The 144,179-nt window shown below is 37.8% G+C and overlaps 1 protein-coding gene across 2 annotated transcripts; it reads left to right on the plus strand.

Moving 5' to 3' along the window:
- Positions 1 to 1,327: 1,327 nt before the first annotated feature.
- On the plus strand, positions 1,328 to 80,382 carry LOC131067523 (tRNA (guanine(26)-N(2))-dimethyltransferase). 2 transcript variants are annotated; one of them, XM_058002556.2, is made up of 6 exons: positions 1,329 to 1,949; positions 26,126 to 26,326; positions 26,495 to 26,594; positions 29,235 to 29,456; positions 29,570 to 29,632; positions 80,085 to 80,382. In XM_058002556.2, the coding sequence occupies exons 1-6, from the start codon at positions 1,408 to 1,410 to the stop codon at positions 80,178 to 80,180; spliced, it is 1,224 nt and encodes a 407-aa protein (XP_057858539.2). In that variant the 5' UTR covers positions 1,329 to 1,407; the 3' UTR covers positions 80,181 to 80,382. The 2 variants fall into 2 exon arrangements, with proteins under 2 accessions (XP_057858540.2, XP_057858539.2); XM_058002557.2 differs by lacking the exon at positions 29,570 to 29,632 and having other exon boundaries at positions 1,328 to 1,949.
- The last annotated feature ends 63,797 nt before the right edge of the window (positions 80,383 to 144,179 follow it).

The following is a 144,179-nucleotide window of genomic DNA, read 5'->3' on the forward strand; positions in this document are numbered from 1 at the left end:
AATTTGTTAAATCGATTATGTGCAACAGTAAAAGTGAAACCCTTCAACGTTGAACATGAAACCCTTAAATCAAATTGAAACATTGAATTTGAAACCCTTAAACCCTTAAACATTAACGGTGAAATTGTAAACCATTAAACCAACTATTGACAGTGATGCTCGATATTGAAACCATTAAACCCAATATTAACTGTGATGCTCGAAATTGATTTTTTTTGTATTCATAGGTCACCATTAAAATGCTAGTAAAGCTAGAACAAAGAAATAGGATTCCCCTTTTTATGTATTTGTGCTTATGAACACATATTGTAGTGTTTAGGAACACAAAGACATGCACAAACGTCGCAGAATAAGCAAACAAAACAATGGAGGACATCACAGTCAGAGCACAATTGCAAAAACATAAAACTAAAGGATAAACTACGTAATCGAGAAATCAAACACAAAAAAGAACAATGGGTGAAATTGGTGTGCCTAAGTGAGGAGAAATCCTCACCTGGGTCGAAGGGGAAAAGTGCCACAGTGTCCTCTGTCATTGCCATTCGTTTGTCCTCACCATTCGACTCCATACCTGTAACGAGGAAGTAATGCAAACAAATGGGGAAAATGAAACCCCAAAAGTTGTGAAACCTGTTAAAAAACTATTGAATGTGCAGATGAAGGCATGCATTACCTGAGTCTTGATGAACACGTTTTGGACCCTTACTGTATTCGCAGCGTCCCATGGTGAATATGTTGTAGTGTGAAAGAAATCGAAGAGTTGAGATTACGTAGGAAAGAAAGGAAGGAAACATGGCTCGATCCACGAGGAGTCAGGCATATTGAATGCTGTTGTGCTCGATAAACATGAGCCTTTAAGTGCATGTAAGGAGAGGTGACGCGTAGTCAATGCCATTGTAGACGATGTTTGAAGGTGGCAGCGATAATTTTTTACGGAGGAGGTGGTCGATTGGGTGGACATGTGGTTGATTGCCACATGACCATCCTGTTCAATACTAATAGAAAACATGGCAAGTTTAGGCTATGGGCCTAGCCAGGTTCCGGTCGATGCACCAAAGTGGCATAAAGACGACACGGTGAACGAGTATGTACGGGACATGTGGCAAATCGCCGAATTAACGGCTAATATTTTGATTTGGGGTTGCCAACTTATCTGTCTACTTGACAGAGGGTCAAAATTGATCTCTGCCACGTGGACCCCTGAAGTTAAGGTGTGGATGTTCGGGCTCCTCTCCCTAATCTATCTAAATTTTTAATCCTACTTGCAACTACTTGCACTTATTTATTTATTATTGAAAATCGTTTTATTTTCATTACAGGATAAATGATAGGGAAAAAAGGGTTGGAAGACGAAGGTGGCATGGCGGATGTTGTTGAGTGGTTGAGGCGCGACGTGGGGTAAGAAGAATGAGGCTCCTGTCGCTGTACAGGGGAAGAGGAGTGGTGGAGTGCACGAGCAGGAGCGTGAGCATAGGTCGTGAGGAGGAGGAGAGAGGGGTGAGGTTTGCGGCGGGGGAAGGGTTCTTTAGAAAGGAGAGCAGAGATGGGAGAGACCTGGGGGTTTTGGCGGCCGCTGTTTACAGGAGGAAAACGGGGAGGTTGCGAGTGATGGATGCCATGTGCGGGTGCGGAGTTCGAGCGCTGCGTTACCTGGCACAAGCTAACGCCGACTTTGTGTGGGCCAACGATGCGAATGAGGATACATGCTCTACCATCCTTTCCAATCTCTCAAACATTCCCACATCTAAGTGGTTCCTCTCTCACGAGGATGCCAACAGACTTATGTGCCAGCGTTATCTTCTCCATGACTACTATGATTTAATTGACATCGACTCTTTTGGTAGCGCTTCTTCCTTCTTCGCTTCCGCCCTTTCGGCCATCCGCCACGACGGCCTTCTCTATTTAACTTCTACTGATGGCTTTTCTTCTGGTGGTCATCGTCCTCACAAGTATATTTCTCAGCTTTTACCAGAAATTAAAGATTCCGGAGAAATGATCAAAAGTCGTTATACATACCAAATTTTCAGTAAACAGTTAAATGTGAAAAAAAAAACCTGCAGATCTACGAATCATCTGTAGGCTTTGTATTTATCTTCGTATGTTATAAAGTATTTCGCTGAAGTTACTTTCAATGTGGAGAGCATTTTATATGGTGGACTTTGAAAAATATAATTAAAATTAGTTAATTTTTTTAATTGAACAAACCAATAATAACAATTGAAAAGGAACTGCAGGAGAATAAAACAAAAACAACAGAACTACAAATAACAAATATCCATCATCACTGATAGCCACATTCACTATAAAACCATTTGAACCAGTAAGTAAAACAAACTTGTCTTATACCAGCAAATACAATAAGCAAAGAAATATATATTAACTTATCCTACATTATACTTGAAATTTGAAGAGTTTTGAAGCTGTCTAGGACATTTAACATCTCCTGAATACATTTGAACAAACTGATATTTGATCTCTTCCAAAAGCTTGCTGTAGGTAGCCTCCTTTAACTGAGAGCACAAAGAAACAAGTTGTAACATAGCATCACAGTAAATTTGTAGCATTTCTACCTTTCTGATTTATAATATGATTAGAAAAAAACCAAGCACATGGTCAAAGATAGCAGGAAAATGTTCAAAAGTTGCATCCATTTCTTCTTAGCATGAAAACAGTCCCAAAAAATATGTTTGACACTTTCAGAATGCTGGCAGAAAGGGCACTTAACTGTCCATTTTAAGGTTGAAAAATAGTTAATTTAATTATGGTGCAGGCGTTATACTATGGAAGGTTTGATGTAGCAACAGGTCAAGGCTCTTTGTCAATTACATATTTAAAAAATACTGGTAAAAAATTATAAAAAAAAATAAACCGTTTACAAATTAATAACCATGTACGGATACATTTGGAAAAATTGTATAAGTACATAAAATCAACGTTATCTAAACCAATATATTATCATGTGTACATATTTTAAAATATTTTTAATTGAATCTCACCCTTGGTGAGTGGTAGGAGCTCTGAGGGAGCTGAATGGTCACCTCCATTCCTGTGCCTTCAAGCTCTCTGCTGCACTTACAGAGCTCAGATTGGTACCCTTCGCCGCCTGGTTTCTTAGTTTTCTTCGTTCTCTTCTTTTGGTATTGTGTCCTTTTGTGTGTTTCTTTTCCCTTTCTTGGTGGCTTATGTCTTTGATCAGTTTTGTTTAGGTTTATTTTAAATTCAAAAATCTTTTTTATTCCCGCTTTCACTCTGGCTAAAAGGTCAAGGTTGGGTGCTCGTTGTTTAGGCTTTGGTTTGTGAGTACATTGGCTTCTTTAATTGCTTGGTGTTTGGACGGTTTTCGGTCATTTACTCCTTCATGCCGGCTTTATGGAAACCGTTAGCGACAACCAAGTTGATGATATGCATATTGATGGAGGGGTTCTTGAGTGTTCTGGTAAGCTAAACCTTCGCAGGCAGAAACGTCAATCCAGAGGATTCCAACGTTGCCCAAGAGGTTAAAAAACCCTCTTAAAAATAAGCTCTTTATGCCGAAGCACAATGCATTGAAACCCCTCCATCTGCGGTTTTTTAGGTAGCTCATCCTGAAAAAAAAGCTTTGGAATGGGACCGAGGCATTGGAGTGGGAGATGGAGGCATATTCAAAGGAGGAGACCACGATTGTGGAAATGATTGTGAGGTCCCTACTGTTCCTAGATTCCTCTCCATCTCTCCCAATCTAGATATGCTCAATGCTATCAAATATGAAGAAATCCGTCTCAAAAACATTGCTATCTTTTTTGTTTGTATGGATGCTAATCTGTTGTCATCTAGAATTTTTTTTGATGACTAGATTCTTAATGTTTGGGGTAAGAAATTGGGGGTATATGTTTCAATTTGCTGTATGCTTCAGAAAGGTTTATTTGTGGTATTTTTTAAAAGTTACTCTATGCAGGCTAGGGTTTTGAAAAAGGAATTTTGGAATATTGGACAATCCTTATTCCGGGCCATCCCATGGTCGCCCGATGAGGAGGAAGAAATTGTTGCAAATTCCTCACCAAGATGGTCAGAAGTCAAGAATGTCCCTCCTCATCTTTGGAAATTTATCCCTAACATGCTTAAACCATTAGGAAATGTTCTGCAAGTCGAAGATTCTAGGATTACCCTACCCCATCTTTATGCTAGGATTTTGATTTCATTATCTCCCTCTATTGAAATTCCAAATGGAATTGCTGTGCAAATTGATTATTGGGCTCTTTAAATGCCTGCTTTCTATGTAAAAAGAATGGTCATCAAAATAAGGATTGTCCCAAAATCTCAAGAAATCAGGGTTTCTTTAATATTGTTAATAAGACTGGAGGGAAAAATGAGGTTAGCCCTATTTGGGTTGTTGCTCAGAGTGATATTAATGATCCTACTAGGATTAAGAATGTAACAAATGGGCAACAAGAGGTTTCTCCTCCCAGTAATGACAAGCTTCCTTCTGAGGTATACTCTAAGAACAGTTTGAATGTAGTGAAGGAAATAATCTCCTTCAAATATGGGGCCTAGTGAGCAGAGAGACCCAAAAATCTCCCTCATAGACCCTTTATTTGAAGGTGAGATGGAATCTATAAGAGCTAGTGATACACTGGATTCAAAACTTGGCGACACAAACAATAATGCTAGCAATTCCTCATTGAATGAAGGTAACTTGTTTCCCAAGAATGCTCAACAGCTTGCTCTTGATGTAATGACCCCTATGTTATCTTACCAAAATTTTCACAATTTCATTTGTGGAATTTTGTCAAGCAATTGGCATATTGTCATAATCATGGAGTTTCTGAGTAGATGTGTTAGGTGTCTTATGGTTTTGAGGTTTGAGACAAAACATTTTGAAATGCATCTCAAAGCCATAAAATATAATGAAACATTTTGACAAACAGCTAACAATCTTCCTTTATAATGAAAACAGGAAAAAATGACTTTTGCTGTCTGCAACAGAAATATAATCTTCCAGAGAGATTATGACAACACTCAAAATTATACTTCAAAATGTTCATACAACCAGCATTAATTCAGTCATTGCCAAGATATAAAATTTTGCACATGAAGTATTTGAGAGTAGCTTGAGAACATTTGATGATTGTTCAAAACTTTTGGTTTGAACCAGAGATGAGCCACACACTACAAACATGACTTCCGTCCAAGATGTATATTTTGAAGTAGCGGTTAATAGTATTTGTCACTGTTGATGGTGTTTTGATGCACTATCAAACACCAAATAAAGTATTGAATACTCTATCCTCTCTTGAGTAAAGTATCTCAAATGCTGAAGATTTGCATAAGGATCACTTGAGATGACTTCAAGGTTCTTTCATGTCAGGTCTTGACTTGTTGGATAGCTTCAATGGTATTGATGTGATTTGTTGTACCTGCGATGGGACTTACGTTGAACACTTGAATTCTCGAATGATGCTGGAACGTGGAATTTCACTTGACTTGATTAAAAAAAGGAAAAAAAGGATGGGGTTTCAGGAGGCTATTCTAACTCTAGGAATGTAGGAGCAATGGATGATCTTTGATGAAATTCTAACTAAGTTTTGCTTTGACATGCAACGAACATCTCCACAAGGCTAGTGCGATCTTCTAAGGGTAGCTTTATGATTTTCAAATCATCACTACAAGCATGAACACCATCAAGTTGATGCATATTAATGAAGAAGTGATAATTGAAGTTAAGCTTTAGCTGAATGATTCCAGTTGACCACGCAAGGCAAGTTTGCAATCAACAAATTGCTAGTAGTATGGATATACAAATTTCACCATTGATCATACAAAGTATTCCATTCATTGAAAAACATGAAATCAAATTGAGAAGTAGAGACCATCCAAATCGTTGAATTAACATATAGAATTCACCATATCTTCAACGAAGTTTACATGCCTTTTGCAACAATCTTTGCCTTCTCTTTCTACTCTAGTCTAAAATGCTATCTACTATTGAGCTACTAACTACTGACTATTCCCCTTACAAATAAAGAAGTGAGGCCTTTTATATTGCTCTCATTACATTTTAGTGGCTCAGATCGATTTGAGATCAATGGCCAAGATCTAAAGATAGAAACCCTATTGCAAAGCATTTAATGCTTGACCAATGATACAATTACATTTAAGGGGACACATGTCCTGCTTAGAAAATTCAACCAATAAATGATGAGGGTAGGTGCATCGAACTTTGTGCCCACATGGTAGTTATCTTCTTTGATGAATTGGCTAGATGCATTTAGTCTGGACGCCTTCTCATGAAATGATATGATTGGATGTAATGATGACTAGGTGCCACCTTAGCTTTTTCTCGTAACTCATCACAAGTTGTAATTGAATAAGGCATATCTCTTGATACTCGACATTGCTCTTGATGTGAATTGATCTTCTAACTTTGATTAACTCTTCTTGTCTTGATCACTTGCATTTGTTGCCATCCTTCACCTGCGAGATTGGTTCAAATTAGTTTCGATATAAGATTTGCTTGCAAATAAATAATCGATCACTAAGCTAAAACCCTTAGTTGTAAATCTGACCCTTATTAAGCAATATCATTCCAATATAACTAAGTGAAAACAACAAAACCCTCATGAAGAAAACTTTATCAGTGATAACATGAAGTTCGTGTTGAAATTAGTAGCTAGCTCGGATTATGCTAGCCCAGATCATCAAACTTTAATGTTGCTAAAAGCAATTAAAGTTTGATTATTATTCACACACTTAAACTCATATAAGGCTGGCCCTATTTGGGCGTATAAGCATAATGTAACGTGTTCTAAGGCAGGACCCAAATTGGGTGGTTAAGCAAACATAATGTAACGTGTAATAACTTCATTATGAGGCAGGACCTATTGAGCGGTTTAATTGTAAAATATAAACTATATAAGCAAGCCAACTTGCTAGCTTGACACCTCAAGTCAAGTATATAAACAAGTAAATTGTATGGCATTTAAACACAATCATTACAACAGCGAATTATCTCTGCAAGACTAGCGAATTTCTCCAGCATATAATCAGCGAAGTTCTTCTGTGATTCAAGCAGCGATCCATTATTCATGAACTGCAAGTCTGAGAGCAGCATCCTTGGTCAGCGAATTGACTTGCATAATCTGTGCATGACAGCGAACAGACTTCTGAGATCTTGCAGATAAGTTAATGCTATTGTTTGTGCCCTAGTTTCATGTCAACATTCTGCTGTTCTGAGTTATCTGCTGCTGAAGCAAAATTGTAATGTTACATTCTGTTTCTGTGTAATAAAGATTAAGATTTGTTGCTGGGTTTTTCACCTCCAAGAGGGAGGTTTTCCCAGGGTACTCTTGTGTTCTGTGTGTGCATTGTGTTGTTTTCTGTTCATTGCTATCAGTCTGACCTAAAAATAACAGTTCGATCCCCCATAGAATGAGAAACTTGTCTCAGATCTGTCATATAACTTTAAGGTGAACTCATATATTAACATTTCTGCATCGTGACGGAATTTCACTTAAGTGTATACCCATGCTGGTTGATCACTGGTTATATGCAAATCTTCAAAACTTAGTTGATCAGCTGGGCTTATGAGGTGACTTGATCTTGCATGCCACTGTCACGGTAATGATGAAAATCAGTCAAATTTGCTGTGTGGGAGACAAGTTCACTGTGCTTTGATAACCCTTTAGTCGCTGTTGGAATACTGATCAAAATTCAGAATCGTTGCTTCTTAAAGCTGAATTCATTGTGCGAACTTGTGTACTTTGATACCTCCGAGAACATGTATCACTGAGCATAGCTGATTAATGTTGATCAAAATGTGATCGCTGTAGAAACAATATGAGGGAGAATCACTGATCAAAACGATCATCATGTTACAATGTATCAAATCGCCTTAGGGTAGATTTCCATCCTTAAATGAAATCGCCATGCCTTGACAGGAGTTCGAACATGAATAGTTGATCACCAACTCGCTGATATCAATTTGGAAGAGTTGCCGATGTTGATTCACTGATATCAGAATGAAGTCGCTGATGTATCAAAGTGACATCGTTCTAACTTAATCAGATTTCCATTCGCTGATCTCCAAAGGTAAATTCACCAATATCAAAGTCATAATCGCTGCCTTAAGATGATTCAAATCTGATCAAAATTCCAATCACTGTTGTATACATTGGCTCTGTGCAATTCGATCATGAGCAGAGAAGAGCAAATCGACTTGCAAATTGATCAAACGTAGTGATCAAGTTGACGCTTATAGCAATTGGTAGATCATCACAACTTGAGCTATTTCTATTAAATGAACTTGAATTGGGATATCAAACAAATCAACCACCTCCATTTAATATCCATTCACAAAATTTAAATGACATTCATAGCTTTTCAAAATTGCTGGGCACTTTCATTTAATTTTGTTCGATCAATTCATCATGCCTTTACTTAATTAAAATCGAGTTGGCACCTTGATTGATTAATTACAAAGCAACTCATATTGAATGATTGTTTCTTATGATCAAGTTGCCACCTTGATTGAATACATGATTTCCAAATCGTGGCTCTTAAATCCTGGCCGATTTGATGCTTATACTTTCTTCATTCACCTCAATCATTTAATGTCATCCAATTGACAGAGAAGATGCATTGAGCTTGCTTTGCTCATTGTGCAATTGAATATTGAAATTGTTTTGAGCGACTTGCATCGCTAGGAGCAGTGATGAGCAATGCACAAAAAGTGCAATGCTTAAAATAAAGTAATGCCATTGAAAGGCAATGCTTAAAAGTCGTGTTGACATTAAGGGGCATTACTTAAAAGCAGTAATAATATTAAGGGGCACTGCTTAAAAGCAGTAATGCTCTTGAGAGGCATTGCTTATTTTTCATGCCTTAGCCAAAATTTCATGATTTTCATTTTTTTGGATTTTTTAATTTAAAGGGGACTCAAACTCTAAATTAAGCTAACCAAGACATCTTATTTACAACTATGCTAAAAAAAAAGTGGGGGTCCCCATTCGATGGGGCGATGTGTGAATACGTCACAACAGTCACCAAACTTCCAAGGGACCCATGCACAAAGAAATGCCTCCCAGCAAGCCAAATTTCCTTTTCTAGCCAGAATTATTTACTCGTCACCCAAGCCTTATCTCCTACTTTGACTTCTCCAATCAATGGCCATCAATATATTGATGCCCAAATATTGTATACAACCTTGTTGCCACCAAAGTCTCCCGTGCCAGGCATTGACTCTAGAAGTGCGATAACAATTACCATTTTTTAACAGTGTTAATAGTGCCTAAAAATACCAAAGGTTGCTCAAACCAATGAGGGGATCTTTATCCATATGTGAGTCATGTGCTAAGGCTTCCATTCATGTTGTTGAAGCATACTAAACACTTCAATGATAATATCGAATCACTCACAAGTATGAAGAATTCTGCCAGACTTAGAATCACAATTTATAGGAAGAAGCTACTGTGAACTTGAAGCCCACGACACAAGAAACTACGCCATGATATCCTGAAGCCGTAAAGAAAGATCATCCACAATTTAGGAGAAACAAACTTTCATGCATAGCCATTGACTTTGATTTTCACGGCTCTACACTCTTCATGTATGCAAGAAAGATATCACACCATTACTCTCACAATTATTAGGAATGGTAATGAAAGAGGTTGCAATTACCATTCACGTTGATGGACAAACAAGTCGACCCTTAATGAGGAACTATGATCTTGAAGAGTTGTCTATTATACGCTTGGAAGATGAAGAATGGTGCAAGATTGCCCCCATAACTAAATACCTCGATTCAAATTCACCAAGGGAGTCTACATATAAACTTGATGTTCACAATTTTTTTAAATCTCTACAACAAATCTTTGCGATCTCCACTATTAGCCCAAATGAAGAATCTGAATGATCCTTCCTCCAATTGATTGGGTTTTCGTCCAACCAACCTCCTGTTGATGTGTATTTTGTACACGACCAAACACAGAATAAAATACCTAAAGGTACCTTATCCTCTCTTGAGCAAAGTTTCCCGACTGCTGAAGATCTTGCCGAAGGATCAGTCGAGGCAACTCCAAGGTTCTTGTATGTAGGTTCTCTACTCGTGGATAAGCTCTTTGTGGTATGATGTGATTTTGCTGGAATCACAAGGGGACTTACACTTGATGACCTGAACGTCTAATTTGTTGGAATCACAAGTCCTATTCACTAACTGGAAGACAAACAAATGGCAAAAGATGCAGGGTTCAGGAAGTCTACTCTACTATCTAGGATGCGAGAAGATGGATGAATGACTAGGTGGAGTCCTACTGGGCTGGGTCTCACCATCAGGTTGAACAATTCAACACCAACTCAGTGCGATCTTCTAAGGGATGCTTCCAATACGTTCAAATCGTACACCATCTGACAATGATCACCATTCAAGATAATGCATGAGCAATAGATGTGTTATGACTTAAGATTAAGCTCATTTTATGCCAGTTGACCACGCAAGGCGCACTTACCATCCGTAAGAGGCTAGTGGTATGGACTAGACAGATTCCACACAGGTGCATTCAACAATTTTCTTCACTCAATCTAATCATCTATCATCAAAAATGAAGATTCAACAAGAGACCATGCACATTGCAAAGAAACAACATATTCCACCATATCTTCAATGAAAAGAAGTCTTTACAATTAAGGCAACAATGTCTTGCCTTCTCTTCTTAATCTACTCTAATTGCTATTCTACTATTCTGGCCTCTATTACTAACTATTAACTATTAGCTATTATTGACTAACTATTCTCTGACTATTAGCCTTTACAAATGAGGAGCTAGGGCTTATATAGCGCCCTCAATACAATTCAATGGCTCAGATCAACTTAAGATCAATGGCCGAGATTTTGCAATGAAAACCCTAATTAGGGTTTGTTACAACAACTCAATTCTGGCCAATGAAATAATTGCATTATTTGGACACATGTCTTCTCTGGAATATTCGACCAATGGATAGCCGGGGTAGGTACATCGAAGTTTGTGTCTTTTTTGATGAGTCAGGTACATTGAACCTGGACATGTTGAGGTGGACCAATCCAAATGGAGGGATGATGACTGGGACGCCACCTTGTCTGACACTTGCAACTTGGTAGATATTCAATTTGATGATGTTGAGAAGATGACTTTAATTAACTTTTCTGACACCGTCTGCTTCTTCAACGAACCCTTTCTTTAATCCTCTTTTGTCTTTGATGTGCAGGATGGATGGTGTACCTTCCCTTAAAATGCTAGGCTGGAAGAGGTCGTCCCTGTCGATGCTGGACCGGAGAAGGCCGTCCTTGATGATGCTGGGCTGGAGAAGGACGTCCTTGTTGAGGCCGGACTGGAGAAGGTCGTCCTTGTTGATGCTGCACCGGAGAAGGTCGCCTTTTAACTGCAAGACAAACAAAAAGATGATTAAGGACACATAATAAATTCATTTCAACATAGCATTTTATACCTTAAATCATCAACAAAAAGACATCAAAATTAAGTTTGTTCAAGAGTCTTTCCAAGGACAGGCCCTATAAGAATTTCGCTCTGGACCCTCTGGAAGGGTCAGGAGCGAATTTTGCATTCCTGGCTCATTTAGACCTCCTTTCAACGTTACCTCACAATTAGCTCCTCGCCTGGCCCCAACAAGGTGAAAAATAGCAGTTTCAAAGGATTTCGCCCTGGAACCTTTGGAAGGGTCAGGAGCGATTTTCATCATTTGGCTCAATACCTTCAAACTTGATAATTGTTGACCATTCAAGGACATGCCCAGAGGCACCTCTAATCTTGACCCATACTAGACTTAGCATAAATTTGAGGGAAAAGATAGGTTTTGAGAAAATTCGCTCTGGACCCTTTGGAAGGGTCAGGAGCGATTTTCTCTTTTTAGGTCAAAATTCATCTTTGCTTGATCATTAACTTCCTCCAAAGCAATCTCCAGGGTCTATTTATCTCAACCAATAAGTTAGCTCAACAGGATTTTGAAAGAAATACTGCTTTTTAGGCATTTTTGCCCTGGACCCTTTGGAAGGGTCAGGAGCGAAAATCTCATTCTTGGCTAATTTTCCAATCTCCTTCACTTCAATTCATCAACATTCGCTTAGTTTGAACTTACTTCCCAACCTACTAGCATTGGCTTAATCTTCACAAGGCGAAAAAGGTCAGTTTTGCTTAGTAACCTAGCCAGGGACATGACCTATCTAGAATTTCGCTCTGGACCCTTTGGAAGGGTTAGGAGCGAATTTCCCTTTCTAGCCCAAAATCATAATATTTTGAGAAAACAATCAATTCAAGGACAATCTCAAGGGCATCGCTCACCTTGGTCTAGGCATGGCTTGGTACAAATTTTGGAGAAAATGATGGGTTTTAGGATTTTCGCTTTGGACCCTTTGGAAGGGTCAGGAGCGAAAATCTTGTTTTAGGCTTATTCCTCCATCATTTCATGGTTTCTAGCAACTAAAAGTCACTCTTATGGGCAACTTCCTCTTGATTTTACCTTATCCCACACTTGATCTAGCAAAACTTGATAGCAAAAAGAGGTTTTGAGAAAATTCGCTCTAGACCCTTTGGATGGGTCAGGAGCGAAATTCTCATTCTTGACCAAAAATCATCATTTTTTCAACTTGAAACTTCTTTGCAAGGTAGGACTTCATCTTTCATTGCCCTAGAAACAAGGTTTCATGTCCAAGAAAGGTCAAAAAGTAGGTTTATAAGGAATTTCGCTTTGGACCCTTTGGAAGGGTCAGGAGCGAAATTTCCTTTCCTGGCTAGAATCCTTCATTTTCATAACTTCCAAACATTCTCAAAGGCTAAATCATGCTCATTCTCCTTCTCATCATGTCTTGGTCATCAAGATTTGGCTAAACAAGGAAAGAAATGCCTCTTAGAGAGATTTTCGCTCTGGACCCTTTGGAAGGGTCAGGAGCGAAAATCTTGACTTGGGCTAGATTCTTCATTTCTCCCTTTCAAAACGACCTCAAGAGGCAAAGACAAGTTATTTCTCTTCCATCCACGTCATAACAAATCAAAACTTGATCTTCTTCATTGCAAAAATAAGAGCTTTTAGGAATTTCGCTATGGACCCTTTGGAAGGGTCAGGAGCGAAATTTCCCTTTTGGTCCAAAATCCTTCATTTCTCAACGCTTTCAAACACTTCAAAGGCAACAAGAATGTCCATCCTTCCTTCCAAGATACCCTGCAAATCAAAAATTAGTCAAACTTAGGAGGAAATGAGCTTTAAGAAGATTTTCGCTCTGGACCCTTTGGAAGGGTCAGGAGCGAAAATCTCATTCTAGGCTAGATTACTCACTTTTCAAACTTCAAACCACTTCAAGAAGCAAACTTAGATCATTTTCCACTTGAGGAAGAAGGTTTCAAGGTCAAACAAGGTAGCAAATGAAGTTTATGATGAATTTCGCTCTAGACCCTTTGGAAGGGTCAGGAGCGAAATTCTCCTTTAGGCCAAAATCTTGTTTTTCAAAATCAATCAAACTCCCTCTCAAGGCAAAAACATACCCATTCATCTCCCATCAAGCCAACGCCTAGCCAAAATAAGGAGGAAAACAAGAGTTATAAAGATTTTCGCTCTGGACCCTTTGGAAGGGTCAGGAGCGAAATTCCTAATCTTGGCCAAGATCCTGACTTCATTTTCACATTTCTTCATTCAAACAAGCGTTTTTTCCTTCATTCAAGCCTGGGAATGCGTTAGTTCTAGGTTTTGGTCAAAGTAGAATGTCCTATGGAGAATTTCGCTTTGGGCCTTTGGAAGGGTCAGGAGCGAAATTCGCTTTGGACCCTTTGGAAGGGTCAGGAGCGAAATTTGACATTTTGGACTCTCTGTCATGATCATTTTATGGAATATAACATTTAAGTATAAGAATCTTTCTTATACTTTAAGTTATATTCCATATATACTTTCAGGATGTTTGAGAGTGGTTTCGGACCTCCAAGAGTTATATTGCAAAATCTAGTTTTGGAGGATTCTTCAGTTTTCCAGACTTAGTCAAATTTCAGGATCAGGACATTCCAAACTTAGCCAAATTTCAGGATCAGGACATTCCAGACTTAGCCAAATTTCAGGGCATTTGAAGATCAGGATAACATTTCAGACTTAGCCAAATTTCAGGGCATTTGAAGATCAGGATAACATTTCAGACTTCATCACTTGCCAACTCGACCTAGCTTGGACCTTCAAGAATGATACCCACTCACAAAGCAAGACACAATTAGCAACAAGAGCAAAACCAGGCCCTAAGGAAGACTCCCAAAGAAACCCTAATTCAGGGGCCCTGTGGACTCACACTGGCTCAAGTAAAGCCTGTAATCTAACGATCCCCTCGACAACACTCATCCTGCAAAGGCTAACAGACAAAACCCTAAAAGACCTAGAAAACAAACCCAAGAAAGCAAAAAGCAGGGGTCCCCATTTGCAATGGGGCGATGTGTGAACACGTCACAACACCTCCGAACTCAAGGGTGTCCTGTTGTGACGTTTTCACACATTGCCCCATTGCAAATGGGGACCCCCTTCTTTTTAGGCCCTCCCGGTTTTTTGGCTTGCGTTTTTGTGGTCTTTTCGTAGCAATCTCGTCAGTCTCTTTGCTTTGCAGGTGTTCGAGGATCATATTGGTCAAGTCTGCCTTTCGTTTGAGCAAATTTGGCTAAGTTTGGGACTCGTTTTGTGAATTTCAGGGTTTTTTTGCCTTCTATCCTAAATTTTAGGGTTTTCTGTTAGGGTTTCGAGAAAGTTGAACATACAACTGGAATTAGGACCCTTCAAGGAACCTCCCAGTAAAATTTGAGCCAAAACGGAGCAACTTTCTATTTTTAGAAAGTACCTATTTTTTAGGGATTTTATTGAGTCCCGGATTGGTCTAATTTTGCCAAAAATCAAACTTACTATTTTTAGTAAGTTTCTATTTTTAGTAAGTGCTTTTCTGACCTATTTTGCCCAAACCTTGACATTTTGAAACACTTACTATTTGGGAAAATCTATTTTTGGCAGGATCTTCACAGGAAAACACTGAAAACTGAATATCTCTGAAGACGCTGAAGACTGAACGTTCCTGAAGACCATTTCTAAATCCGGAAAAGTTAGAAGGCAGACAATTTGGGTCAAAAAATGGTTAAGTTTGGAACTCCTATTCCAGAAGAGGAAAGCATGCAAAATCATCCAAGTCCAGAAATTCACATCAATCCACCAATGTCATCCTGATCCGAAAATGGCCTAAAATTTGACTAAGTCTAGAAATTTGGAAGATCTTCCAAAATCCAGAATTTGCATTATGATTCCTATGGACCTGAAACCACTCTCAAACATCCTGACAATATATATGAAATATAACTTAAAGTATAAGAAATGAAAAAGACATATTGAAGATACCACTTATACTTAAATGCTAAGTCACCAGGTTCGAATTCGAATTCGAAGTTCGACAGCTTTGAAATTCGAATGAAGTTTGATGCGGAAAAAATTCGAAATGTATAAAATTCGAATTAAATTCGCCATTTGTAATTTTTAAATTTTTTTAATAAATATATGTAAATATGTAATATATCTATAAAATTGCGTAAATAGTTTTACATTATAAATTTATTTGCGTAAATAGTTTAACATTATAAATTTATAAATAAACATTATAAAGTATAAACTATTAATTAACCTAAAAAAAATTAAATAAACAACATTATTAAATAAATAATAATAAATTAATAATAAACATTATTAAATTGTTTATAAAAATATTAAACCTAAAAAAAATTAAAAAAATATAAAAATATTTAATATAAAATTACAAACTATTAATATAAAATTATAAATTTTTAAACTATATAAACATTATAAACATTATAAAATTATAAATAAATAAAGAAATAATAAACTAAAAAAAAATGGTGTCGTGGACTGGTCGTGGCGTCGCCTACTGGTGGCGGCCGGGCGGCGTGACTGGCCACCGTATCCCTAAAACGCAAGCCAAAAAAAACTTTATCGCAAACCCCAAATTTTAATTCGAATTTAATCGAATTTTTGCATATTTTTTCAAGTTCGCCGAATTTTGAACTTCAAGGTTCAAATTCGGCCGAACCTGGTGACTTAGCTTAAATGTTATATTTCATATCTATATCTCGATGAAGAGCCCGAAACTTGTGAAAAAAATCCACCTCTCCATGGACATGGCCAAAATGCGCCCAAGTTAGGGCTGGGGCGCTAAAACCAAGAATGAATTCACAAGTGCAAAAATCCACCTCTCCATGGACATGGCCAAAATGCGCCCAAGTTAGGGCTGGGGCGCTAAAACCAAGAATGAATTCACAAGTGGAAAAATCCACCTCTCCATGGACATGGCCAAAATGCGCCCAAGTCGGGGCTGGGGCGTTGAAACCAGGAAGGCATTCACAGGAAGAAAATCCATGAATCCATGAGCGTAATGAAAATTTCACCCAAGCTAAAAATTGAAATTTTGCCTAAGGCACGGAATCCAAGGAGTCAAGGAGGAATAAAAAGAAGAATTCCCCTCGGGCGAATTTTCGATTATCCTATTTTTAGATACCAAATCCCGACCAAATGTGGAAAATTTTATAGATTCAGAATTAGGGTGAAATTCTTCATCCAATGAACCTGGCTCCTAAATTTTAGGAGGATCCCTAAAAAATAGGGATGTTGAAAAAGAGACATGGACAAAATTCCAGGAAAGATGAAAATTTGGCTAAGTATTGGAAATTCCTTCCTTGGGGACAAAATTCCAAGCAAGGAAGAAATACACCCAAGGATGAATTGAACATAAAATTTCTAAGGCAAGGAAGGAATCAGGGATGAACTGAACAAGAAATTTCCCCTCCAGGGAAAAATTTGAAAAATTTATTCTCGGGCATCAAATCACATCCAAATTTCAAAAGTTTTACAGATTTGGACTCGTACGAGAATTTTCTCTCTCCTGGACCGTGGAACCCTAATTTGGAAATTTTCCTAAAAAATAGGAAATGTGCAGAATTGATGAAAAACCTTCTTCAAGCAAGGAAAGTTGAGGAGACTTCAAGAAAATTCTTCCTGAATCGAATTTTCCCTCTCCAACAATTCCAGATGTGTAGGAGTGGATATACGACGGCAGAATCCATTTGCATGGCGAGGATCTATTGAACGCATGGCAGTATGGTGGCGCATTCATTGCCGGAATATTTGACCAAATGGCAACCTGGTCATTGCATGTTGAATTTATGACGGATTCTTTTTGCATGTCGCCGTCGCTTGGAAAGTGATGGGTATTTATGACGACGTCAGTTATATTCCGGGCATGATCATCATCATGGGTGCTATTTTAGGCCCTTTTTAAATTTATTGTAAGCGGGCATAATGGGTTATTTAATGCAGATTCCCACCTTGTTGCACCTTGAGTGGGGAATCTTTAGGGCAAACCCTAATTAGGGTTTTGCATGTAGCCAGGGCTCGAAGCCTATATAAGGGGTGACCCCCTCATTTGTAAAGACAGGGAGCTTTGTATGAAATTGTTGCGATAAGCTTTGAGATAATAACAGTGAAACATTGTTCTTTGATGGTGTCCACTTAAGTTATTTTTTTAAAGCTTGCATGGTTTCACCTTCCTCACTTAGATTAGAATTAGTTTAGTGCTTTGATTCCAATGGAGAATGTAATGGTGTTTGATGAATTTCCATGGTTCATACTTTTTGCATCTTGCTGATTGTAAGTTGCAGTGTAAAGTTAGCCTGAACCCCCAAATTTGTGCTAAGTTCAATTGTGAATAGTCGTTTGGATTGCCCCGTGTTGGGTATTCAGATGCACTTTTCTCAATATGAAAATCCTCCAACATCCTCAGAAGACTGCACTGGTTCCTGTGGAGTTGTAGTTTATCTTGGCGAAGCAGAGCTTGGTTTATTTGAAATTTGTCCACCAGAGCACTATTCATTGTTATCACTGCCCTTAGGAGTAGATTTAGATCCTTCTAAACCCTTTCCCTGTTACTTTCAGTTCATTTTAGTCCGTTCGAAGCAATAGCATCGTAGAATTGCCATATCCGATGATGGAGTTCCAGCCACAACAAAGATGTGAAGGAATGATGCAAACACAAGGCCCCTTGGATTACCAGCAATCACATCAGCCAACTGAGTCACGTCCATAGCATAAAGGAACCTTGGAGTCGATTGTTTGAACTTCTTGCAATCTTAGCATGCAATCGTACTTTGATCAAGAGAGAGTGAAGTGACTATTTGGCAACTTTATCCTGTGTTAGACGCTGTCATAAAAAACACGTCAACATGTCCATCCTCATTTCTTTGAAAGCAAAATGCTCTTTAATGTTCTTCAATAAAATATTTCTGGTCCAATGCCAAACCTTTCTTCCACCACCTTTTATAATAACTTATTGGCAACTGATTCGATAATAAATATTAAATTAAAATAATCTAATATTTAGTTCATAAAGTGACTTTAATAATATTTTAATCTTTCACTTTGAAAAGTCACGTAATGATATATAATTAATTAACTATTAATTGCCTTGAAATATTTCTGGTAAAATAATAATTAAATCAATCATTTATTTATTCATTCATGACTGGTAAAAAGGGACATTACACTTGACTCCATTAATGCTCGGGTTGAGGAATCAAGGAGGCAGAGTGTAACCTCTTGCCAAGATAAGTTGTTGCTAAACACTGTCAATTCTAAGGCCTTGGGGCCTCCTATTAGTCGTGCTTCTGAGGTTCCCACTCTTAATCGTTTTAACCCCCTTTTTCAGCATTTGAATCTGAACTAGAACAAGTCACTCAGGGGGGTTCCAAGATTGGGGACACTCACAAGAAAAGAAAACAAATGGAAGAACTAAGAAATCCGACTCACAAAAAAGGGGAGCTAAAAAGGGTAAAGATGACAAGATTGAAAAGGAGGACAAATCTGTTAAAAATGACAAAGTCCCCCAGTGTTTTGAGAGGTTATATAAAAATCAGAAGGCCCTTCCTCAACCTCTTGATCCTTGATGATTTTGAACATTAGCAGTTGGAATGATAGGGGATTAGAATCCCATTGTAGAGAATACTTCCTTAGAGATTTTTGTAATGATAGACCTAAAATGGATATTTTATGCATTCAAGAGATTAAAGTTGCTGGTTTCAAAATGATTGTATCCTCAAATTTCTATGGAATTCTGCTACTGCTTTCTCTACTTTGCATGATATAGGGAAAGGGGGCACAACTGTTTTGGTCAGCAAGCAATGGGCCAAAATTGTTATTGAATGGGGTATCTCTCTGTGTAATAGATTGGTTTGGATCAAATTCGACTATAACTCTAAAATATTTGGTCTTTGTTCTATTTATGGCCCAAATGATTATAACGAGAGATGCCAGCTTTGGGCATGGATAGCAAGTAATCTTTCTAAAATTCACTAGATCATAGTTGGCGATTTGAATATGTTGGAACACAAAGAAGATAAGGTGGGGGTAAAGATAGTTTATGGAAGGGCAATGAACTTTACTTCTGGTCCAAACTTAAGAGAGATCTATGACTGAAAGATCCTTTGGAAAATATTAAGTCTCAGTTTAATGATATCCGGTTTACTTGGTGTAATAATCAATATCAAAATAAAAGGATTTACTCAAGATTGGATAAATTCTATGTCAATGAGGGGTCCTTTCAGTTGAAGATAGATCAGAAAGGCAAAGCTGTCTCAGTTTTTACCACTACCATGTCAGATCATTAACCTATTGAAGCCTCCATTGTCATTGGTGATAGCTCCCTTGTGACCAAGAGACCTCCTTCCTCATGCTATAAACTTAACACTTCACTCCTAAAGGACACGGATTGCATGAGAGGTATTAAAATGGCCACTTTGATTTCAAAGTCTCAATAAGGGCTCACCACTGCAAAATTGGGTCTGTCTTGTCTCCCCATGGAGAAACCTCTTCACCATAGTCAGAAAAAAGAAAGCAATTGTAGAATTTATCCTCGAAAATAGATTGATTGCTCTAGAGGGAGAGCTTCAGAGGAATAATGGAAATGGTATCATAGAGAAGACACTTGTCAGTACAAAATCCTTACGAAGAAAGATTCAAAACTATCAGCTTTAGGGTGCTAAGGTGAGCGCTAGAATGACATGGCTACATGTAGGTGATAAGGGATCCAAATATTTCTTTAATATCATCAAGCAAAAACAAGATAGGGAAAGAATTAGCCCTATTACTATTGATATTGTGACCTCGAGTGACTCTGCCTTTATGAAGGAAGCCTTCTTCTCCTTCATTAAGTCCCTGTTCTCCTCTGAAGACAATTCTAGTTCCAAAAAAGCTTGAGAATTTTGCATGAAATCTATTCCCCATAAGGTTTCTTATGAGGATACTTGTTTTCTTGACAAAGACATCACTGTGCCTGATATTATTTCAACCATTAAATCTTTCAGTAATGGGAAGTCCCCAGGTGTATAATGCTAGGGGTGTATAAGCAATATAGAATTTTCCGAGGCCACCTCCTCTTGGGTTGGGGAAGAATTGCTAGGGGTGTATAATGCAACTTTTGTAATGTCCCCATTTAGGATTAACAGAGATAACTCTTTTCAATAAGGTTGTATCATACACCAATTCTAATTTAAGGGAACATTTCTAACTTTAAGTTGAAGATATAACATCACCTAATCATTACTAGAATATTTAATTACTAAACATGATTTATAATACAGAATAGCTCAAGGTATAAACAACCCATACCTTAAATCTGCGACTATTAACAGGATTAAGTATACCCTGCCATCGCACGTATAAACATACACTGTCCACTTGCATATACATATTCAGGTTAGCAGAAATTATCAGCACTAACATGTAAGCAAGAAATAATAAAAAAACATAGGCCGGAAGAGAGCAAGGGACTGCTAAACTACCAGATCCAAGGGCTGGTTGCTTCCAACCCCCTTGCTAGGTGGGTAGGCTCCCATTGCTTCCCTCCCAAGCCTTAAATCATCTGTCACTTAGATGATTTCTCAGGCTTGAGAAGGCTGGCAGGGAGCAGGTGGCTGGCTACTTGACTCATGGGTCTCTGATCACATGAGCCCCTCGCTGCCACTGACTACCAACTCCAGTGCTCTTCCCAAACTGTAGTGAGAAATCATTCTAATATGCCCTGGGGCCTCAATTATTAAATCTAATGCATAGTTCACATATTCTGTAACACCTACATATACATAATATATTAATATAACCCTTAATATCTACTGGAAGTCAGTACCAAATCCGCTAATTGACTATTACTGGAGTGTATGCATTGTTTACTTATGTGTGACAGGTTGGATGTGTCCTACCCGATGGTTATTTCCAGAACTCTTTGCAATATTCCTTCCTTTCTGCCTAATGGTGTTCCACGTAATTCAGTCTTTCCACAATCCTCTGTGCGTGGCAGCACCAGCTTCGATTAATTTGAAGTGGGAATCCCAATTTACACGCAGTATAGTTTTCCTCCTCTTATTTTTTCGTATATATGTCCAATATCTATTATTGATCCATCTGATTCTTGGTCATGTTACTGGATGCTTTTGATTCCTTCCCTTTATATCTCTCAATGTGAGGGAGAGGTCACACCTCTTCATCATGTGTGCCCTTTAGCAAGAGACACACCCTTTCACCCTCAGCACCCTTTGAAAGAGTGCAACTCTTCATTATTTATGCCCTTTGAAAGGGACACAACCTTTCACTATCAGATCTGCACTTCTGATTTCCAAATTATCCCCCTCCCAAATGAGGTTCTCTTCTCCCTTTTATATCTCACATTTGAGGGAGACACAACTTTTCATCCCATGTCTTTTGACCATTCATTAACTTAATTAAATTTTAATTAAATTCTTTTACATTTTAATTTAAATTTTATTTTTATTCTTTTGAATTTAATTTTATTATTGTTATTTACTATTAAATTCTTATTCATTGTGGGGACATTACAACTTTCAAGGTAGGAATTCTTGGGGAGAATATTAACAGTGGAGTTATCAAGCTCATTCCTAAAGGGGTAGACAAAACTTTAATCAAGAATTGGAGGCTAATAACTCTCCTGAATGTTTCATACAAAATTCTAGCTAAAACCCTTGCCATTAGGCTTATTGGTGTTATAAGGAAAGTGGTGCTAGTTACTCAAACTGGTTTCATTAAAGGAAGATACATTCTTGAAAATCTGATTAACAGTTGGGAAGGGATGCATTGGGCAAAACACACTAATCAGAATGTTGTTACGATCCTTCTTGATTTTGAAAAAGCATATGACAGGATTGAATGGCCATTTGTTATGGATATAATGGTAGCTCTTGGGTTTCCTCCTAAATTTTGTAGATGGGTTAGAATTCTCTTTAAAGACTTGTCCACTTAAATTGACATTAATGGAGAACTCACTGCCCCTGTTCTTCTTCAGAGGTCTATAAGACAAGGCTGCCCCATTGCCCCAGCCTTATATGGGATTGCTGCTGATGCCCTTCACCATGTGTTGAGAACCTCATTGGCTAGACCCCTTGTTCAAGGTATTGCCGTTCCTAATTGGAACTCTCAGCTTCTCAATGCTCTCTTTGCTGATGATACTGCCTTTTTCCTTCAGATGAATAAGGAAAGCTTTGAGAATGTGCTTCATAGATTGGATATTTTCTGTAATGCCTTTGGTGCTAAGATCTCTAGTGCTAAATCCTCAATTCTCAGTTGGAACCAGTCCCCTCTTGACTGGTTGACTAATCAGGAGTGGCAGTGGCTGGGCCATAATCAGGTGGTTTGTTACCTGGGTATCCTTTTGCTCTTTCTCTCAACTTAAAAGTGATGTGGGAGTGGCTTTTCCTCAAGATTGAGCATTAGCATCATAAATGGAAGACCCACCTCCTTTCCCTTGTTAGTAGAATTCAAGTGGTGCAAAAGGTCTTGGCATCTCATGCTATCTACTTTTCCTCTACTTGGCTATTTTCAAACTGTCAGTTTGACAAGTTGCAAAGGATCCTAAGAGATTTCCTGTGGTCTGATGGTTTGGGTAATAAGAAAAAACATGTTGTTAACTAGAAGTGGTGTTGCCTTCCTAAAAACTTGGGTGGTTTAGGTCTTAAAGATCTGAAATTGCAAGGCATTGCCTTGGCCACTAAATGGATAGTCAAAGCTTGTGTTGGGAATGAACCCTGGAAAAGTCTGATAAGGAACAATTTACAATTATCTCAACCAAAAAATGGTAAATGTTGGGGTAATCTTCGTTTGCATGGCATTTTGTTTGGGAACGTTGGTGTCAAGGTCTTTGGGTTGGCAGTGTATAGCAACATTTGGAAGGCTTGGAGTAATGTTGAGCATCTTCTTCTTAATACTGAAGCTTTCTCCTCCGCTCTTCATTAATGGTTAAATACAGATCTATATGGTGGACTCTTATGTGGCAAGACAAACCCCTGGCTCTCAATCAGGGATGCTCTGCTAAGGGGTGGAGTGCCAAGGGCATTAATGTGTATCAAGACATCCTTGATGATAATGGTTTGATCAGCTGGTAACAACTTTCTGTTGAGTATATCCTCTCTGGAATTCAGAAAAGAACTTACTCTATTTTAATTAAGGCCATTAGGAAGATGGGTTCTAACAATGCTACTATTTGTGATGAGGACTGCTTGAAATTTGTCTATTGGTGTGATGGTTCTCAGTTTCAAAATACTTCTGTCAAGAAACTTTGCAATATCCTTAATAGCATGAAGGATGAAATTGACTGGATTAATAAGTCTTGGAACCTGATTTGGAGTGAAAGTACTTGGTCTAATAGGTTAGTTCACATTTGGTCCAAGTCTGTTGAAACCAAGAAAGCCTGTTTTAGATGGTTGCTATTACTTAAGAAACTTGCTGTTGGTAATGTTCTTGAGGTTAATGGTGGCCCGGTCAGATCTTGTGAGTTTTGTTAAGTTTATGAGTCCTTTGAACGTTTATTTTTTTGATTGTATTTTGCCTATTCTTTGTGGTCCTTGTTTTTGGGTAATCTTTTTGGATGGGATTGCAAAGATGGCTTTAATTGGTTTGAGATCTTGGCAGGTTATATTAGTGCTTTTCCAATTAAGTTGAATGATTTTTTGGCTTGTGCTGACTAATGAGATTTTATGGTTTATCTGGAAGAAGAGAAATGAAGAAATCTTTCAAGGCAACAGGAGGTGCCTTATTGAGTTCACTAGTGAACTCATTTTTATTAATATAATGTTGCAGGTCTTGGCGGCACTGGAGATTCCAAAAGAAAGATTCTTGATTTTCCTAAATGAAGGTCTAACGCTCCTGTATAGAACAAAAATCAAGTCTGCCCACTTCTTACCAAATGGAAGGAATAATCTAAATGAAGAACTTGCACTACTCAAGGTATACATGGACAAGGACAACATTTAGAAGCTCCCTGAAGAAACTTCCAGACCAAAGAGAGGACAGAAGGAGTACGATCAGCCTAGTGTCAAAGATCCAGATCCTGAAATTGAAATCGAACCTCCAAATTGGATCTTATAATTGTGACTATGCAGACTACAGTACCCATGCTAAGGCCCTTTGGGTATAACTTATCTCTTACCAGTTTGATAGGATGTGGTTACTTAGCCTTCAGTTTTTTCCAATCTATGGAGACTCAGCTCTTAGTTATATATGTCCCTTTTTGGGCAGGATCTATGTTGGTCATGTTATTCTCTGTTTTGTGTGATGATACAATGGCGATGATGTAACAGTTTTGTTTCGGTTGGGGGGCTGGTAAACTGAATGTTCTTGGGTTAGCAGTCTGAACTTTCGGGGCAGTGCTCCTTATAATATATCTATTTTGTACTCTATTTTTAATATAAAAAAAAATTCTAAATAATGAAAATTGTGATTCAATAAATTGTTTGAGTATGAAAGGGAAAGGAGATAATTTAATTAGTGTAAGACAAATAGTCATTGGAGTTGGGAAGCATGTCCAAAAGGAGATGGAATTTTCATAATTGACATCTCAAATCTTTTATAAATCATTTTATGTAGATTAACTAAAGGAAATCCATTCGTTATGTCAGTTTTAACACAATCTTGAAGGTATCTCTTTTCTACACTAGAGTTTTGTGTTGTGTTAAATCCCGTAATCCTGGGCCTTGTTTAATTTGAACTCAAGTGTAGTTGATAAAATAAATAATGGTCAGATAAGTCTCATGGAAGTTTAGTACAATCCTACTCAAGTTTATTAATATTAATTGTTATACAAATTTTGACAATACCCCACCCTATCGGGAAGATATCGAGTATCCTTAAAACCCTTATATTCTATTTTAGATTAATATATATATTATAATTGATATATTTATTATTAAGGGATTTACTCTTGGAGTTGGTATGGCAAGGGTTTTGGGGTTGACATGTATAAGTATTTTTTGAATCAAAGTTTTATGCACAGTGACAGTGATTGCAACCCATTTAGAATTTTTTGTGCTGAATGTTAACGCATGAAATGACAATCAAAACTGATTTTAAATTAGATGTGGATATGAACAATGCTCTTGACTAATAGAATAGAAATAATAAAGAATATATATAAAAAATGTATAATATACATGATAGAGAAATATATTTATTATACTAATATACACAAGAGTATCAAAACCAAATACCAAAGTTCCCAGACTTGGACTCGGCTCGTACTCGGCAAGGCCAACTCGACTCGTGACTCGGCTACAACTCGGCAATGACTCGGCAAAATCTTGAAATTATATACTTTTACAATTATATAAATATGAAATTATATATCATATTCCATGACTCGGGCCGAGTCATAAAAACTCGGCGAGGTCTGCTCGGCTCGGCGACTCGGATAACTCACACGACTCGCGGTGAGTTTGGGAAATACACATCATATATCACTGATTTATTAAATAAATAAACCCCTTATGTATCAACAAGTGTGTAAGGTTTTCTTAGAAAATTGCTATCTGCAATGGCTTCCCAAGTAATGGATTGGATAAAAAAATAGTTTTTGTTGGCATATTTTAAGAAGAATTTAGAATTGAACCTTTTGTAACTGCAAACTTTTGTTCGTACCAGTACTTGCAAATTAATTCTTATATTACTGGTTTTGGAATGAAAGAACCATATCTCTCAGAAACATTGTTGGCTAAAAATATTATCTCTAATAGTAATTGTAATTTCACTGTATCAGTGCGTTGACCTCATATGGGGCCTTTATAAGGCCCATGCCATATGCCAACGAGATTGGTTTGCGTATGCTGATAGGAGGAGCTGTGCGAGAAGCTGCTACAAGGAACATGAATGCAAGGCCTGTATTTTCATTGTTTTCCTATCATGGACCAGTATTCAGAGTAATGCTTCAAGTGGCTCATGGAAAGCCTCTGAAAAATAGGTACCATACTAAACTTCATTTTCTTGTGTTCCGTTGGCTTCATTTTCTCTCTAATTTATCTTGTTACACATTTTTTACTTTGAGGTGATGGAAGGACTGTGTTTTCTCGTAGCGATTTGGAAGTCTACTTGGTAAAAGATAATGTTCAGGTTCTATTTATTGTTGCAGACATTATGGATTCATCAGCTATTGCAGGATTTGTGGAGATTCACATGCATTTTCTTGGGAAAATATGGGTCAAATTTTTTGCCCTTGCTCTGAAAGAAAGGTGGATTCTTTTGCTCATCCAATGCTACTAGAAGACTGTTGTACAAGAATGCTATGTTTGGAACAATATAGCCAATAATAGATGTTCATGCTGGATTAGAAATATATTTAATAAAGTATATATTTTTCTTGATTGGTATATCAAAAAAAGGTAACCTCCAGCTCTGTAACATTAAAGAATTGAATCAAATCACCGAAGGTCCAAATCAGCCAAGCCATAGGAGTCAACCATCCTAAATGCTTCTTAAAGAGAAGTCGAAAAAGATGATAAGTGATGAAAATTTAACATAGTCAATATGGATTTTCTTTATCTTAAAAGAGTCTAATACGCCAGTCTGATACACCAAACCGGCTACTGTCAGACACATTTGACATATTAGACATCATCTAATCAGTGTTTTCCCAGAATCACATAGGGGAGTATCATTGTAAACCATCTATAATGAACTGTAAAAATAAAACCTAGGTGGAAGATAAGCCTACTAATCGCCAGTGACAAGAAACAGTCCAGCACAATAGCTAATGGCCTTGTTCAGGTGCAGGCTATCGTAAGGATATATTGACACCGCTTTCATCAGGATGAGGGAAGAGTATGAATACTATGAAATTCTACCTTGTACCTGGAGAACAGTTTCCTTCCTGCTGCCAGATTTCCTCATGTATTGCCAGGGTATTGTTAGAGTTTAACAGCATCAATTATAATTTATACTCCAATTTGTTGGAAATAAGTCACGGCTGGACCAACGATGGACTGGCCACAAAGAGGTCAGTAGTTCAGTGATAGAGCACTCAGCAGCAAACTGAAGGTTCTAGGTTCAAGTCCTAGCTGGTCCATGAGGTATCAGAGTCAGGATAGACTAGGACCCCCAAGCACCTGCATTGTGGCTTACAGAAGTGCTGGAAATAAGCCACACTTGAACCAGCGATGGACTGGTCACAAATGGACCAGAAGATCAGCAGTAGAGTACTCCAACAGAAAATAGAAGGTCCTAGATTTGAGTCCTGGCTGATCTATGAGCAGCAGCTCAACACAATTACTGGGGCCACCTTTATCATATTCAATCGAGGTTTTGAGTGTTCTGCATCCTCCATTAATTAGCACTACATCAATAGAAGCAGATTCACTCAGGCTTTCATGACGCCAAAGCACAGAAGAGGTTGGTGCTCATCTCTTTTAGTAATTTTTGCTCTTTAACACGCGAAGTCATTGCCCTCATCTAGATTATGAGGACCTTTCCAGTCATCACCCTGTTGGACACATGTAGTGGCTCCCTTCTCTCCAAGATGCTTTGATTTGACATGATTAATCAGGTCTAAATAAACTTTATCAATGTCACCAATAGAGAATAAAAGACAACCTTTTTGGATGCACCTGCAATGGATTGTTGGACTTTATCAGCCTCAAAGTTCCCAGTCTTTTGAGAGCTTCTTCCTTAGATCCTTAGAGTGTCTTCTTGGCAATCATAGGAATACGTGAAGAGTTGTTAAGAAGATTAGGGATTTCAGAAGCTCAGCAACTCAACCGATAGGTTTGCCACTTTGTCAGAAACCATATTTCCACCCTTTCTGATGTGTTGTATAGACCTGATTGTTTGCATTTCTGAAAGTTTTCCTGGCCCAACTTTTAGTAATTACTATAATCAATATAACAGATCTGCTCTCTATTGCCAAGTATAGCCAGCTCTGCTATTTTTCAATCTGAAATCCTCTGAATACCTTTCTTCCCTCTTCCTGGTTATTAGACTTGTTACCTCAGTATCTCCAAAATGCTGCAACTTATTGGCCTCATAGTTTTCTGAATATGTCACTAGCACCAGCCTTGTTAGTAGCCTCATCTAAATATGATTTTATCCAAGGAGAACGACATGGTGGGGTCCTCTCACAAACTTGTTGACACTTACCTTTTCTACCAATTTCATTAAGCTTGTCAAGTGAGAAAGATGGGATGACCCTTTGGAAAAAGTGCATTTTTCCTATGGCGAGTATACTTTCATTAGCTCTGGTTTATAATTTTTTACAATGACCTGGGTATGTTCTAATATCTTGAAAGATTCTCCCATAGTTCTCCAACCAAATGGCATATCAGTGAGGCCTTAATCAACCATATATTTAGATTATTGGTTTTGAGAACTGGTCTCTGAAACAGCTAACATTGATAGGACACATCTATTATTTGAGTTTCGCAGAGTCATATCCAAATCTAACCAGAGTACTCACAAGGAAGCACTAAATGGTCACGAATTTCTTCAGCATTCTCACATAGCGAACAACTAAAGGGACCTTGGAATCCCTTAGAAAAAGGATCTTACTTGGTTGCCTATCCAGCAGAAAGTGCCACCATTTTGGAGTTCAACATTCTATTGTATGTTCTGAAATGGAAATGCCTTGAATTCTAGAAGCCTTTGTCCTTCTGTAATATTATAGCCTTTGCTAATGGAGTGACTACCATCCTTTGCATTATTCCAGTTGAGTTCATCTGGTTGGGAATGCGCATGGAAAAATATGCTATCTGGTGTGGCTCTTCTTGGAGAAATATAACTAGATTTTAATGTTCTGTAAAACTGCTGTTTTTGAACTGGTTTTCTGAGTCTGTCACCTGTGTTATTTCCCTAACAATTTTTTAATTGTCTTCTCAATGAAGGATAAGTCACACTCGTTGGTTGTTTCGGGGCCCTTGTGGATCGGACCTCTTCACAGTGGCATCGAGATTCATGAAATGTTAGAATTAGCAGAGGAATGGGGCTGGACAATGAAAGAAAAATGTTCCTCCACTGGTAAAAATGCAGACTTGAAAAAACTACTTACAATTATGTTAGAAGAAAGCACTCCAGGGTTACCATTCGGGTACATTAAACTAGATGAGGTATGTCATCTTTGAGTACTGGGGTGATTAATAATTCTTTTCTCATGCAGATAAATCTTTAATTCAAACCTTATTCCAAAATTTTAGTGTTAACAGACATGAATATCTTGCAGATAGCACGTCGAGGAAAAATAAATAGTCCTCGTAGGGATGTATTGATTGATAATTTAAAGAAGGTATGTGATCTTTTGAAATCTTTGTGCTGATATCCTAGGAAGTCCACAAACTGTATGTTAAGATGAGCAAAATTGAAGTGAATTTTTTTCTATGCTATTAGACAATAATTGTGATATCATGCATATCACAGTTATATCATAACGATATGAAATGGAGAATGAGAAATATATAGTTTTATTAATAACAAAGAAAATGGCATTGCTTACATAAGTACCGATGGTGGCTTTTCCCCCAGATGAGAATATTATTTCATCTGTAACCTGATAATCAAGATGGTAGGTGCAGCTGCAGCTCATATTGGAGAAATAACTATTTAAAGTAGAAGAATTGAGAAGATGCTATATAGTGACGACTTGTTTTCCTAGGGAGTGTGGGAAAGGCTTAATTTATGGACTGACAGGATATTCAGCATACTGGCTGATGTGCTCAATGTCATGTTCAATTTATTTGTTACAAACCTAAGCAGGCCTAGACTAATAAGTTAAGTCACTAATTAGGTGTTTAAATTGCTTCTGGAAAAGTCTAAAGAATGGAAACAAGACCATCTCATTGTATGGCATTATAAAATCCAATAAAAACCTTATTATAGGGTGAAAGCATTCTATTTTCACATCTATGGCTTGTTAGACATTCTTATAGCTGCATTAACTTGTTCACTAGGCTGAATATTGTTGCATTAACAACGATTGATTTCAATCAAGAATTATCTAGTGTAACAAGACTTGCCCAAACTCACCAAAACTTGGCGAGTTCGAGGATCGACAAATTTGGGGGACCCAGACACAGACTCAAACTCGGCCAAGTCTTTCCTAGACTCGCCAAGTCTATGGACTCATTAGACTTGCTAAGTCTAGGCAAGTCTGGGCCTAAGACAAAAACATTTTATTTTGTTTTTTTTAAGCTCATAAAATTTCAATCTTTTTTGGTTCATGAAATGCCCATCTAGGATTTAAAAAGAAGTATGAAAATGGTGTGTGCAATAAAGGTTTGTGTGGTTTTGAAGGTCTTCATTTGGGGTATTGTCCCTCAACCCCACAAGGGGTGTTGCCCCCAGATCCCCACAAAGGGCACTACCCCTTGATCTTACTGATGGTGTTGCTTCCAGTCCCTATGAGGGGTGCTACCCTCAACCTTATTTTGGTGTTGCCCCCAAACCCCCATCAAACTATAAGTCTAAGCAACTAATAGGCCAATTATGAATCATGATCATAAAAATCTACATAATACATATCCCTTGTTGCAAATCTCTGCATATTCACAATTGTCGTGACCTAATCACACATCAACCCATTACAAATGGGGACCCTCTACATTTTAGGTCCAATGGGTCTTTTGGTTTTGGTCCTTTGGGTCTTTTCGCAGCAATCCCTTCGGTCTCCCCAGGTCTGCAAATATTTTGACAAATTTTGATCAAGTCTGCAAGTGTTTTGAGCGAATTTGACTAAGTTTGGAGATTGTTTTGTCTATTTTAGGGCTTTTGCCTTTCAGACTTAGATTTGAGGTCATTTTCTTAGGGTTTTGGAAAATTTGAACGAAGCAATGAAGTCGAGACCCTTCAAGGAAGCTACCAGTGAAATTTGAGCGAATTTCTAGCTCTTACTATTTTTAGTAAGTTTAACTGCGTCCCGGATTGGCCTAATTTTGCGTTTAAACAAACTTACTATTTTTAGTAAGTTTTGCCCTGTCTCGGTTTGCCCTAATTTGATGTTTGGAAGTACTTACTATTTTTAGTAAGTCTATTTTTGGCAGGTCTATCTCAGATAGTTGGCAGGACACTAATGGTAGAGCATTCCTAAAAATCCAAGTTCCAAATCCGAAAACTTCTTTCTTAAATTGAATAAAGCAGGAAAAATCTATCCAAAGGCAAGAAAGTGTTCCTTTGGTAAGAAATCTTTCTCAAATAAAAAAATGGCATCCAAGTCTAGATGACGAACTCAAAGCATAAGGCAAAGAGGAATTTTCTCCTTCACCAAAATTTCCTTCATCTTGGTCAAAATGCGCTCCAAATGGGGATGGGCGCCAAATGCATGCTGAAGAGGGATTTCCAAAACTCCTCAAATCCTTCACATCTACCAAAATGCGCTCTAGAAGAGGTTTGGGTGCTAAAATGAGGTCAAGATGAGAAGTGGGTGCCAAAATAGGGGTGAGGAGGAATTTCCCTCCACGCCAAGAATTCCTTCACCTTATGGAAAATGCGCTCAAGACAAAGGTAGGGTGCCAAAGTGAAGCAAGGGAGGATTTTTCAAACACAACCAAAATTCCTTCATTCCTCTTGAAATGCGCTCCAACCAAGTAGGTGGGCGCAAAACACATGATAAGGAGGAAAATTCCAAAATTTCCAAAGTTCCTTACACATTGAAGAAATGCACTCCAAGCTAGACCTGGGCGCCAAAATGAAGGCAAGGAGGAATTATTCGATTTCTCGAAATTGCTCTAGTGCTCAAATGCACCCAAGGGTAAAACAGAACATGGAATTCAAAGCAAGGGGAAAAAATTTAGAAGAGTTCAAAATTCAAAATTCCTTCCTCAAGGTGGAAATGCGCTCAAGATTGAAAAAAATTTCCAAGATGTGAAAATTTGGCTAAGTGACTCTCAAAACTCCAAACAAGGTAAAATTCTTCAGACATGGAAAAATGGTTAGGTGATGGAAAAATGGTTAGGTGATGGAAAAATCCACCTTCATGACGAGATGTGCACGAGAACACAAAAAATAATTCCTTCAGGTTAAAAATCTCTCTAGGAAGATTTTCTCTCTCCTAGAATTCTAGACGTACAAGATTCCTTCAGAGGTGGACAAATTTGTTAAAATTCTTTCAAGGAAGGAAAATCTTTCAAAATATCTTTGTGTGACCAAACTGGAAAGATTTTTCGTAATAAATGAGTTGGCAACATGCAAAGAGAATATTCCTCATCTATGACACACAACTCGGAAAATAATAGAAGTTTCCATTTTTGAATTCAAGATGACGACGGGCTCCACTTGTATGGCGATTTGTCAAAGGAAACATGACGCATTTTATTGCAACCGCCAATTTTAACCCCTCGCCAACTTAACAGCTTAGTGGGAGACTTATATTTAAACGGTGAATTGGAATTCATTTCTCACAACGGTTATTGGAGAAATTCAAAGCTAGAGAGAAGTGGAGAAAAGTCAGAAGTGAAGTTTTATCATTTTCCAAAAGTTCTCGTTCGTGGAGGTTTTATTTTATTCCAAGTTTGGAATTACAGCATGGATTTCCTTCCTTGAATGGGTTTATTGAATTTCTTTATTAAGAATCTAATGTTTATTATTTTATTTTGCTGGAATGGTAGAATCCAACAATACTGCAAATACCGCCTGGCAGGCATAGATTGAAAATGAGCAAAGAGGATTTCTTCCAGAATCAAAGATTATTTCGACGTGGAAATAAGTCAACTGAGGTTACTTACCTTAGAAATCAAAATAGCTAGATGTAGAGTATGCAAAGGAATTATCAGGCACATCAAGTGCCAACAAAGGATATCAAAATAATCCTCCCAATCCTCAAGAAACTATCAAGGGCACAATTCAGGACATCAAGAAAATAAAAATGGTTTTCGAAGTAACAATCAAGGATTCCATAAGAGATCATGGAATATAACACCAAACAATGGAGGTGTAACTTCACCACTAGATAATCCACCACCCTTTGAGAACTGGCCGACAGACAATTTTCCTTGCAAAAGCCGCCTTGTTAGGATGGTGTAGACTTCATAACACATATCAACACTCTGAATTACAATGCTGTGAATTCCATGTAGCTGCTGACATATTTAGAAGAGAAATGAAGAATTTTGAAGCTCCTGAAAATCCTTAGACATCAGGATACGATCAAGCATTAATCCGAGAGCTTACCAAAGGAATTACTGGAATCATGACCCATTGACTACATCAATTTCTCCAAATAATTTTTCAACTCCCCCAAATACAAATGCAAGCAATGTTCCAAGTCTTCCAAGGGATTCACCGGAGTATAGACAATAGACTGTCCTGCAGAGTGAAAGAGGACAACCATTTGTTTGGCAAGTGGGGCGAAGACAACAGGAGAATCCTCCTAGGGAGGAATTCAAAAGGTTAAGCTCCTATGTGTTAGAAGAGTTTAAAAAGATAAAAGTGAGCTTATCTCTGTTCGAATTGATGAGAATTTTGGAGATCTAGGATACCCTATTAGGAATCTTGAATGATGCTAATATGATGAGGAGTATTCCTCAAAGCTCGTTGAATATTCAGAGGAATGCGCCTAATAATTCCCAGCCCAATCAGGCGCAGAATACAAATGTGGTCCAAGAGTTCGCCTGATGCTTCAAAAGAACAGAATGCTGCAACAAAGGAATATGCGCCACAGAGTGATCCTGCAACAAAAAAAGAAAGAAACAGTCAAGAGCGCCGGTGTGCCTGTGAATCAAGCTTTTACCAGTATCATTCAAGAACAACTTGGAAACAATGAAGCTCAGCAAGAGACAAGAAGTCAAGAGGTCAATAACACAAGCGACCAAAGAAGAAGGCCCACAGTCTTATATCAAGGAAGGGATGAACCTCCGCCTTTCTTGGTATCTATTAGAATCTTTGGCGAACTCCTACACAACTGCTTGATAGATTCTAGTGCTTCAAGCAATGTGATGCCTTTGGCCGTGTGTAGAAGGTTGGGATGGATGCCTATTTAGACCAACAATAAGGTCACCCAACTAGACAAGACAAAAGTATTAGTTGTAGGAGAACTGAACAACATTCACATGCAACTAGCAACTGACCTGAGGATTCAGAGTTGCATTGATATTTTAATCATTGACATACTAGACGGGTACAAGATGCTCCTGAGTAGAGACTAGTCAAGGAAATTGAATGGATATATATTTATTGACTTCTCTCACATGTGGTTGCCTTGGAAAGGAGTCCCGAATCAAATAAGATTGAAAGCACACGTAGACTCCGACTGATGATCACTAAATATGGCGAAGGAAATGTAATTATGTTCCTAGAGATAGATTTGGGTTCATACAAGCCCAAGGTAGAAGAAATCCTGATGTTGCATGGTACAACTAAAGGAGAACAAATGGAAGAAACACTTGACTTTATAGAAATACTTATAGAAGACGATCAAGATGCACAACCAGGTGGAAGTGAAGACATGTTTGAAAGTTTCAAGGATTTTGTCGTGGAAAGTGGTAAACAAGAAATTGAATTGGGTAAAGGCACATGTGTCCAAGACCTATTATTACCCAATTGGTGTAGAATTCGCAACGCTTTCCATTCAGAATTCTTGTGTGGAATGTGGAAGATTGCCATAGAGCAAGTGTCCAAAATGGTTCCACAAGCCCTAGCAATGGAGAATATCGCAAAAACTAGTAGTGCTGGAAATCCTTCCAAGAAGATAATGCTAGAAGTTGAACATGGAAGAATTGAAGGTTTCCAAGAAGAATGGTAGAAAGAAGCTGCAGAGTTACAAACTTAGACCTTTGATACTCAAACAACTGATCAAATATGGACACTGCGATTTAATGGATCAAAATCGAAGAAAGGAAATGGAGCTGGGCTCGAATTGATCAATTCAACTGGAGAAACCTACTTGGTTGCGCACAGGCTGCAATTTCCATGCACCAACCATGTCGCTGAATAAGAATTGCTTGTTCATGGACTGCTGCTTGCTATCCAGATTGGTGCAAAAATCTTGCATGTGTTCGGGGATTCTGAAATTGTTATTAGGCAAGTAAGGAAGTTGTATGCTTGCCATGATAGAAGACTAAGCTGCTACCGCAACAAAGTGCGGGACCTCATTGAAAGCTTTGATGCACTCAACATTAAGCCAGTGTACCGATCCAGGAATCAGACAGTGAATGCATTGGCACATGCAGCTAGTTCGTTGGAACCACTTGCCATGGAAGGCTTGAAAAAATTCACTACGGAATTGACTTCAATTCCCTTTGTACTTGATAATATTACTAATTTCCAAGTATTTGAGGACAACAAGCATATTCTGGACTTTCTCACAAATTTAGATGTGTTTGCCACTTAGATCATAGATGAGTAATTAGAAGCTGAGTTTGATGTTGAAGGGATCAAGAGCTTGAAAATGAATACCATTCCTCGAGGAATGATTGAGCTAGAAAGAATCTTTGATCCCGACAAACCGAGTAGAAATCAAACAACTGAAGGGAGTAGGTGTGAAGCCGTGAACTTGGGAACAAATGAGCAAGTTAAGTATTTTCATTGGAAAGGTTTGTACACCAGAGGAGAAGGAAGGTATCCTAAAGAACATGAGAGAATTCTCAGATGTTATTGCATGGGGATACGAAGACTTAAAAACTTATGACACCTCTCTCTTCACACACACAATCCCACTCTAGCTAGGAAGTAAGCCTTTCCGACAAAGGTAGAGACCAGTTAATCCGTTGTTGGAACCATTGATATATCAAGAAGTTAAGAAGTTACTCTTAGCAAGGATTATCTTTCTAGTCAGGCACTTGGCATGGGTTGCCAATCTAGTTTCGGTAAGAAAGAAAAATGGAGAGATAAGATTATATGTAGAATTCCAGAACCTAAATAGAGCTTTAGAGAAAGATAACTACCCGTTACCATCACTGGATGAAGTGCTGCAAATTATTAATGGTTCACAAATGATGTCATTTCTAGATGGCTACTCAGGGTACAATCAAGTAATGGTGGAAGAAGAAGACAGATTGAAGACCTCTTTCACCACCAAGTGGGGCACATTTGCCTATAGAAGAATGCCGTTTGGCTTGATCAATGCAGGAGCCACCTTCCAGAGGGCAATAAATATTGCTTTCTGTGACTTAGTTGGAAAATGCATAAGTATATATATGGATGATCTTACTGTGTTTTCCAAGAGAAGGGAAGATCATATTGATGATTTGAGAAAGATTATTTAGAGATGTAGAAGGTATGAGATATCTTTCAATCCCAAGAAATGCGTGTTTGGTGTCACTAAAGGAAAGCTCTTAGGACACGTGATTTTAGAAAATGGCATTTCAATTGATCCTGACCACATTGAGGCTATTTCAAGGATTGGCTTGCCTGCAAGTCAAAAAGAGTTGAGTCGTTCTTTGGCAAGATTAACTTTGTGAGGAAGTTTATTACTGGATTTTTTGAGATTGTAAAGCCATTGAATGACATGTTGAAGAAGGGAGCAAAGATAGATTGGACACCTACAACAAGGAAAGCATTTTAAGAGATCAAGAAAGCCATTGTGGATGCCCCTATTCTTGTTAGCCTTGATTATTCCAGACCCTTCTTGTATTCCTTTGCTTCAAAACATACATGTGCAACAATTCTCACTCAGAGAACAGATGAAAAGGATGAGCATCCAATTGCATTTATGAGCACACCATTGAAGGATGTAGAGTTGAGGTATTTGAATGTTGAAAAGCAAGCTTATGCTTTGGTAAAAGCTATTAAGAAATTTAGACATTATCTTCTGAGAAGCAAGGTGCATGCTATAGTTCTCGATGCCATAGTGACAACCTTGTTGATGCAGAATGAATTGGGAGAAAGAAGAGGCAAGTGGGTCACTGCCATTCAAGAGTATGACATTGAGATATAGCCGATGATGCTAGTCCGTGGACGGGCCTTAGCTCAGACTATTGCTACAGCAGGACCCAAATTGGTACAACAAACTTATGTTCTAGATGAAGTATCTCTAGGAGAGTGGTATGATGACATTTTGGGAAGCAACTTTTTTTTGGCTTGCTTTTTGATTTTTTCGCTTTTCGCTTTTCGCTTTTTGCTTTTTTCTGCTTTTTTAAAAAGTAGAACCTGGGTTTTGTTCCTCAGGTCATTTGGTAAGTGCCCATGTCTTCAGATTCGAAATTTTTTGCCTCTAAGTACAAAAAGCAGGGTTATTTTTTTTTGCTTTTTTGTGGAATTAGGGTTTTGATCCTCAGGCCATATCATTACTGCCTATGTCTTCAGAATCAAAAAATTATGTCTCCAAGTGTAAAAAGCAAGGAAAAAGCTTCAGGCTAGGGTTTTGTTCCAGATGATCTAGATGGCAACATGGCTGATCAAACTTGAAGATGACAATGGGAGCGAGGTTGGGAGATGGCATATGTCCAGGCAAACTTCCAAGACCACCATGACAAAGAACTTCCAAGTCCGCCATGACATGCAAACTTCCAAGATCGCCATGACATGCAAACTTCCAAGTCCGCCATGACATGCAAACTTCCAAGTCCGTCATGACAAAACTTCCAAGTCCGCCATGACATGCAAACTTTTAAGTCCGCCACGACAAAGAACTTCCAAGTCTGCCATGACATGCAAACTTCCAAGTCCGCCATGCCTAAGTTATGATGAAGTCCGCCTTCCAAGAGAAAAATGGCAAGACCTTTGCCAAGTTCGCCATGGCATGGAAGCAATCAAGTCCGCAAGGAAATCATGAGAACACAATGGCAAAGCAAATGCCTAAGGCAGGGTAAAGTCCGCCCTTTGCATGGCCAAACAAGTCAAAGTCCGCCATATGAAGACAATGTCCAAGAGCACTTGAAGTCTGCCCTCCTTTGGCACAACATCAATGAAGTCTACCTTGGCTTGATAGGCCTAAAGTCTGCCTAGCAAGATAGAAACAATGTCCGAACAAGCATGAACTCTGCCCTAGAAGATGTCCAACAAAGCTTGAAGTCCGCCATCTATAAAAGCAAACACAAGACATGGAATAAAGCATGCCAAAGTCTGCCTTGGTCTATGAAGCTCCAAGTCCTCTCAAGATGAAAGGCATGAAGCAAAGATGAACATGGCAAGCACACCTCAGAGTCTGCCATGTTCAAGGGCATTCAAAGTCCGCCTAAGCATGCAAGAGGTTTAGATGGAAAAAGATTTGTAAAGTCCGCCAAGGAACACATGGAGGAATGTCCAAACATGAGAGAAGTCCGCCTTGGCTTGTCAACTCTCAAGTTCACCTTGGAAGGATAGAAAAGCATGGTTTAGATTGTCCAAGATAAATCATAAAACATGATGGCAAGACTTCATCCAAGTCCGCCTAGACATAATTGAAGAAGAAGAACCTTCGAGTCCACCCATGACAGGAGGAGGTTGGCAAAGATAAATTTGAAAAGAAGATTGTCCAAACAAAGACAAAGTCTACCTAGGCAAGGAAAGGTGGAGAGTTTTGACATGATAGAAAATAAAATTTGTTAGGATAAATTGCACAAAGTTTGCCAAGATGGATAGACATAAACATTCCAAGTTGACTAGGCATAAATGGAATATGTGAAGATGCCTAAACAAGACATAAAAATTTGCCTATGGCTCAGGGACAAGACATGAAAACAATCGACTTGCCATGCCGAAGAGAGAAAATGGCTAAAGGGAAAAACAAATTTGACAAAGTAGCACCTGAAATCAAGGGTCAAACAAACGAACAGGTTGGAAAATAAAAGTTTGCCTCATGAAAAATGGCTGTGTGGAATTTTCCACAACCAAAAGAATGAAATTTTGACTAAGTGTTGGAAGAGAAACAAAAAGAAAGAAGAAGAAGAAAGAGGAAAAGTAAAAAGAGGATGAATAAAATTCTTGTCCAAAGGCAGAGTTTGTTCTACTGAAGGCAAATCCACAAGCAAAGTGTGTTTGAGCATAGAAATGGCCAAAATCTTGGCTAGGTGCTGGATGATCCACATGAAGGTTTCAGAAAATAAAATTGACTAGCCAAAATTTGGCTAAGTATGGGAAATATTTCACATAAAAAGTTCCAATTTCCTTCATTGTGGTGAAGGCACAGGGAAATTCTTCTCCAAAACTTAAAGCACTTGAAAGAGTTTCCAAGCATCATGAAAAGTCTTTAGGCTTGGCAAAAATATGAAAAGAAATTCTGGATTTCTTGAAGGATTTCATCTCCTAAAGACAAGCTCCCAATCAAGATCAGATGGCAACAAGAAGACTTCCAAACAAATTTCCATACTCAGCATTTTTTCGGCACTAATTGGAGAATTCAAGGAGGACATTCAACAATCAAGATCAACATGTCCAGGTTCAATGAACCTAACTTATCCATAAGCTTCTAGAAGGCACACTTTACAATGTAACAACCTTCTACTTTATTATTTTTTTATATTTATTTAGTCTGAGCTTATTTTGTGGAGGATTTAACTTCTACTTGAGTAATATTGTTCAACTGTTGGTATTATTCATGAGTATGAAAATCATAAGCACATCCCTTGAAGATCGCACTCACTTTGTGTAGTTGTCCTAAGCGTGGCAAAGCAATGTGTTGTTATTGAAGTCACCTAGTCAATATCGTCTCTTGAATTCTTAGGAATAGATTAGAATTTCTAAACCTTATCTCCTTTTCAGTTTTCTTGAAGTCCATGATCCATACCCAAATGATAGATCTTCATTGTGAATTGAACAGGCCAAGTGTAAGTCCCCCTCGTATTTCAACATACATAACCAAGGTAGCTAAACAGTACAAAGTTGCCCGTTCGCACATGTAGACCTTGGAGTCGCCTTGTGGTCTTTCTCGCAATCTTGGTACAAGTAGTGATTTTGTTTAGGAGAGGATAGAGTATCCTTGGGTTTTTTATTCTAATGTTCGGTATATGATAAAACACTTACCAATAGAACCCCCTACATTTTAGGGCCACAGGGTCTTTTGGTTGTGGTCCTTTGAGTCTTTTCGCAACAATCCCTTCAGTCTCCCTAGGTTTGCAAATGTTTTGACAAATTTTGATCAAGTCTGCAAGTGTTTGGAGCGAATTTGACTAAGTTTGGAGCTTGTTTTGTCTATTTTAGGGTTTCTACTCTTCAGACAGATTTGAGGTCATTTTCTTAGGGTTTTAGAAAATCTGAATGAAGCAATGAAGTCAGGATCTTCAAGGAAGTTTACCAGTGAAATTTGAGCAAATTTCGAGCACTTACTATTTTTAGTAAGTTTCACTGCGTCCTGGATTGGCCTAATTTTGCATTTAAACAAACTTACTATTTTTAACAGTTTCTATTTTTAGTAAGGAATGCCCTGTTCCGGTTTGCCCTAATTTGATGTTTGGAAGTATTTACTATTTTTAGTAAGTCTATTTTTGGTAGGTCTATCTTAGGCAGTTGGCAAGACAGTGATGGCAGAGCATTCTTGAAAATCCAAGTTCCAAATCTGGAAAGTTGAAAAAGCAGGAAAATGGCCGAGTCTGGAATTCTTTTTTGAAGTGAAAAAAGCATGAAAAATCTATTCTAAGGTACGAAAGTGTTCCTTCAGTAAGAAATCTTTCTCAAATCGAAAAATGGCATCCAAGTCTAGATGATGAAGTCAAAGCATAAGGCAAAGAGGAATTTTCTCCTTCACCAAAATTTCCTTCATCTTGGTCAAAATGCGCTCCAAACGGGGAATGGGAACCAAATGCATGCTGAAGAGGAATTTCCAAAACTCCTCAAAATCCTTCACATCTACCAAAATGTGCTATAGAAGAGGTTTGGACGCTAAAATGTGAACAGGGAGGAATTTGTGTCTCTTACCAAATTCCCCCTCTAGAAGCAAATTGCACTCAAGATGAGAGAAGTGGGTGCCAAAATGGGGGTGAGGAGGAATTTCCCTCATGCCAAGAATTCCTCCACCTTATGGAAAATGCGCTCAAGACAAAGGTAGGGCGCCAAAGTTAAGCAAGGGAGGATTTTTCAAATATAACCAAAATTTCTTCATTCCTCCTGAAATGCGCTCTAGCCAGGTTGGTGGGTGCCAAACACATGATAAGGAGGAAAATTCCAAAATTTCCAAAGTTCCTTCCTCCATGAAGAAATGCGCTCCAAGCTAGACTTGGCTGCCAAAATGAAGGCAAGAAGAATTTTTTCAATTTCTCGAAATTCCTCTAGTGCTCAAATGCACCCAAGGGAAAAATAGAACGTGGAATTCAAAGCAAGGGGAAAAAATTAAGAAGAGTTCAAAATTCCTTCCTCAAGGTGGAAATGCGCTCAAGATGGAAAAAAATTCCAAGACCTGAAAATTTGGCTAATTGAGGGAATTTTCCCTCTCCAGAACTTCAGACAAGGTAAAATTCTTCAGACATGGAAAAATGGTCAATTGATGGAAAAATCCTCCTTTAGAAAGAGATGTGCACGAGAACACAAAAAAATTTCCTTCAAGACAAAAATCTCTCTAGGAAGATTTTTTCTCTCGTAGAATTCCAGACGTATAGGATTCCTTCAGAGGTGGACAAAACTGTTAAAATTCTTTCAAGGAAGGAAAATATTTCAAAATATGTTTGTGCGACCAAACTGGAAAGATTTTTGTAATTAATGAGTTGGCAACATGCAAAGAGAATACTCCTCATCTATGACACGCAACTCAAAAATTAATAGAAGTTTCCATTTTTTGAATTCAAGATGACGGTGGGGTCCACTTGCATGGCGAGCTGTCAAAGAAAACATGACGCATGCTAATGCAACTGCCAATTTTAACCCCTCGCCAACTTAGCAACCTAGTGGGAGACTTCTATTTAAATGGTGAATTGGAATTCATTTGTCATAATGGTTATTGGAGAAATTTGAAGCTAGAGAGAAGTGGAGAAAAGTCAGAAGTGAAGTTTTATCATTTTCCAAAAGTTCTCGTTCTTGGAGGTTTTATTTTATTCCAAGTCTGGAATCGCAACATGGATTTCCTTCCGCGACGGATTTATTGAATTTCTTTATTAAGAATCTAATGTTTATTATTTTATTTTGTAGGAATGGCAGAATCTAGCAAGGCTGTGAATACCTCCCGGTAGGTGTAGATCGAAAATGAGAAAAGAGGTTTTTTCCAGAATCAAAGATTATTTTGAAGTGGAAAGATGTCAGCAACACCAACTTGGGACCTTTTAGGTTGGGAGAGTTCAAAAAAAGAATATTTGGAACAGCTGGACATGCTCCGTCATCCATCGCCACAAGGTTTGTCAAGAGTGGTATTGTTGCAACTATTGGCTTCCCTCCAGCTATCCAGTGCCCAGAGTTGATTATGGAGTGTGCAAAACATTACAATTTAGAAAGAAGGGCAATTTTGGCTCCGGATGGCGAACTCCTAGCCAACTCTTCAACTGAAGCAGTTGGAGAAACATTTGGAATTCTAGCATACCAATCTATGACATACAAGATCAAGGAAAGAGCCACGATGATATATGATGTTGGCCTTGAGAGACGCGTTGGAATAATTAACGAAGTCTAGATGCAGAGGCCAAAGCCGCATATTTCCAAATTACCCAAGCAGATCACCAACATGGACTTTAAGCAAGAGTATGCCGACCTTGTGCTGATTTTGAGCAAAATCATGTGATGTCCACAGGCCTTTATGTTTGAACCTTGGATGTTTTACTTCGTTGGCGAAGCAATGAAAGGCGAAGGAATGATGGATTGGGCAAAGATAATCAGCCCCAACTTGCATGAACAATTGAGGAACTTAAAGCAATCCTAGTTTTTCTATATGAGTTCATATGTCATCTACTCGTTGGCAAGAATGGGCAAGTTCAATGGATTGCTAGGAACAAGACCCATGGGATGTGGAGCAGGACAATTGAAAGTTCATGAGTGCTATCCACAGTTGCATTTATATAGTACTACTTCTTTCAAGGAAGCGAGTGACACATTCATGATGCACATCACCAGAACTTTGCAAGGTGGACTTCATACGAGGTTGTCGCAAGAGGCTAGAAAGTTAGTAAAAAAGTACAGAGCCTGGTATATCCAATTTCGGAAATTCATTTACATCCGGGTCCAAGGGTTCTCAGACCAGCCATATAAGCTGCCAAGATATCCAACGGTCAAGATGGTGCTGTTGGAGGTTACTAGACAATTGACCGCCTTTGACAAAATCCTGAAGAAGTTGTCACTTGACTTCCCAATCGTCATAGGAGATTACGTGGAAATGTGTCCAACATTGGCAACAATAGAAAAGTCAATAGACGAATTGTTATTCTATCACCTTGCATTTCATACTGCAAGGACATTCTTTGATCCATACAACAAAATTAGGATGGTTGTTGGAGTGAAGCACAAGCACAAGATTCGGGTGGAAGATTACTGGGCCAATGCTAGAGATGACTTTGAAGTCAGGAAGAGGATGTTTTCCAGGTCGTCTCTCAATTTGATAAGACTCTGCGAAGTTATACCTGCGCCAGATTAAGTTGAAGAAGATGAAGATATGGTTCAACTAGAGTATGAAAATTTGAAGGATAGGCCTATTCAATCCAAATTGGTCATAGTCAAAAGTTGATGATTTAAATGTTCTAAGTAGGCCAATCCTAAAATTCACTAGGCACTGGGTTGAGTGGCACATCGCAAAGTTAAAGCCAAAGAATGCTTGCTTGACTTACCAGTTGATGGGAGACTTGGACTCTCATAGTGAGGCAATGGAAGGGTCATCTAGAGCCCAGACTAGGGAAGAGTAAATTCCACAGGAGAGATCAGAGTGTAGGAAAGAGAAAAACATTCCTAGGAATTCACAAGCAGAGAAGAGAAAGGAAATTCAATCGGAAGAGCCTTAACAAAAAAGGCCTAGAATAGAGGAAGCACAGTCACCCACCAGCTCTTCCAGTGTGCATGAGGTTGAGATATTCCCAGAAGGAGTTGCCAAAAACCAGCTACAGGAAGATGATCTTGACATGGTGTAGACATAGTATATTCTCAACATTAGTGCTTCCCATAGACTTGTTTTGCAGGAGAGTCAAAGGTAGAATATTCCTCCTAATCTAGAACAGTAGGATCAAGATTGTTTCGTGGAAACATATCTTGAAAACTTAGGAACTTTTGAGGAGGTTTCATAGGAACAGGCACAATGGGAAGTTCAGGATTAGCCAACAGTCGCTCCAGATTGGCTGAAAGAAAGAATGCGGAAGGAGCCAAAAGAAGAGAGATCTTGCGTAGGAACTGGAAGAACTTTTGAGCAGAATAGATAGGCCAGCGGAGAAGAAGGTAGCTAGGAGGTTTTCAAAGATCACAAGGGATTAGTTAGGACCTAGGACTTTGCACCTAGCTGTGCCCAGAGTCGACAAGGATAGGAATGAAATCACACCCGATGAATATGAGATCACAAAGGTCAACTTAGGGTGTGCTTCCAAGGCACAGGTGGTGGGAGACTTTGATGAATATTCCTTAGCACTAAAGGAATAGATGAAAAGAATGGAAGAGAAGAATAAGAAGTTAAAGAGCAAGAACAAAGCTTTGTGCGAGTATCTGCGGTGCTTGAAGCATCCACTCAGAGAAGAAGATCCATTCTTTGTTCTTTCCTCTTCTCTTCCCAAAGAATCTATTGATGGCATTGAAGAAATAAGGAGAAGAGCTCAGTGCTCTAAGGAATGGGTAGAGGATGTCTTCGCTTCAACTAGTGAATTCATTGAAGAATTGGCTCACTTCCACTGGAGAATTTTGGCTATCGTGAATAGGCTTGAGGTTGCGAACAACCTATCGTGAACAGGCTTGAGGTTGCAGACAGCTCATGGGAGGATGTGCAAATCTATCAAGACTTAACAATACGCTTGAGAGCACTAATGGGAATTCCTAGGCAGACTGATTGATTGGAAGGTCGTCATGGAAAATGAAATATATGACTTCCCTCAGTGGTTTTATGCAATCAGCACTGGGAAGGAATTATTTGAAAGGTTAGTAAGGAGTCAGAGTCATTGAAGGTATCAGTCAGAAAGGTTCAAGAAGAAATCCTCAATATAGTTGAGGCATTGTTTGCAAGAAGGATGATTGATGAAGAGCTGACAGTTGACCATTTGAAGGATATATTGCACGAATTATTCTTTGTAGAATCCTTCTCCTAGGAACATTTGGAAAATGTTTCCTTGTTCTCCAACACGATGCGAAGGACTCAAGAAGCGGCATCAAGATGGGAGAATTTTTTCTCCAAGCGTGAAGAGGACATTTCATTGCTAGAATTCGAGTTGGAGACTGTGCCAAGTGTCGTCGTAGGAGAGTTGGAAGCCATTGTGGAGAGATTCATTGCATTCACAATCAATGAATGGGATAATTGTCATCCAATTATAGATGAGAATCTATTGATTGTATGAGGGCGTGATGGTGCATTTATTGTTGGTGGACATTTGACCAAGTATTGGCTGATTTATTGCATGGCGTCTGACATATTTAAGGAGGTAGTGGCTCATTTAATGCATGATGGGCGATTTTGAGATGTGATGGGCATTTAATGCATTTTGGATGCTATTTTTAGAGCAAAGGGTAATAATGTATAGTGGGCGAGATTCCTCATTAATAGCTCTCCCAACTTCTTGGCGTCATATTTATGAATCTTTGGGTTAAACCCTAATTAGGGTTTTGGATGTTAGATCTTGGCTGTTGATTTAATTGTAATTTGGGCTGTCCATTTTCTTCTTGGAGGCCTATAAAAAGGGTTCACCCCTTCATTTGTAACATAGGGAGAATTGTATGAGATTGTTGCGATAAGTTTTTGAAGTAATAATAGTGATACATTGGCTTTTGGTGTTCACTTATGTTGTTTCAAGACTTGCGTTGTTTCATGTTCCTCACTTAGTGTAGATTTGCTTCAAGTATTTAGATGATTGAGATAGATTACATTGCTTTGTGGTGAGATCATATGCTCATACCTTTTGCTGATAGATGATTTCTATCCATAGTGTAAGGTTGGACTTAGCTTTTGCATGTGCGTTCTTAACTTAGATTATTGGATGAACATTGTTCTTTGATGGTGTTCATTGATGGTCTAAAATCTTACAAGCACAACCTTTGAAGATTGCACCTCCTTTATGTAGTTGTTTGATAGTGGCGAAGTAAAGTGTGGTCGATCTTTCTTGAATCATTGTTATCTGTTAAGTTCTTAGATTTAATTTAGTCTTTCTAAACCCTTTCCCATTTTACCTTTTTCATTATTTTATCGAAAAGTCCCAAAAAAGAGTTATTTATTGACAAATCATTCGCCAAAGTCTCCTTGAAGTTATAAATTTGTTTAAGTCTTCTTCGAATGTGAGTAAGTCCCCTTGGATTACCAACAACATCAACCAAATGAGTTTATTTCCATCGCAAAGTCGCTAGTACGTAGTTGGAACCTTGGAGTCAATGTATGATCTTCCTGCAATCTTAGCATACATATGATTTTGATCAAGAGAGGATAAAGTGACCGTTGGAACTTTATTCTGTGTTGGTGTGGTCATAAAACACCCCTCAACATTAGTGAAAGCCACAATGAAGGATTGTTTCAAATATTGGACAACTTGTTTAGTATACAAGGACCGCCATAGGCAAAGTTGACATGCTACAGTCCTTGTATCGCTGAATAGAAGTTAAGTCATAGTTGGCAAGAAATGCCATATTCATAATGCAAAATGTATCAATCATGCCTTGCATAGACAACCAAATAGAAGAATCCCATCTATTAGTATCTTAGCTAAAGTCAAAATAGAACATAACCATTTATCTTTTTACTTAATCACTCCTCTTTGTTAATGAGCGTGTCAACAAAACATGCAGTATTGAAGGCTTAAAAAAATTACTAATAAATTCCTCACTTGAATGTACGCACCAGTCACTGGGACACAAGCAAATATCATGACTACATCATCATCTAGGACCCATCTTAGAAACGAGTGCATGCCTTGTCGTGATGTTAGGATGAGTAATGTTCTCCTTTGACCAATAGTCTTATAAATTTAGTTTTAATATTTTGTTTTGTTGTTGTGGATTTTTATGAGTGTTATTTCCTTTAGCTACAATTTGTGTTAACATTTGACAATAATTATTTAAAAAAAAAAGGGTGTTATTTCTTTTAACTAAATTTTGCGTTTATACTTACATGATCGATGTATACTTGTGCATGTGATCACATTAGCTTCTATTCGATGATGTTATTGTGTCTTTAAGGTTTATTTATTAAAGGGTAGATGAAACAAGTTTTAAATCCTTACAAATCTCTAAATTTCTCGAGTTTTTGAATTTGTGTAATGCCCCCTACCAAAAGGCTACTTGTTTTCCGATAATTATTAAATATTATTATGTCTTAAATTAAGTTATTGAGATTGGAAAACATCTAATTCCTCATAATACAATTAATACTAATTATTTTAAGGGTTTGCGCTCAATTCTTAACTAATCTTGACCCACCATGCTAAGGCGCTTGGAAACAGTCTACAAGTAGGCTCCCTCAAGGTTTCAAGAACACCTGTTCATGCCCATCTTGGGACTCTCCCTCAAGGCTTTAGAAATATGTCCTTACCCCCATCTTGGGACTTACCCGTCTTGTGACAGAATTACTCCGTCTCTCCCTATACAAACCAACCTATTCTTATGAAGGCATTAGCAAAAGATCAAGGGCTAGACTACGAATATACTAACTTCTCTTGTATTCTGAATATATGAAACGAATATATGAAATTAAGTATGATTGTCATACAATCTATATTAATATTACTATTAAATTCTGCATAAAAACATTATCAAGCTTCATATATTAAGCACATCTCCATGCATACCACCAAGGACAAGGATGTTACTCTATGTTCCATGGAGTTTCGGGGACGGGGACGGGGATGGGGATGGCAAGGGATGCCAAGACGTGTTTCCGGTACAGGGGTACTTTTGGGTCATTTTCGGGGGGACGAGAGGGGATGATTGCTATAAAAATAGGGGGGTTTATACAAATATAGAGAAATTTTAAATATGCATATCATAACAATGGTAAAGCATTCATCATAGACATTAATACATTGCATTAGACTTGAATTGAGATTTCACAAGAGAATTGACAAACATTTTTACCAAAATTCAAATGCTTTTATCAATCATTGCCAACAAACATATGTCATAAACATCCATAATAGACATAAAATGAAAAATATTAAATATTAAACATCCTTAACTATGAGATGACATAAACTGTAAATAGAAAAGTTAAAACATAGAAGTCCATAATCAGCTGTCTATTATAATGTCAAGATAAACTAAGAAAATATATGTCTGTCTATCATAATGTCAAGAAAAACTAAGAAAATATATGGCTGTCCTCAACCAGCTGCTTCTTCTCTTCTTGCTGCTCCTTTCCTATTTTGCAAATGTCAAAATGAGTGTCTTTTTCTTCCTTTTGTTTGTTTTATGCATTAGATTAGGATTTGTTATATTTTAATGTTTATTTGGGGTCTTGGTTTGAACCTCTATTGTAAATTAAACATGTGTTTTTTATTTTATTTTGGACATAAAATTTTTTTGGGCTGTAGGGGATGGCCAGCTGTCCCGGGGACGGTCAAGGGATGCCTAGGAGTCCCCTGGCTGTCTCGGGGACAGTTGGCCGTCCCCTGTCGTCCCCTACTGCCCAACACCCATCCCGAAACTTCCCTTGTGTTTTTGCCAAAAGAGGGACACTTAGGAAATGACAAATTCCCATCCTCGTGTCCCCGTTTCGTCCCCGATATGGGTACGAGGGAAAAAAAGCCGGGAACGCGTCCCCGTGGAACATAGATAATACTGCCTATAACTTAATAACAGTTCTGATCTGATCTGATCGATGGTGATTCACTAGATGCTTTGATTCCTTTCCTTTATATCTCTCAATGTGAGGGAGAGGTCACACCTCTTCATCATGTATGCCCTTTGGCAAGAGACATGCCATTTTACCATTAGCACCCTTTGAGAAAGTGCGACTCTTCATTATTTCTGCCTTTTGAAAGGGACACGACCTTTCACAATCAGATCTACACTTATTATTTAAATCAGATTTGCACTCCTGATTCCCAAATTATCCCCCCTTCAAATGAGTTCTCTTCTCCCATTTATATCTCATATTTGGGGGTCACAACTTATCATTTCATGCCTTTTAACCATTCATTAACTTTAATCATATTTTAATTATAATTAATTATATTCTTTAATATTTTAATCTAATTTAATTAGTATTCTTTTGTATTTTAATATTATTATTATAATTTTATTTATTAAATTATATTTCAAGGTGGGGAAATTACAGTCCGCCCCACCCAAGATTGCTTGTCCTCAAGCAATGATCATGTAGTGTTCAAAATGACTTCCAATATGAAATGGCCTTGGAAAAAACACACATGGAATAAACATGCTAGAAACATATCAGGCATGAACTAAACACAGAGCATACATAGGGATATATGCAAACACGGAGCATACACGCAAATACATGTATTGTTGGATTCCTTCTTATTGACTAGAATGATTCATTGATTAATGTTTACCCTGTAGAATGGCAGGATCAAAGCTCTGATATCAATTGTAATGTCCCCTACTGGAAGGCTACTTGTTTCCCAATAATTATTTAATATTATTATGTCTTGAAAAAGTTGTACCGAGATTGGAAAACATCTAATTCCTAATAATACAATTAATACTAATTATTTCAAGGGTTTGCCCTCAATTCTTCCCCAACCCTGATGATGGATGGTGGAATTACCGTGCAAGGGCCCTTGGAAACAGTCTACAAGTAGGCTCCCTCAAGGTTTCAGGAACACCTAAGCACATCCCCATGCATACCACCAAGAATAAGGATGTTAATGCCTGTAACTTAATAATAGTTCTGATCTGATCTGATTGATGGTGATTCACTGGACGCTTTGATTCCTTTCCTTTATATCTTTCAATGTGAGGGAGAGGTCACCCTCCTCATCATGTATGCCCTTTGGCAAGAGACACACCATTTTACCATTAGCACCCTTTGAGAAAGCGCAACTCTTAATTATTTCTGCCCTTTCAAAGGGACACAACCTTTCCCAATCAGATCTGCACTTATTTAAATCAGATCTGTACTTCTGATTCCCAAATTATTCTCTTCTCCCTTTTATGCCTCATATTTGGGGGGAGTCACAACTTATCATTTCATGCCTTTTGACCATTCATTAACTTTAATCTAAGTTACCGGTTCCGGTTCGGATTCGGGTACGGATTCGTGGATTCGGCCAAAAAAAAAAATTTTGGGTACGGGTACGGGTTCGTCCGTACATATATATATATATTTTAATTTTTTTTAATATATATATATATGTTCAAACTTCAAACATCAAAATTATATATGTAAAAATAAGATTAAAAAAATTGTTTTTTTATTGTTTTTAATTGCTTTCTAACCCGTGGGCCCCGTTTTTGGGAACCCACGGGCTTGGGTTCACTCGGGTCCTCTTGGGTTCACCCGGGTCCTCTTGGGTTCACCCGGGTCCTCCTGGGTTCGCCCTGGGTCCCACCCGGGTCCTGCCCAGGCGGCTGGGTTCCCTGTGGGTCCTGCATGGCAGGACCCACAGGGAACCCAACCGCCTGGGCAGGACCCGGGTGGGACCCAGAGCGAACCAGGCTGGGACCAGGACTAGGCACGGACCAGGACCAGGACCCAGCCAAAATAGGCAAGAACCGGTATCAGAGACTTCAATCAAATTTTAATTATAATTAATTATATTCTTTTATATTTTAATTATAATTAATTATATTCTTTTATATTTTAATTTAATTTTTTATTTATTCTTTTGTATTTTAATTTTATTATTATTATTCATTATTGAATTATATTTCAAAGTGGGGACATTACAATTTGCCGAGCGTCGAGTTTGCGCTGAGTTCAAAATCACCTTACCAAGTCCGAGGCGAGTCTGAATCTCATAATTATGCGCTGTAAATTTGTAATAGTAATAGCAAACACCCAATTAGAAATCTAACATCACCAAACATAAGATAACTGTTTGACTGCTATAAGTAATGCTTGAAGATTTTATACAGGCCCAAATAATAACAAATCACATAAATAAACTAGAATAAATAACATTTACTGCAGAGCCATTCTACACACAGAAAATCTTTATATTATTTTTAAAGACAAAAAAAATAAAGCAGCTTCAAAACAACGCTCAATGTCTTGTTTTTCATAACATGAATACATTAAATGAGTTCGCAGACTCAATAGAAAACCATACAAAAAACAGGAAATAATATTAAAAACAGAGTTTATTGCTATGGCATACTGGAGAGGTTTTTGGAAAATTCTAAACAACAAACTAGAAACTCAAATAAAAACTAGAAGATGGCAGAACACTGGTGGATTCGTCAGATACCAACAAATTTGACCAACAATTGCTTCTGTTCACCACATTTTGTACAAATCTTACAATTAATTCTAAAATTATAATAAATTATAATATTTAAAATTCATAAAATATTTATTATCCTTTGTATAACTTTAACTTTCAACTTTGAGAACTTTTGCTTTGTTTAGATTTTTAAGAAACATTTGCACCAGTTGCAAGACTTGAGGCAATCATAATGTTCTTGGCATTCTCAGCACACAAAGGATACAAAGTATATCAAATGGATAGAAAATTTTCATTCTTGAATGGTAATATAGAAAAAGAGGTATACATAGAGAAACCTGAATTGTCCATACAAGCATTGCATGATAGCTAACTGATATAAGTTCTATCCTGCAGTTACATATATTGCTGTATATTTCTTATCTTACATCCATATGTAAGTTGTCTTTGTGCGGTTGACAGCTTTAAGTCATTTTGAGATGATGCTGGGTTAAGATTTCATTTGGAGATATTTTAAGCCATCCCCGAGATATATATAGTGGTTAAACTTGTAATTGCTCCTTCAGAACGGTTTCATGAGAGGATAAGTTATACTTTGTGTAGGGAGTGAAAATGTAATTATACAAGGATTAAGCAAATAGGAAATCTGAAACTTCAGGAGGTCCCATTAGCAATACAAAAGTACATCATCATTCCTTCGGGGAAGATTCCAGCTCTAAAATTTGATTCAAACCTTCCTAGTCAGCACCATCGTTGGACATTTTCAGATTTTCTATCTGCTCATCCCACAATTGGCAAGTAAATCAGCCACCCAATTAGACTCTCTCAAAGTGTGTACCAAGAAGAAATCCTTCGGTAGACTAAATATTTCCCAGATTTCTCCCACCCATCATTGGAATCTCTAGTTCTGCATTTTCATTTTTTGATGGCATTGCCACAAATTAATGAGTCTCCTTATTCCTTGGTGTTAGTTCACGTTTTATCATTTACCGAACATTAGAATAAAATATCCAAGGATACTCTACCCTTTCTTGAACAAAATTACTACATGTGCCAAGATTGCGAGAAAGACCACACGACAACTCCAAGGTTTATATGTGCGAACGGGCGACTTTGTGTGGGATAGCTACCTTGGTTATGTATGTTGACATACAAGGGGGACTTACGCTTGGCTTGTTCAATTCACAATGAAGATCCATCGTTTGGGTTTTGAATCATGGACCTCAAGAAAACTGAAAAGGAGATAAGGGTTTAGAAGTTCCAATCTACTCCTAAGAATTCAAGAGATGGTATTGACTAGGTGAAACCAATAACCATGCTTTGCTTCGCCACCCTAGGATAACTACACAAAGTGGGTGCAATCTTCAAGGGACGTGCTTATGATTTTCATGTCACGGAAATTTACCATCAGATCGAACAATATTAATAGGCAGAAGTTAAGCATCCACAAAGTAGGCTCAAACTAACTTTACACAATGAACAAAAATCATCTGTTCATCAAAAGTATGAGCGGAAGATTCACCATAAATCAATACTTATCAGATCTTGCATTCGTCTAACATACATTAAAAAAGATCTAAACTATGATGAGGGATAAGAACCATGCAAACTCCAAAATAAGAGAAGTAATCACCATCAATTTGAACAATGCATTACTTATTACTTTGGTAGTCATTAACAACAATTTTCTATCTCAACATGTTTCGCATCATGCTCCCATGATTTACAAATGAGGGGCAAACTCGATTTTTCGATGGTGAATTTCATGTGCTTTATATTTCTTTAGCCATCTCCATGTCCAATCCTTAAGCCATAGGGGAACTTGGCAGGTGTTTAGGCTTGTCTTTGATTTTTAATCTTCATGCCATGTCCTATCTTCTTCCAAGGCGGACTTTCATCTTGCTAAGACATACTCTTCAATCTCCCTAGGCGGACTTTGTGAATTAATGCTCAAGGCGGACTTTGGAGATGCTTAGACATTGCTTTTAGCTTTACTTGTGGACATACTTAACCCTTCCATTGAACTGTCAACCTTTGAGGATGGCAGATTTTGGAGGTTACCCAGCCAAGGCGGATTTGGGACTTGTTTAAACATAGCTAAACCTTGCAATTTTGCTTTACCACCTTCAATTTCTCCTTGAGTGGACTTTGTAGTGTGTCTAGCCAAGAGTGGGCGAACTTTGACTCATGTTTGGACGTCCTTTGCTTCCTTCCTTTAATTTGCTTTCATTTACTTGGGCGGCCTTTGAGAGTCCTTGGACAATCTTTTTATGCTGCTAGCCGGACTTTACATGGTGCAAGACAATGCTTTTCTTCTTGGGCGGACTTCCATGCTTGTTAGACATCCCTTTCACCATGTCAAGAACCTCTTGGGCAGACTTTGGCTTATGTTTGACCATCCTTCCTAACTGCAGGTCAAAGTTTACTTCATCTTTGCCATCCTTTCTAACTATAGGTTGAAGTTTAAGAATGTCTTGCCAAGGCGGACTTGGCTTCACCTTTGCCATCTTTGCTTCATGTTCTTCACCTTGGGTGGAAATGGATGCTCTCTAGCCAAGGCAAACCTTGCACATGTTTGGAATTATCTTCCTTGCTGCTAGGCGGACTTTGCCAAGTGTTTGGACATCCTTTCTACCTCCTCGACGGACTTTGTCTTCTTTATGCCATGCTCCTCCAAGTGCTGGGCGGACTTTGCCATTCTTTTGCCATTTCATCTTGCTTCCTTTGGCGGACTTGAGGCTTGTTTGGACAAGGCGGACTTGAATGGGGTTTGGACATGCTTTTCATGCCTTGCTTTCATCCTTTCCTTCCTTGAGTGAACTTGAAGGTCATCTTGCCAAGGCGGACCTGGAGGACCATTAGACAATCCCAACTAGAGAGGGCGGACTTCATGAGAGTTTGGACATTGCTTGGGTGGGGTTCATAGTTGATTGAACATCCTCCCTCTTTATTTTTGCAGCTCCTCATACATACTTTCTACCCTCTTAGGCGAACTTTGAGCATCATTGGACATTAAATTTCATGTGCTTGATGGATTTGATCCTTCCATTGGACATCTTCTAGGCAGGGTAGACTTTGAGGGTTATTCGCCATGTCCAAACCTTGTGCAAACTTGATGGCTACTTTTCTAGGGTGGTCTTGACATTGGTTTGGCCATAAGTCTATGTGCCATGTTTGAATTCATTCCATCTCTGCTATCTTCAATTTTGGTCTACCATGTTGATGTTTGATTTGCCATGTTTTTACCTGGATCATCTGGAACAAAACACTAGCCTAGGGTTTTTACCCTGCTTTTTACACAGAGACATAATTTTTCGGTTCCGAAGACATGGGCATTGATGACATGACCTGAGGGTTCCCAACCCTAGGTCTACTTTCAAAAAAAAAGAAAAAAGCAAAAAAGCAAAAAGCAAAAAGCAAGCCAAAAAAGCTCCTTCTCGGATTGGTCCCAAAGTGCCAAAAAAAAGAAGCAAAAAACAAAAAAAAACAAAAAAGAAGAATTCCTTAACAGTAGGAAGGTATCAGAATTGACCCTAAGCTATTGCGATCTTCGTCCTTCGGGCCTTCTGAGTGCTTTGGTGATGTCCAGACACTGATTGGGGCATGATTTCTCTATTTGGCTCGGATGACTTCTCAAAAAAACTCTAACTCCTCATTGCAAAAAGACTGGTGATTAGCAATTGCGATGCCAAGGCAAAACCCTAAAAAGCAAAAATAGGGGGTCCCCATTTGCAATGGGGCGATGTGTGTAAAAGGTCACAACACTTGGGACGTACAAATTTTGAGTCTAATGTGCAAGGCCTCAAGCTCAGAGTCATTGGATGAGGAAACCCAAATCAGGAGTCCCTTGATGCATTCCACGCCCCAATCCATAGGGTTTGTACAGGAGGCACCATTGGAATTTTATTTTCATCCTTCCTCTAGAGGGGTCAAAGATTTGGCTTGTTTCCTTTTTCTCTTTTGAAGTCGATTCATTCCAACTTGCAAGATGTGAAGGAATTTATGAAACGTGCCATTGTTTCCTCATTCTTTCATCCCAGCTAGACAAGGCATCATTTTTTCCCCCCTTTACTTACATTCAATAATTCACATATGCCTACTTCAATCTTTTGTTGTATTTGTTCTGTCGAGCATCTCTCTTGGGAGATTTTATTGTTCCATTCTTTCCATATTTGCTAGATGAGCAAGGAGGGGCCAACAATCCATAAACAAGACCATCATAATTATGGGACATAGCTAAACTGGCTCCAAAACCGCACATTAAAACTCGTGTTATTGATTTTTCGAAAATTTTCAAAAAATCAAAGCCGCAACTAATTTTGCTTATCACGATCAATGATCTGTCATTTTCACAAAAAACAATAACACAGAGGTTACTGATCCGTAGGAGCTAGTTTAGCCGCGCACATAATTATGTACAATTGTGGCCAACTAAAGTTTTAGAAGCTTGTTTGGATGGGCACATACACCTATTGCAACTTGTTGCAAAAACCAATCCTGGCAACTATTGGCAAAGGGGCACTCAAGAAGTAAATGATTCCATGTTTCTTCCCACCTCTTGCACATAGGACATTTGCTGGGACCATCTGTCACGGGGCTAGGTTTTCCCGTGCGGCACCGACGATCTTTTAGGTACTTGTCTGTGAGATCCAAGCACTTCCAAGAACTCGGACTACGCCTGTAAGCACTCCCAAGCTCCAGAACTTGCACACACACACTTGCACAACATGCATAGTGGAATCCTTACACAATAACACAATGTTGGGGCAATAAGATAGCTTTATTGATCTGAAGATTGGCCCCTGGCCCAGTCTACAAACAATTCCAACTATATCGTTGGTCACTACCCCGAGTACTTCCCCAGCACTCGATTACAAGTTCCCGCCCCTGGATCAACGTCCACTCTTGAAGCACCGGTACAAGCACCACTGCACCTCGCCCCTGGCTGTAGCTTCTCACGTAAACTCCTGATCCACAAAGACCCTGTCTCCTTTGGAACTCAACCTGGCGCACCACTGACTCTCTCGTGAGCCCGCGACGGCTTACCCAGTACAAGACCCAAGCCCCCTCCCTGAACGGGGACTCCAAGTCACTCTGCTACTCTGCTGCTGCTCCTACTTCACCTCTGCTCTGCAATCGCTCTGAACACCTTTGCTCGCTGGAATGCTGTTTTGGTCCTCCTTGGATTTCTCCACCATGAACCTTCGCCTGTGGAAAGTAAAGCACAATGTAGATACGTTCTCTCGTGAACGGTCGGGGTACTCTGCTTCCCCCTATATAAGTTTTTCGTCCAGTTCTCACACATCTGAAGCTTGGCAATAAACATATGTCCGTCACCACAACTTCCATCTGCTGAGAATAACAAGGGACTTATAACCCCAGAAGCATACTAGTCTCCCCGAGACAGCAACCCCTTACATCCTCCCCCGCTTAAAATAGGTGACGTCCTCAACGCCGGCAACACAGTCCCAGACTTATGCTGCAGAGGCCCCCAACTTTGTTTACACTTAGAAGGGGAGGCTGGAGTTCCTCTCCAAGAACTCCAAAACCTTGGCTTCATATTTCCAGAGGTTCTCAGCCTTCTCCCAAGTCGCCTCTTCTCGGGACTGGCCCTGCCAATGAACTAAGAACTCCTTCCACTTCCTGTTTCCAAATCCTCGCTCCTTTACAGCGATCACCTCTTCCACATCTAGTCCCGGCCTGTCCTTGACAAATGCTGGTCCTCGGGTTGGTATTTTCCTGCTGTTGTCCTCTTTATCATGATGATACGGACGGAGTTGGCTGACATGGAAAACATTGTGGACTCTAAGATGCGTTGGTAACTTCAGCTTGTATGCAACTTTCCCAATCCGCCTTGCGATTGTGAATGGTCCGTCAAACCTGCGACCAAGTGATGCACTCAACCCCTTGGGTGTCTTAAACTGAACTGGGTCCATCCTAAGAAAGACCTTGTCACCAACTTTGAACTCCACATTGCTCCTCCCTGAGTTTGCATAATGCTTCATTCTTTCCGCGGCCTTGACCAAGTTATGCCTCGCATGATCCACTCGATCTTGCCACTCCTTCAACCTATCTTTTGCATCCGGACAGTCCCCGACATATCCACTCAAAACAGTATGAGGAGCCAGTGGCTGCTGACCTGTAGCCAATTCAAAAGGTGAATACTGACTCGATGCACTCTTCTGCATGTTGTAGCTAAACTGCGCTGGGTCCAACAACTTTGGCCAGTTGGATTGGTCCGACCAAACAAAGTGCCTCAGATAGTCCTCCAGGACCCCATTAATCCTTTCAGTCTGTCCATCTGTCTCCGGGTGATGACTCGTCGACATGAGCAACTTTGTCCCTATTAGCTTGAACATCTCCTTCCAGAAATTGCTAGTAAAGCGGGCATCCCTATCACTAATGATACTCAAGTTCAACAGAACATCCCAATACTTCACAACATTCCTGAAAAAGTAGTCGGCAACGTCCTCGGCTCTGCACGGTGCCTTGCACGGTACAAAAACAACATACTTCGAGAACCTGTCAACCACAACCATGATACTACTATACCCGTCCACTTCTGGCAACCCTGTGATGAAATCCATACTCACGCTTGCCCACGGTCTTACTGGCACGGGTAAGGGCTGCAACAAACCTCCCGGAGATTTAGTTACCACCTTATCCTGTTGACATATGAGACAGCTCCTGACATACTCGTCCACATCTTTCCTCATGTTCTGCCAGTAGAAGCCTCTCTCAACCAATGCAAGGGTTCTCTTCTGTCCTGGATGGCTTGCCCACAGACTATCATGACATTCGTTGAGAACTTCCCTCCTCACATTCTTCCACTTCGGAAGGTAAACTCGATCCTGGGTGAACAACAACAACTCATCCTTGATGCTGAACTTCCGAGTCCTACCCTCCTTAGCCTGTTTGTACAGCTCCGCCGCCTGAAGATCCATTAGGTACCCCTCCTTGATAGACTCCAACACCTCGCTAGATAGTTCCACTCGGCTAGCCCCGGGCTGCGCCTCCCGGTCCCCTTCAATAGCAGCTAACTGTCCCTTCCTGCTTAGAGCATCCGCTACAACATTCTTCTTTCCTGGGTTGTAGAGAATCTCAAAATCAAACTCTGCTAAGAACTCTTGCCCCCTGGCTTGCTTTGGAGTGAGCTTCGCCTGAGTCTTAAAATACGTTGAGGAAACATTGTCTGTCTTTGCCACAAACCGCGTTCCCAAGAGATAGTGCCTCCAAGTCTGAAGACAATGAATGATCCCGGTCATCTCCTTCTCATGGGCAGGGTAATTTCTCTCCCTATCCTGCAACTTTCTTGACTCATAAGCCACTGGATGTCCATCCTGCATCAACACCCCTCCGACTGCAAAGTCCGAAGCATCGCTTTGAACCTCGAATGGTCTCGTGAAATCAGGCAATGCCAACACTGGCGCCGACGTGAGTCTCTCCTTGAGTGTCTCAAAGGCCGTCTAACACTTGTCTGACCACTTCCACTTTCGGTCCTTCTTTAGAAGTTCTGTTAAGGGCGCAGCACATCTAGAAAACCCTTCAACAAACCTCCTGTAGTAATTCGCCAAACCAAGAAACGACCTCACTTCATGAATATTCTGCAAGGGTTCCCAATCCCGGATTGCTCTTAGTTTCTCTGGATCTGGACGAATGAAACCTTTTCCAATGATATGCCCCAAGAAGTGCACCTCTTCTTGAGCAAACACACATTTCTCCTTCTTGACAAAAAGCTTGTTCTCCCGGAGCAACTGAAATACTTCTGCCAAGTGTTGCTTGTGCTCCTCCATGTTCTTTCTGTAGACTAGTATATCGTCCAGATACACCACCACAGACTTATCCAACAGAGGTCGGAACACATCGTTCATGAGTGTACAAAATGTTGCGGGTGCATTGCATAGCCCAAATGGCATCACCATGAACTCGTATGACCCATACCTAGTCACACATGCAACCTTCTCCTCGTCTCTCGCTGCAATCCTCACTTGATAGTAGCCCTGCTTAAGATCAAGCTTACTGAAGACCTTTGCCCCAGACAATCGGTCAAAACAATCAGCAATAAGAGGAAGGGGATACTTATTTTTGATGGTCAACTTGTTCAGGGCCCTGAAGTCGATACATAACCTCAATGTTCCATCTTTCTTCTTCTGGAACAACACGGGCGCCCCATACGGAGAACGGGATGGCCTGATGTAACCCGCCTCAAGCAGCTCCTCCAACTGCCTCTTCAGTTCTACCATCTCGGGACCAGATAACCTGTACGGAGCCTGTGCTGGTGGCTTCGCCCCTGGTACCAATTCAATCTTGTGATCTACAGTTCTCCTCTCTGGGAGTTGAGCGGGTAGCTTGACTGGCATAGTGTCCTCAAACTCCAGAATGACTTCCTCTACTTCAGGTGGAATGGGTGTCTCCTGCACATCTTCAAGTTCATCCCAACCTCCAAGTAGCGCTGCCAAAAACATCGGTTCCTTACCATGCTTCTTGGCCGCCTTTTTCATTCCCAATGTTGAAATCATCGGAGCCTTCCCAGACTGTCGCCTCTCTGTCATCTTCACCAAGCATGTTTGCTTCGGATCTAAAAACACCAACGAATCCAGGTGAGGTATCACCGCAACCTTGCCGATCTTCAAAAACTCTGGACCCAAAATCAACTCGAAATCATCCATTTCGATCACTGTCAGATCCATGCGACCCTGCCACGAGCCGACTTTCAGTGGTATGTCCCGGACAATACCATGTATCTTTTTGAACGGGGAATTCACCGCCTTGAAAGAGCATGCATCCGCTTGCACCTTCAACCCCAGATCTCTAGCTCTCCCGGCTGAGATAAAGTTGTGAGTAGCTCCTGTATCCACCATAGCTACTGTGTACTTCCCACTCAACTGGGCCTCCACGTAACACAACTTATTACGGTTCTCAGGTTTGGCAGCCGTTGCCCTAGGCTGCTCGATGGCATTGACTGCACCCAAACGCTGGATCACACCCATCGTTGCAATCTGACCATCCTGTTCTGCTGTCACCTGTGTAGAGTTCAACCTCTGCCGCTGCGGACATTCTCTCGCCCAATGATCTGAGCCTCCACAGATGAAACACCCACGCCCTCTCTTGTCAGTCTTTGACTCGGCGTTTCTCGAACCTTTGTTGGAACCTTTACCAGATGAGGACTTCCCTGTCCCACTCTGTTTGCTGCTAGAAGAGTCCCCCTTTCCCTTAGACTTTCCATCATCCTTGGGTTGGAACTGCTTCTTGTCTTTCTTCGGCGGATAGGATCCACCCGATGCACCCGGTGCCTTCGGCAAATCCTTGTAGTCAACCAGTCGATCCGCGACTGAAATGGCCTCCTCGACATTTGGAACTTGCAGCTTCTGTAGCTCGTTCTGAGCCCACGGTGCCAGACCCTTCAAGAAGTGGTACAACTTGAAATCTTGATCCATATTTGGAAATTCCAACATAAGGACCCGGAAAGCTTTGATATAATCTCGGATCTTCCCTGTTTGCTTTAGGTTTGAAAGCTGTTTGAAGGAGGTCCAACCTGCATTCTCTGGCTTGAACTGCTCCTTGAGTGCGTCCCGCAACTCATCCCATGTGTCTACCTTGACTACCGACCTACCAGCCTCCATATCCTGAAGTTTGGTCCTCCACCAAAGCTTTGCTGCTCCAGTGAGGAATCCTGTGGCCGTCTCCACCTTTTCTTCGTCCGTCAATCCCCTCATGGATTTCAGGTACCTACCCATGTCAAAGAAGAAATTCTCCATGATCTTGTCGTCTCGATCACCCTCATACTTTTCAGGTGGTGTCACTCTTGCACCCTTGGTAATCCCTGCTTGAGAAACACAACTCTTGACAAACTCGATCTCCCGAAGAGCCTTCTTCAACTCGTCTTCAAGTCTAACTCGTTCTTGCTGTTCATGTCCATACAGGACCTGGAGATCCTTGATCTCGCCTTCAGCAACGTCCAGTCTTACCTCGGCGGCCTCCGCGCGCGCCGGCAGCTCCATCTCTTCCAAAGCCTCCAAACGGTTTCTCACTTCAAGAAGTCGCTCCTTTGTCTTGGACCTCTCAGTGACATGAATAAGGGGCGAGCCCTGCTCCCCCTTTGACTCCCTGTCAGAATCCCTCGCTTTTGACTTCGGCATGACTGCTGTAAACTGAACTCCCTTTTAGTGTGCTAGCTTGGGGTATCAAAACCTTGTGCTCTGATACCAACTGTCATGGGGCTAGGTTTTCCCGTGCGGCACCGACGATCTTTTAGGTACTTGTCTGTGAGATCCAAGCACTTCCAAGAACTCGGACTACGCCTGTAAGCACTCCCAAGCTCCAGAACCTGCACACACACACTTGCACAACACGTACAAACTTGCACAGCAGAATCCTTACACAATAACACAATGTTGGGGCAATAAGATAGCTTTATTGATCTGAAGATTGGCCCCTGGCCCGGTCTACAAACAATTCCAACTATATCGTTGGTCACTACCCCGAGTACTTCCCCAGCACTCGATTACAAGTTCCCGCCCCTGGATCAACGTCCACTCTTGAAGCACCGGTACAAACACCACTGCACCTCGCCCCTGGTTGTAGCTTCTCACGTAAACTCCTGATCCACAAAGACCCTGTCTCCTTTGGAACTCAACCTAGCGCACCACTGACTCTCTCGTGAGCCCACGACGGCTTACCCAGTACAAGACCCAGGCCCCCTCCCTGAACGGAGACTCCAAGTCACTCTGCTACTCTGTTGCTGCTCCTACTTCACCTCTGCTCTGCAAGCGCTCTGAACACCTTTGCTCGCTGGAATGCTGTTTTGGTCCTCCTTGGATTTCTCCACCATGAACCTTCGCCTGTGGAAAGTAAAGCACAATGTAGATATGTTCTCTCGTGAACGGTCGGGGTACTCTGCTTCCCCCTATATAAGTTTTTCGTCCAGTTCTCACACATCTGAAGCTTGGCAATAAACATATGTCCGTCACCACAACTTCCATCTGCTGAGAATAACAAGGGACTTATAACCCCAGAAGCATACTAGTCTCCCCGAGACAGCAGCCCCTTACACAATCAAAGCCAATACAGTGGAGACGCTCCCGAATCAAGATTTCCCTTGTAGAGTCGACCAGGCAAAGGCTTTGGCCTTGGAAAGAACCAATTTGTTCTAGCACAATGCAGTTGGCCATTGTGAACTTATTGGTTGAAGGCATTGAATTTGGTACCCAATTTTGACAGAATAATTGCTACATTTCGAACCGCACCAAGAAAGCCTGTCCTTGTTTGTTTTTAATTGTATTTTCTTCCTACTCATTGATCAATCCAATTGCATTTGTTTGCAAGGGGGCACTGCCAAAATATTTCCATTCTCAATTTGGGCCGCGTAATCCATCCTTTTTTACCACATAATCAAACACCTTATCTCCCCGACATCTTCCATAATATCTTGACATCTTTGCAATTCTTCAAATCCATTCAATGGGGCAATCATTCTAGGAGTCCAACCAGAAATTTGTGGATATAACATCATTCATTTCCCAAGAATGATGCTTTGTAATCAGCGATCAATATTGTAATATAAATTTTCACATTTGGGAATCGGATGGGGCATTTGTGATTGTTAAAATCCTATTCAGTTCAGTCGAATCAAAATATTTGTTTTGTATGATTTGACACCACAACTCATTTAGGGATGTATGCAATCGCCATACTAATTTCATCGAGCACATGGTTATGAAGAGATACATCCTTAAGGCTTGCTCCACCATCAATTTACCACTTTTTGCTATTTCCCAACGAACCAATGGAATCTGTTTGACTTCATTAGCACCGTCCCACAAGAATTTCTTAAATATTCTCTCCATTTGTGATGTAGAGTTCTTATTGAGTGCCAAGCAGGACATTAGATATATAGGAATTGCTGCCAATACTTATTTAATCATAATAATACTTCCAGCCAAAGCCATCTACCTTGCCATGCTTTTGCTTTGTTCTTCTATATGTCCACTCTACTTCTCCAAATTGGACTTGTGCAATTGGTGCTAAATACCAAAATTGTAGCTATCCTCCTCTGTGTTGCTTTGCCTTGTGTCAAAAAAAAACAAAACTCTTGATTTCTCTTGATTGATCAATTGATAAGATGCAACAACATATTTGTCTAAAATGTCTCTTATTACTTCGATTTCAGAGAGCTTGACCATTTCATATAGCATTATGTCATCAACAAATTGTTAATGCATGAGGGGATCAACCTTTTGCACCATTTGTACACCTTGCCATTGGCCCATAGCTCTATTTTTTTTTGATGGACTTGCCCAATGCCTCTACCATTGTTATAAACAAGAAGGGCAAAAGTGGATCGCCCTATCGCACTCCATTTGAAGTTGCAAAGAAACCACATAGTGATCCATCTAACATAATACTAAATCAATCACCAGAGATACAACTGAAAGTCGACAAAAAATAATCCTTGCTAAAACCAAATTTCTCCAATACAAACATTAAGAAATGCTAGTTGACCCTGTCATAGTCCTTGCTTATGTCTAATTCTATCATTGTACTTTTTATGGCTAATAATCTTATTTACTGTGCTAGAACTAAGCATATTGATATATAATATTATTCGTGAAGGAAATGCTTGAGAGTAGGAAAAGTCTAGATGGAAAAATTGATACTCAAGTAAATGTTGTATATTATTTAACAAAACCTTAAGTGCTACAAAGTTCATGTGATGCAAGGATGACATAAGTTTATCCCATTCTCGAGCATAAGGTTAATCTCTTGGTTCAAATACCATAATTTCTCATGTATTAAATATCAATTGGGAAAATGTTGGGACTTGGGTGAATGTCACCTATAGGGCATTCTTGTCGAAAGAGGTTTTTCTGCAGTCTTCAATGTGGAGAAAGTTGGGGAAGTTATCAAATACTATGGTATAGTACTTGCATGTTGGTTGACATATAATAATGGTGTTGCAGGTGTCATGGTACATCATATATGTTGTTTCACATGCATGATTATATGGTAGCAAGTATAAGGTATTCATAAGAATTGAGCATGATTAGTAATGAAAGAGCTAATATGGTAGAACCGATGAACATGGACAAGATTTGAGGTAGGATAATGTCTTGGAAGCTGACACTATGTATCCTAAGCAATTAGGAGTAATGTTATATTGTTATGAGCTATTAGAAGTGAGTTGGTAGTGGTGGTTATATTATATACACGTATATATCAATAATGTAAATGTTGTAACTATTGATTGATAATGTGTAGTGACAACAAATAATACAAGATAATTATCCACGTGCAAGTGTCATACTAGTGGCTTGTACTATATCTTGACATCATGTATGGTTGGATTTTAGTTATATGACTCTTGGTATTCCACGAGGGTCATAGCTATTCTGGCTCTAAAAATGCAAGTTTCGTGGTACGGATGTTAGTAACACGAACATTATAGACCATTGATTGCATTTTAAACAACTGCGATTTTGCGTAAGTGTCAATAATACACGTTTTATAATCCCGTTTTGGACCCAGAATAGTTGCGTCCTTCCATGAGTTGGTTGAATGCTTGGATAGTTCATTTCCTATAAGTATGTCTATATTTATGAAGTTGTAGGAATGTGCCAAGGTTAGTCATGTTTATGAATTCACTAGTAAGGCATTTAATTTTTTTTATAGATTATTGTTGTGTATAATTAGCTCGATTATAAAAGAAGGGTATGTTATAGATTGAGGTTCAATACAAGATTTCCAAATATATTGTTGTATTGAATCTATTTTGATTTTAAATAATCTAATTAGAACGTCTTTTGGTGGTAGGTCTTCTCCCAAAAGTGTTTCCCTTGTAAATATACTGGCTTATGTAATCTTGTGGATGCATATTGTTCCATTTTCTTCCATGCATGGTATATTTGGCAAGTGTTGTTGACTATCATATGGATGCAAAAATCTTAAATATTCCTCATCCTAGTTCGATGATCATCTACAATAGGGTCAACATCCTTAAAAATATCTATATCTAAACAAGATTTCAAAATTAAAGAAAATATTTTGAGATTTTTTCAGAAGTCTTTTTAGATGGAAAACTATTTGATCATTTTATCTTGATATTTGATAACTTTTTCAAGTGGGCATGACATTGACACAAACTCTTAGTTCTCATGAGGATAATTTTTTCTAGTAGTTTTCTCTCAAAAGCACATCTTAAAACTATTTCCCCCTTTATTTTAGCTTACAAGCTTTAATCCTTTTTCTCAATCCTTAAAAATCTTTGGGTGTAGTTGTTTACATCTCATTATTTGTTGGTATTCTTCACACTCCATGCATGTGTTAGAAGAGTCATTGATCATGAATGCCATCTAGATTCCATGGGTTCTTTTTAGTGACCTCATTTATCTTTGGGTGATCCCACAATATTGTGCCCCACTCCCAGGACATCTTGATTTTTGCCTAAAATTATATATTTTTTAGAATATATAACGATTTAAGCCTTAAGAGGCTCTATTTGTTGGTGTAAATAATTATTCATCTTGGATATTATTACACCTTACTTAAGTTTACTTAGGTACATGCATTTCATAGTAGTCTGGGTATGAGACACTTGGGTGTTTGTGCCACATTGGGATAGTGTGTGTAAGAGAATTTCCACCTTTTATAGTGTGATCTTGTTGTTACACTCCACATTCAGTGGGTGATCCACCTCATGTGGAATATTATATTATTTCTCCTACCTACCCACACCTATTTCCTACCTACCCTTGTTTCTTATTGAGCCACATGTCATGTTTGTGTGCTCACATATCCATATAGCCTTGCCTATATAAGCAGGCTCATATTCATTGTATGTATCGATTAATGATTCATTTGATCAGTATTTTCATCTTGATAGAATACAATTTATTTTTCTCATATATTTTGTCTCTCTTATTTGTGCTTTCCATTGCCTCTTGATCTTGGCAAAATCTCACATGGTATCAGAGCTGGTCCATGTCTCACATGGTATTAGAGCCATTAGAGTGCCATTTGTTTGCTAATTGAGAGAAATTTGGGGTTTGCATTTTGGAGATTTCTATTGCAGGTTTTTATTGAAGCTTGATGGTTCAAATCTGAGGTTACCATTGGATTGAGGAGGTCCAAGAAAGTCAGTTTTGCCTTTTGTTTCATCAAAATCGGACTTCAGAGGCCAAATCTAGAGGCATTTGAAGTTTGACGCTGCGGCGGAAATTTTCTAGAAATTATAATTTTGCAGGCATTTTTCAAATAGCGATATCTCACTCATCCAGACTCGTTTTTTCGAGCAATTTTTTTTGTTTTGGGGGAGAATTTCGTGATCTGTATAGTGGTGCAGAAGTTCTTTGATTTTTGGATACAGGTTTTTCGAAAATCATGAAATCCCGATTTTTACAACTTTGGAGGCTTCGTTTGGGCTCATATGGACTCCTTTTCAGGTGTCGCTTTTTTTGAAAGTGCATATTTTTTCATCTACTTTCATAATCTGCCATCTGTTTGCAGTGATTTTAAGTAGAAATTTTACTTTTACTATTTGGCCATTTTTGGCATATTTGGTACTTGCATTTTACTTGGATCTTAGTTTAGATCACTAGCAATATTTGTTGAAGTTTCTTAGATCTCATTTTGAGGTTGTAAATTGAAATCACAAGTCCACTTTGCCTTGTTTTGCAAGTGGCCCATTGTATATGCACTAAGTATAAAGTGCCAAAATCACCATTTTGGGGGGATTTCTTGATTGAGTATTTTAGGGGGGTGTCTTGTGTGATTGTGCCTCTCTCTATCTTGTGTTTTTTCATTTTGGTGCTATGGGTTCTCCTAAATTTCCACTTTTAACTCCTCATAATTATGCATCGTGGAAAATTAAGGCATGGAGTAAACTAATGGAAAAATGACTCATTCATTATGTAAATGAAACTATTACAGCACCACCTGATCCTAAGGCTGATCCTAATGCTCAAATTGAATGGCTTACTAAGAATGCTATGACACTTGAAACTCTTAGAAAGTATGTATTAGATGACCTCATTTTTCACATTGATAAGTGTACAACAATTAAAGAGGCTTGGGATATTTTTAAGAAATTGTATGGTCAAGTTGATGAGATTAAGGGCTACAAGCTTGATAGTGAATTCACAACTTTGGATCCCAAGGATTTTGATACAATCCAAGATTATGTCACAAAAGCAACTGAGCTAAGAGCAAAGCTAAAGGATTGTGGAATTGACAAAAATGATGCTCAATTGGTCTATAACTTGTTGGACAAGCTTCCTTCAGAGTATGCAACCTTTGTATCTAGCTTTCACACCCATAGGTTAGCTCAAGGTTCCTCATACACTTCTCCCTCATTTGATTCATTCACAGAGATGTTGATACTTGAGCAATCTAAGTTGACCACAATGGGGATTCTCAAATCTTCAAAGTCACAAGCTTTGGTGGCTAACAAAGGGAATCAAAGTAATCAAGGAAAAGACAAGAATAAAAAACAACCTAAGTCAAAACCACAACAAGATGGAGCACAATCTTCCTCTCCACAACAAGGTGATTCACCATTCTCACCTAAGAGGAAATCATATAAGGACAATCTTTTTTGTGGATATTGCAAGAAGTCAGGACATGATGATCATCATTGTTATAAGAAGGATATTGATGAGTTGAAGAATCTTCTTGAGAAGAATAGAATCAACCTACCTTCTAGAATGTCTACATCAGCTTCTTCTTCCAAGGATAAAGGAAAGGATCACTCTTTTGGGACAGATAAAGGAAAGGGACAAGCTCTTTGTGCTACTATAAGTCATGATTCAGGGAGATGGCTTCTAGATTCAGGGGCTTCTCATCATATGGCATCTTCGCAGTCTATGTTTTCTACATTTGAGCCTTGCTACATGCCGCAGATTTTGATGGGTAATCATACATACATGGATGTGATTGGGAAAGGATCTATTTCCATTGGGGATAACTCCTTCAATGATGTGTTGTGTGTACCCCACTTGACAAATAATCTTCTTTCCATCTATCAAATCACACATGGGGCAACTAGGAAAACATTGTGGAGTTCACACCTGATTCAATTATCATTAGAGACTTGGAGAGTGGAGCTATCATTGCGACTGGGGTGGTTGATCATGCATCTCGGTTGTACTCTTTCAGATTTTGGTCCTATTGATAAGGTTGGTTCTTCCTATGTTGATGATTTTGATTTTGAGGACTTGGGATTCTCACATGTGACCCCGTTCTTGAGCCTTGCATTTCATCTCCTTCTATTGATATCACACCACCTATTGCACCTGATGATGCAGGTAGTGCAACAGTTTTGCCTTCTTATGATTCAGTGCAATAGGATATTTCATGTCTTCCAACTTCAGTTGATTGGGATGCCTACTTGACAGACATTGCAGGTTTGTTTGTGGACTCATACATTGCAGATTTGGGAGACACCATTGATGACATTCATCTTCTCTTTGATGATGATGATCCTTCTTTGATTGTTGCAAGGGATCACTCTGACCCTCTTGTGCATTCTCTACATGATCAATCTTTAGAGGTTGACATGATTGTGGATACTTTTGTACAACACTTGGAGGAGGTCTCTTTATCTTTTGAGGAGACATATGAGTCTTTGGATATTGTTCTACATTCATCTCCACTAGATCTTGGAGTGCCTTTTTCAACAGTGTGGCACAGTTTACCACCTTTGGAGGGGGTACCTTTCAGCATTGACATGGGGACACTTGAGCAGTTTACAAAGATTCCTTTCATCATGAGTATTTTTGCTTCATCTTCCCTTCATGGTTGGGGAGACTTCATGGATACACCTTTGGTTTTGTTTCTTCCTAAGGGGAGGAATGTTGTTCGACGTTCATGGAGCAGTTTCTTCATTCATCTTCGAGCTTCTATCATTGGTGCAAATTCCAGATTGAGGGGGGCCTTCCTAGTCTCTCTTCTTCTTCTCTCATATGGGGGGAACTTTTTCCTCACATGGGGTTCTGTCCTTCACATACTTCTATGAGAGTTCTTTGTATCTAGTTTTCATCTCTCTTTTGGGCAAGGGTGTTTTCCCATTGGGTTTTTCTCTCTTTCCCCGCTTTGTGAGAGATTTCCTTGCATTTGCATTTGTACATGGGTACCTAACATGGCCTCGTAGCCGGGACCCATCTTGCATTGCTTAGTTGCATTGTAGACTTAAGTGCATTTCCCTAAGTTGCACTTAAGTGGGGGTGTTGGTGTAAATAATTATTCATCTTGGATATTATTACACCTTACTTAAGTTTACTTAGGTACATGCATTTCATAGTAGTTTGGGTATGAGACACTTGGGTGTTTGTGCCACATTGGGATAGTGTGTGTAGGAGAATTTCCACCTTTTATGGTGTGATCTTGTTGTTACACTCCACATTCAGTGGGTGATCCACCTCATGTGAAATATTATATTATTTCTCCTACCTACCCACACCTATTTCCTACCTACCCTTGTTTCTTATTGAGCCACATGTCATGTTTGTGTGCTCACATATCCATATAGCCTTGCCTATATAAGCAGACTCATATTCATTGTATGCATCGATTAATGATTCAGTTGATTAGTATTTTCATTTTAATAGAATATAGTTTATTTCTCTCATATATTTTCTCTCTCTTATTTGTGCTTTCCATTGCCTCTTGATCTTGGCAAAATCTCACATGGTATCAGAGCTGGTCCATGTCTCACACTATTTAAAAGGTTTTATTTAAAGAGGGTTAGATCCAAACCCCTTAGATCAAACCCCTTTGGATATAACCCCTCTAGTCTTAAATCATACCTATAATGGAGTTTCTTCTGCACCTATCAAAATGTTGACATAAAATTATTGTTGCTATGTTTTGGGGGATCAAATGAATTCGTTTTGAAGTTATGTTTGTATGTAGCTGATATTATAAGCTTTTCAAAATGTATAATTTTGAATATATTTAATTCAACTATTATATTTATTTTTAATTTCTTGTGAATGTAGGTTTTTCATCAAACATTAAGGTCTTTCTTTCACGTGTAAACATAGAAAAATAGAGAAAAAATATAAAAAATATGTTGTCCTCATTTCAACAACAAAAGACAATTTTTTTTCAAATGCATACAATTTTTTTTATGTGAGATGACATGCACCTCTATCCAAATTATGATTATGATTAAAAAAAATAATTACAAAAAATATATGCAAAAAGAAATATTATGGCTCTCGCTCACATTGAAGAAAAAACGTCCGTTTTGAACCTGGCTCCTGCCCTTGGGTCTGGTTTGAAAATGGCAACAGTTACAACTTTTACAACGACTGCTTTGTCCCTTGTGTGCTCCTCTCGTGCTGGGGTTGTGCCTTTTTGTGCTATTGTTGGGTTGGTGCCCTCAACAACTCTTGCAACGGTGGTTGTTGTCCTGGTTTCATCTTGTTTTCTGCGCTCTGCCTCTCATGCTGAGTTTGTGCCCTCTAGTGCTGCTGCTGGGTTGGCGTTACCTAGTCCCTCAACAACTCCTAGTTTGGCGATGGGTGCTACCTGTGAGGGTGCTTTGCCCTCTAGTGTTGGGATCCCTCCTCCAAGGCTTTCTATTGCTGGTGGATAGAGCTTTTCCAGTGTTGCTACACTTGCTCCCAAGGGAAAATGTTGTCCTCTTACTTGTGCCAAGGCCTCTCATGTTGTGGTTTGTGGCCAAGATGTTGTGGAAAATGTGAATTTTTACCAACGTTGCAGTTTAATGACTAGATTTGCTGGGTTTTGGCCGTCTCTCTCGAACCTTCATTGTTGGGTGATTGATTCTTGGAAGCCTTTAGTTGAGGGTAACATTGAGCTATCCCATTGTGCTAAAGTTTTTTTTGTTGCTTCTTTTGTTTCTGTTGACCGTGATTTGGTGTTGAGCAAGCTATGTGCTTGGGTTGTTCATTCTCTCTCAGCAAACCATGGACTACCTACTTCAAACCTCTTACTGAACCACTCAGTGTGTGTCTAGTGTGGGTTCATCTTCCCAACTATCCCTTTCATTTTTGGGAGAATTCTTGTTTTGAGGTTATTGGCAACTCTATTGGCCGCTTCTTGAAGGCTGATAATACCACTTCCCCCATGGTTCTTTCTACATTCGCACACATTTTGATTGATATTAACATCTCCAAACCTCTTCCTGGGGATGTGGTTCTTATGATTGGGGATAGGCCAGGGACTTAGTTGTTGGATTACGAGGGCCTCCCCTTCCGTTGTTGTCGTTGCTTCTCTATTGGCCGCTTGGCCACACATTTTTCTCTCGTGTTGTAAAGGCACTACCACTTGGCAGAAGGATGCTCATGATGATCACCTAACTACCTTGGATTTTGGTTCTTCATCTGATGACTCCTCACATGGTGGTGATGATTCCTTAGAGGATGATGTTGTACCTCCTGCTACTGGTGTGGCCTCCTCAGGCCCCATGCATCCTATTTCGCCTCATGCTACTGGTGTGTTCCCATCTAGATCTATGGATCCTTCTTTGCCTATTGCTCCAATTCTGCTCCAGTCTTTAGTGGTGGATTTGTTGCTTGGTCAACATCGTACTCCTAGTGTTGGTAGTCCCACTAAGGGGATTCCTCTTGCTCCCCCTTGTGTTGGTGTTCCAAATGATAGTGTCACATGGATTGTTGTTATTGTTGTTTGTTGATGGAGGAAAGATCGCTCTTCCTCTTCTTCCCAAACTCTTCTTCGAGTTGTCGTTGAAACTTCTACCCACCCTTGAGGTGGGTTACTAGGTACTTTGCTAGTGTGCTATAAATGGGTTGTGTGGTCTTTGTTGTCAGAGGTTTGTTTTTGACTAGTTGTTTGTAGTCTTTTTGGCTTGCCTTTGTAAAGGGTCTAACACCCTTGTTTTGTTGCTTTATTAATAAAAACAAGAAAAATATGAAAAAAAATCCATGCATTAGATATTGATGTGACAAATCTATAATTTAAAAATTAAAAATATAATCTTTTCTACAAAAGTATGCATTATGACATAAACGCCACTTTAAAAATGTTGTTTACGATAAAAAGTTATTAAAAGCTACTTAAAAAGAATCACAATTTAGTTTTAATTTAAAAAAAAAAATTTATTAGCAATCTATACAAATCTCACAAATCACTAGTTTGCAATTTTTGAATTCTAAATGGTTTAGATTTTAGAGGTGTTTGAAAGTGAAGATTTGGTGAAAAATGCTGATTTCATTGTCCTGGTTTGGCCAAAAAGTGGGACTTATTATTGTGGGTGGACCCCCTTTCTAGATATGATTTGAATCATCTACAAACATTGTAATAGGGAGGAGGTGAATCTTGCTAAACTAACGATGAAACCATAATTATGGTACATATAATGCATTTACTTGTCTGCTTATGTGTTCTATGATCAACTAATTGGAGATAATTTGCCCCTTTTGTCGTCTATGTACTATGTTCCAATTTTTTTTGACTTAGATTGATTGTAGGTTGTGTTGGAACCCTAATTTCTGACAAAATTTAGTGCTTTGCAAATAATAAGTTAATCCCTCTAGTTTTGTCAGCACCAAGCTTTTATATTTAACCAAAAAAGGAAATTCTCCTCTAAAGTCTTATTCAGTACTTTCCAAATTGTCTACAAACATTGGCTTGAGAAGAATGGTTTATTTGATCATTATTGCTACAGGTTCATTAATGAAAGACATGAATAACAAAGCAGTTAGGATCACTTAAAAGATCCTATGATACATATTAATTACAGAGCGTGTTTGCTACATAAACATGAATGCTATATGTCGGGGTAAGTGTGCCTCCCATAAGGGTTGAGCCCAACATGTAGCTCTAGAAGGAAACCAATAAAATCCATGACTCTATTTCAGAAAGCCAAAGAAAGCGCATTATACTTCTTGTATATAATACTCAGTATCGATAAGACTCACAAAATGCTACAAGAAAAAAATAATGTTTCGGAGTAGCTAACAATACCGACAAAGGTAAAAAGAATTGTATCAAAAGGTAAAGTTATACCGATAAACCCTTTATCGATGTAACCCTTGCTTGATCACAACGAAAAGTCAGATATCGGCATAAGATAACTCTCCTGCTTAACTTAGTGAGACTATACCGAAAGTACAAGTTACATCGAAAAGAAGACTTATTGAGATAGAATACACAGGCTATATCGAAGATATAAACCTAAAAGCTTCGCGCAACATCGAAAAGACTCTCCATTTGTTTCATCGAAGCTGCTAGTTTTCGGTATAGTAAACAAGGTCTGCAAAGTATAAAATTGCTACATTGAAGTTCGTTTTTATATTGAAAAGACCAGCGGGTCCCACCGCCGGGAGAAGATAAACATCTAGAAGACTATCTGGTAACCTAAGCCGAACCTTAAGCTTTCAAAAGGGCTCTGCAAAAGTTGGAAATACTATACCGAAATATGTTCCTACAACGAAAAACCCGGTGGGACCACGAAGGGAAGCCAAAAAGGTTTATCAACGTAACTTGTTGTGATTGTTACCAAAATTATCCCATTTCAATATAGTCATATGAGTTGGGAAAGAGCATAAACCATTACACCGAAAGTCTTTCTTACACCGAAATGTAGTTTTATCGAGGAAGTTGAAATTCATTATATCGATAAGAATTTACACTTCGGTATAGTGGCAGAAAATGGAAAAGAGATTAAAGGTTATATCGAACCAGGAAGCTACATCGAAAAACCTAGGTGGTGGCAAAGTGGGGTAAATTTTTCCGACATTAATGTGCACCAACTAATGTCAACATCACACGAATTTGAATTTAAAGCTCCCATGACCGTTTTGTAACTATATCTTAGGAAACGTTTCATAAGATTTTAAGAAGCGAATTGCGTAAAATCAGATCACCAAGACATTCAGGCAGCATACGCGAGAGTAATCAGAGCAAAGTAAGTAAGCAATGGGTCAGAGTCTACTCCCAAAATTACAAGTAAGTACTCATTCTAGAATAGAGATTTCCTTTGATTTCTTCATTGATTTTGCAAAATGGAAGGTACCTTGAAAAAACCTAGGGTTAAGAAACAAAAGAAGGAATCCACAGAAGTAGAAAATCCTCAAGAGCCCAAGCCCAAAAAACAAAAAAAGGAAGGGAGACACCTTAACCAGGATTTGATGGATCAATTCCCCATGCCCAAAATCTAAGAGATCTTTCCAAGTGAAATCAGATATCCTAGGGGACAAATATGAAGACCTAGGGGACATCTGGATGCCTATGAGAGGATTTGATCTCATGCTCTACCATTGCAAGAAAAGGAACATGCATGAACCTATTTGCAACCCATGGGAGTATAATATCGACAAATTAGTGGTACCAAATGTATTTGTGAATGTTGATTTAATGATTGCGCTAGCAAAAAACTATGATCCAAACACAAAGGTTTTCTGTGATGCTACCGAACAACCATTGATGCCCATTACAAGGGATTATATGTCCCAAGTGTTTGATTTGGATATAACTTTGGATCAGCCAATTGACCCTACAATTTTGGCCAATGAATACAACGAACTCGCCAGCCCATAGACATAAAGATGGGAACAAAATCAGAATTTTTGAACAAGATGAAAACCCCCCTTTTGAGTTAGATCAATTTGCGGAGTACTTCAAATATACATATTATGCCATATGCCAGATCACGGGGTATGAAGCTGGTGTCTTAATGGATGTGGTACCAATGGTATTGGCCGCCGATGTGCAAACACATGATGCTAGACCATTTGATTATGTATCCTTAATAGTTGGTCAAATAAACCATGGTTTAGAAAAGATGAAAAACAATTCTAAAGAAATACACTTCAGACATTACTTTGTGCTTATGCACATGTTGCTGTACGTAGGGCAAGAAAGGTGCTTGTGGCCAGATAGTGTCAGAGTAATAGAATATGACAGGCATGGCTTGAGGAGACCAATTCAAATGTGGACAGCCATGTGGGATTAGAGATGCCCATGGTCGCGATACTTATGCTTTGAGGAATGTTTTGTTAAACCCCTGTTTTACCTCCTTGGACATTCATGCAATCGTACTGTCACTTGAAATCAAAATGTTTTTGAGACCTAAGGAGTTTGATGAGAGCCAAACAGTCAACCACAATTGGGGGGATTGGTATGCGCTCAAGGATTGTACCAAGATCAGGGTATATGGCTTCGAGGGTTCTCCTTTTCTACTACCCAAAAATGTACCAAACTAAATTGCTTATTTGGAAATTATAAGACAACTGGCTGAATCGAATCATGCATACTTAGGAATTCATGGGAAACAGTCCTTTATACCAGGATATCTATGTTTTGGAGAATTGACTTTATTTTCTACTAAAGGATATGAAGCAGTCAAAGACCAATTGGCTTATTATGGCATGACACAAAGTGATCCAAGGGTAAATTTTGACTTTGAAGAGTTTATTAGTGTTGCTAAAATATCACAAAAGTTGCGCCCTTATGGGCATGTGCCACTTGAAATTGATGACTTGATTAGAAATTTAGATGAAGGACAAGCTATGGACAAATTAGAAGCCTATGAAAAAGTGTGCAAGGTAGAGGAATGGAAGAAGAATCATAACTTGTTGCTGCCTAATGCTTATGATAGTATCAAAGACCCAATTACTTGTGCTAATGAAAAGATTGCTCATCTGGATGATATCTTGGAAGGAGTTCCTCCGAGTGCACTGGAAAGAGATGCAAAAGGACATTTAGGGAGGGGTGCACAAGCAATAATTCCTATTATGCATACATCACCGCAACTCTCTCCCTCAATACAAAGTGATGCAGGAGATGTCAGAGAACAAACTCCCCCTCATGTTCTTCAAGAGGGGGGAATGGTGGAAATAGAAGATATTGATGACAGAGATGACATCAGATTGCCTGCAGAAGAGAAGTTCAAGCCAGATGATGAGTTTATCCATTCACCAGAGTTCAAAACTTTCTTGTACAAATATAGAGGCAGGTTGCTGAGGCAACATATTGGTGAGATTACTCCTGAAAATGAGCATGAACTCCTTGCAAAGCTACAACAGGATGTGGATGATGAAGTTGCCACCCTTACCTTACGAAATGCAGGTGTTCTCATTGTCCCAGGATGAGACATGAGCTCGACTATATTATTTGATAGTTTTGTTAAGTGCACTAATGATGAAAAGCAACTTCTTCCTCAGGATGTGGATCGGGTCTATTCAGGATCAGGTTTCCACCCTGATCAGAAATCACTTCTGCAATGGGCATTGTACCCACGAAATAAGATGCCAGTCCTTGTGAAAACTGATAAGATGTTTGGACACCCGATGGTGCAGAGAGTAGTAGAAACAAATACTTTAGAGACAACAGACCTGAATGTCAATGTTGCTCAGTTCAACAAAGCCCAGATGAAACATGTTGTAAAGGAGAGAGATATATACAAGGCTAAATTTGAGAGGGCAGAGGAACTCTGATTGTAATTAGAAGAAAAGATGAAATCAATTCCATATGAACGTGAGCAGCAAATTGCCATAGCCCCGCAGGATACTAACTATTGGAAATACAAGGCCGAGAAGTTTGAGAGAAAAGTAAAGAAACTAGAAGAGCAGGGGAGGAAAACCGTGTATGATATGATGGTTGAACTACTCACACATAGGCATAAAGAAATGATGATCCACGCAGATGAGTATTGGAAGACCTATGCAGGAACATATAGGGCTTTCCAGGAACATATTAGGCTGACTGAGTGTTTGAATGAAAAGGTTGAGAAGATGAAAGATCATGATACTTCTAAGATGCCAAAAGAAGCAAAAAGGCTATTAAAGAAACACAGAGAGTATCATGAGGAATTAGAGGAGGACATGGCTGAAGTATCATGAGGAATTAGAGGAGGACATGGCTGAACTGGACAAGGCAAGTGCAGAGAAGATACCCTTGGTCTTAAGTGGAGAAGATGGAGCAATTGTGCCACAAGAACTATGGAAGGAGGAACTGATCAACGAATTGCCTAAAGCCTTGGATATGATTAATGATGAAGATCAAATTCTCAACAACATGAAAGCTATAACAAACAAGTTTTATTGGAAGGAGTTCGCTATGAAGCACTTTGTTGCAAATACCCAAACATACAAGGATCAAGAATATATTGATCATTTGGGCGCAGCTAATCTCTTTTTAGTTAGGGATTAATTTGAAAGTTAGTTAATTCAGTTTATGTATCTTTTCTCCAAAAGACATGATGTTTCAAGGATATGTCCTTATAAAAGGAAGACCATTTCAATGTAAAAAGGGAGGATTATCATTTTTCAATTTTCTGTTACAAAAACACTAAACATTTTCACCACTCTTTTTATGCAATTCTAATACAAGTAATACAAAATCAGTTATGTTTTTGCTTATATGCTATATTCAGATTATTGTGGGTTACCTTTTGAATCTCTTGCTATTTTGATACTAAGAAGATCGAAGGCTGCATTAAAAGTTCTATCTGTATACTGTTACTATCTTGTTATTTTCATTTCGTGAACTAGAAGGTATACATTCTTGGATAAGTTATTGTGTGAGCTTGATTGAATTCGCCATATAATAACTGTCATAATAAGATTAATAGGTGTAGGAAGATCAGCAATAGATAGTTATGTAAAACTGTCTAGTAAGGAGACAGAAAGAAAGGAAGCTCCATAAGACTCTGTACCAAATCAAGAGAAAGACACTGGTCTGTGTTGCATGTCCAGCATTGCATTTTACAAAATTAAACAAGAAGAACATAGTTCTATTTTACTTTCACAAAGTATGAAGTAAGATCTCATAAGATCTCATTTTAGTTTCAGTTTTGCAAAATAGGAGTAGAGGATATTAGGGTAAAGTCATTCTCATTTTCATGCCATTTGAGATTGACCCTAGATAGGAATACTATAATATAATCTGCGTAAGTATTACTAGCTAATTGTAGTGTATATAAAGAAAAGTTGGTGATAAGGTACACCCGCCTTGGTTTGGCAGAGCCAGAAGTGAAGGGAAGTTAGATCAAATTGATCGTTCCACTAGTTGGTTAAAATCAATTGCTGATCCTGATCATAGAGAGTGGCATACTCCTAGAGATCATCAAACCAATGATTTTGAGCTCCAATAGGTTGTATGATTTGGTGTGGATTGCAATTGTGCATAAATAATATCTCCTTTCTTGTAAACATCTTTCACTCATGGATTAATAGGAACACCTTTAAGCTTTTATTACTTAACACATTGTTCTAGGGAGAGTCATTGAACTTGATGTTTTCTTTTGTTTGTTGCTTGCCCATTATCTCGTGATTATGTAGATTTGGTATTTTTTGCAAGAATGACTATGTTCTTGTAACGTATCTATTTATATTGTATACTAAATTGTAAAACATTGTTTAATTATCCTCAAATACACTAGACATTAGAACACGTATAGAAGGTTGAACTTTGAAGGGAAAATTGGTAATCAATTATTTTTGGCACATCACCTCGTTTTACATTTGATTTTCTTGAACCGTTCATATCTCTTTCAAAACCCTAAATTCTTTTAATTGTCTTCGATTTGGTAACTATTAGTGTTAAAGGACATTAGCACTAGATTAGGCACAACAAAGGAACCAACATTTTACAAAGATATTGAGCTAAACACAAGTATCCTTTCAAAGTTTTTAATTGTTGGGGGTTTTCAAAACCAACAAAATGGGTGCAAATTTTTACTAGATCTAGCAAATGTTGTCAAAGACAAAATATAAGGCTACAAGGGTATTCCATGCCTCTCATACTTGTTTACAGGTTGAGTGGGATTGTACTATCTTCATATGAGAAAGGCCTACTTCTTCACTGTGTAGGATTTGCTCTTTGCTACCTTAGCTCGAACAAGCTCACGTTGATAGTAAGGCTTACCTTATAAGTGCATCTTCTTGGAAATTTAATAAATACCAGATTTCGTTGTGGGGAAGAGTTTACTCATACAAATAAATTTAGGAGAGTAATTAACATTTTCAAGTAGAGTTTAAGCTTGTGGTGACTTGTATTCAACTCTTTATAAATGTACATTAAGATGACATAACTAATAAGCAATTGAAAGTTGCACACCCTATTTTTTGGCATGCTGAAATATTGTGCAACAAGGTACATGGATAGGACAAGCCATACATACTCTATTGCTGGTTGACTCAAAAATAGTGTATAGCTCTTGGTGGTTGTTGTATACTATCCCAATAACTTGGAAGATAAATGTTATTTTTTTGTTTGCCTCTTTTGAATGCAAATACTGCTAGTTACAACATATTGATAATGGTTTGTAGGTTATACAAGACATTAACAAGTGACTTGTTTTCTTCTTTTGTTGGATAAGAAACTAATAATACTATAGACATTTATCCATGTTCATTATTATTTAAATTTTGAGTAAAAGTATACATACCTATAATTTTAGACAATTGAGGGTGAGAAATGAATATCTTAGGTGTTTCCATAAAATTTTATATGTAGATTGATTTCTTGCTCTCTTTTTTGTAGGAGGGGTATGTTGCAAGTCGATCACATATTGCAGCAAATGTAATCAAGACCAATTGCCCAATTAGAGATTGCATTAAAATAGCTAACATTCACTAATTCTTGTAATTACACTATAAGAATCTTGTCATAAGAAAAACATGATAATTCCTATGGTTTGATAATGATATGCAATTTTTTTATCATATACCTTTCTTGAGTTATTGTGATATCCTCAATTATTAACCTCTACGATTTATTATTCCTTGATTTGCCTCATTATAATTTGGATGTAGATATTTTATTTGTTACATGGCTACTATGTTATGGACAATCTATAGATTCATTATTTATTTCTATGCTTGTATTTAGTTTGTGTTTGAGGTGTGATAAAATATTTAATTGAATTATTTATTAAATTAAATTATTTTGCAATTTTATTGGGAGTAGTTTTTTTTTTATTGTTTTTAAATTTGTTTCTTTTCGATTCAAAGGTAAAACATATTTTAAATAGGCCCTAGAATCATTTATATCAGCCCAAAAACAAAATAAAAATAACAAAACAACAACAAAATATTTGCAGCCTACAAGCCTAAACACCAACAACGAAAATATACTAAGAACTAGAATGCAAGAAAAAATAGGAAACCACATAGGCCCAACTACATTTTTTTCATGATATTGTTGACCTCTAGCTGTAGTTTGTAGAACTCCTTGTGCAGGTTGGAAAAATCTTGAAGGTCTTTCTTTTCTTCTCCATAGAATTTCATTTTGCTACTTCTAGTAATAGGTCCCTCCATGGTCATCTTACCAGCACTATTGTTTTTCTTATCCACATAACGGACATCATGACCTATCTAAATCTTGCAATTTTGCAGTAAAATTTGAATACTGGTGGTATTTTTTGGATATAACTAATTTGAATGACCTTGTTGAGTCTCTCTTTAATCATATTTAATTCCTTTTCTAGATTGACTAGCCTATGGATATAGTTCTCTTTCCAAGTATCTATAAAAACAAACATGTTGTCACTATTCTCCATCTCAACCACTCTAGATCAAGTTTCCTCATATTAGGAATCATTTCCCAATTCTTCAAGATTCTTTTTTCCCGCTCCTTGATTTTATAGGTTTGTTATGCAATCTTCATTTTCTCGAAAGCCATTAACAAATTTAACCTAATAATTATTATATAAAACCACTTTAGTAGCATATGTTACGTATCCATCGGTTCCTCAACAATCTTGAGAACCTTTGAAAGTTCCTCCTTGGATGAGGTATTGACATTTAGAAAGGGGCAATCACCAGTGATATTAAGAGATGGGTTCAAGATGCAAAGGAAGGAAACTCCAACAAAAGGCTTTGGGATAGACGTCACTTTTCCTTTCAATTGAGTCCTTGAAACATCAAATTGAATATCCCCTAACCTTCCATCATAGTTTTTCAACAATCTTTAGAATCCATATAACATTTTTTCCATTCTTTGTAATATGAACCAATCTCTTCTTTTTGGTGTTTGGCTTCATAACCCATCTCTTACCCAAATTGGGACCCATAAAATCCTTAGAAGCCCAAGTCTTATATAGTGGATGAAATTATCGACCACTCTCATGAGGGGGAACCTTTAGAGTTGGAACCATACTATTTTCTTTCTCTTCACCAAAAGTATTTTGTGAGAGTTGCAAATTATAAGAAGTATTAGAATAATTCACCATCCTACTAACCTTTACCTCCGTAGCCTTACCCCTAGCCACAAGGTTTTTGGGATTGCATTCTTGGGCTTTCATATAATTCAACAAAAAGAATATAGGCCCTTGGTGTAAGGGAGTGGAGTCAAGGACTCGTTTATAGTTCTTGATTGAGGTTTCCAAGGATGAGTGGAGATAAAAGAAAATGACACCTTAATTTTATGTCTAAAATGATTTAGGAACACAAAATGGAAACCACACATAGATTTAAATATCTTATAGAGTCACACATGCCATTAAACAATATACCACCTCTTGCTAAATCAACCTGAGAGAGTCTCTTGCATGCCCAAAATGTAACCTAGCTAGGTTTTTACCATGTTCTAGGAGGGACTTCAAAGTATTCTCGTGTTATCTCCTATATTTGTAAATCTTTGCCTCCTCATTGGAAAGATTAGTCACCTGCACAAGAAGCTCTTAAGTAATGATGCATTTGACACGTTACATAGACACATTCTTATCCTTCCAACCTTTCATAAAGGTTTTGACAACTATCATATTGAGTCTTCGAAGCATTTTTAAATTGGTTGTAAACCCTCCATTCTTTAGGATCCTCCAATAAATCTTGTTCTTATGAATGTTTTTAGATTAGCACAATCATTTTTTTGTCTGCCCGCAAGGAAAAAATGAAGGTGGCTCTAGAAGATGAAAACTTGATTAAGTACATAACACAATTGTAGGTGATGTTAATAGCCATCACATTTTCTATCACAATTTCTCTCTTTAGGGTCAAATACATTGCCTTTTTGTTCTTTTTAATAATATTTGTATCTTGTGTGGGAATCACGACACTACCATTCCACTTGTCCTTTAATACTAGTTTACAAGAAATTAAACAAATTTCTTTGCCACTGTGAACACATTGAAATGGATTTCTGCAAAATTATTACTTGGAATTATGAAATTAATAATCTCTTATTACGAGATTATTAACTATAAACAACTAATATTTTTCAGGACGTGAGTTTGTTGTTGGCATATGCACACTCCAATGAGACATTGTAGGTGATTGAAGGTTTTGTCATTGATGACAACCTTACAATCCTATGACACCAACAAGTCATTCCATCGGCACTAGCAAGATCAGACTCTACACCGGCACTCACATCATCGACACCGGCAGTGAAAGAAAGCATACCGACACAAAGGCTGACAGGATTTTTTGTTGTAATATATTTTGTTTATTATTTGTAAAATCATTGTAAGCCGACTTGACATAGTTGTAAAATGACTCTTATATAAGAGAGATCATTATAGAACATTTGTAAGTAAGGAAGAGGAATATATTAGGCGAAATAAGGCAGACCTATTATGTGAATTATAGGTTAAGGTTTATGTAAGAAATAGAGCAGAAACCGGTACTGGATCTGACATTATAGATGCTATCTTGAAGCAGTACAAGACACTGAATTTGTATAATCCAGTTTTGTAAGTCAGTGAGACTTCCTATTTTGTATTTGAGCAGTGAGCTCTAGGCAGTTGGCCTTCCTGCACGTGCAGGCCCCTCTTGTAGCAGTAATATTCTCTTATTGGCCAGTAAGTGAATATTGTGGGTCACAAATCCCACCGAGGTTTTTCCCACATCGGGTTTCCTCGTTAAATCCTTGTGTTATGGTGTGTTTTTCATGTGGTTGTTTTTATCTTTGTTTATTGCATTACTTTCTGCTTACCGGTACACAGTATTAATATGCTCTACATGTTTTAAGTTAAGAAATTCAATTCACCGGTTAGATCCTGATTCACCCCCCCTCTCAGTATCTGTGGGAATCCTAACAATTGGTATCAGAGCTTGGTCCTCTATTTTTAGAAGCCTAACAGCTTGAGGAAGATCTTGACACTGGTAGAGATGAAAAATTTGATGAAGCAACTTGAAGGAGCTCTCTCAGACTATGATGCAGAGAAATTGAAAAATATCAAACTTGAAGATGATCTAAAGGCTGCTCAGGATATCATTCAGGCATTTCAAGAAAATCTTACTATTTTAAGAAACAAGAGAAGAGAATTATGTGAAAAGATGCAAAATGAGAATGATGAAAAGGAGTCACTTAATGATATGATAAACAAGCTGAAACAAGAGAACATGACAATGAAGAATGAGATGCAGGATATGACTATGAGATTTTGTAAAGAAATTGAAGATAGAAAGAAGAATGAAGAAGATTTGACCAGAAGACTAAGTGATGCTGCAAATGAGAACACAAGACTTAGCTATGAAAATGATTTGTTGAAGACAGATCTGATGCACACTCAGAATGACTACAATGTGTTGGTGTTGGAAATAAGCCACACCCGGACCGACGATGGATTGGTCCAAGAGGGGCCAGTAGCTCAGTGGTAGAGCACTCCAACAGCGTATGGAATTTCCTAGGTTCGAGTCCTAGCTGGTCCATGTCTCAACATGGTATTAGAGCTAGGTCTAGGCTAGGAGCCCCAAGCACACGAGAGGTGTGGCTTAAGGGGGGGGTGTTGGTGTTGGAAATAAGCCACACCCGGACTGACGATGGACTGGTCCAAGAGGGGCCAATAGCTCAGTGGTAGAGCACTCCAGCAACGTATGGAATTTCCTAGGTTCGAGTCCTAGTTGGTCCATGTCTCAACACAATGAACTGATGAGACAGAAAGAAGTCTTAGAAAGAGAACTAGATACTGCAAATCAACATAAAGAAAAATTCAAGAAAAGTTCAGAGGAACTTGGTAACTTGCTGAAGAATCAAAAACCTAAAGGTGACACTTCTGGAATTGGTTTTGAAGTTGGTGAAAGCTTTGGTACTGCAAACACACATGATCATAGCAAACCGATAAGACAACCTATTGCTTATTGGAAAATGCTTTAACTGTAATAAGTATGGTCATAGAGCAAATGAATGTAGATCTAGAAATTATCAGAACACCAATGCACCCACTGGTGAATGTTCAAAATGCAACAAAGTTGGTCATAACTCTGAGAATTGCAGAATGAATGTAAGATGTTATGTTTGTGGAAGATTTGGACACTTATCTAATCAATGTAGAACACACACTGACATAGGTTATGGGAAAGCTATTCAGAAGAATAATGTGACTTGTTATGCATGTAACAAGATTTGGCATATTGCTAAATTTTGTAGAAGTAAAGGGTCACCGACAGACAACAAAAGTTCTAGTTTGAAAAGAAAAGAAAAAGTTGAAGAAGTTAAGCAAGAATTCTCAAAACAATGGATTAGAAAGTCAGACCTAAATATTGTTGGGAACACTCCTCCACCGGTAGAACCAATCAACACTCCACCGACATGATAGAGTAGTGCTTCACCGGTAGGACAAAGTAATACTCCACTAGCAGAAGTCTTTTCATCAAATTGAAGAAAATTTTCTTGAGGGTTTGGCAATCTAATGAGACATATGCTATAATTCCCTCGATTAATGGTGAGAAGTTGGAAATTACTTCTATACCGGCAGACAATGTTAAGTGACTACTTAACCGACAAGCATTAAATGTGGTAGTTGGCTGATTGACATTATAAATTTGTGGTTCTGGCTCCATTTCACTTCACCGAGCATTCAAACATTCGAAGAGTGCGAAATCTCCAGAGCTAAGGCATTTCGAGAAAAGAGGCAAAGCACTTCAGCAATCAATCCATCCAAAGGCAGGAAAAGGTATTTATCATCATGGCATCCTCTTCTGCACCTGAATTCATAGCAAACCCTACAGTAGTCGAGGTTATAAAACGCCCTAGGCCCGTATTTCAGCTAGTTCCCGAGATAGCTAAGAAAGATGACAATGTAGGTGCTTTTTCCCAAATTCCAAAAGGAGTTGTTTTTGCAGAAGATCCCAGAATATACATTCATTGCAACATATACATTCATTGCAACATAGAGGAATTAGGAGATGAAGAAATTAAAAACATGTATAAGACTGTTATATGTGACAATTCCGGAAATGTAAAACCTGAACATAAAGTTGTTGAAACCCTAGGATTCACTGAAATCCTCTGCATTCCTAAATTTCCCAAGGAAGTGATTAGGATAGTTTTAAGTAGGGTACATGGTTCATTCTTTTCACAAAATTACAAAGGAAGCTGTGAAAGCAGTAACAGGGTTACCTTCCACCGATAACAGACCCGACAAGACTAAGAAGGTCTCCAATGACCTAGTAACGAACTTAACTGGTGCAACATCAGACAGAAGGTCTGTAAGGGTTAATGATGTGACCGATATAAATGTTAGATTTGTTAGCATGATTTTAGGATACAAAACAACTTATGCAAACAGACTTAACTCAGTTTCCAGTTTATGCATTGAGTGCTTATGACATGGTTAAAGACAATGTAAAAATTGATGTATGTGAATGGTTAAAAGATGAGTTGATTGATAACTTAGGCAAAATTAAGAAGGATAAGAAAAGAACTTTCAGATTTGGTAATTTACTTGTATGCTTAATGCTACATATAACCAAACAGGTGCCCGATATAGGCAACAAGAATCTTGGATTTGACATACCGGTAGGAAAATAATTATCAGACTTATTCAACAACATGGGTGAAAACAAGGAAAAGAATATCAATGAGTATTTTCAAGCACTAAAGATTAGGATGAACAAAAGAATCAGACTATCATAGGAAATTGTTAACAAATACAAGGATGATATATGTTTTGTAATAAAAAAGGATGAGATCTTGATGGAAGCAGTCATCCCAAGAACAATTTGGGTAACAGAGATGGGTTATGAGACCGATGATCATATCATTGAAACTTATGCTAAAGCACTTCTGGAAGCACCCAGGGAACCAAAGGAAGAAGTATTTGGTAGTGCTGAGACCATAGAAAGTCAAATTCAATCTAAGAAGAGAGTGAAAAAGGTTGAAGCAGTTGTGAGAAGAGGTTCTAGACAGGCTAAGGCTATTAAAGAAGATATACTGAAACAAACGGGTATCACTGAGGATGAGTTAGGAACTCTACAGCCTGAGACTCACCTATCACTGGTAGTTACTTCTTCAGAGAATGACATGCCTGCAACTTTCAAAAGAGTTGTAAGGAAAAGGGATCCTTCACCGGCATCCACACCCTCGCCTAAAAGGACTAGACAAAAACAACAGGCAGTGAGGTCTCCGGTTAGAAAGACAACACTAAAGAAAAAGTTGACACCAAAGAAGAAGAAGACTAAACAAAACATGGCCCCTCTTGACAAATTGCTAAATGAAATCACAGAGGAAGGGAAACTCAAGAACATAGGAAAGGTCTATGATACACTGTCAGCAAATGAAAAAGAACAAGTTGAAAACAGTGTTATTTTACACCTGGATATCTATAAGAAGTTTCCGATGGAAGTTGTAGATGAACTACCAGATGAATTGTTCAAAAGACTAGAAGCAAGAAGACAAGCTGTTGTAGAGCTTGATAAGAAAATCAAAATTGAAAAATTACTTGCTGTTTACCCAGTAAACTCACCTAAGGAGATAGATGATTTGATTGCAAAGGCCAACCGGTCAGTATTCTCTACTGCACAACGACATATTGCACTAATGGTTGGAAGAGTAAAAGAGGTAACAGAAGAAACAAAAAATGCATGGGATATATTCCTTGTGGAAAAAGAAAAGAAAGAAGAGTACAGGAACCCCAAGCCTATCAAAGTCTATCAGAAGGACAAAGATAAGGGGAAAGGAAAGGTTGGTGGACCTCCTAGTATCAAAGTAAAAGATAACTTATCCCCACCGCCTCTGGTCACTACACCGGTAACAACAACAGAAGACCAACCGACAGATGACAGTATGGATGTATCACAAAAGGATACTAATCCTAATCCTGAGGTACTATACACAGTGAATGTTGATACTCAAAAGATCAACATTGTGATAGATAAAGACACAACTGGTAAAACTGACATGACTAGTGAGCCACCGGTAGCTGACAACACTATTAACACTGAAGATAAACCGGCAGATGATAGCATAGCGAAACAAACAAAGACACAAACAGAGAGTCAAGCAGAGCAACAGGCTCCGGAACAGAAACAGGTTCATGTGGAAATAGTGCCACCGACAACCAGAGAGAAACATAAACCCTTGCTTAAGGAAATGGAAACACAGACTGACCTACCAGAGGTCACTACAAGCATGGTTACTTCCTCCACCGATGGAATTCAGAATGTTGGTTCCTACTCAACAGGTTACAAATCAACCAATGTAACTGAAGTTCTTTTAGATTCTTTGAAGAAAATAACTGATTGTAGTTCACAAGCTTATAAAGCTATAGATGACACAATCCCAATTTTGAGGATGATAGCTCCAAAATGCAACATAGACAATAAGGATTCTTTGAATCAACTTGACACTTTGTCGAAGTACATTATTGACAACACAATGACCGTTGAACAAATAAAGGAATAGGCATTCAAAGACAGGTTGGAAATTGAAAAACAGAAATTCTTTGAAGATCAAATAAAGAAGTGTACTAGGGAGTTTGACACACTTCTACTCGAACTCTGTAACATATTGAAGGAATTTAAAACTCTGTACAAAGATACTTGCAAGACAAACTTTTTGACAGTAGACATAGATAAGAAAATGAGCAAGGCACAGGATGAAATAAATAAACTTGTTGACAATTTTGTTAATTCACTTGATACATTATCAGTTTTTGAGCAAAAGGTAACTAGTTTTGAGGCAGAGCTACTTAAGTTAGAAAGAGAAAAGGAGAGAATAGTAAATAAGGCAAAGAATTTGAGACTAAGACTGAGTCCAAGATTGGACTATCTAGCATCATTACGGAAGGAAATATCTGAGGCATTAGTACAAGGACAGAAAACACCGGCAGAGCATATGCAGCAACTCACCGGTACAGTTCAAAGAATAGAGACAACAATAAAGGACAACAAGAAGTTTATGGAAAGTATAAACCTGATTTTGGGAGATCTTTTTCAAATTGTAACCACCCAGCTACAAGGTTGAGACAGAAGACTACAACTCTATTGACACCTTGACAACCTTTGTCATTGATGCCAAAGGGGGAGTAGTAGTATGAGAAAATAATCAGCAAAAGACTTATCTGCTCAGGGGGAGCTCACATATTTTTGGAAATATTTTGGTACACAATTTTTGGATTACAAGTTTTGGAATGTTCTCATGAGTGTTGCCATCAATGCCAAAGGGGGAGATTGTTGACATATGCACACTCCAATGAGACATTGTATGTGATTGAAGGTTTTGTCATTGATGGCAACCTTACAATCCTATGACACCGGCAAGTCATTCCACTGGCACTAGCAAGATCAGACTCTACACCGACACTCACATCACCGACACCGGCAGTGAAAGAAAGCATACCGGCACAAAGGCCGACATGATTTTTTGTTGTAATATATTTTGTTTACTATTTGTAAAATCATTGTAAGCCGACTTGGCATAGTTGTAAAATGACTCTTATATAAGAGAGATCATTATAGAACATTTGTAAGTAAGTAAGGAAGAGGAATATATTAGGCGAAATAAGGCAGACCTATTATACGAATTATAGGTTAAGGTTTATGTAAGAAACAGAGCAGAAACCGATACTGGATTTGACATTATAGATGCTATCTTGAAGCAGTACAAGACACTGGATTTGTATAATCCATTTTTGTAAGTCAGTGAGACTTCCTATTTTGTATTTGAGCAGTGAGCTCTAGGCAGTTGGCCTTCCTGCATGTGCAGGCCCCTCTTGTAGCAGTAATATTCTCTTATTGACCAGTAAGTGAATATTGTGGGTCACAAATCCCACCGAGGTTTTTCCCACACCGGGTTTCCTCGTTAAATCCTTGTGTAATAGCGTGTTTTTCATGTGGTTGTTTTTATCTCTGTTTATTGCATTACTTTCTACTTACCGGTACACAATATTAATATGCTCTACATGTTTTAAGTTAAGAAATTCAATTCACCGGTTAGATACTGATTCACCCCCCCTCTTAGTCTCCGTGGGAATCCTAACATTTGCAATAAGCATACATTGCATTCAGGATTTGATCTATTGTGGTTGGTTGTGTAATACCAATGGTCACCTAAACCATGGACCCCTAATCTCGACAACATCACCAGGTCCTAACCAAAGACCATTAAATCTACCTTGAAAACCTAATTAATTAATTAATTCTTCAATCATTAATGTTACATGGCAAATTAATCACTCCATATTAATTAAATATTCATTTAATTAATTAAATCATTCCAAGTAAATCATTTTGATCAATTATTCTATTTATTTAATTAAATATCCTAGCATATTTAATTAATAAATCAATTTGCCATTTAAATCACAAAAAAAAGAATTAATTTAAAAAAAAAAAAGGAATTAATTTACAAAAAAGATTAATCACAAAAAGAGGAATTAATCTGCAAAAGAAAGAGTTAAATTGAAAACAAAAGAAAAGGATTAAATTGAGAGATGAAATCAAACTTAAGATATTTCTTTTTCTAAAATTGAAATAACTTGAGAAATTTCAGAAAATGAATTAAATTGAATTAATCATTTTCTCTAAAAATAAAACTCAAAACTTTTCTTGAGGAAAGAGATTCAGTTGCATTGAAAAGGCTTTCTAAATAAAAATCTTGAGCAAATTAAAGAAATGTGTATAAATCAACTAAATGAAATGTGTATGAAATCAACTAAATTTTATCTCAAGTGCATGGAATCAACTAAGTTTATCTCCAATGCAAACTCAGACTTATAATATGAATGCATTCAATCAAGCTATAATTAGTATCTATCTCAAGATTAATTTAATCTGATCTCTCAATTATTTCAATTAACCTGGATTGTGCTTTTTCTTGAGGAATCTCAAGCGCTAATTGTTAATCGATCTTGACCGTTGGTCTCTCTTTTGAGTCTCTATAAATTCAACCCTTCATCTGTCATTCAAGGCACCCTGAAGATTTATTGTTATTGTGCAGTTTTTGCTCTAGAGTCATTGAAAATATTGTGCTTTGAGATTATTGCATCTTAGTTTATCTTTTTGCATACTTAGTTTAATCATGATTACTTGAATTCATCTAGCTTAATATTCATTCATCTTTAGTTTAATCATGATTACTTGAATTCATCTAGCTTAATATTCATTCATCTAGCTTAATCTTGCATCCATTTAGCTTAAATCTTGAGCTCATATAGATTAAATCCTTCGTCTTGGTGTAGTCTAGTCACTGGTATTGCTTAGACAAATCTAAAAGCAAGTCTATACTCGTATCTTTTAGAAGGCAATAGGTTGATTTGTTATGGTTTTTATATTCATGATTATATCCGTCTAACCATGCATACAATGATTTATTGAAGTGTTGTGTCTTACAACTTGCAAACTTACCCACTTTTCACACACATATTTTTGGCGTCCACCGTCTTACTCTGGCTCGGAAATTGCTAAGGGCTGGCTACTACTGGCCATATATGGAAAAAGATGCTATAAAATTTGCTAAAACTTGTGGGAAGTGTCAACTACATGAGAATCTCATACATGCTCCAGCAAGGGATCTAATACATTTTATCACACATTGGCCTTTTCAACAATAGACATTTGATCTCATTGGCCAAATATATCTTGCATCATCTAATAGACACAAGTTTATCATAACTGCCACTGAGTACTTCACTAAGTGGATTGAAGCGGTTCCGCTAATCAAAGCAACCGACAGATAGGTAGCTCTGTTCATTCTTAACTATATCATCTGTAGGTATGTAATGCCTTCTTCAATTGTGATTGACAATGGAGGGCAGTTTAAAAACAAAGATATAGATGAGCTCTGTGAAAAGTTGAAAATCAAACAACATTGGTCATCCATATACTACCCTCAAGGTAATGGACAAGCTGAAGCATCTAACAAAAATTTGCTGACTATCTTGCATAGAACGATAAACAAATCTGGAAAGGATTGACATATGCAGCTCAATCTTGCACTATGGGCTTATAGAACAAGTATCAGAACACCTACTGGAGCTACACCTTTTGCTTTGGTGTATGGATCCGAAGCAGTATTGCCTATTGAGGTGGAAATACCTTCTTTGAGAGTTTCTTTGCAAGGTCTTATTACTGATGAAGACTTCAGAATATCTAGATTGGAAGAGCTTGAGTTGCTGGATGAACGTCGACAAGTGGCATTTGATCATCTGAGAGCGTACCAAAAGAGAATGTCTAAAGGTTATAACAAGAAAGTTTGACAAAGAGAATTTCAGGCTGGTGACCTTGTTTTGAGAGAGAATCCTAAAAATCAACATTTTCGGGACAACAAAGGGAAGTTTGAACCCAACTGGCTGGGTCCCTACATTGTTATTGCAGTCTTTGGCTTTGGTGTTTATCAACTCTCAACATCGGAAGGGGAACAACTCCGTGAACCGATCAACACCATCCACTTGATGAAATTCTTCACTTAATATTCTCTGCTCCAGCAACTTGTATAGTTAAAAAGTCCTAAAAAAATAAAAAAAATAAAAAATAAAAAAATGAAAAAAATCAAATGCCTTGGTGAAAACCTGGTAAACCTGTTAAGCAAAAACTTCAAAAAATGCATCCTCATGTTGCATTATTTGTTAAGGCTGAACTAAAAAAATTACTAAAAGATGGATTTATCAGAGCAATTGATTATGCCGAGTGGATATCTAATATTGTACCTGTTTCTAAACCTGACAAATCAATACGTGTTTGCACAAAGAGATTTAAACAAAGCTTGTCCAAAAGATGATTTTCCACTTTCCAACATAGACATGATAGTGGACATTACTACTGGTTATGAAATGTACTCTTTAATGGATGGTTTTTCCAGATACAATCAGATCAAAATTGCACCCGAGGATCAAGAGAAAACAACATTCACCTGTGCATGGGGAACCTTCTGCTGGAATGCAATGTCCTTCGACTTAAAGAATGCAAGCGCTACTTATCAAAGAGCTAACAACAATTTTTCATGATATGATGCACAAAAACATGGAGGATTATGTTGATGACATTCTAGTCAAATCTATGAAAAGATCAACACATATATCCGAACTAGGTCCAATATTAAATAGGATGGAAAAATTCAAACTCAGATTAAATCCCAAGAAATTTGCATTTGGGGTTACATCTAGTAAGCTCCTAGGATATATTGTTTCAGCAAAAGGAATTGAAGTGGATCTAGAAAAAGTTAAGGCTATCATGGAAATGCCACCTCCAAAGAATGTCAGTCAAATGAGAAGTCTACAAGGGCAGCTCCAATCAATAAGACCCTTCATTTCTCAGCTAGCAGATAAGGCTCAACCATTCAGAAAAACATTATGGAAAGGCGTTACATACAACTGGGATAAAGATTGTGAACAACACCTGAAGCAGATCAAGGAATATCTTTCTAATCCACCTATATTGATGCCACCAATTCAAGGCAAGCCCTTGATTCCCTACATATTAGCTACTGATATATCACTTGGGGCACTTCTGGCACAACATGATGAGAACAAAAGAGAAAGAGCTATATACTATATCAACAACACCTTGGTGTCCTATGAGATGAACTATACTATCATTGAGAAAGCTTGTTTGGCATTGGTCTTTGCATCACAAAAATTAAGACACTACATGTTAGCACATTCTATCAAACTGGTGGCTAAGATTGATCCGCTCAAATATCTTCTCAACAAATAAACACTTACAGGGAGATTGGCTAAATGGGTCATGGTTCTTACAAAATTTGATATTGAATATATATAATGCAAAGGTATCAAAGGGCAGGTCATTCCAAATCAACTTGTTGATGCTCTGCTTAAAGACAATCAACCTTTACACATAGAGTTTCCGGATGAATCCATCATGCACCTTACTCAGCGATCCTGAAAAATGTTCTTTGACGAATCTTTCACTCAACAAGGTTCTGGTGTCAGAATACTTTTTATCACTCCTTAGAGATATTCAATCCCAAAGGCCTACACGATTCTTTTTCCTTGTACCAACAATATTGCAGAATATGAAGCTTTGGTAAATGGAATCAAGCTGGCTATCGAATGGAAGGTTGTTGAGTTATATATCTATGGAGACTCTTAGCTGATAATCAATGAGATCAATGATATATATCACTTGGGATGAAAAACTGACGTCCTATAAAAGAATGGTTGATGACCTCAATAAATACTTTACCTTTGCATCATTTCAGCAGATTCCTAGACCAGCAAACGAAGCGACAGATGCTATGGCTACCTTGACATCTATACCACAGCTACAAAAATCTGAGTTCCGGTATGAATTCCTGGTGGAAGAGTTACATTATCCTACTTATGATTCCCCTAAGTCCCAGATGGTTTGTTCTATTATTGGACATGATTCATCTCGCTATAGTCATATCTACTCTTACTTGCATGACCAAATTATCCCTGCTAATCTTACCCGTAGTATTGAGAAAAGAAACCTAATTCGAAATGCTTCACGATATGCCATCATCGCTAACAATTTGTATAGGCGAGGTTTGGATAATACTTTGCTTAGGTGTCTAGAAATTGAAGAGTCCCAACACACGTTATCTGAAGTCCATGAAGGTATTTGTGGATCTCATTCAAACGGTCTCATTCTAGCTCGGAAACTGCTAAGGGTTGGCTACTACTGGCCAGATATGAAAAAAGATGCTATAAAATTTGCTAAAAGTTGTGAGAAGTGTCAGCTACATGGAAATTTCATACATGCTCTAGCAAGGGATCTAATACCTCTCATCACACATTGTCCTTTTCAACAATGGGCGTTTGACCTCATTGGCCAAATCTATCCTGCATCATCTAATGGACACAAGTTTATCATAACTGCCACTGAGTACTTCACTAAGTGGGTTGAAGTGGTTCCTCTAATCAAAGCAACCGATAAACAAGTGGCAATGTTCATCCTTAACTATATCATCTGCAGGTATGGAATACCTTCTTCAATTGTGACTGACAATGGAGGGTAGTTCAAAAACAAAGATCTAGATGAGCTCTGTGAAAAGTTCAAAATCAAACGGCACTGGTCATCCATATACTACCCTCAAGGTAATGGACAAGCTGAAGTATCTAACAAAAATCTGCTGACTATCTTACACATACGGTAAACAAATCTGGAAAGGTTTGGCATCTGCAGCTCAATCTTGCACTATGGGCTTATAGAACAAGTATCAGAACACCTACTGGGGCTACACCTTTTGCTTTGGTGTATGGATCTGAAGCAGTCTTTCCTATTGAGGTGGAAATACCTTCTTTGAGAGTTTCTTTTCAAGGTCTTGTTACTGATGAAGACTACAGAATATCTAGATTACAAGAGCTTGGGTTGCTGGATGAATGTCGGCAAGTAGCGTTTGATCATCTGAGAGCATACCAAAAGAGAATGTCTAGAGGTTATAACAAGAAAGTTCGACAAAGAGAATTTCAAGTTGGTGACCTTGTTTTGAGAGAGAATCCTAAAAATCAACAGTTTCGAGACAACAAAGGGAAGTTTGAACCCAACTGGCTGGGTCCCTACATTGTTACTGCAATCTTTGGCTCTGGTGCTTATCAACTCTCAACATCAGAAGGAGAACAAATCCGTGAACTAATCAACACCATCCACTTGAAGAAATTCTTCACTTAGTATTCTCTGTTCCAACAACCTGTACAACTATAAAGTCCTAAAAAAACAAAAAAAAAAAAAAGAGAAAAAAAATCAAATGCCTTGGTGGAAACCTGGTAAACATGCACCTTGGTAGTAAAAAAACAAAAGAAAGGGATCTTTGCCAAGAAGGTGAAAACCTGGTAAACAAGCCTTTTGTACTTAAAATGCTCCATCTATCGATTCAAATTTGACATTTCTTGTTTTTAGTCCCGCTTTCCTACATCTTTGCTTTAGCTTGTACATATCTTTTAGTCGCTTTTGTGACATCCAGATTCTTTTGGAACCCTCATGACTTGAAACCGATGAATGTCCTAGTCTTAGGGTAATCGACTAATCAATCTAAATGTCCTAAGCAGTTTAACTAAGTCATCTTTCTATCGGTAGTACCGGGTCATCCAATCTGAGTCAGTCACCTATCTCCACTCTACCGCCAAGTTTTATCACTGAGTAAACAAGCAAAACAAGACTATTGAAAACAATCATTAAACTGTTTGAGCTATGATTGAAATTTTCTGTGTGCTGTCTTTTAAATTGGTTTTTGATTATTATTCCCTTTGAGTAACTCAAGGAAGTGTATCTTGACTAAGAGTTGCAAGGATTGGGGGTATAATACTTTTTCTTTGTTTTCTCCTTATAGGAGTGATTCCGATGATTTGGAAACATCTAATAAGCTCGGTATATGTGATTAGTGCCTTCACATCAAGGTGAAATCGCAACACATACCTCGACTTCACTTATTTATATGCTACAGGGAGGTTGGAGTCATTTTTTTGTCTGTTCTGAGGGAATTTCTTTAATGTGCAATCCAGATGCATGTGTAATTTGTCCAAGGATATGAATGATAAAAGGGTCATTGCGGATAAGATAATCAATAGTTGCATATAAAAAGGAAGGAACTCTGTTTTGCCGGCTGTGTTCTTAAAAGGCTCAATGATGATAATTAAGCATACCAAATCCATTGACTAAGTTTAAGTTGCATTCATTCTAAATTTTATGTATTTCAAGTGATTTCGACATGATAACAATGATCTCTTTATCTTTTGAATGAGTCTGAAGCAATCATCATTTCTCAGTCAAGTGGTACCCTTTTTCATCATCGTTTCTCCGATCGAGTAGATCCATACATTTCATTATATATTTATTTGCATTCATATTATTGAATAAAAAATAAACATTTGCATTACTAGTTACTCATTTTCATCATTTATTTGCATATGAAAAAGAAACAAAAATAAAACATCCATATTCATCTGCATTACATATACCCACACTGAAACGATATGCATACATATAGAATAAAGCATATAAAAAGACATCTCATAATCGATCAACACAAGTACAATGAAATCAAATCAAGAGCTCGTATATCTCGTCATAATCTCAGTGTTTAAAAGTATAAATGATATCAACTGTCATACACAATGTCTCATCGGAGCAAGAATCGTATAAGCTACAAAAATGGGGTATATAACAAAATCTAGGAGGTATACAAATCTAGCTCTCTGCCTCTCCCTCATTGTCGGGTGGAGGAGGTGGTTCCTCTGACCGTCGTCCTGTTTGGGTGCCCTAGCTCCCTTAGATCGAGCCATTTACTAAGAATACGACACAACCTGCTGCGCTCGTGGGACCGCTACGCTATAAGCTGCCCGACTCGTCTAATGAAAAACCTCTAGCTGAAGAGCATCTCGCTCTGCTCTCATCTTTGCGATCTGTCGATCACACTCAACTCTCATCTCTGCGATCTGTCGATTGCACTCAACTCTCATCTCTGCGATCTGTCGATCACGCTCAACTCTCATCTCTGCGATCTGTCGATCACACTCAGCTTTGATCTCGACGGTTTGCCAGTCTCGCTGCGCCAGCTGCGTCTGTGCCACTATCAACTGTGACTGCAAACCTATCACCCTCACCCTCAAAGACCAAACCATGTCTCTCCCCACCTCCTCTCCACCTCCCTGCTCATCCCTTCGCTACCTCACCTCTCAAGGAGCCTCTCTTTCCTCCTCACCTCCAACCTCTGCTGCCCTAGTCCTGCCAACCTCACCCCAATAGGTCCTAAGGATCCACCCTCCCCTCTCTATTGCTGTCGACCTCCCATTGGTGCCCTGCTACTACTAGCACCAGGAACACCTCCTGTCCGCCTAGGTGGATCTCCTCTCCGTCCCTGTGCCTAAATTCATCCTTGTACCTGCCCCGGTCCCTGTACCTGTGCTGGTGCATCCTCCTCAATCTCATCTATAAGAGGCACATACTCTCTAGGAATTTGTAAATCGAGGAAAGGTGTGTCTCTAAAACCAATCTCTATATAGGGGCAATACCCCTACGTCTGCCACATCCTCTAGGTACTCCCATCTCTGCGGCTGTAAACCCGCTAACTCCTGCATAGTCAAGGCATATGAGAGTCTAGGTGCCCATCCTCATCTCTCCTCGTCCCCAAATCTAGCATACGCTGTAAACTCCTAGGATATATTATGTGGTCTCCCATACTGCCTCAAAACCCTAGACACTACAAACCGCTCAATAATGGTGGTCAATCTGTCGATGAGAGGTCTAGTCATAAACTTATCGATCCACTCTACCCTCCAATCATACCACTGCTCTAGACCCCTATATGGTCTCCATACTATAGCGATCAAGTCATCTAATTGCCTCCTCCAAAATCAGCCTTGCCCAGGTGGGGCTATATGATATAACCTGTATATCGACATACAATAGGCTGATGTGCCTCCCTCAAATCTGTTGGCGTTTCATGAAGATTGCATTAATGAAGTTTAAGTGTTGTCATTGATGTCAATTGTAACCGGTAATGAACTTGTTTTTGCAACTGATAGTTGAGTAAGTGAAGGAAACCAGGATTACTACTGAAGTAGTGAGATCAACCGGTAACCCTACCTGTTGATATGCCGAACCCTAATAGTTGGAACTTGGTGAATCGGTTGTGTTGATCTATGATCAAATGGTGATCAGAGATGATTATGCCACGTCTGCATGATGCATGTGATGAGTTTCTAGTGGTTTTTGGTGCATAGAGATAACTGTTTTATCTTGAGAATGAGCGAGTACATTGCATGAAGGTGAAACCGTGTGATGAGTTACAAGATTTGATGAGCGGTGATCAAGGAGCGATCGAGGTTGTCTTGAACAATGTGCTGATGATTGCTATGTGATCTAACGGTCATGTTTGAACTGATTGTTTGTAATCTCTATGAGATCTTAGGTTTGTGATGTGTTCTTGACCTATTGTTTTGCTTATAAGGTCGATTAATTATTTTTAGTAGTGTTGGCAATTCTGGTTAAGTGTCAGTGTGATTGATTCCCAAACCAGAAGGAGTATCTGTAGAATGTTTGAAGGTAGATAGGAGCATGAAAATGATCTGATCTAGCAAAATAGTGTTATTTACCAGATCAACAAAACCCTGTTGTTTTCTAACAATTACAACAGTTAAATCCCTTAACAGGGTAAGCTTTAATAGGCTTAGTGTTCTCTAAATCCTCTAACCAGGTGATCCATTAGCTTAGATTTCAAATCCTCTATCGAGGTTACACCTAACAGGGTATTGCCTTTAACATGGTATTATAGTCAATCCCTTAACTAGGTGGTCCTTAACCGGATATGTTCCTAACAGAACATTTTTGTAAAGCTTCTAACAAGGCTTGGTAACTAATAGGGCGAACTTCAGAAGAGTTCAAAATACTTGTGAGTATTCATCCCCATCGTGGTTTTTCCCATTCTGGCTTCCATGTCAAAAATCATTGTGTCAAGTGGTGAATGGTTTTTTTGGTTATGTTTTGATATGGTTAATTTGCTTAACTAATAAAAATGCACTTAGATGTGTTAAGATGACCGACAATGATCTAAATAATGCTTTTACTGATGTTAGCAAAGTGTTTTGATGTTTTGGTTAAATGGTTTGAGAGTTTCAGATCTGTTACACTGTTATTTTGCTATGCCAGTCAACTGGTAAACTTGATAGTGCAATTGCAGTTTATAGTTCAGTGTTTGAACCAATTAGTTCAGTGATTGATTTATGAGTTGGGTTTGAGTTTGGTGAAAGTTTAGTTTGTTTTCTATCTACTGATTCACCCCCCCTCTCAGTAGTTGATTAGATCCTTATTGATTCATCATATTATCAATTGGTATCAGAGCATTTAAGGTCCTCTAGTGTCTAAGCCTAATAACTTGAGGTAAAGATCTAGAAGAACATGATGAATAAAGAAGGTCCAAAGTTCAATAAGGAAAACTACAAAATATGGAGTGATAGGATAAAGATCTATATCAAGAGTCTAGGGAGTCAATATTGGGAACATGTTACCAAATATACCTTACCTAGTGGGATTGTAAATGATGACCAAAAGAAGGAGCAACAGGAGAATAATCAAGCATTGGAGGCCATTATCAATTCCATGTTTGATTTAGATTATGTTGATGTCCATGGTTTAGAGACTGCTTATAATGTGTGGAAGAAACTTGGGCATATCTATCGCGGTGATGCGCATGTGAAGATTGTGAAAGAAAAGAGTCTGAGAGGTAAATTTGATGACTTGCAGATGGTTGAAGGTGAGAATATTCAACAGTATGGTCAGAGGATCAAGGAGATAGTCGGTGAGATCAAAAGTGCCGGTGGTAAAGTGGAGGATACCACAATGATTAGCAAGGTGTTGAGAACCCTTCTATCGGTCTACGCTATCCGAGTTGCAGCCATTCATGAACTAAAGTCTATTGATAAAATAAAGGTAACTCTTGACTCCATGATTGGTAAACTAACTGCATTTGAATTAAATGGTTATGATGGTAGTGCTTAGAAATCAGAATCTGCATTTAGAGCTTCAGTTTCTAATCCACCTGTGAGGAAAAGCAAAGAAGCCAGTCACAGTTATGAGTCTAGATCTAACAGAGAAGTTGATGATGAAGACAGTCTGATTGAGCTTGAATCATTGTTGGCCAAACGATTACCCAGAGGTACTTGTAAGTACAGAGGTAAATTACCTTTTGAAGTGTTTTGCATGTAACTGGATTGTACATATTGCAACTAACTATCTTAATGGAGACAATGAGCTTAAACGAGAAAAGTATAAGAAGTACAAAGGCAAAGGCAAAAGAGATTGCCTCATTGCAGTTGATGGTGGAATCAATTATGAGGAATCTGAGGGAGATGCAAATGAAGAAATTATCTTTGTTGCCATTAAAGAGGAGACATTAGATTAGAAGACATTAGTTTCTCATATGGATAGTTCTGATGACTGGATTATAGACAGTGGTTGTTCACACTACATGACCGGTGACTGAAGTAAATTTCTTACTTTGAAGGAATTTGATGGAGGTGTTGTGACATTTGGAAATAACTCACCTTGCATGGTAAAAGGAAAGGCAACCATTTCTCTTAATGGAAAGAGCAGTGCAAATGATGTTTACTGGGTTGAAGGATTGAAACACAATCTTTTGAGTGTTTCTCAACTCAATGACAAAGGTTATCCATTGGAATTCAAGAATGGAATGTGCAAAATCTATGGGAGCAAAGGTGATCTGATTGCAACCGACAAGTAGACAAAAGGTAACCTGTTTCACCTGAATCCTAAAGTCAACAACTGTTTAATTGCTAAAGTAGATGATAGTTGGCTTTGGCATCGAAGATTTTTTCATGTAAATTTTGATAACATTATCCAACTCAGTAAGAGGTTTGCCTCAGTTGGACAAATCGATGAATGGTCTGTGTAAGAAATGTCAGTTAGGGAAGATGACATCCTCAACTTTTAAGAGCAAATCTTTCTCAGTAGAACATTTGCTAGATTTGGTTCATACAAACCTTTGTGGACCAATAAGGACTAGAAGTATTCAAGGTGATCGGTATTTTATGATCTTCATTGATGATTGCTCAAGAATGATGTGGGTTACATTCTTGAAGGACAAAACAAAAGCCTTTAGTAAGTTTAAGGCATTAAGGGCCTTAACTGAAAAGGAAAGTGTCAAAAAGATAAAGTTCTTAAGCACTGATCAAGGTGGTGAATTTACTTCATAGGAATTCACTAGATATTGTGAAGACAATGGAATTAGGAGGCAAATTTCTACACCTAGGACACCACAACAGAATGGTATTGCAGAGAGGAACAACTAGTCAATTGTTGAAGCTGCTAGAACTATGCTAATACAAGGACGCGTTGCTAAAAATTTCTGGAGAGAAGCTGTCAGTATATCTGTCTACACAATGAACCAGATATAGGTTAAAAGAGGTAAGGATAAACACCTTATGAATACTGGTATGGTAGGTCACCTAATCTTAGTTATTTTAAGATTTTTGGCAGCAAGTGTTTTATCAAGAGAGATGACTATGTTGGTAAGTTTGATGCTAAGAGTGATGAAAGCATATTTCTTGGTTACTCCACCAAGAGCAAAGCCTACAAATGTTACAACAACCAGACACAAAAGATCATTGAAAGTGCCGATGTCTAAGTGGATGAGTGTCCTGAAGATACATGAGAAATCAGTGAGGAGAAGAAGGAAGATGAACCTTACATTTTGATTTTGGAGCCAGAACTAGTGAAGCCTGAAGTTGTTGAAATGAATGTTGCAGTACCAGTTCAACCTGAACAGGTAGATTCCACAGAAGATGAAGATAGTGAGGAAGAAGAACCTGAAGATAATGATCATGTTATTCCAAGTTATGTCAGACTCAATCATAATCCTGATCAGATTATTAGAGATAAAGATGCTGGAGTGTTAACCAGAAGAAGAATTAGAGAGAATTCTTGTATGATCTCCACTATTGAGTCTAAAACAACAAAGGAAGCCTTTGGAGATGATCAATGGATCAAAGCTATGGAAGAAGAGCTTGACCAGATTGAGAAGAACAATAGATGGACCTTAGTATCCAGACCGATGAACAAAAATGTAATAGGTACTAAATGGGAATTTAGAAATAAACTGAATGAAGATAGAGTAGTAGTAAGAAACAAAGCAAGATTGGTATGCAATGGTTATGCACATGAAAAAGGAGAAGACTATGGTGAGACATTTGCACCAGTTGCTAGATTGGAAGGTGTTAGAACTCTACTTGCATTTGCAGTATATAGGGGATTCAAAGTATATCAGATGGATGTGAAGTCAACATTTCTAAATGGAATACTAGAAGATGAAGTATACATTGAACAACCAGATGCCTATGCTTTGACTAATGCAAAGGATATGGTGTGTAAACTACACAAGGCACTATATAGTTTGAATCAAGCACCAAGAGCATGGTATAAAAGACTACATTCACACTTGGTGAAGATAGGTTTTCAGAGAACCAGTGAAGACAACAATATATATCTGAAGATTGAAGGAGAAACGATAATGGTTAGTGAAGTATTTTTGGATGATATTTTTTTTGGAGGCAATGATGACATGAGTTATGACTTTGCAAATGAAATGAAAAGTGAATTTGAGATGTTTTTGGTTGGAGAGATAAAATTCTTCATAGGTTTTCAAATTCAACAGATGAAGAATGATATCTTTATCACACAGTCCAAATATGTGAAAGAGGTATTGAAGACATTTGGAATATGAGACTGTAAACCAGTTGGGACACCAATGGTTACAAGCTGTAAACTATCTAAGGAAAATAATTCTGCATCGGTTGATGAAAAGGAGTACAGGTCTATGATAGGGAAACTGCATTATGTTGTTCATAGCAGACTGGATATTGCTCATGTAGCTAGATTAGTTGCAAGATTTCAGATGAACCCAAAGGAGACACACACGATTGCAACTAAAAGGATATTCAGATACTTGAAAGGTACTATTGATTATGGATTATGGTATCCATATGTAGGTAACTTTGATTTGAAAGTCTATACAGATGCAGACTGGGCAGGAAATATTGATGACAGGAAGAGCACAAACAGAGGTGCATTCTTTCTTGGAGCAATACTTGTATCTTGGAGCAGCAAGAAGCAAAGTTTATTATCACGGTCTACTGCTGAAGCTAAATATGTTGCAGCGTATACGAATTTTACCCAGGAAATCTGGATGAAACAGATTCTGGAAGGTTTTAAGTTGAAAATCACAGAAGCGGTAAGGATTTTATGTGATAACACCAGTGCAATAAATATTTCAAAGAGCTTGGTGTTAGAACCAAGCATATTGATTTGAAATATCATTTCTTGAGAGAGAAAGTGTAGAGTAAAGATGTGTTATTGGAGCATGTATGTACTAAGGAACAATTAGCGGATATCTTTACTAAACCTCTTCCTAAGACTACTTTTGAGTATCTTAGACGTCAGCTAGGGGTTGTGCCCCTACATGAGGTCAGTTGAACAAATGTGGAAGACGTCAGTCCTGAAGTTTATTGAAGATTTTGAAGTAGGATTGGTGTAGAGTGGAGATACTCTACAGGTGGAGCAGCTAGTTGCAAAACAGTGAAGTATGACACTGCATGTTTTACTTTCACTTTGGCATTATTCTCAAAGGGGGAGAAGAACTGTATGATTATGGGGAGAAGAATTGTATGATTGATAGAGAGAAGAACTGTAGCCAGTTAGTAGCTAAAGACACAGAGACTCAGTTGAAGGAGAGTACATGGTAAAATATAAACCAAGATTCCTATACCTGTGTATGTGCATTACTCTCAATCATCACAATCAAAGGGTATTAAAATTTGTATTGCCATCAATGCCAAAGGGTGAGATTGTTGGCATTTCATGAAGATTGCATTAATGAAGTTTAAGTGTTGTCATTAATGTCAATTGTAACCAGTGATGGAGTTTTGCAACCGGTAGTTGAGTAAGTGAAGGAAATCGGTATTACTACTGAAGCAGTGAGATCAACCGGTAACCCTACCTGTTTATATGCCAAACCCTAACCGATGGAGCTTGGTGAATCAGATGTGTTGATCTATGATCAAATGGTGATCGAAGATGATTATGCCACGTATGCATGATGCATGTGACGAGTTTCTAGTGGTTTTTGGCACGTAGAGATAACTGTTTTATCTTGGGAATAAGCGAGTACATTGCATGAAGTAAAAACCGTGTAATAAGTTACATGATTCAATGAGCGGTGATTAAGGAGCGGTTGAGGTTTTCTTGAACAATGAGGTAATGATTGCTATGTGATCTAACGGTCACATTTGAACCAATTTGTTTATAATCTCTATGAGATCTTAGGTTTGTGATGTGTTACCGACTTATTGTTTTTCTTATAAGGTCGATGAGTTGTTTTGTAGTAGTGTTGGCAACTTTGGTTAAGTGCCAGTGTGATTGATTGCCAAACTAGAAGGAGTATCTGCAGAATGTTTGAAGGCAGATAGGAGCATGAAAATGATTTGATCAAACAGAGTAGTTCTATTTACCGGATCAACAAAACCATATTGTTCTCTAACAATTATAACAGTTAAATCCATTAACCGGGTAAGCTTTAATAGGATTAGTGTTATCTAAATTCTCTAACCAGGCGATCCATTAGCTTGGATTTCAAATACTCTATCGAGGTTACTCCTAACAGGGTATTGCCTTTAACAGGGTATTATAGTCAATCCCTTAACCGGGTGGTCCTTAACCGGATCTGTTCCTAACGGGACATTTTTGTAGAGCTTCTAACAAGGCTTGGCTCCTAACAGGATGAACTTCAGAAGAGTTCAGAATAATTGTGGGTATTCATCCCCACTGTGGTTTTTTCCATTTGGTTTTCCACGTCAAAAATCATCGTGTCAAGTGGTGAATGATTTTTGTGGTTATGTTTTGATATGGTTAATTTGATTAACTAATAAATCCACTTAGATGTGTTAAGATGACCGACAATGATCTAAATAAAAGTGCTTTCATGTTTTGGTTGAATGGTTTGAGAGTTTCAGATCTGTTACACTATTTTTTATTTATGCCAGTCAACTAGTAAACTTGACAGAGCAATTGCAGTTTGTAGTTCAGTGTTTGAACCAGTTAGTTCAGTGATGGATTTATGAGTTGGGTTTGAGTTTGGTGAAATTTTAGTTAGTTTTCTATCTACCGATTCACCCCCTCTTAGTAGTTGACTAGATCCTTATTGATTGATCATATCATCAATTGGTATCAGAGCATTTCAGGTCCTCTAGTTTCTAAGCCTAACAACTTGAGGTAAAGATCTAGAAGAACATGATGAAGAAAGAAGGTCCGAAGTTCAATAGGGAAAACTACAGAATATAGAGTGATAGGATGAATATCTATATCAAGAGTCTAGGGAGTCAATATTGTGAACATGTTTTTATCAAACATACCTTACCTAGTGGGATTTTGACTGATGACCAAAGGAAGGAGCAACAGGAGAATAATCAAGCATTGGAGACCATTATCAGTTCCTTACTTGATTCAAAGTATGTTGATGTCCATGGTTTGGAGACTTCTTATGATGTGTAGAAGAAACTTGAGGATATCTATAGCGTTGATGAACATGTGAAGATTGCCAAAGAAGAGAGTCTGCGAGGTAAAGTTGATGACATGCAGATGGCTAAAGGTGAGAATATTAAATAGTATGGTTAGATGATCAAGGAGATAGTTGGTGAGATCAAAAGTGTTGGTGGTAAAGTGGAGGATACCACAACGGTTAGCAAGGTGTTGAGAACCCTTCTACCGGTCTACGCTATCCGAGTCGCAACCATTCACTAAGTAAACTATTTTAATAAAACAACGATAACTCTTGACTCCATCATTGGCAAATTATCTGCATTTGAATTAAATGGTTATGATGGTAGTGCTCAGAAATTGGAATCTACATTTAGAGCTTTAGTTTCTAATCCACTTGTGAGGAAAAGAAGAGAAGCCAGTCATAGTTATGAGTCTAGATCCAGCATAGAAATTGATGATTAAGACAATCTGATTGAGCTTGAAGCATTGGTGGCCAAGCGGTTACCTAGAGGTACTGGTAAGTAGAAAGGTAAATTACCTTTGAAGTGTTTTGCATGTAACCAGATTGGACATATTGCAGTTAACTGTCCTAATGGAGATAATGAGCATAAATGGGAAAAGTATAAGTATAAAGGCGAAGGCAAAAGAGATTGCCTCATTGCAGTTGATGGTGGAATCACTAATGAGGAATCTGAGGGAGATGCAAATGAAGACATTGGCTTTGTTGCCATTAAAGAGGAGACATCAGATAAGAATGCATTAGTTTCTCATATGGATAGTTATGATGTTTGGATTATAGATAGTGGTTGTTCACACCACATGACCGGTGATTGAAGTAAATTTCTTACTTTGAAGGAATTTGATGGAGGTGTTGTGAGATTTGGAAATGACTCACCGTGCATGGTAAAAGTAAAGGGAACCATTTCTCTTATTGGAAAGAGCAGTGCAGATGATGTCTACTGGGTTGAAGGATTGAAACACAATCTTTTGAGTGTAGCTCAACTCAATGACATAGGTTATCCATTGGAATTCAAGAATGAAATATGCAAAATCTATGGCAGCAAAGGTGAATTGATTGCCATCGGTAAGAAGACAAAAGGTAACCTGTTTCACCTGAATCTTAAAGTCAACAACTGTTTAATTGCTAAAGTAGATGATAGTTGGCTTTGGCATAGAAGATTTTACCATGTAAATTTTGATAATATTGTGAAATTTAGTAAGTCCAACTCAGTAAGAGGTTTGCCTCAGTTGGACAAACTGGTGAATGCTCTGTGTAAGGAATGTCAGTTAGGGAAGCTGACATCCTAAACTTTTAAGAGCAAATATTTCTCAGCAGAACATTTGCTAGATTTGGTTTATACAGACCTCTATGGACCAATAAGGACTAGAAGCATTCAAGGTGATCGGTATTTTATGATCTTCAGTGATGATTTCTCAAGAATGATGTGGGTCACATTCTTTAAGGACGAAACATAAGCCTTTAGTAAGTTTAAGTCATTTAGGGCCTTAGCTAAAAAGGAAAGTGGCAAAAAGATAAAGTGCTTAAGAACTGATCAAGGTGGTGAATTTACTTCAGAGGAATTCACTAGATATTGTGAAGACAATGAAATTAAGAGGCAACTGACTACACCTAGGACACCATAGCAGAATGGTTTTGTAGAGAGGAACAACCGGTCAGTTGTTGAAGCTACTAGAACTATGCTAATACAAGGAAGCATTGCTAAAATGTTTTGGAGAGAAGCTATCAGCACAACTATCAACACAATGAATCAGATATTGGTTAAAAGTGGTAAGGATAAAACTCCTTATGAATACTGGTATGGTAGGTCACCTATTGTCAGTTATTTTAAGTTTTTTGGCAGTAAGTGTTTTATCAAGAGAGGTTACTATGTTAGTAAGTTTGATGCTAAGAGTGATGAAGACATATTTCTTGGTTATTCCACCAAGAGAAAAGCCTACAAATGTTACAACAACCGGACATAAAAGATCATTGAAAGTGCTGATGTCCAAGTGGATGAGTGTCCTGAAGATACATGAGAAACCAGTGAGGAGAAGAAGGAAGATGAACCTTACATTTTGATTTTGGAGCCAAAACCAATGAAGCATTAACTTGTTGAAATGGATGCCGTAGTACCAATTCAACCTAAACAGGTAGATTCTGTAGAAGATGAAGATAGTGAGGAAGAAGAACCTGAAGATAATGATCATGTTTTCCAAGGTATGTCAAACTCAATCATAATCTGTTAGGATAACTGATGGACAACTCAGAGGGGGGGTGAATCAGTTGTCAACAAATTATATTAATCAAACCACTTTATAACTTTTAACCAGAGCACATAAATATTGAATACCAGAATAACATAAACAGATACTGGTAAGAAATAAAACTTAAGATTGATATAGAGAATTAAGAGAATGCAACCATACCACATAACACCATGATTTGTACGTGGAAAACCTGGTAAAGGGAAAAACCACGGTGGGAAGCTAGCCTACCCACAGTCAGATGATACTTCTGCAGAAAGTATGTGATACAATAAGGGGCATGCACGTGCAGGAAGACATACTGCCTATAGCTTATTGCTCATTACAAAGGAGTCTCATTGACTACAGAGGTTATAACCACCTCAAGATAATTGGACACTAATCTAGAGGAATGAACTGCCAGAGATAACATCTACCATGCCTCATTATAGTCCTGATTAAGCTCAATACCGGAGGCCTTTGACCTCTTACTTATACCCAATTCGATCACCTATGATTGACCATATCTCCTTCGCATATGATATTTCATTCCATGACCACGAACATATTTCACCACCACGATCTACAATGAGATCTTACATCAATTTATACAAACCCTGAGGCCTAAACCAATTAGGTCGGCTACCTAAAAGATATTACAATAAGATCATTACATACATCCATATTACAATGATATGCCATGTCGGCTTAAGATCAAAACAATATTAACCAATCCATAAAACATCCCGGTAACGTGTAGAGAACACGTTAACATGATACCAGTCCATAACCTAGATAGGTACCAAACCTAATCTGGGCCCACCATGCCAAAGTGATGTCTCCAATTAATTGAGGCACGACCAAGGATCACCTTCTGCATCCCGAATTCCATCTAGAAGTCGTACCAACACCACTTGTGCATCCTGACAAAGATTCTCAATAAAAGCTCTGTTGGTAAAACCTTAAACCCTTATCGGTAAGACAAGATCTTTTACCAGTAACCAAAACCTATTTGCTGATAACCAACCATAACAACTAGTGTTGACATCAATGACAAAACATCAATGCAACACATAATTAATTCCTCCATATTGCCAACAATCTCCCCCTTTGGCATTGATGGCAACACTAGATGTGAAAAAGAAAACATCTAAGTGCCAAGAAGTGCCAAACATTTCTCATAGAAGATATAACAATGAAAAACTAAAAAATCCCAGCAACTCCCCCTGAGGAGTGCAATCCAATTTGAAATTAATTTGAATCTCTCTCCCATAAACATTATTTTTTGCATTTAACTCTCCCCCTTTGATATCAATGCCAAAGATATGACATAGATATCAAAAATTCTGTGAATTTCAAAGCTGACTACTCCCCCTGAGTAGTAGCACCACTACATCAACTCAGAGCAAAGGATAAAGCTGATGATGCATATCGGATTGATGGTCTTCTCCATCAATTAAGTTTCTACCGGAGGGGTAGATACCCCTAAGCTGTCTCTCAAATAGTCAAATGATTCCTTAGATAGTGGTTTAGTGAATAAATCTGCAATCTTCGCCTCTTTAGTGTTCACATAAACCATTTTGACTTCCTTTTCTTCCACCTTGTCCTTCAAAAAGTTATATTTTATTTAAATATGCTTAGTCTTAGAGTGAAATACTAGATTCTTAGACATGTCAATTGCTGCATAGTTATCGCAATAGATAACTACCGGTTCACTATAATTTACCTTCGTGTCCTTCAACATTTGCTTCATCCACAAGACTTGAGTGCAATTAGTTGCCGCTACAACATATTCAACTTTTGCAGTAGATAAAGAAATGCATGACTATTTTTTGCTGATCCATGAAACCAATTTTTTTTCCAAGAAAGAAAGCTCCACCGAAAGTTCTTTTGCTGTCATCAGTATCTCTTGCCCAATCTGAATCTTTATATACAGATAAAGTGAATTTATCATCTCTGGAATACCATAAGCCATATTATGTTGTTCCTTGCAAATACCAGAATATCCTCTTTACTGCACATTCATAATTTTCTTTAGGATTACTTTGATATCTTGAAACAATACTTACTGCATTCATAATATCTGGTCTAGTTTGAGTTAGATATAACAAGCCACCAATCATAGACTTATACCTTGTCAAATTTACTGGTGCAGATGTGTCTTTGATAGATAATTTTTCACCTATCACCATAGGAGTACTTACCGGTTTGGAATTATCCATACCAAACTTCTTCAACAATTCCCTTAGATACTTAGTTTGACAGATAAAGATGCCTTTGTAAGTTTGAGTAATATGCAAACCTAAGAAAAATCTCATCTCACCAATGATTGACATTTCAAATTCATTCTTCATATTATTAGAGAATTCCCCGCACAATTTATCTTCACCTCCAAAAATGATATCATCAACAAATACTTCAATAATCAGAATATAATCATCAGTGATCTTGTAATATAAATTACTGTCAGCACTGCCTTTAGTAAAACCAAGCTTCAAAATATATTTATCCAACCTTGCATACCAAGCTCTAGGAGCTTGTTTCAATCCATATAATGCTTTCCTTAACCTGCAAACCATATCTTTATCATATGTCAGTGAAAATCCATCAGGCTACTCAATGCATACTTCTTCCTCAAGTTCACCATTCAAAAATGTACATTTAACATCCATTTGATAGACCTTATAGTTCTTGTATACTGCATAGGCAAGAAATAGTCTAACAACTTCAATTCTAGCTACAGGTGCAAATATCTCAACATAATAAATTCCTTCCATTTGAGAATATCCTTTACAAACCAGTCTAGCCTTGTTTCTTACAACTTGACCATCCTCATTTAGTTTATTTCTAAAAAACCATTTAGTTCCAATAACATTCTTATTTTTAGGCTGGGAAACTAAAGTCCAAGTCTCATTCTTCTCTATCTGACCTAATTCATCTTCCATAGCCTTTAACCAATGTTTATCTTTACAAGCTTCAATAACAAATGCCGATTCAATTTGAGAAATAAGACATACCTCTTCATTTGACAGTCTTCTTCTTTTCATAACTCCCTTGTTCTTATCTCCAATGATTTGATCTTTAGAATGATTTAACCTTACATACCTTGGTGTCTTCTAATCTTCAGGTTCACTATTTTGATCATCAGTCATAGTTGAATTTTCTGATTGTACTGGTGTAAGTGTCTCAGTGTCTTATGCTGGTTGAGGCATTGCCGGTTTAGTTATGATAATTTACACTACCGGTTCCCTGTCATATGATATAGATTGATTTCTGTATTGCTCATCTACTTTCACATTTGCGGTCTCCACAATTTTCTGCAATCTTTTGTTATAACATCTATATCCTTTTCTTTGAATTGAATATCCAAGAAATATCCCTTCATCACATCTAGGATCAAACTTCCCAATTGAATCATCCCTTTTGATATAATATTTATTTCTAAAAATTCTAAAATATTTAACAGTAGGTGTATGTCCTAACCATAATTCATAAGGGGTCTTACTGGTTTCACCTTTGATATGAACTCTGTTGAATGTGTAGACTGCTATACTCACTGCTTCTCTCCAGTAAATGTGAGGCAATTTGGCTTCCATCATCATAGTTCTTGCTGCATCCAAAATGGTTTTATTCTTCCTTTCCACTACATTCTGCTGAGGAGTCTGGGGTGCAGATAACTGTCTCCTAATTCCATTTGTCTCACAATAACTATTAAATTCATGAGAAGTGAACTCACCGCCTTGATCTGATCTTAGACATTTGATTTTCAATCTAGTTTCTGTTTCCACCTTTTCTTTAAAGATCTTGAATTTCTCCAAAGCTTTAGACTCCTCCCTTAGAAAAGTCACCCACATCATTCTAGAATAATCATCAATTATCAACATGAAGTATCTATCACCTTGAAAGCTTCTAGTCCTTGCTGGACCACATAAATCAGTACGAATCAAATCAAGCACATCATTAGATTTATCATGTATGCTCTTAAAAGAAGTTCTAACTTGCTTTCCCATTTGACATTCCTTACATACCAAATTATGAGGCTTTATAATCTTAGGTATATCTCTAACTTCCTTTGTTGAACTAATCTTAACAATACAATCAAAATTAACATGACACAACCTCTTATGCCATAACTAACTCTCATTAATATGAGCAATCAAACATGTCTTATTACCAGTGTTCAATTGAAAGATATTACCTCCAGTCTGAGTATTGGTTGCAATCTCCAAACCAGTTTTGTTAATGATTTTGCATTTTCGATCTTTAAACTGAAGTTGGAATCCCTTGTCCACCAATTGACCAACACTTAAAAGATTATGCTTTAAACCTTCTACATAATAGACATTATCAGTATTATGCTTTCCATCCTAAGAAATAATACCTCTACCTTTGATCATACATGCTTTGTCATCCCCAAATCTGACTTGACTGCCATTGTATTCTTGCAGAGACAATTTTTTTCTTTTATCTCCAGTCATATGATGCAAGCATCCACTATCAATTACCCATTCATCCTTGTCTTCAACTTTTGCTGCCAGGGCCTTTTCTTCATTCTTGATAGCCGATACTGGTTCATCTTCTTTTAAAGCATAGAATACCCATTCCTTTCCATTGCCAGATCCACTAGCAGAGTCTGCTGCCGGTTCATCCTTAGAGTCATTGCTTACTCCTTCTTCATCCACTATGTAGCATTGTTTGCTTTTCTTGAATCTATATCTGTTTTGATTAGGCTTAAATGATTTCTTAACTCTTTCTTCAAATCTTTCATTCCTTTCAGGACATCTAGATGCAAAATGACCAATCTTATTACATGCAAAACATTGAAAAGGTTCTTTTCCTTCATACTTACTTCCTGCCATTCCTTTAAGTACTCTTCTAGAAAATAAGGCTTCAAGTTGCTCAAATTCTTCATTCTCTTTCCTCATATCTTCCAATTCTTTTGCATATAAGGATTTCCAATCACTTTTGCCGGTAGATGATGATGCATGAAAAGCAGGTTCAGACTTTGCAGCTCTAGAGGGTCCAAATTCTTCAAGCTCAAAAGCAGACAATTTCCCAATCAGAATGTCTCTGTTAACTGAAGTGTTTGCCATTCCCAATTCATTAATTGCATTTGCCTTCATCTTGTAAGCCAGTGGAAGGGCTCTCAAGACTTTGGAAACTATTTCATCTTCACTCAGAGATCCTCCACAATATTGAATTCCCATAACAATCTCATTTACTCTTTCCATAAATGTAGCAATTCTTTCATTATCTTCCATCTTCTCTCATACCTTACTCGGTTACCATCAAGTTTGGCAATTTTGACAGTAGGATCACCTTCATTCAGAGTTTGGAATTTATCCCACATAAGCTTTGCCAATGATTTATCAGTCAATCCCATGATTTGCTGATCAGTGAGTGCCCACAAGAGGGCTTCTCTAGCTCTGGAATCATTTTCAATATTCTTGTCCAGGTCTACAGGAGCAGGATTTCCAGATGCCGAATCATAAGGTGTATATCCTTTCTCTGTGATCTCCCAAATATCCTTGCCAAGACATCTAATATGAGTCTCCATTTTGATTTTCCATATCCAATAATTTGTTCCTGTTGGGTCTCAAATCAACAGATTGGATAGGTTCTAAAGAAATGCCAACTCCTATGATCAAACCCTCCAATTGACTTGACCAACTTATAGAATGAACCTATTTGGTTACTAACTCTCTCACTTTAGGCTCTGCAGGACCTAGGCGGGTATACCTACTCACTAGTTGTTCCTTCAACCAATGCTTTTTATAGCAGATTTAGTGTCTTAATCTGATATCTCCTAGTCTCATAATGGCATAAGTTTCTAAAACAGACTGATTTCAGATGTGTGTATTGATCTATGTATCTTACAAAAGTATATATATTACACTTTGGCTAAATTACCTACTATACCTACTCTACTAATCCTAATGCTTAAAATTATAGGGTAACTGGTATGGTTAAAGGGTTTGTTTACAAATGATCAGTGCCTTTCCTCTTATTTGGGCTACAGAGTCTTATATTTCATCAGGACTTATTGTGTAAATTTATGAGACAGTTTTTAAACCCACCCCCTCTCGGCGAGTCTGTCAGTTACTGTTTCTTATGAGTTCTACTTCAATGTCTATATTGTAAACTGCTTGAATGAATTTAACCCTAACTTTAAGAAACCATCCAAGGAAGAAATACATGGAACAATTACAATTCACAAGTAAATCTTTTTTTTATCCAAATCTACAATATGAAACACAAAATTTTACTGGAAGAACACAAATAACCTTATCTCCTTTAGATAATATCACAAGCAACTGCCTTCTAAAAATATGTTAACTCTCAACACATATGAGAAAGAAAATGCAACTGGTTATTTTTGATAAAAAGTTTAAAAGTACAAGATTGCCTCCACCTCTTGTATCTCTCTGTTTTTTTTTTTTCTCTTTACATTTTACATCACACATATATATGTGTTTGAATGGTTTTCATACCCCTTTGGGTGAAAAGACACCCCCCTTTTAAATAAAAATAATTCCAAATCCCGAAATTGCCTTAGTTTATGTAATTAATTGTCACTTTACAAGTTGTTTAGGCATATTAGAGGTATTTTAAGGCTATTTTATGGGTATATAATGGATAAATGGTCTTTAAATGATGTAAATACCCCCTTTGGTGCTTCACACTCCATTTTTTATGCCCATTATTGTGTTTATGTTATGGTTTCATATTGTGCAACAAATATAAAATATATTACTTGTACCTATTCAATATATATATATATATATATATATGCTCCTTGTCTTGGAATTTGGAATTCTAAAAATTGCAAATTTTAGGGTTCCAACAGTGGCTCTGTCTGGGGATGGATGCCCCTTGTGGGCATAGCAAGAATTCAGATCTCTGGTAGAGCAGACCATGTGCCTAATTCATTGACCTGTTTTGGTGGCCTCAAGCCCAAAAACTGAACACCAATTCTTTCCTCTATCAAACATCTGATTCTCATCATGAAGTAGTTTAAAAACTTTGAAATTAGTGATATCACCTGATTGGCAATTCCTGTCATAAGATGCATTATCCATCCTTATTTTATAAGGATTCTTTATTTCACCTGGATTACCATTATCCCCTATTCCATAGGAAATGATATTTATACTTTTACAAAAGTTTGCTTCTTGTGGCATCCGCATATTCTTCATCTCTATTTTATTGGAATGCTGCATATTATCTAACTGGTACTTCTTTTCACCTTTTATTTTATCTTTATGTGATGTACCTTCCTTTTGTAACTCTCTTATTTTTGTGGTCCTTTTATCACGTGACTTAGTCATATTATTACCCATGTTGTCTTCACACATGTTTGTATTGTCCATACTGTCTGAAATTTTTTCTTCTTCATCATATAAAGGATTTGAGAATACATGAAAATCCTTTTCACACATACCATGGTAGTAGGGAATATGATTTTCCTCTATCACTTCATCACATAAGGGGTTTGAAAATATTTGAAAGCCATTTTCAAATTCGCATACCTCCTCTTTATCAATTGTATCATCAAGGTACTCAGGTATGGATTCACTCTCCTCATGACTGGTACAATATTCTTCATCAATGTTAGCAACAATTTCTTTAGGTTCTGACTTGTACTCACAAACATCATCAATTGCTTCTTCATCAGATGGGACTTCCAAAGGGATAACTGATTCTTCTATATAATCATCTTCATTTGCATCTCTTATGTTGATGTTACTCGTCTCACGCAAATCATGTATTTTTTTATTCAATTCTTCAAGAATTGAACATGCTGATTCCAAACTATCAGACCCACATTCTCTCACGATCAATTCCTCCAGTATAGCTGAATTAAGTTGTGTATTATCAAGCATTTGGAAATAAGTCACCATTATTCTGCCAATCAATTTTTCTATAGATTCACCTTCGTTTCTTCTTATGTTGTAGATTGCATTACCGCAATCATAATCCGATTGAATCTGATTTTGGTATGGATAACCAATTGAAGGGCTAGCGACTGAAGTGTTGTCCTCGATTACACCATAGAATTCTTCCATGAACCACCACTCAAGTTCTTTCCATGATGAGATACTATGTGGGGGTAACAAGCTGAATGATTGCTCTGCAACATCCTCCAATGTTAGCACAAACCATTTCATGATCGTTTCTTCTAAGTAGATTCTGAAGGTCTCAATAAACCAATAAAATGATTTTAGATGCCCAATTGGTGATTCCCTTTCATCTCCATGGAACCTTGGCATACAGATCTTCAACTCACATGGAAATGCATATGGATACTCAGGGATGTTACCGAAATCCAATGGCTTAAAACTTCTTGGAATATTCTTGCCTCTTTGTGGCCGTGGTTGCAATTGTGCATATTTTTCTGAAGATGCTTCTCCATAAAAATATGGATATTGAAACATACTGAATGCTACTGATCTTTTTCATTTAATTTTCCTTTTTATAGAGTCGCCACCTCTTTCATAGAGGACATAAGTTATTTCTTTCTTCTGAGTTCTCTCCCACAACAGAGTCTTAATAATTCTTCCCAGCAGAGTCGCCAATCTGTTGGGTCTCAAATCAACAGATTGGATAGGTTCTAAAGAAATGCCAACTCCTATGATCAAACCCTCCAATTGACTTGGCCAACTTATAGAGTGAACCTATTTGGTTACTAACTCTCTCACTTTAGGCTCTGCAGGACCTAGGCGGGTATACCTACTCACTAGTTGTTCCTTCAACCAATGCTTTTTATAGCAGATTTAGTGTCTTAATCTGATATCTCCTAGTCTCAGAATGGCATAAGTTTCTTAAACAGACTGATTTCAGATGTGTGTATTGATCTATGTATCTTACAAAAGTATATATATTACACTTTGGCTAAATTACCTACTATACCTACTCTACTAATCCTAATGCTTAAAATTATAGGGTAATTGGTATGGTTAAAGGGTTTGTTTACAAATGATCAGTGCCTTTCCTCTTATTTGGGCTACAGAGTCTTATATTTCGTCAGGACTTATTGTGTAAATTTATGAGACAGTTTTTAAACCCACCCCCTCTCGACGAGTCTGTTAGTTATTGTTTCTTATGAGTTCTACTTCAATGTCTATATTGTAAACTGCTTGAATGAATTTAACCCTAACTTTAAGAGACCATCCAAGGAAGAAATACATGGAACAATTACAATTCACAAGTAAATCTTTTTTTTATCCAAATCTACAATATGAAACACAAAATTTTACTGGAAGAACACAAATAACCTTATCTCCTTTAGATAATATCACAAGCAATTGCCTTCTAAAAATATGTTAACTCTCAACACATATGAGAAAGAAAATGCAACTGGTTATTTTTGATAAAAAGTTTAAAAGTACAAGATTGCCTCCACCTCTTGTATCTCTCTGTTTTTTTTTTTTCTCTTTACATTTTACATCACACATATATATGTGTTTGAATGGTTTTCATACCCCTTTGGGTGAAAAGACACCCCCCTTTTAAATAAAAATAATTCCAAATCCCGAAATTGCCTTAGTTTATGTAATTAATTGTCACTTTACAAGTTGTTTAGGCATATTAGAGGTATTTTAAGGCTATTTTATGGGTATATAATGGATAAATGGTCTTTAAATGATGTAAATACCCCCTTTGGTGCTTCACACTCCATTTTTTATGCCCATTATTGTGTTTATGTTATGGTTTCATATTGTGCAACAAATATAAAATGTATTACTTGTACCTATTCAATATATATATATATATATATATATATATATATATATATATATATATATATATATATATATATATATATATATATATATATATTTAGAATTGTTCTTGCTCGTTGTCTTGGAATTTGGAATTCTAAAAATTGCAAATTTTAGGGTTCCAACAGTTCCATCAAGCTTAAAGATTTCTCTTCTGAAAAAGTTGCTGGTGGATTTGAAGTATTAGTGTCCATAGGATCTACCTCAAACAGTTAAGCTTATGCAAACGAGGACCAATTCTCTGATACCAGCTGTTAGGATAACCGGTGGACAACTGAGTGGGTGGGGGGGGGGGGGTGAATTAGTTATCAACAAATTATATTAATCAAACCACTTTATAACTTTTAATTGGAGCACATAAATATTGAATACCGAAATAACATAAACAAATACCGATAAGCAATACAACTTAAGAGTGAAACAAAGAATTAACACAATGCAACCATACCACATCACACCATGATTTCTACGTGGAAAACCTAGTAAAGGGAAAAACCACGGTTTGAAGCCTACCCACAGTCAGATGATACTTCTGCAGAAAGTATGTGATACAATGAGGGGCCTGCACATGCAGGAAGTCACACTACCTAGAGCTAACTGCTCATTACAAAGGAGTCTCACTGACTAGAGAGAGGTTATAACCACCTCAAGATAATTGAACAACAATCTAGAGGAATGAACTGCCAGAGATAGCATCTATCATGTTTGATAACAATCCCGGTTAAGCTCAATACCAGAGGCCTTTGACCTCTTACTTAAACCCAATTCAATCACCTATGATCGACTAGATCTCCTTCGCATATGATATTTCATTCCATGACCATGAACATATTTCACCACCACGATCTACACTGAGATCTTACATCAATTTATATAAGCCCTAAGGCCTAAACCAATGAGGTCGGCCACCTAAAAGATATTACAATAAGATCATTACATACATCCATATTACAATGATATGCCATGTCGGCTTAAGACCAAAACAACATTAACCAATCCATAAAACATCCAGTAACATGTAGAGAACACGTTAACATGATATCGGTCCATAACCTAGATAGGTACCAAACCTAATCTGGGTCCACCACGCCAAAGCAATGTCTCCAATCAGTTGAGGCAGGATCAAGGATCACCTTCTGCATCTTGAATTCCATCTACAAGCCACACCAACACCACTTGTGCATCCTGACAAAGATTCTTAGTTAAAGCTCTACCGGTAAAACCTTAAACCCTTACCGGTAACACAAGATCTTCTACTGGTAACCAAAACCTGTCTGCCGGTAACCAACCATAATAGCTAGTGTTGACATCAATGCAACATATAATCAATTCCTCCATATTGCCAACATAAACCTGATCAGATTATTAGAGATAAAGATGCTGAAGTGTTAACCAGAAGAAGAACTAGAGAGAATTCTTGTATGATCTCCACTATTGAGCCTATAACAACAAAGGAAGCCTTTGCAGATGATCACTGGATCAAAGCTATGGAAGAAGAGCTTGACCAAATTGAGAAGAACAATATATGGACGCTAGTACCCAAATCGGCGAACAAAAATGTAATAGGTACTAAATGGGTATTCAGAAATAAACTGAATGAAGATGGAGTAGTAGTCAGAAACAAAGCAAGATTGGTATGCAAAGGTTATGCACATGAAGAAGGAGAAGACTATGGCAAGACATTTTCACCAAGTGCTATATTGGAAGGTGTTAGAACTCTACTTGCATTTTCAACATATAGGGGATTCAAAGTTTATCAGATGGATGTGAAGTCAACATTTCTAAATGGAATACTAGAAGAGGAAGCATACATTGAACAACAAAATGTCTATGCTTTGACTGATGCAAAGGATATGGTGTGTAAACTAAACAAGACACTATACGGTTTGAAGAAAGCACCAAGAGAATGGTATGAAAGACTACATTCACACTTGGTGAAGATAGGTTTTCAGAGAACCAATGAAGACAACAATATTTATCTCATGACTAAAGGAGAAAAGATACTGGTTAGTGAGGTATTTGTGGTTGATATTATTTTTGGAGGCAATGGTGACATGAGTGATGACTTTGCAAATAAGATGAAAAGTGAATTTGAGATGTCTTTGGTTGGAGAGATAAAATTCTTCATAGGTTTGCAAATTCAACAGATGAAGAATGGTAACTTTATCACACAGTCCAAATATGTGAAAGAGGTATTGAAGACATTTAGAATGAGAGACTGTAAATAGTTGGGACACCAATGGTTACAGGCTGTAAACTGTCTAAGGAAGATGATTCTACATCCGTTGATGAAAACGAGTATAGGTCTATGATAGAGAAATTGCATTATGTTGTTCACAACAGACCGGATATTGCTCATGCAGTTGGATTAGTTGCTAGATTTCAGAAGAACCCAAATGAGACACACATGATTGCAACTAAAATGATATTCAAATATTTGAAAGGTACTAATGATTATGGATTATGGTATCTATATGTAGGTAACTTTGATTTGAAAGTCTATACAGATGTAGACTGGGCAGGAAATGTTGATGATAGGAAGAGAACAACTAGAGGTGCATTTTTTCTTGGAGGAAGGCTTGTATCTTGGAGCAGTCAGAAGCAGAGCTGTATATCACAGTCCATTGCTGAAGCTGAATATGTTGCAACGTATATGAATTGTACCTAGGCAATCTCGATGAAACACATTTTGGAAGGTTTTAAGTTGAAAATCACAGAACCGGTAAGGATTTTATGTGATAACACTAGTGCAATAAATATTTCAAAGAACTCGCTGTTGCATGCTAGAACCAAGCATATTGAGCTGAAATATCATTTCTTGAGAGAGAAAGTGTAGAGTAAAGATGTGTTACTCGAGCTAAGGTAAATTTCCCATCTTGAAGGTCAGAGAGAAGGGTTGTAGTGGATTATAGAACCATGTCCCTTCTACCCGACCATCTTTCCAAGTACCTCCAAGAGACCCTAAAGATTCCCATTTCTCCTCTTGGAGGGTGTACACCGCTTTCTCTAATTTATTCATCATTTCGAGATCTTCTTGTCTATCATTTTTGCAATCTTCTTTTTTGGGAAAATAAAATCAGGGGTCAAAAATAGTAGTGAGAATTGGGTCGAGCCAGAGAACTTCTCATCCTCTTTCTTCTTGTTCCTGCTTAGTCTCTTCCTCTTCTATGGAGCATGTTGTGGAAGAAAGAAAACCCTCATGTTTTTTTCCCCGGTGAATTAGCTGCAGGGAATATGTTCCAATCTAGCGGATATCTTTGCTAAACCTCTGCGTAAGACTACTTTTGAGTATCTTAGAGGTCAGCTAGGGGTTGTTCCCCTACATGAGGTCAATTGAACAGATGTGGAAGACATTAGCCCTAGAGTTTATTGAAGATCTTGAAGAAGGATTGGTGTAGAGTGGAGCTATTCCACAGGTGGAGCAGCTAGTTGCAGAACAATGAAGTATGACACTACATGTTTTACTTTCACTTTGGCATTGTTATCAATGGGGGAGAAGAATTATATGATTATGAGGAGAAGAATTGTATGATTGATAGAGAGAAGAAATGTAGCTAGTTACTAGCTGAAGACATGGAGACTTAGTTGAGGTAGAGAACATGGTAAAATGTAAACCAGGATTCCTATACCTGTGTATGTGTATTACTCTCAATCATCACAATCAAAGGGTATCAATATTTGTATTGCCATCAATGCCAAAGGGGGAGATTGTTGGTATTTCATGAAGATTGCATTAATGAAGTTTAAGTGTTGTCATTGATGTCAATTATAAATGGTAATGGAGTTGTTTTTGCAACCGATAGTTGATTAAGTGAAGGAAACCAATATTACTACTGAAGCAGTGACATCAACCGATAACCCTACCTGTTGATATGCCAAACCTTAACCGATGGAGCTTGGTGAATTTGTTGTGTTGATCTATGATCAAATGGTGACTAGAGATGATTATGCCACGTATGCATGATGCATGTGATGATTTTCTAGTGGTTTTTGGCATGTAGAGATAACTCTTTTATCTTGTGAATGAGCGAGTGCATTGCATGAAGTGGAAACCGTGTGATGAGTTACAAGATTCGATGAGCGGTGATCAAGGAGTGGTCGAGGTTGTCTTGAACAACATGTTGATGATATCTATGTGATCTAATGGTCATGGTTGAACCGATTTGTTTGTAATCTCTATGATATCTTAGGTTTGTGATGTGTTACCAACCTATTGTTTTGCTTATAAGGTCGATGAGTTATTTTGTAGTAGTGTTAGCAATTTTGGTTAAGTGTAAGTTTGATTGATTGCCAAACCAGAAGGAGTCTTTGCATATTGTTTGAAGGAAGATAGGAGCATGAAAAGGATTTGATCAAGTAGAGCAGTGCTATTTACTAGATCATCAAAACCATGTTGTTCTCTAACAATTACAACGGTGAAATCCTTTAATCGGGTAAAATTTAAAGGCTTAGTGTTCTCTAAATCCTCTAACCAGGTGTTCCATTAGCTTGGACTTCAAACCCTCTATCGAGATTACTCCTAATAGGGTATTGCCTTTAACAGGGTATTATAGTCAATCCCTTAATCGGGTGGTCCTTAACCGGATATGTTCCTAACAAGACATTTTTGTAAAGCTTCTAACAAGGCTTGGCTCCTAACATGGAGAGCTTATGAAGAGTTCAGAATACTTGTGGGTATTCATCCCCACCATGGTTTTTCCCATTTGGGTTTCCACATCAAAAATCATTGGGACAAGTGGTGAATGGTTTTTGTGGTTATGTTTTGATATGGTTAATTTTCTTAACTGATAAATCCACTTAGATGTGTTAAGATGACCGACAATGATCTGAATAATGCTTTTATTGATTTTAGCAAAGTGTTTTGATGTTTTGGTTAAATGGTTTGAGAGTTTTAGATCTGTTACACTATATTTTTGTTATGCCAGTAAACTGGTAAACTTGACAATGCAATTGCAGTTTGTAGTTCAGTGTTTGAACCAGTTAGTTCAGTGACTGATTTATGAGTTGGGTTTGAGTTTGGTGAAAGTTTAGTTTGTTTTCTATGTACTGATTCACCCCCTCTTAGTAGTTGACCGGATCCTTATTGATTGATCATATCATCAATTGGTATCAGAGCATTTCAGGTCCTCTAGTGTCTAAGCCTAACAACTTGAGGTAAAGATCTAGAAGAACATGATGAAGAAAGAAGGTCCGAAGTTCAATAGGGAAAACTATAGAATGTGGAGTGATATGATGAAGATCTATATCAAGAGTCTAGGGAGTCAATATTGTGAACATTTTGTTACCAGATATACCTTACCTAGTGGGATTTTGATTGATGACCAAAAGGAGGAGCAACAGGAGAATAATCAAGCATTGGAGACCATTATCAGTTCCTTGTTTGATTCAGAGTATGTTGATGTCCATGGTTTGGAGACTTCTTCTGATGTATGGAAGAAACTTGAGGATATCTATAGCTGCGATGAGCATGTGAATATTGCCAAAGAAGAGAGTCTAAGAGGTAAATTTGACGACATGCGGATGGTTGAAGGTGAGAATATTCAACAATATGATAAGAGGATCAAAGAGATAGTCGATGAGATCAAAAGTGTTGGTGGTAAAGTGGCGGATACCGCAACGGTTAGCAAGGTGTTGAGAATCCTTCTATTGGTCTATGCTATCCGAGTTGCAACCATTTAGGAACTAAAGTCTATTGATAAAACAAAGGTAACTCTTGAATCCATCATTGGTAAACTAACTGCATTTGAATTAAATGGTTATGATGGTAGTGCTTAGAAATCATAATCTGCATTTAGAGCTTCAATTTCTAATCCTCCTGCGAGGAAAAGAAGAGAAGCCAGTCACAGTTATGAGTCCAGATCCAACAGAGAAGTTGATGATGAAGATAGTTTGATTGAGCTTGAATCATTGTTGGCCAAGCGGTTACCCAGAGGTACTGGTAAGCACAAAGGTAAATTAGATTTGAAATGTTTTGCATGTAACCGGATTGGACATAGTGCAGCTAACTGTCCTAATGGAGACAATGAGCATAAATGAGAAAAGTATAAGTACAAAGCCAAAGGAAAAAGAGATTGCCTCATTACATTTTTTGGTGGAATCATTGATGAGGAATCTGAGGGAGATGAAAATGAAGATATTGTCTTTGTTGCCATTAAAGAGTAGACATCAGATCAGAAGGCATTAGTTTCTCGTATGGATAGTTATGATGATTGGATTATAGACAGTGGTAGTTCACACCACATGACCGGTGACCGAAGTAAATTTCTTACTTTGAAGGAATTTGATGGATGTGTTATGAGATTTGGAAATGACTCACCCTGCATGGTAAAAGGAAAGGGAACCATTTCTCTTAATGGAAAGAGCAGTGCAGATGATGTCTACTGGGTTGAAGATTGAAACACAATCTTTTGAGTGTTGCTCAACTCAATGACAAAGGTTTATCCATTGGAATTGAAGAATGGAATATGCAAAAATCTATGGGAGCAAAGGTGAACTGATTGCAACCGACAAGCAGACAAAAGGTAACCTATTTCACCTGAATCCTAACGTCAACAACTGTTTAATTGCTAAAGTAGATGATAGTTGGCTTTGGCATCGAAGATTTTTTCATGTAATTTTTTATAACATTGTGAAAGTTAGTAGGTCCAAGTCAGTAAGAAGTTTTCCTTAGTTGGACAAACCGATGAATGCTTTGTGTAAGGAATGTCAGTTAGGGAAGATGATATCCTCAACTTTTAAGAGAAAATCTTTTTCAGCACAACATTTGCTATATTTGGTTCATACAGATCTCTGTGGACCAATAAGGAGTAGAAGTATTCAAGTTGATTGATATTTTATGATCTTCACTGATGATTTTTCAAGAATTATGTGGGTCACATTCCTGAAGGACAAAATATAAGCCTTTATTAAGTTTTAAGGCATTAAGGGCCTTAGCTGAAAAGGAAAGTAGCCAAAAGATAAAGTGCTTAAGAACTGATCAAGGTGGTGAATTTACTTCAGAGGAATTCACTAGATATTGTGAAGACAATGGAATTAAGTGGCAACTTTTTGCACCTAGGACACCACAACAGAATGGTATTGCAGAGAGGAACAACCGGTCAGTTGTTGAAGCTGCTAGAACTATGCTAATACAAGGAGGCATTGCTAAAATTTCTGGAGAGAAGCTGTCAGCACAACTATCTACAGAATGAATCAGATATTGGTAAAAAGAGGCAAGCATAAAACTTCTTATGAATAATGGTATGGTAGGTCACCTAATGTCAGTTAATTTAAGATTTTTGGCAGTAAGTGTTTTATCAAGAGAGGTGACTATGTTGGTAAGTTTGATGCTAATCGTGACGAAGGCAAATTTCTTGGTTATTCCACCAAGAGCAAAGCCTACAAATGGTACAATAACCGTACACAAAAGATCATTGAAAGTGTTGATGTCTGAGTGGATGAGTGTCCTCAAGACATAGGAGAAACCAATGAGGACAAGAAGGAAGATGAACCTTACATTCTGATTTTGGAGCCAGAACCGGTGAACCGAGAAGTTGTTGAAATGAATGCTGCAGTACTAGTTGAACCTAAATAGGTAGATTTGGCAGAAGATGAAGATAGTGTGGAAGAAGAATATGAAGATAATGATCATGTTATTCCAAGGTATGTCAGACTCAATCATAATCCTGATCAAATTATTGGAGATAAAGACGATGGAGTGTTAACTAGAAGTAGAATTAGAGAGAATTCTTGTATGAACTCCACTATTGAGCCTAGAACAACAAAGGAAGCCTTTGGAGATGATCACTAGATAAAAGCTATGGAAGAAGAGCTTGACCAAAATGAAAAGAACAATACATGGACCCTAGTACACAAACCGGCAAACAAAAATGTAATAGGTACTAAATGGGTATTCAGAAATAAACTGACTGAAGATGGAGTACTAGTCAGAAACAAAGAAAGATTGATATGCAAAGGTTATGCACAAGACAAAGGAGAAGACTATGGCGAGACATTTGCACTAGTTGCTAGATTGGAAGGTGTTAGAATTCTACTTGCATTTGCAGCATATAGGGGATTCAAAGTATATTAGATGGATGTGAAGTCAAAATTTCTAAATGGAATACTAGATGAGAAAGTATACATTGAATAGCCAGATGGCTATTCTTTGACTGATGCAAATGATATGGTGTGTAAACTAAACAAGACACTATACAGTTTGAAGAAAGCACCAAGAGAATGGTATGAAAGACTACATTTACTTTCACTTTGGCATTGTTGTCAAAGGGGGAGAAGATCTGTATGATTATGGGGAGAAGAATTGTATGATTGATAGAGAGAAGTCCTGTAGCCAGTTACCAGCTGAAGACATGGAGAGTCAGTTGAAGGAGAGTACATGGTAAAATGTAAATCAAGATTCCTATACCTGTGTATGTGCATTACTCTCAATCATCACAATCAAAGGGTATTGATATTTGTATTTCCATCAATGCCAAAGGGGGAGTTTTTTGGCATTTCATGAAGATTGCATTAATGATGTTCAAGTATTGTCATTGATGTCAACTGTAACCGGTAATGGAGTTATTTTTGCAATCAATAGTTGAGTAAGTGAAAGAAACCAATATTACTACTGAAGCAGTGAGATTAACTGGTAACCCTACCTGTTGATATGCCAAACCCTAACCGATGGAGCTTGGTGAATCAATTGTGTTAATCTATGATCAAATGGTGATCAGAGATGATTATGCCACATATGCATGATGCATGTGATGAGTTTCTAGTGGTTTTTGGTGCGCAGAGATAATTGTTTTATCTTGGGAATGAGCAATTACATTGTATGAAGTGGAAACCGTGTGATGAGTTACAGGATTCAATGAGTGGTGATCAAGGAGTGGTCAAGGTTGTCTTGAACAAACTGCTGATGATTGCTATGTGATCTAATGGTCATTTTTGAAATGATTCGTTTGTAATCTCTATGAGATCTTAGGTTTGTGATGTGTTACGGACCTATTGTTTTTCTTATAAGGTCGATGAGTTATTTTGTTGTAGTGTTGGGAATTTTGGTTAAGTGTAAGTGTGAGATTGATTGCCAAACTAGAAGAAGTATCTACAAAATGTTTGAAGGTAGATAGGAGCATGAAAAGGATCTGATCAAGCAGAGTAGTGCTATTTACTAGATCAACAAAACCCTTTTGTTCTCTAACAATTACAACAGTTAAATCCCTTAACTAGGTAAGCTTTAACAGGCTTAGTGTTCTCTAAATTCTCTAGCCAGGTGATACATTAGCTTGGATTTCAAATCCTCTATCAAGGTTACTCCTAATAGGGTATTGCCTTTAACACGGTATTATAGTCAATCCGTTAACCAGGTGGTCCTTAATCAGATCTGTTCCTAACAAGAGATTTTTGTAAAGCTTCTAACAAGGCTTGGCTCCTAACAAGGTGAACTTCAGAAGAGTTCAAAATACTTGTTGGTATTCATCCCCACCGTGGTTTTTCCCATTTGGGTTTCCACGTCAAAAATCATTGTATCAAGTGGTGAATGGTTTTTTTGGTTATGTTTTGATATGGTTAATTTGCTTAACTAATAAATCCACTTAGATGTGTTAAGATGACCGACACTAATCTAAATAATGCTTTTATTGATGTTAGCAAAGTGTTTTGATATTTTGGTTAAATGGTTTGAGAGTTTCAAATCAATTACACTATTATTTTGTTATGCCAGTCAACTGGTAAACTTGATAGTGCAATTGCAGTTCGTAGTTCAGTGTTTGAACCAGTTAGTTCAGTGATAGATTTATGAGTTGGGTTTGAGTATGGTGAAAGTTTAGTTTGTTTTATTTCTAATGATTCATGCCCCCTCTTAGTAGTTGACTGGATCCTTATTGATTCATTATATCATCATAATCATCCACAATAGGTCTGCAAATTGGGATATGCTCCCATGCCCATATCTGCAAAACTAGGACACTTGCTGCCATGCTCTTCCCCCCTCGATAGGCGATCTCATGCATCTCATGGTACATATGCATGAGTAAGCATGATACTCAACTTGATCTAATTGGATGAGTCAGCAATCTCTCTAGCATTTTACTCCATCCACATAAGAATTCCTACTGTTGTTTGTCAGCCATAACAAAACAACCAATCATGCCAGTCAAAACGCACGCAAGAGGGTACTCAGCACTATACCTACTCAAGAAATCGTCCCAACTGATAGCACGATCAAGGATAGTATCATCATGAAAAATACGTCCGAGAGCCTCAATGCCTGGCCGTGGAGTCGAATTGTAATCTACCTTATCTCCAACAAAAGGAATCCTAAATATCCTGTAAATATCCTCACGAGTGATCGTCATCTCTCCAACCGACAAATGAAAAGTGTTATGCTCAGAATGGAAATGCTCAACCAATGCAGTCAACAAATCATGATTCACATGGATATATGGCATCTGCAACAAGTATCCAAATCCACACAACCCAATGGGACCTCTTTGTGCATCTGATAAGTCACACACTAGTCTCATAATCGACGGATATGTACACTGAACTGAATATCAGGCAACTGAATCTGCAAAATCAAACACACAAATCATTAGTACGTGATCAAATTTGTGCTAAGAATGTGTTAAACATGCTAAAGAATTCAAATTTACAACATTGAAAATAAAAAATTGCTATTTGGACCTTCAAAAATACTTGCTATTTTCCATACGAGTTACCACAGTCAAGCAACAACTTGTACGACAAAACACTACGAGCCGCATGAGTAAACACTATTCTATGACAAATAGTAAGATGTCGCACGATTAAATGGTCTCTGAAGAACACTCTCGTACGATACAAGGGTAGACACTAGACGAGAAACCTTATATGACCATATGACAAAACAAAAATTTCTAGATACTCGTATGAGAAACAGTAATTAATCGCACAATAAAACAACACATTCCATTTTCACACAAAATAAAAATGCAAAATTCAACAAAAATTCAAAAAATGCGAAATGCACAAGGCTTGCGATCGATCACTTATTGCTAGGGGATAGTTTCGAGGTCGATTATGTCGTCTCTCACGCTTGAATCGATGCTCCTGAATAGGAATTGGCATTTTTCTTAGCAGGAGGTTTTTTGAATTTTATAACTTTGAGAGGTAAAAATGAATTGACAAAGACACATTGAACCCCTTATATAGCCCAAACCCTAATTTTGAAACTTGCTCCGATGGACATAAAATTTGTACCCTTGCCTAAATCGACTATCTTGAGTCTATTTTTGGGATCGAAATTGAAATCTGACGTTAATTTTCTAGTCGAAATCTCACAACATTGACCACTTGGTATTTTCGTCTTCCGATCGATTTTTTGAATCATTTTGCGCTCAAATCAATTCTGATTTTAAATCTTCAACATCAATCTTCGTGCTCAAATTATCATCGCTAAATATTTTTATCTTTTTAAAATTGCCTAAAATTGTTGTACCCTCGCTATCTTTCGATTTTGCTACCAAGGGGGTATACTCATTACATCTTTTCAGTGACTATCATTATTTAAAAGTCAAGAATTTTTAAAATCTTCATCTAAAGTCGAGCATAAATCTTTTCAGTCAAAGAAAATCAACTAAACCTTGCTACTAGGGGCATCTTAACTAAATCATGTTGTATTAAGTTGAGATTCTTCGATGTCAAATAAAGAAATATCTAGGGGCATAACAATTTTTGTCCTTATCTGAATCAATCTTCAAATCGGTGTTCAGTTTCATCACATCAAATCAAGCTGGAATTTCTCGCCTTGCTCAGTTGATTCTTGTTCAATAAAGTTCGGAATCGGTTTTATCTCTCACTTAGTCAATTCTTGTTCACTTGAGTTCGGAATTGGTTTGATCGCTTTTCTCAGTCGATTCTTGTTCAATCAAGTTTGGAATCGGTTTTATCACTTCACTCAATTGGTTCTTGTTCAATCAAGTTCAGAATCAGTTTCATCTCTTCGCTCAATCTATTTCAATCAAGTTCTAGATCGATGCTCATTTCTTGATCCATCAAGTTCAAGAATGATATCTCACTCTTTATCGATTCTTGTTCAATCAAGTTCTGGATCGGTATCGCTTTAATCAATTTGTTCAGTTTCATTGCTTCAAATCAAGCTGAACATCTCGCTCTTCATCGGTTTGTGATCCATCAAGTTCAGAACTGATATCTATTTGACATCAACTATTCTTTGAACCAACGCGCTACTCGCACATTAATTCAAAGGGGGGCAAATGTAATACCCTAAAAATGGTCACCTAAACCATGGGCCCCTAATCTCGACAACATCACCAAGGTCCTAACCAAAGTCAATTAAATCAACCTTGAGCACCTAACTAATTAATTCTTCAATCATTAATGTTACATGACAAATTAATCATTCTATATTAATTAAATATTCATTTAATTAATTAAATCATTCCAAGTAAATCATTTTGATCAATTATTCTATTTATTTAATTAAATATCCTAGCATGTTTAATTAATAAATCAATTTGCCATTTAAATCACAAAAAAGGAATTAATTTAAAGAAAAAGAGGAATTTATTTACAAAAAGAGATTAATCACAAAAAGAGGAATTAATCTGCAAAAGAAAGAGTTAAATTGAAAACAAAAGAAAAGAATTAAATTGAGAGAAGAAATCAAACTTAAGATATTTCTTTTTCTAAAATTGAGATAACTTGAGAAATTTCAAAAAAGGAATTAAATTGAATTAATCATTTTCTCTAAAAATAAAACTCAAAGCTTTTCTTGAGGAAAGAGGTTCAGTTGCATTGAAAAGGCTTTTTCTAAATAAAAATCTTGAGGAAATTAAAGAAATGCGCATGGAATCAACTAAATTTTATCTCAAGTGCATGGAATCAACTAATTTTATCTCCAATGCAAACTTAGACTTATAATCTGAATGCATTCAATCAAGCTATAATTGGAATCTATCTCAAGATTAACTTAACCTGATCTTTCAATTATTTCAATTAACTTGGATTGTGCTTTTTCTTGAGGAATCTCAACCGCTCATTGTTAATCGATCTTGACCGTTGTTCTCTCTTTTGAGTCTCTATAAATTCAACCCTTCATCTCTCATTCATGACACCTTGGAGATTTATTGTTATTGTGCAATTTTTGCTCTAGTCATTGAAAATATTGTGCTTTGAGATTTTTGCATCTTAGTTTATCTTTTTGCATACTTATTTTAAGCATGATTACTTGAATTCATCTAGCTTAATATTCATCTAGCTAACACCACTGAAACCACAAACAGAAAAAGCCAGCCAAACAATCATAAGATAATCATTACAAATCCAGCTAGCACCACCAATACTACTACAACAACAAACTATAGCCCATAAGAGCATAGATTGAGGGTTTGACTGGCACCTTTAGCCAACCAACATAGATTTTTTGGGTTCCCTTAACCTGAGACAAAATTTACAGGCTACTCAAAGAAAGCGTAGACCTTAACCAAAAACAACCATAGTCCATATTGGGCCCATGAAAACTATCAACAACTAGCCAAACAAGAAATCCGACAATAAACATAATAAACATTAAGAATCGAGTATAGGCATGGGGTTTTTGAAAGGCTCCCCTAATGTTTGAGTTGGGTTTTATAATGGCACCCAAAACCACCAGAAAGAAGCCAACCACCTCCGAGCATTTGAAAATCACACCTCTAACAAAATCACACATCTCCACCTCTATAATATAGGGACCTACCTCAATAGGGGTGAAAAGAAAGGGGATCTTCAGTAGAGAGAACAAAGCTTCCAACCATGAACCGAAGTCCAACAACTGAGAGATGGAACCACTAAGTTTTCCAAATGGTAGAAAAGATGAACACAAATTTGGTAGGGGATCTTAAAATGGTATCTAACCCAAGATCTGTTAGTTTGTGTGTTTTCTAAAACATATTTTTGTAACATAAGATGACAATCAGAGAAAAGAGCCATTTAGCAGAATATTTCAGTTATTTGTCCAAGATCATCCAACCTAAGCCTTCATTGAAAAGAATGAAGGTGGGAAATATGTTTTATCTATTGCGGAAGGATCTTAAGTTTCAACATCAATCAAAAGATAACCTTCTTAATAGTTTGAGGGAAGTAGCAAATTGTTTATCAAAGGTTGACCAATCAAAATGTGAGAATTTAAAATTCTCTATGGAGGCATCAATGATTGCTTTGGTCTAATCCAAAACCACACTCAACAAATAAACACTAGATTTACGTGGAGAACCCTTTAAGAGAAAAACCATGGTGAGAATCACACTCACAATAACATAAAACTAATTACAAGGGTTTAGACTCACTGCCAAGGAGAAATATGTACCTAATAGACTTGCAATGCGAAGGTCCGCAACCTTGGGGCAAGTTACCAAGAGACTTGTAGAACTGAGACATACAATCTCAGGGCAAGGTACATAATTCTTCTAACAAACTATCTATGGACAGACCAGAGGAGTAGCTGAAATTGAAATGAGTAGGATCTCTTGATCATGAATTTGACCTTGAATCTCAGTGTCAAGCAACCAACATCATGGGAAGCACATCTGATCACAAATAGTGTCTCTGATCATTGTTGCTATGAAACTATTACAATTAAAGCACTTCTCAACTGACTTGCGCATATCACCAACACCAAATATGCTTGAATATTATTTCCATCTACTTCACAATGATTCATACAACTTCCATGTCTCAATATATACAACCATACATTCTTATATACAAAGTCTTTCATCAAAACCCTCAATTAGGCTGGCCAAAGACATAATAAACAAATTACATAAATTAAGCCATCCAGACCTAAAACAATCACTCTGGTCCTCTCTAGGAGATAAAGAGGACCCAAACACATCATAATACATTCATTCAAGTAGATTCCATCGAACCACACATTCTACCTCAATCTCCAAGAACGACACCAAATGAAATGTGTAGCAAGATAATGAAGAACATCAATCAGTGGACCTTAAAACATATTCCAATGTAAATTACTAAGTGCGCATCACCATATTCCATGGCGAGATCCTTTTTAATACTCTAACTCATCCTCCAAAGCTTATCCTGAACAAAAGAACATATTTCAAACAAGATAGATCAACCAGAACAATTGAGACTCAACACAATAGAGCATGTTGAACACATACCAACATAACTAACATGTGGAACAAAACCAACACTTCAAAATTGAACTAAAATCTTGCAAAAATCAAATGAACATGTCCTCCAAACAAAAACCCTTGAATCCTCATATCCAAAACCACTAGGTAACTTTTGCACTAGTCTAGCAGATAACCTTACTGTCAGATTTCACCAACAACTAACCTCAACATCTGAGAAATCAGAGGGACCTGCACACCTGATAGTACCATAAACTTTATATCCAAACCTACACATCATAATCTTCATAAAACAGAAGGATGCAAAATATTCTTTCACTGGAACATTAAATACTGTCTCTTGCATATTGAAATTTCTTATACTGTAACCTTCCAAAAGCAACTTATGTATGCACAACATTTCCTTCAAACAACATGACAACATATTAACACACATTATTGGACCATATACACTACTGAACATCTGCAACTTTCATCAACTGTTGTCAAGCATAGTACAAGATTGAACATACAAGTTTGACATCAATGTCAACACAACATATAATTCAATTTTCCAACAATCTCCCCCTTTTTCATTGATGGCAACACTTTTACTACCAATATTGTCTTCAATAGAGATCTCTCCCCCTTTGACGTCAAGGATAAGGAGGGCAATTAATATCTCTTCTAAGCAACATTCTCCTTGACAAAGACAACCAAAAGAAATAAATCCATCACTGCTCCCCCTAAGAGAAACCACCACATCAATCGAGGAGACAAAATATATGCCTTCAATCTCCCCCTGGAAAGATGCACCACCTTACTGAATTTAGATAGAAAAAGGAGGGGCAATAAACCCTAACTTCTATCTTAGGCAAACAAAGGTATCTTTTTCCAATGCCTAAGTAAAGATATTTGCAATATGTTTCTTTGTAGATACATACTCCAATATGACTTCTTTATTTGCACCCTTCTCTTTCAAGAAATGATACTGAATTGAAATGTGTTTATTTCTTGAATGCATTATCGAATTCTTTGAGATGTTTATTGTTGGAATCAAGGAACACTGAGAGGGGGGGGCTGAATCAGTGTTATGCAATCTTTAACTTTATTCAATTGTTCTTTCATCCACTTAATGCATATAAATAAAAGAAAGATGCAATAACATAAAGCAAATAACCACAACACCATAATACAAAGATTTATATACGTGGCAACCCGGTTAAGGGAAAAAACCACGGTGGGGATGAACCCACAAAATAAGTATACTTTGCAAAAGTATAGAAATATTACAATGGGGAATGAACATGCATTCAAGCACATTTCCTAGAGCTCACTACTCAAAAGAGAGAGGCTTAGTGCCTATAACTGAAATACAAAGATTACAGATCATTTGAATTGATGAACATCTACAAATGCCAAAGTACAATTCCGGTTAAACTCATTATACAAATTTCATACTCTTCTCACACTTCATCTTATACTGCTCTGTTTTGCTGCATTGTCACTGATCTAGAGCATTAATATCTATCCTGTGCATGTGGAACTGCGCACAATCGATTACTCCCAACCTTTACATAATGAAAATGACCAAAACCATCACTCTAAGATATCCGCAACAAGAAATCATATCGGCTACATGTCGGCTCAAGAACATTTAATTATTTTATGAACAACGTACAAAATGGTAGAAAAATACAAACTCAAATACTTATGCAGACCAAAACAATCGAACGCATGCTACCACACATGTCAGTTAAAATTCCTAGATCATAAAACTAATCACCAAAACCACTCCATCAAATCCGCACAAAGATCAACTACACAAGTTGATCATATCGCATTGACAAACCAAAACCCAATACACTAGATCTTCTAACTCACACAACAATCATCATGGAGGCTTAAATTCTGGAATAAGGTGTTCCAAACATCCATCCACCTTCCCTTAGATCTGCAACACGAAATATTAACCTGAAACAAAATGCCAACCAAAATACTAAACATTGTTAGATGCTATGTTCTAAGCTTGCTGAACCTAAACCAATCTTCAATCTGTCTTTTGGTATGAGCAAATCATTCATTGCAGATGGGTATACTGACTTTGGTTGCCATCAATGACAACACCGGATAACCTGTGTAGTGTCTCTTGCCTACAATGTCCCCCTTTAGCATTGATGACAACACTTAGTGAAAAATGACTGTGTCGGAATTAGTACCACATATGTACACACTTTAAAAACTCCCCTTGAGATGAATATTACATTTTTCACTTCCCTACACTCTCCCTTTGACATCAATGGCAAAGGCAGGGATCCACATGCCAAAATTCATACAAAAAATCTATATACAACAACATATGTACACATAGATAATCCTTTCTTACATAAACTTAAATATATCAGGAAAATGTTCTTCAATGAATTCAAATGACTATCCCAACCTTTCTTGAGACACTCCAAAATTGAGATGAGACCATTGAAGAGAAATGCTTGTATTTCTACCGACTGAAGATTTGTGGGGTCATTGGTGACCATGGCATCTTGGGCTTCCTTCAAAGCACTAAACATTGTGTCCAACTTTGGAGTAATTAAACTCCAAAAATCACCAACTCTACCAACAATCTTGTCCTTATCATGGGTTAAGCTCTTAATCTTGTCAAGTAAAGATATAACCCGAACTTCTTGAATGGCCACAAAACTAGTCAAGGGATCAAAGGACTGAGAAATATCTGCCAATTGCTTCTCTTTCTCCTTTAACTGCTTCTCAATATCTTCAACAAATTTGGAAGATGATAAACAAGATTTGTAGACTGCACCACCTTTAGATAGGGTATTCTAAATACTTTTCACATAGGTGTCTACCAAAATCCTATCATTTGCAATCATCTCCTTCAATTAATTGAATCTTTTATCATCAAATTCATTCTGGACCTTAATCTCAACTAACTTTTCAAGAGACTCAAAATGAGTACTTACAAAATTGATTAGGCTCTTCAACTGTTCGAAGGGAGAATGAGATGTGTCCTTTTGGAATGTAGGCATTATCTTTTCTAGGACACCAGATGCAAGACCTAGAAAATCACTGTCCTCCATGTTAGTTTTCAAGTTCTCCCCTCTTGCCTTGGCCTGTGCAAAAGATGCAAACTTTAGTTTCTGGATTGGAGAGAGTGTGTCCTAATTGATAGACCCTTGAGTCAATTCCGGATCATCTAAATCTAGCTTATCTTTCTCAAGGAAGTCCTTGACATCTTTTGCAGTGTCTCTTGCTTCAACTTTGATTTCAATCTTCTTCTCCCCAGTCATCTTCTCTGTTTCTTTCTCTGTCACCTTCACTGTCTCCATATTTGTTTGGTCTAGAGGATTAGTATGCTCAATTGCATCCTGCATTGTTTCTTCTTTACTTTTATTCATCTCTTCTCCAACTCTTGTTTCCAAAACAAAGGAAACATTGACTTCGATTTGTTCAACGTTCGAATTGGATGTATCATCAGCACCACCTTGCTCTTCTCCCAAGACAACATCAGATCTATACTTTTTAGGAATTGCCTTCAATATATTATCTATCTCTTTCACCACTACATCTGTCTCCCCAATCATAAGCTTATTCACCCTTGTTTTAATTTTGAACTTCCTTTTTGCCTTCTTAAATATCTGATTCATCTCTTCAACTGATATAATTGGGCATAGACTTATCAACACTTTCTCTTTAAGTCTTTCCTCCTCAGAGTTAGCATTGACTCTCCTCATCTCTATGAGATTATATAGGATTTTTAGAATCTCATACATGATTTCTATAAGTGCCCTATTGAACGTGTTCAAGTATTTTACCGTGGCTTCTTCCAATACTCTCTTCTCAACATCATCAACTTTATCATAAAACTCAAAAATGGCTTTAAGTTACCTTCTACAGTGATGGATTTTTTTACATAATCAATAGACATACCAGATTTATCTGTCTTCATTTTCTTACTTGCTTTTTGTTCACCAAATGGTTTGGCTTTAGAGACTCTTGTTGCTTTGGTGCCCTTGGTCTTGATTTCCTTTACAACTTCATCTGATTCCGTTTCCTCATCATCTTCAACTGTGACATACACCCTTGAACCTCTAGCTCTCTTCCTCTTTCCTTCTTTGCTGGATAATTGAGCTTGTGATTTCTCAGTGCTGGCTGGTTTAGTAGAACTGGAGGAGGGTGCAGAGCTTTTGGTTTGCTTACACTTGCTAGGAGAGGCTCCTAGAATAGTAGATTTTTCCTTGGTAGATTTCTCCCCTTTAGCTTGTTGTGATCTCTTCCTGGCCTCCTTGACAACTTCTTTGGATATGCCAATACTCTCCACATACTCAACTTCTTTTCTGACCTTTTGCACTATCTCATGTCTCTTAAATTGAGAATTCAACTACAAGTCTTTCTTTGCAAATGTGCCAAATCTCTCCTCTGAGGTATCTATAGGCTTACTCAATAGATGTTGAGCATACAACTCTAGAATCTTCCTATCAACTTCATACCCCATAGGCACTATCCAAGTTGTCATTGGCTCAACTGCTTCCATCAAACATTGATCAATATTAGCCATGAAACATATTAAGTCTAGGTACTTCTCAATAATTGATTTAGGGATCCTTTCCCTAGCTTGGAAATTCTTCGAATATCACCAAAGAGTAGATATCTGAGCCTTGGTGTCAATGCTATATATGTAATCTTTGATCTAAGCAACGACCGACTTATCATTTGACCATTGAATATTTCCTACTCTTAGAACCTCATTCATGAAGTAGAAGAACATACATAAGATTAAGGTACCATACTTGAAAGTGTTCTTATCTTGCTTTATCTTGGCCAGATTCTTCATTAGCTCACTCCATAGCAACTCACATAAGTCATATTCTTTATTTTCCTTGATTATCTCATAGGATGCATAGATTACAGTACTAGATACAATGTTCTCCCGGTTGGAGTGATAGATCTTGTAACCAATCACTATTGAAGCAAATTTTACATCATGCTCAAGTATGTCATTAATTGTCATTGCGCTTTTGTCAAATTTTGATCCAGTTGTATCAGTGACAAGCTGGTTCTTCATGGACTTCAGTGAGGGTAGACCGCTAGATGAGCTCAGAGAAGTTACGACCCTGATGGCATCCTTGGTAATCTTAAATGGCTTGCTCAACCACATATATTTATCATGCATTCAACTCAAAACATACCAGACCTATTGACTCTCTTCAAAAATTGGAAACTTGATGAACTGAATGAAATTCTTTGACTCTAATGCTTTAAATTCAGCTTTGGGGTTATATCCTTCATCTTTGAGATGATTCATGAATAGGTTCAACAATTGAGAGCTCCTGAGTTCATCCAGATTGGCATGAATATATTCCCTAATGTCCTCGACATGAAGTACACCATATGAAACTGAGGAAAATGCACTTAAGGGTTTTACCTCAAAAGATTTGAATGGATGTTTCTTGAATTTTGGGCGAGATCTCTTGGAGATATTAACAACCAACATAGTGTCCATGATGCAGAGGCCCACCCAAACTCCTAATGATTAGCCCAAACAAGATTAGGCTAGTGACCCCTTAACTACTCACAAGGGTCTTGCAAGGAAGGACTCTACACCTTGGATGAAACTACACACACATTCACTAAGCTTAGGCATACTCAAGATGAGTAAAAGGCTTCAATACCTCAAACATGCTTTACCGGTAACCCCTACTCATTGGGATTTTGAAGTTGGCCAACACATGTCATCTAAGGACTTTCAAACACTGGTTTTGGTTTAGGGCACCAATTCCTTATACTTCCTTTGGAAACCTACCCCTTTGGCTAGTAGCCCTTCTATACCGGTATTTGGGCTTTAACTCAAAAATGTTCCACACACCCATACAAAAAATTTAGCATTTTAGACACCCTTTTGGAGGTTATACTGATCCCCAAAATGGTTTGGCCAAATCTACAATTACAAGGTCTACTCTCTTTAGAGGCTAAGAGACCTAATAGGGGCAATTAGCCCTATTTTCCAAAGCAACTACCTTTACCGGTACACCAAATGAAAAATAAACTTTATGGGAATGTGGGGAATAGTTAGAAACCTCTAATTCCAAGGTTACATGCTTGGAATCCACCGCTATGACAACTTATGATGACTGTCCTAAATCTAGTCCTAGGTAGTCACATAGAGATGCCTACCTAATCTTGCTCTTTTATCCACACAAAAAAGTCTCCCCTGCAACAAACCATAAAAAAACTAAAGTATAGAGGCTTATCTTGCATCCCTCCAAAGGAAGAGTCTTCTAATGGACAAGAGTGCAAGATAAGGCCATTTTTGTTCAAATCCCTCTCCAAACCCTCAATTTACGGGTTACAGTCAGAAGAATGGAGGGTTCTCTCTACTCTAGAATAGTTAAGACCTCAGAATGCCACCAAAAGAAATATATTTCATCTCCCTATCTACTCCATGGATGGTGGGTTCCAGATTAGTCCGTACAGGCACGTACAACTCCTACAAACTCAAAATTTCTTGGAAAACTATAGTATTTTGTGTATTATTGATTCACAAACTCCATCTACAATATCAAAAACATTGGGAATCATTCCCACAAGGCTTATACAACTCTCCAATGGTTTCCCACCAAATTTGGAGTAGGTTGGAGCCGTTGAAAAACTTCCCCCAACCGATTTACAAAAAGTTGCACTTTTGCACTCAAAAGTTGCATTTTACAAAAGTTCCATTTTTGCAAAAAAAGTTGTCATACTCTCTAAGGTTGGTATCCACACACATGGACCAACCAACCAAACATAAAATATGTCTAAAACATATGAAACACAAATCTAAACCATCTACTACCCCTTTTTACCATATTGTCCCAATTGGCTTCTCAAATTGCCTAATGGGTGACATGGGCTTACATGGTGGGGTTTATTTGCATACATGAAACACAATACACACTAAGACACCCTAATGATCCTAGTATTCATCCTTAGGGTCATGCATATCTTGTTGATGAGGTGCTCTTGCACCATACTCCTCGGGAGAAGAGATCTCAAGCCCACTTAAGATCAGAGTTGGTAAATTTGCACCATGATTGGATATTTGCTCACTTGTCATCCAAACCACCTTGGAGTCTAGTTTGTCTTGCCAAGCCACCAAGTACTCAATGTACTCCTTGTTCCTTGTCTTCTTTCTGACTCTAGTGTCTAACACTTTTCTCAACTTAGGTGATTCATGCTTTGGAATGTCATTGTCTGTGGCAACCTGCATTGGTTCTTCTTCTTCATTGTCAATACCTTTGAAAAGTGTAAGATCACACACATTAAAAATGGGTGATAATCCAAGACCAGGAGGAAGTTGGATTTGATAGGCATTTTGTCCACATTTCTTCAATATCTGACATGGTCCAATCTTCCTCTGCATGAGTTTGGTGTACTTGTCTTTTGGGAGTCTCTCCTTCTTCAAATGTACCCATCCCAAATCCCCAACACCAAATTGTACATTTCTCTTCTTCTTATCAACATGAGCCTTATACTTCACTGCAAATTGTTGGAGATGAGACTTGACTTGGTTATGCACCTCTTTGATGGCTGATGCAAAAGCTTCACCATCTGCACTAATGGGCTTTTCTTTGGGTAAATCTCTTAACTCCAATACTCCTCTTGGGTGGATGCCATAAACAAACTGGAAAGGAGATTTACCAGTACTCCTATTTATGGTGTCATTGTTTGAGAATTCTGCCTGTGACAAAATGTTGTCCCACTTCTCTCCATGTTGCCTTGTCAAACACCTTAATAGGTTTCCCAATGACCTATTGACAACTTTAGTCTGCCCATTTGTTTGAGGATGGTAGGCTGATGAGAAAGCTAGGTTAGTCCCCAACCTTTTCCAAAGAGTCCTCCAAAAGTGACCTATGAACTTCACATCTCTGTCTGAAACAATGTTTAGGGGCAATCCATGTATCTAGACTATCTCTTTGAAGAATAGGTCTGCAACATATGAGGCATCACAAGAAGTCTTACATGGCAAGAAATGAGCCATTTTACTAAACTTGTCCACCACTATAAAACACTGTCAAATCCTCTCCTTGTCCTAGGCAGACCCAACACAAAGTCCATACTTATGCTCTGCCATGGCCTAGAAGAAATGGGTAAGGGCTGATACAAACCTACATTTGTAGACTTCCCATTGGCTTTCTTACACATGACACATGTTTCCACAAACTTCCTTACATCTGCCTACAATTTAGGCCAAAAATAATGTCTCTTCACAAGGTCTAGGGTCTTGTCAAGACCAAAATGACCTGCCATGGCTCCACAATGTTTCTCCCTAATAATATTCAATCTCATGGAACACTTAGGAATACACAATTGCATTGCTTTGAACAACAATCCATCTTGTATTAGAAATTCAGAAAAATCCATATGATACTGGTCACCAAAAGTTTCACATACTTTGTATATCTCTCCAAAGTCTTCATCAACATCATACATACTCTTCAAGGAATTAATACCAATACTCTCCATCCTAATTTGGTTGACAGTTAAGACCCTCCTGCTCAAAGCATTTGCAACTTTGTTCTTGACTCCCTTCTTGTATTTGAGGGCAAATGTGAAGGCTTGCAGGGTCTCTACCCACTTCATGTGCCAGTGGCTTAGCTTCTCTTGGCTATTTATGAAACTGAGTGCCTGATTATCAGTAAAAACTATAAACTCCTTAGGCAATAAATAGTGCCTCCACTTCTTCAAAGATTGTACTAGAGCATACATCTCCAAGTCTCAAGATGAGTATATTTTCTTAGCTTCATTTAGCTTTTCGCTAAAAAAAGCAATAGGCCTTCCTTCCTAACTGATGACTGCTCCAATAGCCATGTGGCTTGCATCGCATTCCACCTGAAATATCTTGTTGAAGTCTGGTAAGGCAAGGACTCATTTTTCTGCAACCTTCTTCTTCAATGTCTTAAATGAATCATTTGCCTCTTTGGTCCAACTGAACCTGCACTTTTGTCCTCCCTTTATGGTGTCAAGCATGGGTGCACAAACATGACTAAATCCTCTTATGAATTTCCTATAAAAAGTTGCTAAACCATGGAAGCTCCGGACATCATTCATAGTCTTAGGTGTTGGCCAAGATAGTATAGCACTCACCTTCTCTTGGTCTATTTTCAACTCACCTTGTGAGATTACAAAACCCAAATAGATGATCCCCTCCTGCATGAACAAACACTTATCCAAATTGATCATTAGTTTCTCTTCATGTAACCTCTTGAGAACCATATCTATGTGTTTGAGGTGTTCTTCCCTTGTGTGACTGAAGATCAAGATATCATCTAGGTATACTATGACAAATTTTCCTATGAACTCCACCAAGACTTCATTCATCAACCTCATAAAGGTACTAGGGGCATTGGACAACCTAAATGACATAACTTTCCACTCATATAACCCCTCATTGGTTTTAAAAGATGTTTTCCATTCATCCGCTGACCTTATTCTAATCTGATGGTATCCACTTTTTAGATCCATTTTTGTAAAATACTTGGCACTCACTAAGCAATCAAGTAAATCCTCTATTCTAGGGATTGGGAACCTATACCTTATGGTTATCTTGTTGATGGCTCTTGAGTCTATACAAATCCTCCAAGTGCCTTCTTTCTTGGGTGCAAGGACTGCTGGTACTACACATGGGCTTAAATTCTTGCCAATCAGTCCTGATTCAAGCAAATCTTCAATCTACCTTACCATTTCTGCATTTTGGTCTGGGGTGAGCTTGTAGGCTGCTTTGTTTGGCAATGTAGATCTAGGGATCAAATCTATGCAATGACTAATATCCCTTACCGGTGGTAGGGTCCTTGGCATTCCATTTGAGATGATGCCTTGATGCTTATCAAGCAACTGTCTGACTATCAGGTCTATGTGCTTCTGTCCTCCTTCTTTCTCTTCTGCAAACTGCCCTTTCCTTGTCACCTTGGGGCTAGGGATGAGGGCATAGAAAACTGCACCTTTCTCTGCAATCTCCTTCATGAACTGTTTACCTTCTACCATCAACACCTTTGCATCCTTTCCCTTTGATTCCATCTCTTCCTATATCAAAGAAAAGAGTTCTATCACCTTACCATCCTTGGTGATTGAGTAGGTGTTTCTCAACCCATCATGATGAGCTTTCAAGTCATACTGCCATGGTCTCCTAAACAAGAGATGACATGCATCCATTTTGGCTATGTCAAATAGAAATCTATCCTTGTAAGATCCAATCTGAAACTCCACCTAATCCTGCTCTTCTACCACTGCTTGCTGACCTTGGGTGAGCCATGAAACCTTATAGGGGTAAGGGTGCAAACCCATTTCCTACATCAGTATCACTTTTATTTACCCATGCCTTCTTCATTTGATTCCTGATCTCATCCACTTTCCCTTTACCTTTACCTTTATTATCTATTTGTACATTCTTGTTCTTGTCTACCAAACCCTTCTTGTCCATATTCTTACTTCTGCAAACTCTTGCAATGTGACCAGATTTTTTGCAATTGTAGCATACAACATTTCTTTGTCCAAACCTATAATTCCCTTGATTTTCTCTTGATCTGCACTGATTAGAAATATGTCCAAACCTATTGCATGCATAACATCTAACACTCCTATTGAAAGAGTTATTCATCATACTTCTGCATCCACTTGATTTGTGTCCATACTTATTGCAATTGAAACACTAACCGGAGAAAGATGGACCCATGGGGGCTTCAATTAGTGAACCTAGGTTATATCACGTGTGTTCATGGCATACTAAAGAATCCCCCTATTTTCAAAAAATATTTCCCTAAACTCTTTTTTTTTCACCCCCTCCCAATACATAGCCTGAATTAAAATCCCCCCTATTTTAACCAAATATTGAATTTTTTCATAGCCCAAATTAAAAACCCCCCTATTTTTACCAAAGGCAATATATTGTACCATCATTTTTGGGATATTAAACCCCCCAATATGAATACACGTGATATAATATTGCCTATCCAATGAATCCCCCATGGATGGACCATTTAGATTCATTCTACTTTTGCATTGAATAGCTTTATTACCAAATTTATTGCAAATAAAAAAATTACCATTGAAAGATGGATACCTTTGAGTATTAGGTTGTCTTACTAGAGACCTTCTAGGTTTGCTCTTCTGATTTTTTGACTTGGGATTGCTTTGACCAAATTTGGAGCTTTTACCTTTCCCAAATCCAAGGCCTTGCTTGTCATCTGCCTTCTTCTGGCTTTCAAGCAACATATCAAGTTTAGTTGAGATAATCTTGAACTTCTCCTTGTACTCATTTGCAATCACAAGTTC

This window comes from Cryptomeria japonica, chromosome 10 (genome assembly GCF_030272615.1).
Source record: "Cryptomeria japonica chromosome 10, Sugi_1.0, whole genome shotgun sequence".
NCBI classification, from domain to species: domain Eukaryota; kingdom Viridiplantae; phylum Streptophyta; class Pinopsida; order Cupressales; family Cupressaceae; genus Cryptomeria; species Cryptomeria japonica.

What these genes read in the sequence shown, in the direction of transcription:
- LOC131067523 (XM_058002556.2), top strand. Translation starts at nt 1,408, where the DNA reads ATGAGGCTCCTGTCGCTGTACAGGGGAAGAGGAGTGGTGGAGTGCACG. An exon ending in GCCCTTGCTCTGAAAGAAAG is followed by an intron (nt 26,595 to 29,234) that starts GTGGATTCTTTT and finishes TTCTCAATGAAG; the next exon opens with GATAAGTCACACTCGTTGGT. An exon ending in TGATTGATAATTTAAAGAAG is followed by an intron (nt 29,633 to 80,084) that starts GTATGTGATCTT and finishes TCTTTTTTGTAG; the next exon opens with GAGGGGTATGTTGCAAGTCG.